The sequence below is a fragment of the Rutidosis leptorrhynchoides genome, chromosome 4 (assembly GCF_046630445.1).
Source record: "Rutidosis leptorrhynchoides isolate AG116_Rl617_1_P2 chromosome 4, CSIRO_AGI_Rlap_v1, whole genome shotgun sequence".
Lineage (NCBI taxonomy): Eukaryota > Viridiplantae > Streptophyta > Magnoliopsida > Asterales > Asteraceae > Rutidosis > Rutidosis leptorrhynchoides.
Genome location: NC_092336.1, coordinates 47,007,058 through 47,151,236, shown reverse-complemented (window position 1 = coordinate 47,151,236; position 144,179 = coordinate 47,007,058). Strand labels below are relative to the sequence as shown.

The window sequence follows — 144,179 nt, the reverse complement described above, 5'->3', positions numbered from 1 at the left end:
GGTGTGCACGTCATCAACTTTCGATGTAATGAAAGATTGTCTTTTCAAAAATGAATGCAATGTTTGTAAAATGTATCATATAGAGGTCAAGTACCTCGCGATGTAATCAACTGCTATGAATCGTTTATAATCGATATGGACTTTGTCCGGATGGATTAGAACGGGTCTTCACAACGTAGATTATCAAATAATGATAATCTAAAATATACTGTTTATACACGACCATTACATAATGGCTTACAATAGAAATATATTACATTGACATATGTTTCTTGAATGCAGTTTTTACACAATATCATACAAACATGGACTCCAAATCTTGTCCTTATTTTAGTATGCAACAGCGGAAGCTCTTAGTATTCACCTGAGAATAAACATGGTTTAAACGTCAACAAAAATGTTGGTGAGTTATAGGTTTAACCTATATATATATATATATATATATATATATATATATATATATATATATATATATATATATATATATATATATATATATATATATATATATATATATATATATATATATATCAAATCGTAACAATAGACCACAAGATTTCATATTTCAATACGCATCCCATATATAGAGATAAAAATCATTCATATGGTGAACACCTGGTAACCGACATTAACAAGATGCATATATAAGAATATCCCCATCATTCCGGGACACCCTTCGGATATGATATAAATTTTGAAGTACTAAAGCATCATGTACTTTGGATGAGGTTTGTTAGGCCCAATAGATCTATCTTTAGGATTCACGTCAATTAGGGTGTCTGTTCCCTAATTCTTAGATTACCAGACTTAATAAAAAGGGGCATATTCGATTTCGATAATTCAACCATAGAATGTAGTTTCACGTACTTGTGTCTATTTTGTAAATCATTTATAAAACCTGCATATATTCTCATCCCAAAAATATTATATTTTAAAAGTGGGACTATAACTCACTTTCACAGATTTTTTCTTCGTCGGGAAGTAAGACTTGGCCACTGGTCGATTCACGAACCTATAACAAATATGTACATATGTACATATATATTAAAGTATATTCAAAATATATTTACAACACTTTTAATACATTTTGATGTTTTAAGTTTATTAAGTCAGCTGTCCTCGTTAGTAACCTACAACTAGTTGTCCAACGTTAGATGTACAGAAAAAAAATTGATATATATTATCTTGAATCAATCCACGACCCAGTGTATACACGTCTTAGGCTAGATCACAACTCAAAGTATATATATTTTTGGAATCAACCTCAACCCTGTATAGCTAACTCCCTCATTACTGCATATAGAGTGTCTATGGTTGTTCCAAATAATATATACACATGGGTCGATACGATATGTCAAAACATTTGCATACGTGTCTATGGTATCCCAAGATTACATAATATATTAGAATATATTTATAATACAATATAAGTTAGCTAGGATATGATTAATATAGATTTGTTACCAATTTTCACGTTGCTACAACAACAAAAATTATCTAATCTTGTTTTACCCATAACTTCTTCATTTTAAATCCATTTTAAGTGAATCAAATTGCTATGGTTTCATATTGAACTCTATTTTATGAATCTAAACATAAAAAGTATAGGTTTATAGTCGAAAATATAAGTTACAAGTCATTTTTGTAAAGGTAGTCATTTCAGTCGAAAGAACGACGTCTAGATGACCATTTTAGAAAACATACTTCCACTTTGAGCTTAACCATGATTTTTGGAAATAGTTTCATGTTCATAAGAAAAATTATTTTCCCAAAAGAACAACTTTTGAATCAAAGTTTATCATAGTTTTTAATTAACTAACCCAAAACAGCCCGCGGTGTTACTACGACGGCGTATGTTCGGTTTTACAGTGTTCTTCGTGTTTCCAGGTTTTAAATCATTAAGTTAGCATATCATATAGATATAGAACATGTTTTTAGTTAATTTTAAAAGTCAATTTAGAAGGATTAACTTTTTTTTGCGAACAAGTTTAGAATTAACTAAACTATGTTCTAGTGATTACAAGTTTAAACCTTTGAATAAGATAGCTTTATATGTATGAATCGAATGATGTTATGAACATCATTACTACCTCAAGTTTTCTGGATAAAGCTACTAGAAATGAGAAAAATGGATCTAGCTTCAAAGGATCCTTGGATGGCTTGAAAGTTCTTGAAGCAGAATCATGACACGAAAAACAAGTTCAAGTAAGATTTCCACTCGAAATAAGATTGTTATAGTTATAGAAATTGAATCAAAGTTTAAATATGAGTATTACCTTGTATTAGAAAGATATCTTACTGTAAATAAGAAAGATCTCTTGAGGTTGGATGATCACTCTACAAGATTGGAAGTAAGCTAGCAAACTTGGAAGTATTCTTGATTTTATGAAACTAGAACTTGTAGAATTTATGAAGAACACTTAGAACTTGAAGATAGAACTTGAGAGAGATCAATTAGATGAATAAAATTGAAGAATTAAAGTGTTTGTAGATGTTTTTGGTCGTTGGTGTATGGATTAGATATAAAGGATATGTAATTTTGTTTTCATGTAAATAAGTCATGAATGATTACTCATATTTTTGTAATTTTATGAGATATTTCATGCTAGTTGCCAAATGATGGTTTCCACATGTGTTAGGTGACTCACATGGGCTGCTAAAAGCTGATCATTGGAGTGTATATACCAATAGTACATACATCTAAAAGCTGTGTATTGTACGAGTACGAATACGGGTGCATACGAGTAGAATTGTTGATGAAACTGAATGAGGATGTAATTGTAATCATTTTTGTTAAGTAGAAGTATTTTGATAAGTGTCTTAAAGTCTTTCAAAATTGTATGAATACATATTAAAACACTACATGTATATACATTTTAACTGAGTCGTTAAGTCATCGTTAGTCGTTACATGTAAGTGTTGTTTTGAAACCTTTAGGTTAACGATCTTGTTAAATGTTGTTAACCCAATGTTTAAAAAATATCAAATGAGATTTTAAATTATTATATTATCATGATATTATCATGTATGAATATCATTAAATGTCTTTACAATGATAATCGTTACATATATGTCTAGACGAGTTCCTAATGCTTGCTGTAATGTCTGCCAAAATCTTGAAATAAATCTGCCATCCCTATCAGAGATAATAGAGTTTGGTATTCCATGTCTGGAGACGACTTCCTTCAAATACAGTCGTGCTAACTTCTCCATCTTGTCATCTTCTCTTATTGGCAGGAAGTGTGCTGACTTGGTGAGACGATCAACTATTACCCAAATAGTATCATAACCACTTGCAGTCCTTGACAATTTAGTAATGAAATCCATGGTAATGTTTTCCCATTTCCATTCCGGGATTTCAGGTTGTTGTAGTAGACCTGATGGTTTCTGATGTTCAGCTTTGACCTTAGAACACGTCAAACATTCTCCTACATATTTAGCAATATCGGCTTTCATACCTGGCCACCAAAAATGTTTCTTAAGATCCTTGTACATCTTCCCCGTTCTAGGATGTATTGAGTATCTGGTTTTATGAGCTTCTCTAAGTACCATTTCTCTCATATCTCCAAATTTTGGTACCCAAATTCTTTCAGCCCTATACCGGGTTCTGTCTTCCCGAATATTAAGATGCTTCTCCGATCCTTTGGGTATTTCATCCTTTAAATTTCCCTCTTTTAAAACTCCTTGTTGCACCTCCTTTATTTGAGTAGTAAGATTAGTGTGAATCATTATATTCATAGATTTTACTCGAATGGGTTCTCTGTCCTTTCTGCTCAAGGCGTCGGCTACCACATTTACCTTCCCCGGGTGGTAACGAATCTCAAAGTCGTAATCATTCAACAATTCAATCCACCTACGCTACCTCATATTTAGTTGTTTCTGATTAAATATATGTTGAAGACTTTTGTGGTCGGTATATATAATACTTTTGACCCCATATAAGTAGTGCCTCCAAGTCTTTAATGCAAAAACAACCGCGCCTAATTCCAAATCATGCGTCGTATAATTTTGCTCGTGAATCTTCAATTGTCTAGACGCATAAGCAATCACCTTCGTTCGTTGCATTAATACACAACCGAGACCTTGCTTTGATGCGTCACAATAAATCACAAAATCATCATTCCCTTCAGGCAATGACAATATAGGTGCCGTAGTTAGCTTTTTCTTCAATAATTGAAACGCCTTCTCTTGTTCATCCTTCCATTCAAATTTCTTCCCTTTATGCGTTAATATAGTCAAGGGTTTTGCTATTTTGCAGAAATCTTGGATGAATCTTCGGTAGTAACCAACCAATCCTAAAAATTGACGTATATGCTTCGGAGTTTTTGGGGTTTCCCACTTTTCAACGGTTTCGATCTTTGCCGGGTCCACCTGGATACCTTCTTTGTTCACTATGTGACTGAGGAATTGAACTTCTTCCAACCAAAATGCACACTTTGAAAATTTAGCGTACAGTTTTTCTTTCCTCAATACTTCTAGTACTTTTCTCAAATGTTCTTCGTGCTCTTGATCATTCTTTGAGTAAATAAGTATGTCATTGATGAAAACAATGACAAACTTGTCAAGATATGGCCCACACACTCGGTTCATAAGGTCCATGAACACAGCTGGTGCGTTAGTCAATCCAAACGGCATAACCATAAACTCGTAATGACCATAACGCGTCCTAAAAGCAGTTTTTGGAATATCATCCTCTTTTACTCGCATTTGATGATATCCAGAAAATAAATCGATCTTCTAATAAACCGATGAGCCTTGTAGTTGATCAAATAAGTCGTCAATTCTCGGTAGTGGATAACGGTTTTTGATGGTAAGTTTGTTCAACTCTCTGTAGTCAATACACAACCTAAATGTACCATCCTTCTTCTTGACAAACAAAACAGGAGCTCCCCATGGTGATGTGCGTGGTCGAATGAAACCACGTTCTAATAGTTCTTGCAGTTGGCTTTGCAGTTCTTTCATCTCGCTGGGTGTGAGTCTATAAGGAGCACGAGATATTGGTGCAGCTCCTGGTACAAGATCTACTTGAAATTCAACAGATCGATGTGGGGGTAGTCCTGGTAATTCTTTCGAAAATACATCGGGAAATTCTTTTGCGACGGGAACATCATTGATGCTCTTTTCTTCAGTTTGTACTTTCTCGACGTGTGCTAGAACAGCATAGCAACCTTTTCTTATTAGTTTTTGTGCCTTCAAATTACTAATAAGATGTAGCTTCGTGTTGCCCTTTTCTCCGTACACCATTAAGGGTTTTCCTTCTTCTCGTACAATGCGAATTGCATTTTTATAACATACGATCTCTGCTTTCACCTTCTTCAGCCAGTCCATGCCAACTATTACATCAAAAGTCCCTAACTCTACTGGTATCAAATCAATCTTAAATATTTCGCTACCCAGTTTAATTTATCGTGCCCGGCATATATAATCTGCTGAAATTAATTTATCGTTTGCTAATTCGAGTAAAAATTTACTATCCAACAGCATCAATGGACAACTTAATTTAGCACAAAAATCTCTACTCATATAGCTTCTATCCGCACCCGAATCAAATAAAACGTAAGCAGATTTATTGTCAATAAGAAACGTACCCGTAACAAGCTCCGGGTCTTCCTGTGCCTCTGCCGCATTAATATTGAAAACTCTTCTGCGGCCTTGTCCATTCGTGTTCTCCTGGTTCGGGCAATTTCTAATAATGTGGCCCGGTTTTCCACATTTATAACAAACTACATTGGCATAACTTGCTCTGACACTACTTGCTCCACCATTACTCGTTTCGACACCATTTGTTCCTTTCGTTCTGTTAACCACTGGTCCGTAGACCTCACACTTCGCCGCGCTATGACCATTTCTTTTACACTTGTTGCAAAATTTGGTGCAGAACCCCGAGTGATACTTTTCACACCTTTGGCATAGCTGCTTCTGATTGTTGTTGTTGTTGCGGTTGTTATTGTTGTTGGGATGATTGTTGTAGTTGTTGTTGTTGTTGTTGTTATTGTTTTGCCGTTTGTTGTAGTTGCGATTGATGTTGCGATTGTTGGGATAGTTGTTGCGATTATTGTTGTAATTGCTGTTGTTGTTGTATTGGTGATTCTTATCACCGTTTTCCTCCCACTTTCTTTTGACTTGCTTCACATTGGCCTCTTCAGCCGCATGTTCTTTAATTTTTTCCTCAATCTGGTTCACTAGTTTGTGAGCCATTCTACATGCCTGTTGTATGGAGGCGGGCTCGTGTGAACTTATATCTTCTTGGATTCTTTCCGGTAATCCTTTCATAAACGCGTCGATCTTCTCTTCCTCATCTTCGAACGCTCTCGGACACAATAGGCACAATTATGTGAATCGTCTTTCGTACGTGGTAATATCAAATCCTTGAGTTCGTAACCCTCTAAGTTCTGTCTTAAGCTTATTGACCTCGGTTCTGGGACGGTACTTCTCATTCATCAAGTGCTTGAATGCTGACCACGGTAGTGCGTAAGCATCATCTTGTCCCACTTGCTCTAGATAGGTATTCCACCATGTTAACGCAGTACCTGTGAAGGTATGTGTAGCGTACTTCACTTTGTCCTCTTCAGTATACTTACTTATGGCAAACACCGATTCGACCTTCTCGGTCCACCGTTTCAATCCGATCGGTCCTTCGGTTCCATCAAATTCCAAAGGTTTGCAGGCAGTGAATTCTTTGTAGGTGCATCCTACACGATTTCTTGCGCCGTTAGCTGCATTACTAGATTCGGAGTTATTGTTGGTGTGTAGCGCAGCCTGTACTGCGGCTATGTTTGCAGCAAGAAAGGTACGAAATTCCTCTTCGCTCATATTCATGGTTTGTCGAGTAGTCGGTGCCATTTCCTTCAAATAGTCAAATGAAACAAGTTAATCATACAGAATATTAAGATTAGTCAATAGTATCTCGTAGCATAATATGAACTCATTTATAAAAGCTTTTTCTTCATATTAGCGTTTTATAAGTTTAAATTCGGGTAGTACCTACCCGTTAAGTTCATACTTAGTAGCTAATATACAATTCAACTACTACAATTCTATATGAAAAACTGATTATAATAATATTTCGCGTTCAAACTTTTTCACAATATTTTACAAACTTACAATACCGCTTATTTTACATATAACATGAAATATAGCACACAATAACTTTGATACAAGATAGTTGTGAAGATAATTCTAGCTAGTACACAAGTCGTTCAGCAAAGGCAATAAAGACACGTAATTCATACGTCCAGAAACAAGTCATGCATTCTAGTTTTACTAGGACTACTTCCCATCCTTGGTCTTGTGGAACATAACCGTTATGGCCGTTGATAAGACAGCGTGTTGTAACGTCGTCAAAGGGACGAGGGTTACGTAATGTCCAATAGTCTTGTAACAATCTGAAAACCTTGTTTCTCACCCCAACTACTGAGTCCGTCACTTGTATGAATGTTTTGTTTAATAGTTGTAGCCCGATGTTCTTGTTCTCACTTTGGTGAGAAGCGAACATTACTAACCCGTAAGCATAACATGCTTCTTTATGTTGCATGTTAGCCGCTTTTTCTAAATCACGAAGTCCTATATTCGGATATATTGAGTCAAAATAATTTCTTAACCCGTTGCGTAAAATAGCATTTGGGTTCCCCGTAATATATGCGTCAAAGTAAACACATCGTAACTTATGGATTTCCCAATGTGATATCCCCCATCTTTCGAACGAAAGCCTTTTATAAACCAAGGCATTCTTGGAACGTTCTTCGAATGTCTTACAAACTGATCTCGCCTTAAATAGTTGTGCCGAGGAATTCTGACCGACTCTGGACAAGATTTCATCAATCACGTCTCCGGGTAGGTCTCTTAAAATATTGAGTTGTCTATCCATTTTGTGTTTTTATACTGTAAAATAGACAAGAGTTAGATTCATAAAAAAAATACTTATTAATACAAGCAATTTTTACATATATCATAAAGCATAAGCACACTATATTACATATATTACACCACACGAATACAACTATCTTATTCCGACTCGCTCGTTTCTTCTTCTTCGGTTTTGGTTTGTTTTGCCAAGTTTCTAGGGATATATGATGTTCCCCTAATATGAGCCGTCGTTTTCCACATTGGTTTAGAAAAACCTGGTGGTTTAGAGGTTCCCGGGTTATTGTCACAACTTAAGAAATACGGGTGTTGACGATACATATAAAGTTCATCGGGTTTGGAATCAAATTTCTCTATTTTTATGCCCTTTCCCTTATTGTTCTCTTTTTCCTTATTAAATTTTGTTGGGGTAATTTCTATAACATCATCGGAATCCTTGTCGGGATCCGATTCATCAGAGAATGGTAATCCTCCCAATACTTTGCTTCCTTGGTGGAAACACCATTGACCATAATTAACTTTGGTCGGTTGGTTGAGGATTTTCTTCTACTTAACCGTTTTATTATTTCCCCCACTGGTTCTATTTCTTCTTCCGGTTCCGATTCTTCTTCCGGTTCCGACTCTTCTTCCGGTTCCTCTTCGGGAACTTGTGAATCAGTCCACGAATCATTCCAATTTATATTTGACTCTTCATTATTATTAGGTGAGTCAATGGGGCTTGTTCTAGAGGTAGACATCTATCACATAATATCAAACACGTTAAGAGATTAATATATCACATAATATTCACATGTTAAAAATATATAGTTTCCAACAAAATTTGTTAAGCAATCATTTTTCAAGTAAACACGGTCAAAGTCCAGACTCACTAATGCATCCTAACAAACTCGATAAGACACACTAATGCAAAATTCTGGTTCTCTAAGACCAACGCTCGGATACCAACTGAAACGTCCCGTTCATATTGATTATAAACGTTCCATATTAATTGATTTCATTGCGAGGTTCTGACCTCTATATGAGACGTTTTTCAATGACTGCATTCATTTTTAAAACAACCATAACCTTTATTTTATCAATAAAGGTTTCAAAAGCATTACGTAGATTATCAAATAATGATAATCTAAAATATACTGTTTACACACGACCATTACATAATGGTTTACAATAGAAATATATTACATCGACATATGTTTCTTGAATGCAGTTTTTACACAATATCATACAAACATGGACTCCAAATCTTGTCCTTATTTTAGTATGCAACAGCGGAAGCTCTTAGTATTCACCTGTAGCGACCCCGACAAATCGTCAAGTGACGGCGTCGACTACGTAGGTCCCATTACCTGGTCATAAGTCTTTAAAACAGACGTTTGACCCAAAATATGTCGCATCCATTCAAGTGTATAGATTGTTTCAAAGTTTACAAAGATAATTGACCACAAGTTAAGTTACAACGTTATAAGTACAAATGAAAACTATGCGACACAGTTTAAATAAGTTCAAAAGATGCTCCAAAATGCATGTATACTCGACATCCAAGCAAGTATCAAAAGAGTGCGGAAGCATGTATCACTAAGCATTCAAAACCTGAGAAAACATAGAAGAATCTGTCAACGAAAACGTTGGTGAAATCATAGGTTTAGTAAGTATTAAACGTTGTTTTTGAACCACAAGATTTTGTATTTCCATAACGTAGATTATCCAAATCATTTGCATTCCAAAAGTGTTGTTATACGCGAGCACTCAAATATCAAAACTTAACCAACGTTACCCCATCACACAGTGCTAGAACCCACACTAAAACACAAAAATATATTTCATCCGCATAACGGTAGCGAACCGTCCGAATGAGGGTTTGTTAAACCCGTATGGCCACACAATATAAGTTCTCGCTTACACCCTGCAAGTGTAACTAATGATAATAGAATTGAGGCATTTTTGTTCTAACTCGCACGTGGAATGTTTGTTTTCACACTTGTGTTCAAAACATAAAAGTAAGTAGTACAAGATGTAACAAAGTATATGTTTTCTCAGCCCACGATTTAAAAGTATAAAAGTTGTTGAAAAGGTGGGACTATGATCTCACCTTGAGCGCGAGAGTTAAAAAAGTACTTCAACAAGTAAACGCGTGCAAAGACAAAGCTAGTCTTGACCTAAACATATAGGTTATATCAATATCGGTAAGCACAAACGGTCAAAGATGTTCAATTAGTCCTATGGCTCGTTACGACTCGATTATATTAACATGTGAATCAACTAGTCAAGTTTCATGCAAGTTACAAGTAATTAATCATGTTAGAAAGGTTGCAAAAGTATTTGGTTAAGTTTGACAAAAAGTCAAACTTGGTCGGGTCAAAGTCAACGGAAAAGTCAACGGGGTCGGGTTGGGTATCCGACAATTTTTCTAAGTTATATAATCATATATGAGCATGTTGGCCAAGTTTCATGTTAATCGGAGGTCCGTAGCATAGCAAACATTTTACGTCAAAATATCAAAGCAAACAGCCCATTTTAGTGTATCAGGACGGTGTCCCAAAAATCAGGACGGTGTCCTGATATGAAGAGTGGGACGGCGTCCCAATTGTCAGGACGGAGTCCCAATATGAAGGGTGGGATGGCGTCTAGGAGGTTGGGACGGCGTCCCAAAAGGCTTACAGGTCCTGTTTGCAGAAAACACAAGGCACGAGCCAAACTTCAATCAATCCTAGTTTATGATCCGCAAACAATCAAGACATGTATTTTATATCACCGGAAAGCTCTTTCGACAAAGAACACAACTAGATACATTTCCTAAATCAAATTTAACATATTAGACAACAAAAATCTCATCGAAAGTTCGTTAAACGTTCCAAAACAAGGTTTCAAGTTCATCAATTGCAATTCAAGTTTCGGGAATCCAATTTATACATATGATATGCCGTTTTGAAGGTAATGAAACATGTAATACAACTAAACACTTACTAACAACATTTCATGGCATTCAAATCATCAAAAGTTCATTTAAAGTCTATCAAACTCTAACGAAAATTCACAAAAATCAATAGTCATGAGTTTGATGTTTCCTTAATCAACCTATACATCAAAACGAAGCTAAAGATACTAGTAACACTTTTAAAACATGTACTTTAATAATCTAACAACATTTGATCATCCAAAATCAAGGATTTAGCAAGCAACTTTCATAATGAACTAGTTACTCCCAAAAACAACAAATCGAGCATACAAATTACATACACGACATCACAATGAGCCATAGACACCAATTAACATACTTTTAAGTCAAGAACACGAATTTAAAGAAATCTAGTGTTTAAGAAATGTTACCCAAAATCGAAGTGGTTAGCATCAAATCGAAGAGGATGATGAGAGGATCAAGAATATGTAGTTTGTTTGGATTGAAGCTCGCTTGAACGGATTTGGATGATGATTTAAGGTTTGAATGTTGGGAGAGTTTGAAAGTATCAAAAAGGAAGAAGGAGGTGAAATGAATGGATGGAGGAGAAGGGTTGACTAGTTGACCTAGTCACTAGTTTGACCCTTTGGCGACTTTAGTCCTTCGAGTTCAAATCGGGTGCGGGATATAACCAAACGATTTATTTTAAGTTACACGGGAGTACGGGAGATATTGAGATCCGATAACGAGAATATTTAAAATGTTACATAACAAAGGATACGAATCTAGATACGAAGGGTATTATTTAAAAAGAAAAAGACGGGCGTTAAAATAATTTAACGGAAAAAATGCGGGATGTTACATTATCCACACCTCAAAAGAAATTTCGTCCCGAAATTTAGTTGGAAGTAGTAGTCGATATCTCTTACTCGAGACTTTACGTTGTCAATGTTATGAATAAGTGAAGGCACGTCCTTGAGTGTTCTCATGAATTTGGATAGTTAGGGTATTTCGTTGTATTAAGGTTCGGTTTTTACGATCCCTGGTTTCAACTGGTTTTCCTATGAAGAGAAGTTTGTCATCAATAGTTGATGTATCTAGCAGGATTGCACGTTCCTGTTCCGCAGGACACGTTTCTAAGTTTGTTACATGGTACACAGGGTAAGCGGAAACTTAATTGAGTCAGAAGTTCCAAACGGTAGGAAGCGGTTCCAATACGCCCCAAGGTTTCAAAAGGGTTAACGTGTCGCGAGTTTAACTTTCCCTGATTCCCGAAATGGATTACACCTTTCCAAGGTGCGGGTTCTCAATATTACACTGTTACAGGGATTTTGTGAGGTTTTCATCTAAGTTTGGTATAACTCTTTTGGTGACTATGGGTTGTCTCGAGCCCTTCTCGGACTTGAATGATCTCAATTGTTGTTTCTTGATTGAGTTCAGATTCTGTGTTTTGTTTGCCACATGCGTTGGTTAAATGAACAGGGGTACGACATTAGCGGTCATATAGGGTTTCGGAAAGTGCGGGTGAACACACGAGTGGTAACTACTGTTGTACGAGTGATCTACTAAAGGTGACAATACGAGTTTGTGACATGTCTTTCCAAGACGTAAATCGTTCGTTTGCTCGGTTCATCGGTTTGTGGGTGGTACGTGGTACTCATGTCTAAGCGGGTCTCCAGGGTTTCTTGTAAAACTAGAAGTGAAACGAGTATTTCGATACGGGATAATTGACAAGGATACACCGTGTTGGAATAGAATCTCTTAAGATATGTTTGAACAAGTTAGTTAGGGTTCAAAAAAAAAAAAAAAAAAAATGTTCGTTAGGACTATTCACCCTCGTGGCGAATACTAATGTAATGTGAGGAGTTTCTCTATCCATGGAGAAATGTTACAAGGAGTTTCCTTAAACGGAAATGCGAGCGATAAAGATAGGAGTGAAATGAGGACTGAAAATAGGATGAGCTTACATCTCGAGGTTGCCATAACGCGCCTCTAGTTGTCGAAAATTGAAGTCTGGAAGAGAAACAATATAGTACACGTAATTGTATAGTTCGGGGTTGAATAATAGTTGGCCGATTATCAGAAACACAAGGACGTTAAGTCAAAGAAGAGTGAAGTATCGTTGGATTGTGTGTTATCTTAAATTCCAGTAATATCAGACAGTAACGGTGAAATAACAGAGGTATGTGTGTGGTACGTGATGACGAGAAAGTTGATCGGATCTACAGTTTAGTATTCGAATTCTTCGTGCAAAATAACGAATTTTAGTTACGTTAATTTTGAGTCGAGAGAGTATGCCTTTCGGCGTTCATGTAGAAATATTTCCATGTTTGAGTTCCATCTGTTGCTATACGATTTTAACTAGAAATGTTGGTGTGAAGAATCACGCTCAAGGTTCGAACACGGAGAGGTTTAAAGTTTTCCCTTAGTGAGTTAACGAGTTTAAAAGTCGGGTAACACGAGAAAAGTCAGAAATGAATCTTCGGTGATAACAGGCGAGATCTAAGATTTTACGAATACAAGTCTGAGTTGAGAGAGTTTCATGATTACGTGTGGCTTGATTTCGAGATTGATTGTAATGCCTTGACCATTAACATCATGGTCTAGAAAATTTGACTTCGTTTAACAGAAATTCTCACTCGGAGAATTTGGTATAGAGTTGCTCTTTTCTCAAAGTTCGAGCGTAAGATGATGATGTTGTTCGTTTGCCTTCTTTACTTGAATAAGTTAAGATGTCATCTATAAATATGATAACAGATTTGTCTAGATAAGTTGCATACGTGGTTTAGGAGGTTCATGAATACGGACGGAGTCCTAAATAAATCAAACGGTATTAAGAGGGATTTACAACTAACGTTGCGAGCTCAGAAAATGGCTTAGGAGACATCGTCTCCCTTAACCCCCAATTGATGATAACCAGAACGGAGGTCGATTTGGAATACACGGGATCCACGCAAATAATCATGAGGTAATGGATACGAGGAAGAGAGTATTGGTTTCCAACCGAAAGTTACTTAGTTCACAATAATCTATACATAAATGTAGGGCAACAATTTCTCCTTAATGAATAGGTTTTGAGTTCCTTAGTTCTATAGGTGTCGAGTCCAATTTCTTAACGCATATCCTCCGATAAAATTTATAGGCACACAATATTTTCCGTCGGTCACTTAAATCGTCTAAGTAGTATCTGGGGGAAAGAGGTGGAATATAAAGAGCACGAGTCAAATCCTTGGTTATAAAACGTCTAACGATACTCGAATCGAATAAGTATGAAATATACGGTTTGTTGTGAAGAAACGTACCCGTGACTAGTCCATCATCGTCTCGGGCATCCTAGGTGTCGATGTTGTAAGTTCAACGGCGCGCGTTGGTTTTTGCTTTATTCTTTGGGCATTCATTCCTAAAATGACCCGATTGGCCACATTTGTAGCAAATACTCGGCTTTGGTGCGTCGGGCCCCTTTTGAGTGACGGGGGCGGTACTTCCACAATACTTGGCAATATGACCACTACCTTGGCACCGATGGCAAATTAGCTTGTCACATTCACCAAAATGATGCTTGTGGCATTTGTTGCAAAAAGGTCGTGTCCCGGCATAACTTTTCTTGCCGACGGGGGTGAGAGGTTCCTTGGAAAAGTTGTTGTTGTAGTTACTCGATTGGGGGGCTTCCCATTTTCTTTTGTTGTCACCCGACTCATCCTCGGCTTTAGGTGCCGGCACTTCAATCTCGTCTATCGTTTCGATCAATTGACGGGCCATATTCAGGGCCTCTTGGTGATTACTGGGTTTGGATGACATTACTCCTTGTTTGATGCTCTTGGGAAGACCATCCATGTAAAGTTCAATCCTTAGAGGTTCGGGGGTCACGAGGTTTGGGCACATCAAGGATAGCTCAGAAAATCGTTGATTATATGCCTTTAGGTCATTCCCGACCGCTTTTAAAGTTCTTAGTTCGTGTTCGAGCTTACGGGTCTCTTCGCGCGGGAAGTATTCGGTGATCATCTTTTTCTTTAAGTCGGCCCATGAGAGAGTGTGAGCTTCATCGATACCCACCGACAGCACATACGTATTCCACCATGTGAGGGCGATACCGGCAAAAGTGTGGGTGGAATATTTGACTTTGTCTTGGTCCCGACAACCGCTTATGCTAAAAACGGCTTCTGTTTGCTCAAACCATCGGGTGAGCACAACCGGTCCTCCGGTCCCATCGAAGGTGTGAGGTTTGCACCCCATGAAAGTTTTGTAGGAGCAACCCTCGTTTGAATTACCGGCTCCATGGTTGTTGTGGTTGTGGTTGTTATTGATGTCGGAGGAGATACTAGCCATAGCCGCACCTATGGCGGTGGCTATCATGCGTTGAAAAGCTTGTTCGGAAGTTTCATTACGTGGCCCGCGACGGGGAGGCATTGTTCCTTCAAGACACAAGAATATCGTTGATTAGTATTCTCAATAATACTAATCATGATAGGGAATGATGATGTAGAGAAAATTTTCCTTGACTCGCCTTAAATTCTTTATGTCATAATGTCGGAATGTCCATATGAATCACCGTAATATAATCCCGGAAATTATATTACCCTGATTCTCATGTGCATTTAACATTACCTCATAAAGTCAAGGTGGCGCGTCAACAAAATTTATCAACGTAAGATCAAGATCGAATACGAGTTAGATATGATAGAAGAGTTCGAGTATAGATGCACAAATAGTCAAGTAATTCCTACTTCAGTCTATATGCCGGTTGTAGTCTAGATTCACCTATGTACCCTATGACTCGGGGTGGACACAAATGAACTCTAAATCCCTACAACCAAGGCTCTGATACCACTTGTAGCGACCCCGACAAATCGTCAAGTGACGGCGTCGACTACGTAGGTCCCATTACCTGGTCATAAGTCTTTAAAACAGACGTTTGACCCAAAATATGTCGCATCCATTCAAGTGTAAAGATTGTTTCAAAGTTTACAAAGATAATTGACCACAAGTTAAGTTACAACGTTATAAGTACAAATGAAAACTATGCGACACAGTTTAAATAAGTTCAAAAGATGCTCCAAAATGCATGTATACTCGACATCCAAGCAAGTATCAAAAGAGTGCGGAAGCATGTATCACTAAGCATTCAAAACCTGAGAAAACATAGAAGAATCTGTCAACGAAAACGTTGGTGAAATCATAGGTTTAGTAAGTATTAAACGTTGTTTTTGAACCACAAGATTTTGTATTTCCATAACGTAGATTATCCAAATCATTTGCATTCCAAAAGTGTTGTTATACGCGAGCACTCAAATATCAAAACTTAACCAACGTTACCCCATCACACAGTGCTAGAACCCACACTAAAACACAAAAATATATTTCATCCGCATAACGGTAGCGAACCGTCCGAATGAGGGTTTGTTAAACCCGTATGGCCACACAATATAAGTTCTCGCTTACACCCTGCAAGTGTAACTAATGATAATCGAATTGAGGCATTTTTGTTCTAACTCGCACGTGGAATGTTTGTTTTCACACTTGTGTTCAAAACATAAAAGTAAGTAGTACAAGATGTAACAAAGTATATGTTTTCTCAGCCCACGATTTAAAAGTATAAAAGTTGTTGAAAAGGTGGGACTATGATCTCACCTTGAGCGCGAGAGTTAAAAAAGTACTTCAACAAGTAAACGCGTGCAAAGACAAAGCTAGTCTTGACCTAAACATATAGGTTATATCAATATCGGTAAGCACAAACGGTCAAAGATGTTCAATTAGTCCTATGGCTCGTTACGACTCGATTATATTAACATGTGAATCAACTAGTCAAGTTTTATGCAAGTTACAAGTAATTAATCATGTTAGAAAGGTTGCATAAGTATTTGGTTAAGTTTGACAAAAAGTCAAACTTGGTCGGGTCAAAGTCAACGGAAAAGTCAACGGGGTCGGGTTGGGTATCCGACAATTTTTCTAAGTTATATAATCATATATGAGCATGTTGGCCAAGTTTCATGTTAATTGGAGGTCCGTAGCATAGCAAACATTTTACGTCAAAATATCAAAGCAAACAGCCCATTTTAGTGTATCAGGACGGTGTCCCAAAAATCAGGACGGTGTCCTGATATGAAGAGTGGGACGGCGTCCCAATTGTCAGGACGGCGTCCCAATATGAAGGGTGGGACGGCGTCTAGGAGGTTGGGACGGCGTCCCAAAAGGCTTACAGGTCCTGTTTGCAGAAAACACAAGGCACGAGCCAAACTTCAATCAATTCTAGTTTATGATCCGCAAACAATCAAGACATGTATTTTATATCACCGGAAAGCTCTTTCGACAAGGAACACAACTAGATACATTTCCTAAATCAAATTTATCATTTTAGACAACAAAAATCTCGTCGAAAGTTCGTTAAACGTTCCAAAACAAGGTTTCAAGTTCATCAATTGCAATTCAAGTTTCGGGAATCCAATTTATACATATGATATGCCGTTTTGAAGGTAATGAAACATGTAATACAACTAAACACTTACTAACAACATTTCATGGCATTCAAATCATCAAAAGTTCATTTAAAGTCTATCAAACTCTAACGAAAATTCACAAAAATCAATAGTCATGAGTTTGATGTTTCCTTAATCAACCTATACATCAAAACGAAGCTAAAGATACTAGTAATACTTTTAAAACATGTACTTTAACAATCTAACAACATTTGATCATCCAAAATCAAGGATTTAGCAAGCAACTTTCATAATGAACTAGTTACTCCCAAAAACAACAAATCGAGCATACAAATTACATACACGACATCACAATGAGCCATAGACACCAATTAACATACTTTTAAGTCAAGAACACGAATTTAAAGAAATCTAGTGTTTAAGAAATGTTACCCAAAATCGAAGTGGTTAGCATCAAATCGAAGAGGATGATGAGAGGATCAAGAATATGTAGTTTGTTTGGATTGAAGCTCGCTTGAACGGATTTGGATGATGATTTAAGGTTTGAATGTTGGGAGAGTTTGAAAGTATCAAAAAGGAAGAAGGAGGTTAAATGAATGGATGGAGGAGAAGGGTTGACTAGTTGACCTAGTCACTAGTTTGACCCTTTGGCGACTTTAGTCCTTCGAGTTCAAATCGGGTGCGGGATATAACCAAACGATTTATTTTAAGTTACACGGAAGTACGGGAGATATTGAGATCCGATAACGAGAATATTTAAAATGTTACATAACAAAGGATACGAATCTAGATACGAAGGGTATTATTTAAAAGAAAAAGACGGGCGTTAAAATAATTTAACGGAAAAAATGCGGGATGTTACATCACCTGAGAATAAACATGCTTTAAACGTCAACAAAAATGTTGGTGAGTTATAGGTTTAACCTATATATATATCAAATCGTAACAATAGACCACAAGATTTCATATTTCAATACGCATCCCATACATAGAGATAAAAATTATTCATATGGTGAACACATGGTAACCGACATTAACAAGATGCATATATAAGAATATCCCCATCATTCCGGGACACCCTTCAGATATGATATAAATTTCGAAGTACTAAAGCATCCGGTACTTTAGATGGAGTTTGTTAGGCCCAATAGATCTATCTTTAGGATTCGCGTCAATTAGGGTGTCTGTTCCCTAATTCTTAGATTACCAGACTTAATAAAAAGGGGCATATTCGATTTCGATAATTCAACCATAGAATGTAGTTTCACGTACTTGTGTCTATTTTGTAAATCATTTATAAAACCTGCATGTATTCTCATCCCAAAAATATTAGATTTTAAAAGTGGGACTATAACTCACTTTCACATATTTTTACTTCGTCGGGAAGTAAGACTTGGCCACTGGTCGATTCACGAACCTATAATAAATACGTACATATATATCAAAGTATATTCAAAATATATTTACAACACTTTTAATACATTTTGATGTTTTAAGTTTATTAAGTCAGCTGTCCTCGTTAGTAACCTACAACTAGTTGTCCAAAGTTAGATGTACAGAAAAAACTTGATATATATTATCTTGAATCAATCCACGACCCAGTGTATACACGTCTCAGGCTAGATCACAACTCAAAGTATATATATTTTTGGAATCAACCTCAACCCTGTATAGCTAACTCCCTCATTACTGCATATAGAGTGTCTATGGTTGTTCCAAATAATATATACACATGGGTCGATATGATATGTCAAAACATTTGCATACATGTCTATGGTATCCCAAGATTACATAATATATTAGAATACATGTATAATACAATATAAGTTAGCTAGGATATGATTAATGAAACACCGGCCATTTTTTTTTTTAAATACACAGCGGAAGACTTTATTAACAAACACAAAATAAGTCACGTCATCACGTTTAAGTTTACACAACGGTGTTACGTTATCACAAAACATTATTTATACAAAAGTCCACATCAGAGTTGGGTTGTCAAACATGTCTTCTGCAATAGCACCCTTCCCGACTAGCAGTACCTAAACCTGCAAGGGGAGAATATGTGGGGGATTAGCGCACCGCTAAGTGAATGGAATCTATCTAACAGATATAGCTTAAGTCACACACAAGCTATATACTAACAACAACACATGCTACTACCAACTAGCATACAATAAGACAATACGAGGATCGGCGGCTTGTACGAGCACACGACTCCTAGCTGATCGGACTTGAGTCTACCGATAGTCCCTGCTACTCAATTCACAGTATAGTTATCCAGATGCAGGGGATGCATCATTCACACTATACTCCACAATCAGTAGCCTATGGACCCAACCTCCCCTAGGCACGGTTGACCTCATACGGACTCTAACCTCTCCTAGGCACGGTCTCGAGTCCCCAGTCTCCCTAAGCCCGACTGGTGCCATTCACACAGTGTACACATAAATCACATACAACATCAGGCATACTATATTATTCTAACATGGCAATTTCTACACTATGCATGGTAAAAGAGTCAACCACAGTAGCATGATATGCTACTTAAACTCTATCCGAAGATAGACCCACTCACCAATTACCACCAACTGCTCAGTTATTATTTCTGAGCTTCCTCCTTGTCCTTATAACCTGAGAACAACACAAACAAAGTTAATATACATATCCAATAAATAATATAATTATTTCATACGATTAACTAGGTCATAACACCATATATTCATAATTTTATGAGTCTACATCATGACTCCACTCAATAATGGCATACAGGTGCGTGCAAAACACGACATACACACTAAAACTCCTTTTCCGGCCCAAAAACAGTTTGATCTAGTTTCTTAAAAGTTCACCATTAAAAAGTATTCTTTATTACGATTCTAACGATAGTTTATTCATCAAAAAACGGAGTTACGTTTTGAAAGTTACGCCCGTTTCAATTTCATAAAAGTACTGTAGCAAATAGTGACACTGTAGCAACTCGGTACTGCAGCAAATAGTGACACTGTAGCAACTCGGCACTGTAGCAACTCGGGCGTACCAACTCGGTACTGTAGCAAATAGTGATACTGTAGCAAATAGTGATACTGTAGCAAATAGTGACACTGTAGCAATTCGGGTACTGTAGCAAAATACTGTAGCAAAATACTGTAGCAACTGGGTTTCGAACTTCTTACGCTGATTTTGAGCATTTTTGCCCAAAACTCGATTTTTGAGTGTTTTTGATCCGTTTTTAAGCACATGGAAGCTACTAAACATATATACAACCTATTTCTAACATCAATTAAGCATAACAAACACCAAACATGAAGATTCAAGCTTAAAATCACACTTTTATTCAAGAACACAAAAACTCAATTAATCAAGAATCAAAGCAAGGATTCAAGTAAACAAACCTGATTAGATGATCACAAAGATACAAGAAATTAGTCACTTAAGCTACTTGATCCAATTTCTTACTTGGATTTGATTAGGGTTTTGAGAGTGAAAGAGTTTAGGTACGTTCTAGTTTTGGGAAATTAGGTGAAATGGATGGAAACATCCAGATATTACACTCTTATGTGTTAAAAAATAATACCCCATCACACACGGGTATTTACCAGTTATCTAAAATCTTTCGCACAAGATTAGGTAGCCCAAACGAGGTCCAAATTAAATAAACAAACCTGTTCTGGGACCCTTGTCACAAACTGGTCACAACACAATTATAATAAAACACTAATAAAATAATTAAAATAAAAGCACTTAAGAATAAGCATAAACCCTAAGGGCAAAATATGCAACTTACAACTAGCCCAGGTTTCAGTCTGTTACAATTAATATAGATTTATTACCAATTTTCACGTTGCTACAACAAGAAAAATTATCTAATCTTGTTTTACCCATAACTTCTTCATTTTAAATCCGTTTTGAGTGAATCAAATTGCTATAGTTTCATATTGAACTCTATTTTATCAATCTACACAGAAAAAGTATAGGTTTATAGTCGTAAATATAAGTTACAAGTCATTTTTGTAAAGGTAGTCATTTCAGTAGAAAGAACGACGTCTAGATGACCATTTTAGAAAACATACTTCCACTTTGAGTTTAACCATGATTTTTGGATATAGTTTCACGTTCATAAGAAAAATCATTTTCCTAGAAGAACAACTTTTAAATCAAAGTTTATCATAGTTTTTAATTAACTAACCCAAACAGCCCGCGGTGTTACTATGACGGCGTATGTCCGGTTTTACAGTGTTCTTCGTGTTTCCAGGTTTTAAATCATTAAGTTAGCATATCATATAGATATAGAACATGTGTTTAGTTGATTTTAAAAGTCAAGTTAGAAGGATTAACTTTTGTTTGCGAACAAGTTTATAATTAACTAAACTATGTTCTAGTGATTACAAGTTTAAACCTTCGAATAAGATAGCTTTATATGTATGAATCGAATGATGTTATGAACATCATTACTACCTCAAGTTTTCTGGATAAAGCTACTGGAAATGAGAAAAATGGATCTAGCTTCAAAGGATCCTTGGATGGCTTGAAAGTTCTTGAAGCAGAATCATGACACGAAAAACAAGTTCAAGTAAGATTTCCACTCGAAATAAGATTGTTATAGTTATAGAAATTGAATCAAAGTTTGAATATGAGTATTACCTTGTATTAGAAAGATATCTTAATGTAAATAAGAAAGATTTCTTGAGGTTGGATGATCACTCTACAAGATTGGAAGTAAGCTAGTAAACTTGGAAGTATTCTTGATTTTATGAAACTAGAACTTGTAGAATTTATGAAGAACACTTAGAACTTGAAGATAGAACTTAAGAGAGATCAATTAGATGAAGAAAATTGAAGAATGAAAGTGTTTGTAGGTGTTTTTGTTCATTGGTGTATGGATTAGATATAAAGGATATGTAATTTTGTTTTCATGTAAATAAGTCATGAATGATTACTCATATTTTTGTAATTTTATGAGATATTTCATGCTAGTTGCCAAAAGATGGTTCCCACATGTGTTAGGTGACTCACATGGGCTGCTAAGAGCTGATAATTGGAGTGTATATACCAATAGTACATACATCTAAAAGTTGTGTATTGTACGAGTACGAATACGGTGCATACGAGTAGAATTGTTGATGAAACTGAACGAGGATGTAATTGTAATCATTTTTGTTAAGTAGAAGTATTTTGATAAGTGTCTTGAAGTCTTTCAAAAGTATATGAATACATATTAAAACACTACATGTATATACATTTTAACTGAGTCGTTAAGTCATCGTTAGTCGTTACATGTAAGTGTTGTTTTGAAACCTTTAGGTTAACGATCTTGTTAAATGTTGTTAACCCAATGTTTATAATATCAAATGAGATTTTAAATTATTATATTATCATGATAATATGATGTATGAATATCTCTTAATATGATATATATACATTAAATGTCATTACAACGATAATCGTTACATATATGTCTCGTTTCAAAATCATTAAGTTAGTAGTCTTGCTTTTACATATGTAGTTCATTGTTAATATACTTAATGATATGTTTACTTATCATAATATCATGTTAACTATATATATATCCATATATATGTCATCATATAGTTTTTACAACTTTTAACGTTCGTGAATCACCGGTCAACTTGGGTGGTCAATTGTCTATATGAAACCTATTTCAATTAATCAAGTCTTAACAAGTTTGATTGCTTAACATGTTGGAAACACTTAATCATGTAAATAACAATTTCATTTAATATATATATATATATAAACATGGAAAAGTTCGGGTCACTACAGAGGTCATGGGTTCGAGCCCGGTTCGTGGCAAGTTTTTTTTTTAGAAAAGCTTTTAGAGGTAGTTTTCTTTATCAAAATTTTTATTATTATTATTATTATTATTATTATTATTATTATTATTATTATTATTATTATTATAAAAAGAATTATAATTATTAAAACTATCATTTAAACATTTTTAATGAAAACATCATTTTTTTTAGTAAAATTATCATTTGTAATAAAGTTATCATTTTAATATTATCATTTTATTAAAAGTATCATTTTAATTAAAGTTATCAAAATTCTTATTTTTATTAGAACTATCATTTTTATTAAAAATTTATATTATTATTAAAGTTATTATCTTTATTAAAATTCTATTTAGGTTATTATTATTATTATTATAATTACTGATATTATTATTATAAAAATAATACAATTTTTCATTTATTATCATCAATATTATTTTACCAAATAAACATTAATTATATAAATATATATAATACATGTAACATAACTATATAAATATCTTTATAATAAACATTAATTATTTATTTAAAGCATATAAAATAAATATACTTAATTAATTAATAAGACTTATAAATTATTAAATATGACAATTATATCACTAATAATGATATATTAATTCGTTCAATTTCAATCATAGTTTTTAATATATAGATAATTGATATTGGTTCGTGAATCTGAGGTCAACTCTGTACTGTTCAGTGCCATCATATGCATATTTACTACAAACTATCATATCGTATCATGAGTTCATTTGCTCCCTTTTTATCTATATTTTTGGGCTGAGAATACATGCACTATTTTTATAATTGTTTTACGTTTAGACACAAGTACTCAAACTTTTATGCTATATACGTTCTTTGTCATGCTAAATCCCTGCCGTAATATTGTTAATTGCTGAGGTATAAGATGCAAGCTTAGTTATTGTGAGTAGCGCTACTGAGAGTGATGTCTCTAACTATTTGACTGATGGTCTTTGGTTACATAATAATGATTCAACTGACACTGACTGTTCAAGGTGTCGTGGGGTAAACTTTTGTCTAGTAGCGATATTACAAACAGCAACTCTTTCGATTGATATATTTGGTATTAATCAACTTTAAACTGAAATGTTGTGGTCTAATGCTATATTGAACTATTGATTTATGATAAACCTATGAACTCACTCAACCTCGTGTTGACTTTTTAAGCATGTTTATTCTCAGGTACTTAAATATTGTTTCCACTGTATATCTGCTGCTTTGATGATGATTTCTTGCCATGCTTGGAGTCTTCATGCATTACTTACCAATTCATCTAAAAACATTTAATGCTTTAAATACAATGTAATCAATTTATCTTCCGCTGCAAAACTCAATAAAACGTCTCATATAGAGTTGTTCTCGTTTATACAAATGTGATTTGATATAATTAGTCACAAATACCCCAGGCCCTATTTGGGGGTCTGACAATGACAGATGGCGGTTGGGTAAATGATGAAGATTGTGTTGTACCAGTTTCTTTGGAGGTATGCACATTATTGAACGGTGGTGTTTCAAAGGTATCATCATCATCAGTTTCTTCATCATTATTGTCATCACTATTATCATCCTCTTCTACCTCAGCAAACTCAGTAATATTCCCACCAACAGTGGTTTTATCATCGTGCTCCTTTTGAAGAATCATCCCTATGATGAATAAAGACAAATGAGTATACAAAATAACATCAAAAGCAGATTCTAAACATTATCAAAAAGCATATGTATGAAGTATACTTCTCTTCTTTGGCTTCTCAGTAGTTTCACTCATTGGGCGCTTTCCTACACGTTTTGAGTACTTGCCAGATTTCTTGACGCTGGACGGTTGAGGGGTGGTTTCAATAATTTTGACATCAGGTGATGGCTGAATAACATTGTCATCACCACCCTCCGTATGAAATGTCCCGTTCTTATTGATTAAAAACGTTCCATATTAATTGATTTCGTTGCGAGGTTTTGACCTCTATATGAGACGTTTTTCAAAGACTGCATTTATTTTAAAACAAACCATAACCTTTATTTCATCAATAAAGGTTTAAAAAGCTTTACGTAGATTATCAAATAATGATAATCTAAAATATCCTGTTTACACACGACCATTACATAATAGTTTACAATACAAATTTGTTACAACAAAATAAGTTTCTTGAATGTAGTTTTTACACAATATCATACAAGCATGGACTCCAAATCTCGTCCTTATTTAAGTATGCGACAGCGGAAGCTCTTAATAATCACCTGAGAATAAACATGCTTAAAACGTCAACAAAAATGTTGGTGAGTTATAGGTTTAACCTATATATATCAAATCATAATAATAGACAACAAGATTTCATATTTCAATACACATCCCATACATAGAGATAAAAATCATTCATATGGTGAACACCTGGTAACCGACATTAACAAGATGCATATATAAGAATATCCCCATCATTCCGGGACACCCTTCGGATATGATATAAATTTCGAAGTACTAAAGCATCCGGTACTTTGGATGGGGTTTGTTACGCCCAATAGATCTATCTTTAGGATTCACGTCAATTAGGGTGTCTGTTCCCTAATTCTTAGATTACCAGACTTAATAAAAAAGGGCATATTCGATTTCGATAATTCAACCATAGGATGTAGTTTCACGTACTTGTGTCTATTTTGTAAATCATTTATAAAACCTGCATGTATTCTCATCCCAAAAATATTAGATTTTAAAAGTGGGACTATAACTCACTTTCACAGATTTTACTTCGTCGGGAAGTAAGACTTGGTCACTGGTTGATTCACGAACCTATAACAATATATACATATATATCAAAGTATGTTCAAAATATATTTACAACACTTTTAATATATTTTGATGTTTTAAGTTTATTAAGTCAGCTGTCCTCGTTAGTAACCTACAACTAGTTGTCTACAGTTAGATGTACAGAAATAAATCGATAAATATTATCTTGAATCAATCCACGACCCAGTGTATACGTATCTCAGTATTGATCACAACTCAAACTATATATATTTTGGAATCAACCTCAACCCTGTATAGCTAACTCCAACATTCACATATAGAGTGTCTATGGTTGTTCCGAAATATATATAGATGTGTCGACATGATAGGTCGAAACATTGTATACGTGTCTATGGTATCTCAAGATTACATAATATACAATACAAGTTGATTAAGTTATGGTTGGAATAGATTTGTTACCAATTTTCACGTAGCTAAAATGAGAAAAATTATCCAATCTTGTTTTACCCATAACTTCTTCATTTTAAATCCGTTTTGAGTGAATCAAATTCCTATGGTTTCATATTGAACTCTATTTTATGAATCTAAACAGAAAAAGTATAGGTTTATAGTCAGAAAAATAAGTTACAAGTAGTTTTTGTAAAGGTAGTCATTTCAGTCGAAAGAACGACGTCTAGATGACCATTTTAGAAAACATACTTCCACTTTGAGTTTAACCATAATTTTTGGATATAGTTTCATGTTCATAAAAAAAATCATTTTCTCAGAATAACAACTTTTAAATCAAAGTTTATCATAGTTTTTAATTAACTAACCCAAAACAGCCCGCGGTATTACTACGACGGCGTAAATCCTGTTTTACGGTGTTTTTCGTGTTTCCAGGTTTTAAATCATTAAGTTAGCATATCATATAGATATATAACATGTGTTTAGTTGATTTTAAAAGTCAATTTAGAAGGATTAACTTTTGTTTGCGAACAAGTTTAGAATTAACTAAACTATGTTCTAGTGATTACAAGTTTAAACCTTCGAATAAGATAGCTTTATATGTATGAATTGAATGATGTTATGAACATAATTACTACCTTAAGTTCCTTGGATAAACCTACTGGAAAAGAGAAAAATGGATCTAGCTTCAACGGATTCTTGGATGGCTCGAAGTTCTTGAAGCAGAATCATGACACGAAAACAAGTTCAAGTAAGATCATCACTTGAAATAAGATTGTTATAGTTATAGAAATTGAACCAAAGTTTGAATATGATTATTACCTTGTATTAGAATGATAACCTACTGTAAGAAACAAAGATTTCTTGAGGTTGGATGATCACCTTACAAGATTGGAAGTGAGCTAGCAAACTTGAAAGTATTCTTGATTTTATGTAACTAGAACTTGTAGAATATATGAAGAACACTTAGAACTTGAAGATAGAACTTGAGAGAGATCAATTAGATGAAGGAAATTGAATAATGAAAGTGTTTGTAGGTGTTTTTGGTCGTTGGTGTATGGATTAGATATAAAGGATATGTAATTTTGTTTTCATGTAAATAAGTCATGAATGATTACTCATATTTTTGTAATTTTATGAGATATTTCATGCTAGTTGCCAAATGATGGTTCCCACATGTGTTAGGTGACTCACATGGGCTACTAAGATCTGATCATTGGAGTGTATATACCAATAGTACATACATCTAAAAGCTGTGTATTGTACGAGTACGAATACGGGTGCATACGAGTAGAATTGTTGATGAAACTGAACGAGGATGTAATTGTAAGAATTTTTGTTAAGTAGAAGTATTTTGATAAGTGTATTGAAGTCTTTCAAAAGTGTATAAATACATATTAAAACACTACATGTATATACATTTTAACTGAGTCGTTAAGTCATCGTTAGTCGTTACATGTAAGTGTTGTTTTGAAACCTTTAGGTTAACGATCTTGTTAAATGTTGTTAACCCAATGTTTATAATATCAAATTAGATTTTAAATTATTATATTATCATGATATTATCATGTATGAATATCATTAAATGTCTTTACAATGATAATCGTTACATATATGTCTCGTTTAAAAATCATTAAGTTAGTAGTCTTGTTTTTACATATGTAGTTCATTGTTAATATACTTAATGATATGTTTACTTATCATAGTATCATGTTAACTATATATATATCCATATATATGTCATCATATAGTTTTTACAAGTTTTAACGTTCGTGAATCACCGGTCAACTTGGGTGGTCAATTGTCTATATGAAACATATTTCAATTAATCAAGTCTTAACAAGTTTGATTGCTTAACATGTTGGAAACATTTAATCATGTAAATATCAATCTCAATTAATATATATAAACATGGAAAAGTTCGGGTCACTACAATACCTACCCGTTAAATAAATTTCGTCCCGAAATTTTAAGCTATTGAAGGTGTTGACGAATTTTCTGGAAATAGATGCGGGTATTTCTTCTTCATCTGATCTTCACGCTCCCAGGTGAACTCGGGTCCTCTACGAGCATTCCATCGAACCTTAACAATTGGTATCTTGTTTTGCTTAAGTCTTTTAACCTCACGATCCATTATTTCGACGGGTTCTTCGATGAATTGAAGTTTTTCGTTGATTTGGATTTCATCTAACGGAATAGTGAGATCTTCTTTAGCAAAACATTTCTTCAAATTCGAGACGTGGAAAGTGTTATGTACAGCCGTGAGTTGTTGAGGTAACTCAAGTCGGTAAGCTACTGGTCCGACACGATCAATAATCTTGAATGGTCCAATATACCTTGGATTTAATTTCCCTCGTTTACCAAATCGAACAACGCCTTTCCAAGGTGCAACTTTAAGCATGACCATCTCTCCAATTTCAAATTCTATATCTTTTCTTTTAATGTCAGCGTAGCTCTTTTGTCGACTTTGGGCGGTTTTCAACCGTTGTTGAATTTGGATGATCTTCTCGGTAGTTTCTTGTATAATCTCCGGAACTGTAATCTGTCTATCCCCCACTTCACTCCAACAAATTGGAGACCTGCACTTTCTACCATAAAGTGCTTCAAACGGCGCCATCTCAATGCTTGAATGGTAGCTGTTGTTGTAGGAAAATTCTGCTAACGGTAGATGTCGATCCCAACTGTTTCCGAATCAATAACACATGCTCGTAGCATGTCTTCAAGCGTTTGTATCGTCCTTTCGCTCTGCCCATCAGTTTGTGGATGATAGGCAGTACTCATGTCTAAACGAGTTCCTAATGCTTGCTGTAATGTCTGCAAGAATCTTGAAATAAATCTGCCATCCCTATCAGAGATAATAGAGATTGGTATTCCATGTCGGGAGACGACTTCCTTCAAATACAGTCGTGCTAACTTCTCCATCTTGTCATCTTCTCTTATTGGCAGGAAGTGTGCTGATTTAGTGAGACGATCAACTATTACCCAAATAGTATCAAAACCACTTGCAGTCCTTGGCAATTTAGTGATGAAATCCATGGTAATGTTTTCCCATTTCCATTCCGGGATTTCGGGTTGTTGAAGTAGACCTGATGGTTTCTGATGCTCAGCTTTGACCTTAGAACACGTCAAACATTCTCCTACGTATTTAGCAACATCGGCTTTCATACCCGGCCACCAAAAATGTTTCTTGAGATCCTTGTATGTCACGACCCTACTTTTTCCGTTATCTTTTTCCGTTAATTATTTAACGACCGTTAACTGTTAGTGTGCCACGTCATTTCCATGACCTATATTATTATTTTTGTAATAATATATATATAATAACTATTATGTGTTATGTGGATATATGTATTCATATTTTAAATTATACGTTTCTACGTTCCGCGGATTTCCATCCGGCGAATCTTTTCGGTTTTTAAACCAACGGTCGAGCTTTCGGGATTTTTAAATCCTAAATATTTTAAATATGATATTTTATGATCATATTATTTATAGGTGTATTTATATTTATTTTTCGTCGCGCGTTTGTTATCTTTCCGGAATTTTAATCGCGTAAGCGTGTTTTCGCGTTTCGGGCTTCGTTCGGGTTTCCGGGCCACAAGTAATTTAGCATTTGAGTGAGATGGACCCATGGGGCCCACCCCCATGCAATTTTCGGCTGAATTAGGGAGGGGGAGCACTCCCTTGCTTTTCCATTTTTCTTATTTCATTTTTATTTCACAAATTGGAAACCTAAACCTAAAATTCTATTTTTTTCTCTCAAACTCTCTCCCCTCTCCCTCTTTGTGCCGTCACCATCACCACCATAAACCACCATCATCATCTAAAATTGTAGCTTGGATCAAGAATTGAAGATTATAATCGCGTTCCTTGTTTCGTTCTCTACACGTCTATATACTTTGATTCTCGATTAGGGTATAAACCCTAACCCTAGAACTTTCCATATTTATTTATATTTCTGTATTTTGATGTTATATGATTAGTATGATATGTATAAGTTGTTGTAATGTTGTTTGAATGCGTAGAATTACTCGTTTGTTCATGTTTTCGGTTTGTAAATTTTGGACAGCAGTTTGAATCGTATATTCTGACTTTGTAACTGATATGAATGTTAAAATAAAGTACATAAATGAGTTCCTCTCATCAAGACATTAATTTTAGACTCCGGATTCATGTCGTTTCGATTCCCGGAGCCCTAGATACGCTTAATTTGGTTTTTGTTAAAGATTGAAAGGTGTTCTTGGCATGAACAAGGTTGGGTCCGACTTTGTGACCATCCTTGGTGTCTTTAGGGTGCCTCATTTGGTTAGGACTGATGGTGGGACGAATATTCATGTTCGGGTCACCTACATCCGAGCCACGGTTCACCCGTTTCGCCCGAATTACTGTTTTGAGTAAAATGATTTCCCAATTGAAGTCATGGCTGATATGCACGACTTAGGGACTGTTCTTGGAGTGTTCTTGAGTACATAAATGTGTCGGGTGGTTTGAGTAGGTGAAGTTACATATGTGGCTTGCCCGAAACCGACGCCCGGGGCTCAAGATACGACCCGGCGAACTTTTAAACTTAAGACTTATGGTTAATGATTAAACTTATGATAAAATTTATGGAATTCATTATTAATTAATTACTTAAGATAAAAGAAGTAATTATTATTATTTAAAACTTATGATATAAATATTTATTATATCATTTAATTATTAATTATAATTTAATTAACATTTTAATTAAACTTATGATTAGTAATACTTTTATTATTAAAGGAAAATACTTATGATAAGTATTAAATTTAATTATGAGAAATTATTATAAGACTTATAATAAAGATTAAATAATTATTTAATTATTATAAGACTTAATTATTATTTAATTATGACTTAATTATTAAATACTTATGATTTAATAATTTTAATTAGAAACTTATGATATGATTAATAATTCATTATTAATTAATAATACTTATGATATGATTTAAAATTTATTATAAATTAATAATATTTATATTATGATTGACATTTAATTAATTAATTAAATACTTATGTTATACTAATTATAACGTTTCAACTTATATTAACTTTAATAATTCATTTTATTTAATTAAACTTATGTTAAGACATTATTATACACATTTGACTTTCGGTTGACTTTGACTTTCAGTTGACTTCTGTTGACTTTCTAAATAAGGAAACTTTCCTAACTTCAAAACTTTCCAAAAATAGAAACTTTCCAAAAATAGAAACTTTCCAAAAATAGAAACTTTCCTAAAATAGAAAACTTTCCAAAAATGGAAACCTGCTAAAAATAGAAACTTTCTAAAAATAGAAAGTGTGTGTCCTTATGCTGCTCCAATCAAACCGATGCTTGCTGAGTAATGTTCTATGCCTACTTGCAACATGTACAATAGCTATCATACTAAGACTTGGCCTAAGTTAGTTATTTATTTCGACCTGCTTTATTTATAGGTCGGCGTTGTGATCTTTCTTGATCACTTTACTTTACTTGCTGTTCGCGTGTTTGTGAGATTTCTTCAGTTGCTATTTAAGGTGAGTTATAGTCCCGTTTTTACATACTTTTCAAAGTATATTTTTGGGATGTGATTACATGCAGATTTTTATTTACGTTTAGACACAAGTAACAGTTAAATTTAATTATTCATTGTGAGTTGGACAAAAATATTCCCTAGTCTGGTAACTGTAATCATTGGTTTCTACCGGTGAACGCGAATCCTATGGATAGATCTATCGGGTTTGACAACCCCATTTCGAGCTAGTCGCGCTAGCAATTTATAATCGGAATGTTTAGTACTTCGTAATTTGTTGTAGATACACTGTCCAAGTGTATATTTTTATTGTGTTTGGCAAGGGTAAATAAAGGGTTAAGTGGTTACCAGGTGGCTCATTGATAATGGAATAATGTTTAATGTTTTCTAACATTTTTAAATCTTGTGGTCTAAAGTTTACTTATTTATTTAAACCTATAATTCACTCAACCTTTGTGTTGACAGTTTACTTGCATGTTTTCACAGGTACTTGAGTTATTTGATGCTTCCGCTGTCGTTAGAAGAGTCTGCATGCATTTGGGCAGATTTTATGAAACAATTTATGAAACTTAAGTTTGCATTCTATTTTGGATAATTTAAATTGTGGGTTTGTTGGCAATGTTTTGTGTCAACTTTTGGTTTAATATTATGGTTGGTTGGTTTTCAAACTACTTAATTTGGTTTGTTTCCTTTTTGGGGAACATTTTGAAATAAAAGAATGCAACTTTGTTTATTTAATTCATTTAAGTCCGATCAAGCTGTGGGACCAACTGACGGATCCGTTAAGTGTTTTGACGGGGTCGTTACATGTGGTATCAGAGCTCTGGTTGTAGGGAACTAGGCGGTCTTAATGTGGTCAACCCGTGGTTATTAGGGTGCATTAGAGTCTAGTCTACAGCCCGACCAATTTGCTATAGCATTATTATGCATTTCATTTCGTATAAGTTATATTATTAGCTTTCATATCTTTTGGTATATGGTTTGCGGTTTTGCTGTTTGCAGATGTCGACTTCGAGCGATAACTCTGTTGCTGCTCCTGCTCCACCGTCTCCTGCTAGACGTCGTGCTAATCAACCGGAGATCGATGATCCTGTTCATTACTATTTTTCTACCATTACTCATATGAACCGGGCTTATAATGAGGTGACACGTATTAACGCCCTTAGTGATTGTTTGCGCACCTTGCCACATAATGAAGTTATGGACGAGATCCGTGCCGACATGCGTAACTTTATCACTTTCAAGCATAGGGTTGAGGATGCGAACCGCAAGCGTGATCGAGAAGTTAATGCTAAGTTCGAGGCTCTCGAGAGCACTGTTCGTGTGTTGAAGGAAGAGTTGGATGTTGTGAAAGGGAAGTTGCGTAAGTATGAGGATCCTGCTGAGACTCATGCTGGACCAGCTTATCACACCCGCTCTAAGCGAATGTGATGTGATTATTCATATTGATTATCTATTTCATCAGACTTAATGTCCTTTTTATACATACATTTTGGGTTATGTACGGCGTTTTGCCGAGGATTTTATTAAGATTTTGTTATGGGATATTTTTCATTATGTATGGATGGTTATTTTTATGACATCTATTATCATTATCATGTTTTATTTCTGATGTTGTGGCTCTTGGCATGTTATATTATGCGTAATATATGTTCATGTATGTTAGGTGCTATGTATGTTGTATGATGTTATCATAAAATATGTATGCATGTGATGGTTATTTCTATAACAATCATAACTGTCATGTTATTACTCATAGTGTTAGTTGACTAATATCTTAATGGTTAGTCTTTTCGTGTTTTGATCTATTCTTTTATGACACTAGTATTATTCTTGGTACTAACGGATGTGTTATTCTATTTTGAAGATCATGCCTCCAAGAGAGTCCACTGAAGCGCGTATGCAACGCCTGATCAATGAAGGAATTGCTGCTGCTATGGCAGCAAATGCTGATGTTAACGCCAATGTGAACAACAACGTGGGATGCTCCCACAAAACTTTTATGGCTGGTCGACCTCAAGAATTCAGTGGTACGGAAGGACCAATAGGGCTTACTCGTTGGTTCGAGAAAATCGAATCTATTTTCAGGGTCAGTCGGGTTCGTGAAGAGGACAAAGTTAGTTTCGCTAGTTGCACTCTCAAGGATAGTGCCTTGACATGGTGGAACAATCTGGTTAGTAGTTTGGGAAGCGATGTAGCTTATGGTTTGGCCTGGAATGATTTTAAGGAAAGATTGATCACCCGCTATAGACCTCGGGGTGAGCTTAAGAAGCTAGAGGTTGAGCTCAAGAATTTGAAAATGCACGGCACCGAGTTAGATGCCTATGAACGAAGGTTTTTCGAGTTAACTTTGCTGTGTCCTAGGGTTTATGCGGATGAGGACCGCAAAATTGAGGCTTACATTGATGGTTTGTCCGAGAAGATTGAACACGGGGTTGAGTCCAGTGAACCCCAGACTATTGAGGCAGCTATGTCTATGGCTCACAAACTTAATGACAAGGTGTTGAGAAGAAGCAAGACTACAGTTGTTGAAAGTAGTGAGGAGGTTGTCAAGAAAGCTGATAATGGGAAACGAAAGTGGGATAACAACCGCAATCAAAACCAAAATCAGCAGAAGAAACAGGATACCTCAGGTGCTAACAACAGGAATCAGCGTGTGTGTCCTCGTTGCTATAAAGTTCATGATGGTTACTGCACAGTTACTTGTAAGAGGTGCTCTAAGCAAGGGCACATTGCTAAAGATTGTACAGTGCTTTTGCCGGGGTCTGCTACTCCCGCGACTGGTGGTAATAATAATAATGTTGGTAATAGAGGTGGTAACGGTAACGGTAATGGGAAATCGAATAATGGAGGTAATCCAAGGGTTTGTTATGAGTGTGGGAAGCCGGGGCATTTCCGAGATGCTTGTCCCAACAAGAAGACTGCAGAGACTGCACGCGGCCGAGCGTTCAACATTAATGCTAAGGATGCGGAGGAAGATCCTAAGCTTGTTACTGGTACGTTCTCAGTCAACGATTTATCAGTTTATGTGTTATTTGATTCAGGGGCTGATTTAAGTTTCGTGTCGAGTAAATTAAGTCCGAGAATCAAAACGCCGTTAACTCTCTTAGACAATACTTATGTTGTTGAAGTAGCTAATGGTAAGGAACTTACTGCTAAGACTGTACATCGTAAGTGTAACATTAATCTGGGTGGTAGGGATTTCGAGATAGATTTGATACCGATTGAACTTGGTAGTTTTGATATTGTTATTGGTATGGATTGGTTGTCCGCGAACCGTGCCGAGATCGTCTGTTATGATAAGGCTATTCGTATTACTGATGTGATTGGAGAGCCACTGATGGTCTTTGGAGATAAGAAATGCACACAGTTAAACCTTATTAGCTGTATGAAAGTTCGTAAACATCTCCGTAAGGGCTGTCATGCTATCCTTGCTCATGTTGTTGATCCTAGTAAGGAAGTAAAGAACGTTGATGACGTTCATATTGTTAGGGATTTTCCCGAGGTGTTTCCCGATGACTTACCTGGCCTTCCGCCGCAACGCGCGGTAGAATTTCAAATTGATCTTGTTCCCGGCGCTGCTCCTGTAGCACGTGCTCCTTATCGTCTTGCGCCTTCTGAACTTCAAGAATTGTCAAGCCAACTCCGTGAGTTGATAGACAAAGGTTTTATTCGTCCTAGTTCGTCCCCTTGGGGAGCTCCTGTTCTGTTTGTTAAGAAGAAGGATGGTTCTTTTCGTTTATGCATTGATTATCGTGAACTGAATAAGCTCACTGTTAAAAATCGTTATCCTCTTCCGAGAATTGATGATCTGTTCGATCAGCTTCAGGGTTCTTCTGTTTATTCAAAAATTGATCTTCGTTCTGGCTATCATCAGTTGCGTGTTAAAGAATCTGATGTTTCAAAAACTGCTTTTCGCACCCGTTACGGTCACTTTGAATTTCTTGTTATGCCGTTCGGATTGACAAATGCACCTGCTGTGTTCATGGACCTCATGAACCGTGTGTGTAGACCCTATCTGGACAAGTTCGTTATTGTTTTCATCGACGACATTCTTATCTATTCTAAGAGTGATGAAGAGCACGAAGAACACTTGAGGTTAGTGCTTGATTTGTTAAAGAAAGAAGAGTTGTACGCTAAGTTCTCTAAGTGTGCTTTTTGGTTAAGAGAAGTTCAGTTCCTTGGTCACATTGTTAGCAAACAAGGAATACAAGTTGATCCTGCTAAAATTGAGGCGATTGAAAAGTGGGAAACCCCGAAAACTCCTACTCAAATTCGTCAGTTCTTAGGATTGGCAGGTTACTATCGAAGGTTCATCCAGGATTTCTCTCGTATAGCGAAACCTCTGACTGCTTTAACGCATAAAGGGAAGAAGTATGAGTGGAAGGATGAACAGGAGAATGCTTTTCAGATTTTGAAGAAGAAACTGACTACCGCTCCGATATTGTCTCTACCGGAGGGTAATGATGATTTTGTTGTTTATTGTGACGCATCACGACAAGGCTATGGTTGCGTTTTGATGCAACGAAAGAAGGTTATTGCGTACGCATCACGTCAGTTGAAGATTCACGAGCAGAACTATACAACTCATGATTTAGAGTTGGGGGCCGTTGTTTTTGCACTTAAGATTTGGAGACATTATCTGTATGGGGTCAAGAGTACTGTGTACACAGATCACAAAAGTCTTCAACATATCCTCGATCAGAAACAGTTGAACATGAGACAACGAAGATGGATTGAGACGTTGAATGATTACGATTGTGACCTTTTGTATCACCCGGGTAAGGCCAATGTTGTGGCTGATGCATTGAGTCGTAAAGAAAGGACTGAACCTCGCAGGGTTAGGGCCTTGAATATGACGGTTAGATCAAACCTCGCAAGGCAGATTCTTGAGGCACAACAAGAAGCCTTAAAGGAAGAGAATTTTGTGAAAGAGAACGTAAGAGGTATGGCTAAGAAATTTGAGATTCGAGCAGATGGTACTAGGTACTTTGTAGGACGTCTTTGGGTTCCGAAGTTTGGTGAACTGCGACAACTTGTTTTGGATGAGGCTCATAAATCTAGGTACTCTATTCATCCTGGTTCAGGGAAGATGTACCATGATCTTAAGGAGCTGTATTGGTGGCCAAATTTAAAAGGTGACGTGGCTACGTATGTGGCTAAGTGTTTGACCTGTTCTAAGGTCAAAGCTGAACATCAAAAACCGTCCGGATTGTTGGTACAACCAGAAATTCCCGAGTGGAAGTGGGAAGGTATCACTATGGATTTTATCACTAAGTTACCAAGAGTTTCGGGTGGCTACGATGCGATTTGGGTGATTGTAGATCGACTCACTAAGTCGGCTCACTTTTTGCCGATTAGGGAAACCGATTCCATGGAGAAACTCACCCGTTTGTATTTGAAAGAGATTGTTTCGAGGCATGGTGTTCCCGTTTCTATAATTTCCGACAGAGATAGTCGATTTGTATCGAGATTTTGGCAATCGTTGCAAGAAGCCTTGGGCACTAGATTGGATATGAGCACCGCTTATCATCCTCAAACGGATGGTCAAAGTGAGAGGACCATTCAGACATTAGAAGATATGTTGCGAGCTTGTGTGATTGATTTTGGAAATGGGTGGGATAGGTATTTGCCGTTAGCTGAGTTTTCCTATAACAACAGCTACCACGCAAGTATTAAAGCCGCACCGTTTGAAGCTTTGTACGGTAGGAAGTGTAGATCTCCTATTTGTTGGAATGAGGTTGGGGATGCTCAACTTACAGGTCCAGAGATTATTCACGAGACTACTGAGAAGATTGTTCAAATTAAAGAAAGGTTGAGAACTGCTAGAAGTCGGCAAAAGAGTTATGCCGACAAAGGAAGGAAAGATGTTGAATTCCAAGTTGGTGATCGTGTTATGTTAAAAGTTTCGCCTTGGAAGGGTGTTATTCGTTTTGGTAAAAGAGGGAAGTTAAGTCCTCGTTTTGTGGGACCGTTTGAGATCATTGAAAGAGTTGGACCGGTGGCTTATCGTTTGAAGTTGCCACAAGAACTCAGTGCTGTTCACGATGTTTTCCATATTTCGAACTTAAAGAAGTGTTTGGCTGAATTTGATCAGACTATTCCTTTGGAGGAACTTCAAGTTGACAAGCAATTGCATTTTATTGAGGAGCCAGTTGAGATCATGGACCGAGAGGTTAAGACTCTTAAACAGAGCAAAATTCCTATTGTTCGGGTCCGATGGAACGCTAGACGCGGTCCCGAGTTCACTTGGGAGCGTGAAGACCAAATGAAGCAGAAGTATCCGCATTTGTTCTCAGATGCCGAGTCAACCCCTGCGCCTGCTTAAATTTCGGGACGAAATTTCCATAACGGGGAGGTACTGTCACGACCCTACTTTTTCCGTTATCTTTTTCCGTTAATTATTTAACGACCGTTAACTGTTAGTGTGCCACGTCATTTCCATGACCTATATTATTATTTTTGTAATAATATATATATAATAACTATTATGTGTTATGTGGATATATGTATTCATATTTTAAATTATACGTTTCTACGTTCCGCGGATTTCCATCCGGCGAATCTTTTCGGTTTTTAAACCAACGGTCGAGCTTTCGGGATTTTTAAATCCTAAATATTTTAAATATGATATTTTATGATCATATTATTTATAGGTGTATTTATATTTATTTTTCGTCGCGCGTTTGTTATCTTTCCGGAATTTTAATCGCGTAAGCGTGTTTTCGCGTTTCGGGCTTCGTTCGGGTTTCCGGGCCACAAGTAATTTAGCATTTGAGTGAGATGGACCCATGGGGCCCACCCCCATGCAATTTTCGGCTGAATTAGGGAGGGGGAGCACTCCCTTGCTTTTCCATTTTTCTTATTTCATTTTTATTTCACAAATTGGAAACCTAAACCTAAAATTCTATTTTTTCTCTCAAACTCTCTCCCCTCTCCCTCTTTGTGCCGTCACCATCACCACCATAAACCACCATCATCATCTAAAATTGTAGCTTGGATCAAGAATTGAAGATTATAATCGCGTTCCTTGTTTCGTTCTCTACACGTCTATATACTTTGATTCTCGATTAGGGTATAAACCCTAACCCTAGAACTTTCCATATTTATTTATATTTCTGTATTTTGATGTTATATGATTAGTATGATATGTATAAGTTGTTGTAATGTTGTTTGAATGCGTAGAATTACTCGTTTGTTCATGTTTTCGGTTTGTAAATTTTGGACAGCAGTTTGAATCGTATATTCTGACTTTGTAACTGATATGAATGTTAAAATAAAGTACATAAATGAGTTCCTCTCATCAAGACATTAATTTTAGACTCCGGATTCATGTCGTTTCGATTCCCGGAGCCCTAGATACGCTTAATTTGGTTTTTGTTAAAGATTGAAAGGTGTTCTTGGCATGAACAAGGTTGGGTCCGACTTTGTGACCATCCTTGGTGTCTTTAGGGTGCCTCATTTGGTTAGGACTGATGGTGGGACGAATATTCATGTTCGGGTCACCTACATCCGAGCCACGGTTCACCCGTTTCGCCCGAATTACTGTTTTGAGTAAAATGATTTCCCAATTGAAGTCATGGCTGATATGCACGACTTAGGGACTGTTCTTGGAGTGTTCTTGAGTACATAAATGTGTCGGGTGGTTTGAGTAGGTGAAGTTACATATGTGGCTTGCCCGAAACCGACGCCCGGGGCTCAAGATACGACCCGGCGAACTTTTAAACTTAAGACTTATGGTTAATGATTAAACTTATGATAAAATTTATGGAATTCATTATTAATTAATTACTTAAGATAAAAGAAGTAATTATTATTATTTAAAACTTATGATATAAATATTTATTATATCATTTAATTATTAATTATAATTTAATTAACATTTTAATTAAACTTATGATTAGTAATACTTTTATTATTAAAGGAAAATACTTATGATAAGTATTAAATTTAATTATGAGAAATTATTATAAGACTTATAATAAAGATTAAATAATTATTTAATTATTATAAGACTTAATTATTATTTAATTATGACTTAATTATTAAATACTTATGATTTAATAATTTTAATTAGAAACTTATGATATGATTAATAATTCATTATTAATTAATAATACTTATGATATGATTTAAAATTTATTATAAATTAATAATATTTATATTATGATTGACATTTAATTAATTAATTAAATACTTATGTTATACTAATTATAACGTTTCAACTTATATTAACTTTAATAATTCATTTTATTTAATTAAACTTATGTTAAGACATTATTATACACATTTGACTTTAAATAACATTATAACCTATGTTATTATTATAACTTACACTTTTAAAATTAATGTTGACTAGGTTTGACCAAGGTTGACTTTTGAGTTGACTTTCGTTGACTTTGACTTTCAGTTGACTTCTGTTGACTTTCTAAATAAGGAAACTTTCCTAACTTCAAAACTTTCCAAAAATAGAAACTTTCCAAAAATAGAAACTTTCCAAAAATAGAAACTTTCCTAAAATAGAAAACTTTCCAAAAATGGAAACCTGCTAAAAATAGAAACTTTCTAAAAATAGAAAGTGTGTGTCCTTATGCTGCTCCAATCAAACCGATGCTTGCTGAGTAATGTTCTATGCCTACTTGCAACATGTACAATAGCTATCATACTAAGACTTGGCCTAAGTTAGTTATTTATTTCGACCTGCTTTATTTATAGGTCGGCGTTGTGATCTTTCTTGATCACTTTACTTTACTTGCTGTTCGCGTGTTTGTGAGATTTCTTCAGTTGCTATTTAAGGTGAGTTATAGTCCCGTTTTTACATACTTTTCAAAGTATATTTTTGGGATGTGATTACATGCAGATTTTTATTTACGTTTAGACACAAGTAACAGTTAAATTTAATTATTCATTGTGAGTTGGACAAAAATATTCCCTAGTCTGGTAACTGTAATCATTGGTTTCTACCGGTGAACGCGAATCCTATGGATAGATCTATCGGGTTTGACAACCCCATTTCGAGCTAGTCGCGCTAGCAATTTATAATCGGAATGTTTAGTACTTCGTAATTTGTTGTAGATACACTGTCCAAGTGTATATTTTTATTGTGTTTGGCAAGGGTAAATAAAGGGTTAAGTGGTTACCAGGTGGCTCATTGATAATGGAATAATGTTTAATGTTTTCTAACATTTTTAAATCTTGTGGTCTAAAGTTTACTTATTTATTTAAACCTATAATTCACTCAACCTTTGTGTTGACAGTTTACTTGCATGTTTTCACAGGTACTTGAGTTATTTGATGCTTCCGCTGTCGTTAGAAGAGTCTGCATGCATTTGGGCAGATTTTATGAAACAATTTATGAAACTTAAGTTTGCATTCTATTTTGGATAATTTAAATTGTGGGTTTGTTGGCAATGTTTTGTGTCAACTTTTGGTTTAATATTATGGTTGGTTGGTTTTCAAACTACTTAATTTGGTTTGTTTCCTTTTTGGGGAACATTTTGAAATAAAAGAATGCAACTTTGTTTATTTAATTCATTTAAGTCCGATCAAGCTGTGGGACCAACTGACGGATCCGTTAAGTGTTTTGACGGGGTCGTCACATTGTACATCTTCCCCGTTCCAGGATGTATTGAGTATCTGGTTTTATGAGCTACTCTAAGTACCATTTCTCTCATATCTCCAAATTTTGGTACCCAAATCCTTTCAGCCCTATACCGGGTTCCGTCTTCCCGAATATTAAGATGCTTCTCCGATCCTTTGGGTATTTCATCCTTTAAATTTCCCTCTTTTAAAACTCCTTGTTGCGCCTCCTTTATTTGAGTAGTAAGGTTATTATGAATCATTATATTCATAGATTTTACTCGAATGGGTTCTCTGTCCTTCCTGCTCAAGGCATCGGCTACCACATTTGCCTTCCCCGGGTGGTAACGAATCTCAAAGTCGTAATCATTCAATAATTCAATCCACCTACGCTGCCTCATATTCAGTTGTTTCTGATTAAATATGTGTTGAAGACTTTTATGGTCGGTATATATAATACTTTTGACCCCATATAAGTAGTGCCTCCAAGTCTTTAATGCAAAAACAACCGCGCCTAATTCCAAATCATGCGTCGTATAATTTTGTTCGTGAATCTTCAATTGTCTAGACGCATAAGCAATCACCTTCGTTCGTTGCATTAATACACAACCGAGACCTTGCTTTGATGCGTCACAATAAATCACAAAATCATCATTCCCTTCAGGCAATGACAATATAGGTGCCGTAGTTAGCTTTTTCTTCAATAACTGAAACGCTTTCTCTTGTTCATCATTCCATTCAAATTTCTTCCCTTTATGCGTTAATGCAGTCAAGGGTTTTGCTATTCTGAAAAAGTCTTGGATGAACCTTATGTAGTAACCAGCTAGTCCTAAAAACTGGCGTATGTGTTTCGGAGTTTTCGGGGTTTCCCACTTTTCAACAGTTTCTATCTTTGCCGGATCCACCTTAATACCTTCTTTGTTCACTATGTGACCGAGGAATTGAACTTCTTCCAACCAAAATGCACACTTTGAAAACTTAGCGTACAATTCTTCCTTCCTCAATACTTCTAACACCTTTCTCAAATGTTCACCGTGTTCTTGGTCATTCTTTGAGTAAATAAGTATGTCATCAATGAAAACAATGACAAACTTGTCAAGGTATGGTCCACACACTCGGTTCATAAGGTCCATGAACACAGCTGGTGCATTAGTTAAACCAAACGGCATGACCATAAACTCGTAATGACCGTAACGTGTTCTGAAAGCAGTCTTTGGAATATCATCTTCTTTCACCCGCATTTGATGATACCCGGAACGTAAGTCAATCTTTGAATAAACAGACGAGCCTTGTAGTTGATCAAATAAGTCGTCGATTCTCGGTAGTGGGTAGCGGTTCTTTATGGTAAGTTTGTTCAATTCTCGGTAGTCGATACACAACCTAAATGTACCATCTTTCTTCTTGACAAACAAAACAGGAGCTCCCCACGGTGATGTGCTTGGTCGAATGAAACCACGCTCTAAAAGTTCTTGTAATTGGCTTTGCAGTTCTTTCATCTCGCTGGGTGCGAGTCTGTAAGGAGCACGAGCTATTGGTGCAGCTCCTGGTACAAGATCTATTTGAAATTCAACGGATCGATGTGGGGGTAATCCCGGTAATTCTTTCGGAAATACATCGGGAAATTCTTTTGCAATGGGAACATCATTGATGCTCTTTTCTTTAGTTTGTACTTTCTCGACGTGTGCTAGAACAGCATAGCAACCTTTTCTTATTAGTTTTTGTGCCTTCAAATTACTAATAAGATGTAGCTTCGTGTTGCCCTTTTCTCCGTACACCATTAAGGGTTTTCCTTTTTCTCGTATAATGCGAATTGCATTTTTGTAACAAACGATCTCTGCTTTCACTTCTTTCAACCAGTCCATACCGATTATCACATTAAAACTCCCTAACTCTACTGGTATCAAATCAATCTTAAATATTTCGCTACCCAGTTTAATTTCTCGTGTCCGGCATATATAATCTGCTGAAATTAATTTACCGTTTGCTAATTCGAGTAAAAATTTACTATCCAACAGCGTCAATGGACAACTTAATTTAGCACAAAAATCTCTACTCATATAGCTTCTATCCGCACCCGAATCAAATAAAACGTAAGCAGATTTATTGTCAATAAGAAACGTACCTGTAACAAGCTCCGGGTCTTCCTGTGCCTCTGCCGCATTAATATTGAAAACTCTTCCGCGGCCTTGTCCATTCGTGTTCTCCTGGTTCGGGCAATTTCTAATAATGTGGCCCGATTTTCCACATTTATAACAAACTACATTGGCATAACTTGCTCCGACACTACTTGCTCCGCCATTACTCGTTTCGACACCATTTGTTCCTTTCGTTCTATTAACCCCTGGTCCGTAGACCTCACACTTCGCCGCGCTATGACCATTTCTTTTACACTTGTTGCAAAATTTGGTGCAGAACCCCGAGTGATACTTTTCACACCTTTGGCATAGCTGCTTCTGATTGTTGTTGTTGTTGCGGTTATTATTGTTATTGGGATGATTGTTGTAGTTGCTGTTGTTGTTGTTGTTGTTGTTGTTGTTGTTGTTGTTGTTGTTGGGCCGTTTGTTGTAGTTGTGATTGATGTTGCGATTGTTGGGATAATTGTTGCGATTATTGTTGTAATTGCTGTTGTTGTTGTATTGGTGATTCTTATCACCGTTTTCCTCCCACTTTCTTTTGACTTGCTTCACATTGGCCTCTTCAGCAGTCTGTTCTTTAATTCTTTCTTCAATCTGGTTCACTAGTTTGTGAGCCATTCTACATGCCGGTTGTATGGAGGCGGGCTCGTGTGAACTTATATCTTCTTGGATTCTTTCCGGTAATCCTTTCACAAATGCGTCGATCTTCTCTTCCTCATCTTCGAATGCTCCCGGACACAATAGGCACAATTCTGTGAATCGTCTTTCGTACGTGGTAATATCAAATCCTTGGGTTCGTAACCCTCTAAGTTCTGTCTTGAGCTTATTGACCTCGGTTCTGGGACGGTACTTCTCGTTCATCAAGTTCTTGAATGCTGACCACGGTAGTGCGTACGCATCGTCTTGTCCCACTTGCTCTAGATAGGTATTCCACCATGTTAACGCAGAACCTGTGAAGGTATGCGTAGCGTACTTCACTTTGTCCTCTTCAGTACACTTACTTATGGCAAACACCGATTCGACCTTCTCGGTCCACCGTTTCAATCCGATCGGTCCTTCGGTTCCATCAAATTCCAAAGGTTTGCAGGCAGTGAATTCTTTGTAGGTGCATCCTACACGATTTCCTGTACTGCTAGATCCAAGGTTATTGTTGGTATGTAGCGCAGCCTGTACTGCGGCTATGTTTGAAGCTAGAAAAGTACGGAATTCCTCTTCATTCATATTCACGGTGTGTCGAGTAGTCGGTGCCATTTCCTTCAAAATAGTCAAATGGAACAAGTTAATCATACAGAATATTAAGAGTAGTTAATAGTATTTCGTAGCATAATATGAACTCATTTATAAAAGCTTTTTCTTCATATTAGCGTTTTATAAGTTTAAATTCGGGTAGTACCTACCCTTTAAGTTCATACTTAGTAGCTAATATACAATTCAACTACTACAATTCTATATGAAAAACTGGTTATAATAATATTTCGCGTTCAAACTTTTACACAATATTTTACAAACTTACAATACCGCTTATTTTACATATAGCATGAAATATAGCAAACAATAAATTTGATACAAGATGGTTGTGAAGATAATTCTAGCTAGTACACAAGTCGTTCAGTAAAGGTAATAAAGACACGTAATTCATACGTCCAGAAACAAGTCATGCATTCTGGTTTTACTAGGATTACTTCCCATCCTTGGTCTTGTGGAACATAACCGTTATGGCCGTTGATAAGACAGCGTGTTGTAACGTCGTCAAAGGGACGAGGGTTACGTAATGTCCAACAGTCCCGTAACAATCTAAAAACCTCATTTCTTACCCCAATTACCGACTTCGTCACTTGTGGAAACGTTTTGTTTAATAGTTGTAGCCCGATGTTCTTGTTCTCACTTTGGTGAGAAGCGAACATTACTAATCCGTAAGCATAACATGCTTCTTTATGTTGCATGTTAGCCGCTTTTTCTAAATCACGAAGTCCAATATTCGGATATATTGAGTCAAAATAATTTCTTAACCCATTGCGTAAAATAGCATTTGGGTTCCCCGCAATATATGCGTCAAAGTAAACACATCGTAACTTATGGATTTCCCAATGTGATATCCCCCATCTTTTGAACGAAAGCCTTTTATAAACCAAGGCATTCTTGGAACGTTCTTCGAATGTCTTACAAACTGATCTCGCCTTAAATAGTTGTGCCGAAGAATTCTGACCGACTCTAGACAAGATTTCATCAATCATGTCTCCGGGTAGGTCCCTTAAAATATTGGGTTGTCTATCCATTTTGTGTTTTTATACTGTAAAATAGACAAGAGTTAGATTCATAAAAAAAAATACTTATTAATACAAGCAATTTTTACATATATCATAAAGCATAAGCACACTATATTACATATATTACACCACACGAATACAACTATCTTATTCCGACTCGCTTGTTTCTTCTTCTTCAGTTTTGGTTCATTTTGTCAAGTTTCTAGGGATATATGATGTTCCCCTAATACGAACCGTCGTTTTCCACATTGGTTTAGAAAAACCTGGTGGTTTAGAGGTTCCCGGGTCATTGATACAACTTAAGGACTTCGGGGGTTGACGATACATATAAAGTTCATCGGGGTTGGAATTAGATTTCTCTATTTTTATGCCCTTTCCCTTATTATTTTCTTTTGTCTTTTTAAATTCAGTTGGGGTAATTTCTATAACATCATCGGAATTCTCGTCGGAATCCGATTCATCGGAGAATTGGTAATCCTCCCAATATTTTGCTTCCTTGGCGGAAACACCATTGACCATAATTAACCTTGGTCGGTTGGTTGAGGATTTTCTTTTACTTAATCGTTTTATTATTTCCCCCACCGGTTCTATTTCTTCATCCGGTTCCGATTCTTCTTCCGGTTCCGATTCTTCTTCCGGTTCCGACTCTTCTTCCGGTTCCTCTTCGGGAACTTGTGAATCAGTCCACGAATCATTCCAATTTACATTTGACTCTTCATTATTATTAGGTGAGTCAATGGGACTTGTTCTAGAGGTAGACATCTATCACATAATATCAAACGCGTTAAGAGATTAATATATCACATAATATTCACATGTTAAAAATATATATTTTCCAACAAAATTTGTTAAGCAATCATTTTTCAAGTAAACACGGTCGAAGTCCAGACTCACTAATGCATCCTAACAAACTCGATAAGACACACTAATACAAAATTCTGGTTCTCTAAGACCAACGCTCGGATACCAACTGAAATGTCCCGTTCTTATTGATTAAAAACATTCCATATTAATTGATTTCGTTGCGAGGTTTTGACCTCTATATGAGATGTTTTTCAAAGACTGCATTCATTTTAAAACAAACCATAACCTTTATTTCATCAATAAAGGTTTAAAAAGCTTTACGTAGATTATCAAATAATGATAATCTAAAATATCCTGTTTACACACGACCATTACATAATAGTTTACAACACAAATATGTTACAACAAAATAAGTTTCTTGAATGTAGTTTTTACACAATATCATACAAGCATGGACTCCAAATCTCGTCCTTATTTAAGTATGCGACAGCGTAAGCTCTTAATAATCACCTGAGAATAAACATGCTTAAAATGTCAACAAAAATGTTGGTGAGTTATAGGTTTAACCTATATATATCAAATCATAATAACAGACCACAAGATTTCATATTTCAATACACATCCCATACATAGAGATAAAAATCATTCATATGGTGAACACCTGGTAACCGACATTAACAAGATGCATATATAAGAATATCCCCATCATTCCGGGACACCCTTCGGATATGATATAAATTTCGAAGTACTAAAGCATCCGGTACTTTGGATGGGGTTTGTTACGCCCAATAGATCTATCTTTAGGATTCGCGTCAATTAGGGTGTATGTTTCCTAATTCTTAGATTACCAGACTTAATAAAAAAGGGCATATTCGATTTCGATAATTCAACCATAGGATGTAGTTTCACGTACTTGTGTCTATTTTGTAAATCATTTATAAAACCTGCATGTATTCTCATCCCAAAAATATTAGATTTTAAAAGTGGGACTATAACTCACTTTCACAGATTTTACTTCGTCGGGAAGTAACACTTGGTCACTGGTTGATTCACGAACCTATAACAATATATACATATATATCAAAGTATGTTCAAAATATATTTACAACACTTTTAATATATTTTGATGTTTTAAGTTTATTAAGTCAGCTGTCCTCGTTAGTAACCTACAACTAGTTGTCTACAGTTAGATGTACAGAAATAAATCGATAAATATTATCTTGAATAAATCCACGACCCAGTGTATACGTATCTCAGTATTGATCACAACTCAAACTATATATATTTTGGAATCAACCTCAACCCTGTATAGCTAACTCCAACATTCACATATAGAGTGTCTATGGTTGTTCCGAAATATATATAGATGTGTTGACATGATAGGTCGAAACGTTGTATACGTGTCTATGGTATCTCAAGATTACATAATATACAATACAAGTTGATTAAGTTATGGTTGGAATAGATTTGTTACCAATTTTCACGTAGCTAAAATGAGAAAAATTATCCAATCTTGTTTTACCCATAACTTCTTCATTTTAAATCCGTTTTGAGTGAATCAAATTGCTATGGTTTCATATTGAACTCTATTTTATGAATCTAAATAGAAAAAGTATAGGTTTATAGTCAGAAAAATAAGTTACAAGTCGTTTTTGTAAAGGTAGTCATTTCAGTCGAAAGAACGACGTCTAGATGACCATTTTAGAAAACATACTTCCACTTTGAGTTTAACCATAATTTTTGGATATAGTTTCATGTTCATAAAAAAAATCATTTTCTCAGAATAACAACTTTTAAATCAAAGTTTATCATAGTTTTTAATTAACTAACCCAAAACAGCCCGCGGTGTTACTATGACGGCGTAAATCCGGTTTTACGGTGTTTTTCGTGTTTCCAGGTTTTAAATCATTAAGTTAGCATATCATATAGATATAGAACATGTGTTTAGTTGATTTTAAAATTCAAGTTAGAAGGACTAACTTTTGTTTGCGAACAAGTTTAGAATTAACTAAACTATGTTCTAGTGATTACAAGTTTAAACCTTCGAATAAGATAGCTTTATATGTATGAATTGAATGATGTTATGAACATCATTACTACCTTAAGTTCCTTGGATAAACCTACTGGAAAATAGAAAAATGGATCTAGCTTCAACGGATTCTTGGATGGCTCGAAGTTCTTGAAGCAGAATCATGACACGAAAACAAGTTCAAGTAAGATCATCACTTGAAATAAGATTGTTATAGTTATAGAAATTGAAACAAAGTTTGAATATGATTATTACCTTGTATTAGAATGATAACCTACTGTAAGAAACAAAGATTTCTTGAGGTTGGATGATCACCTTACAAGATTGGAAGTGAGCTAGCAAACTTGAAAGTATTCTTGATTTTATGTAACTAGAACTTGTAGAATATATGAAGAACACTTAGAACTTGAAGATAGAACTTGAGAGAGATCAATTAGATGAAGAAAATTGAAGAATGAAAGTGTTTGTAGGTGTTTTTGGTCGTTGGTGTATGGATTAGATATAAAGGATATGTAATTTTGTTTTCATGTAAATAAGTCATGAATGATTACTCATATTTTTATAATTTTATGAGATATTTCATGCTAGTTGCCAAATGAAGGTTCCCACATGTGTTAGGTGACTCACATGGGCTACTAAGAGCTGATCATTGGAGTGTATATACCAATAGTACATACATCTAAAAGCTGTGTATTGTACGAGTACGAATACGGGTGCATACGAGTAGAATTGTTGATGAAACTGAACGAGGATGTAATTGTAAGCATTTTTGTTAAGTAGAAGTATTTTGATAAGTGTATTGAAGTCTTTCAAAAGTGTATAAATACATATTAAAACACTACATGTATATACATTTTAACTGAGTCGTTAAGTCATCGTTAGTCGTTACATGTAAGTGTTGTTTTGAAACCTTTAGGTTAACGATCTTGTTAAATGTTGTTAACCCAATATTTAAAAAATATCAAATGAGATTTTAAATTATTATATTATCATGTATGAATATCATTAAATGTCTTTACAATGATAATCGTTACATATATGTCTCGTTTAAAAATCATTAAGTTAGTAGTCTTGTTTTTACATATGTAATTCATTGTTAATATACTTAATGATATGTTTACTTATCATAGTATCATGTTAACTATATATATATATCCATATATATGTCATCATATAGTTTTTACAAGTTTTAACGTTCGTGAATCACCGGTCAACTTAGGTGGTCAATTGTCTATATGAAACATATTTCAATTAATCAAGTCTTAACAAGTTTGATTGCTTAACATGTTGGAAACATTTAATCATGTAAATATCAATCTCAATTAAAATATATAAACATGGAAAAGTTCGGGTCACTACACCGTAGGCCACTCAGGGCTCTCCAACTGTTCCTTAAATTGTGCATCCTTTATTTTATTAGCTTCAATCTCAACAGGAGTTTTTGGACGATCAGATACAACAAGAGGGTCTAAATTGGTTTTCTTAAAAGTCCTATAAACCTGCATCTCTTCTTCTGCAACAGTTGAAAATACATACAAACAGAAACAACATATAAGGATACATATAGTTCCTGTTAACATAATTTAAATATGAAATATTCATAACAGTGCCTACCATGGCCTTTCCAGTGTAGCACTGGCATACGTTCAGCGGGCCAATTGTCACTCATTTTGTAGAGGACTAAGATGGCTTCATATTCACCATATGACCTTTGTGGAAGCCGCAGTGTTTTCCAAGTATCAATGATTGACCTTTCATTATCAGATAAAGTAATAGACTTGCTCACTCCTATTGTAGCGACCCGACAAAATCGTCATTGACGGCGCCGACTACTTAGGTCCCGTTACGTGGTCATAAGTCTTTAAAATAATGTTTGACCAAAATATGTCACCTTCATTTCAAAAGTAAAGATTGTTTCCAAGTTTACAAGAATTGTTCAACCAAAAGTTACGTTACAAAGTTATGAGTATAAATGAAACCTATGCGACACAGTTTTAAATAAAGTCAAAAGATGCTCCATGTATGCACATATACTCGACATCCAATGCAAGTATCAAAATAATGAGCAGAAGCATGTATCACATATCGTTCACAGACCTGAGAAAAACATATAAATCTGTCAACGAAAACGTTGGTGAAATCATAGGTTTAAGTAAGTAAGTGAGTAAATAAGTAAATTGAACCACAAGATTTGCAACATCGAAATAATAGTTAACCATTCCAAAATTTGTTTCACGAGCACCCAATTATCAATGCTTAACATTCCTTCCATAGAACCCCATCACAATAGTGTTAGAACATACACTGTTTCTCGAAAATATATTTCATTCGTAGACGGTAGCGAACTGTCTGAATGAGGGTTTGTCAAACCCATATGGATCCATACAACATAAGTTCTCACTTACACCCGGCAAGTGTAACTAATGATAATCTAATTGAGGATTTTATTCTAACTCGTATGTAGAATGTTTGTTTTCCTGTACTTGTGTTCACTTAGTAAAAAGAAACGCTTATGTTTTCTCATCCCAAATGTAAGTTCGAAAGAGTAAAACTGGGACTATGATCTCACCTTGTGCGCACGTATGTAAAAGTACTTCAACAAGTAAACGTGTGCAAGAACGAATACTATTCTTGACCTAAACAAATAGGTTTGTATCAATATCGGTAAACACGGTCGGTCAAAGTGTTCAGTTAGTCCTATGGCTCGTTACGACTCGATTACTATAGAATGTGAGTCAAGTTGTCACGTTTCATGCAAGATACAAGTATAAAAGCATGTTAGAACGATTGCACAAATATTTGGTTAAGTTTGATTAAAAGTCGACTTGGGTCGGATCAAAGTCAACGAAAAAGTCAACACGTTCGGGTTGGGTCTCGAACTATTTTTCTGAGGTTTTTAATCATATATGAGCATGTTAGAACAAGTTACATGTGAATCGAAGGTGCGTAGCATAGCAAACATTTTTCGTAAAATGGCAATTCAAAACAGTCACTGGCAGTGCATCTGGACGGCGTCCAGATTTGCTGGACGGCGTCCAGCATTGAAGGCCGGGACGGCGTCCAATAATCTGGACGGCATCCAGATCTGTAGGCAGACCCTGTTTTGCTGCAATAAACAAATGCACGAACCAAAACTCAAACAATCCCAATTTATGACCCGCAAATAACCAAAACATGTATCTTATATCATCAGGAAGGTATTTTGATGAGGAAAATAACTAAGCATATTTCATCAATCAATCTACCACTTACAACAACCAAAACCGCATTTAATGTTCATCATTTATCACATTCAAGTTCATAAATCTCATTTCATGTTTCGGTGATCCAAGTTACACATATGATATGCCGTTTCGAAGATAATTAAACATGCAATACAACTAAACACTTACTAACAACATCTCATGTCATTTAAGGCATCAAAAGTTCATTTCAAGTTCATCAAACCCTAACCCAAAGTTCACTAAATCAAACCTACACATCAAATTGAAGCTAGTGATACTAGTAACACAATTAAAACATGAACTTTAACAATTTAACAACATTAACTCATCCAAAATCAAAGATTAAGCACACCCATTTCAATTGTTTATACTAGTTACTCAAAACAATAAATCGAGCAAGTAAATCATATATTCATGTTAGACTTGAGCCATAGACACTAATTAACCCTTTTATAATTCAAAAACATCAAGAACACAAAATCTAGTGATTTTAGAAAGTTACCCAAATGAGATGAAATTGGTATCAAGTTGTAGAGGATGAAGAGAGGATTCCAAATATGCAATTTGTTTTGATGTTAGCCTCCAAAATCGAAATTAGATGATGAATTAAGGATTTGAAAGTTGAGAGAAAAGTGTAAGTATGAGGAAGAGAGAAAGAGAGATGAGTGGTGAATTTGAATGTTGACCATTTGACCTAGTTAAGATTTTGGTCATTTGGCAACATTGGTCCCTCAAGTTTGTAGTCGGGGGCGGGAATTAACCGAACGAATTATTTTGAATTACACGAGAGTACGGGAGACGTGATAATTCGATAACGAAAATATTAAGAATGTTAGCTAACGGAGGGTACGAATCTAGATACGAAGGATATTATTTTAAAAAAAAAGACGGGCGTTAAAATAATTTAACGAAAAAATGCGGGATGTTACACCTATTTTAGTTTTTCTCCATCCACGGATACACGCCCATGCATCTTGAATAATCCTTTCATTAACAAAGAAGTAGGGTTCTTCTAGTTTTTCAAAGAAGTCTCCTTTTCACCAGAAAAAGCCTTGTTTTGCTTGCAGTCAAATATATACCAACACTTGCTAACTAATCGGGTTCTAAACAATTCATGGAAAATATTTACATTTGGTGTTTCCTCTACAGCATTACAGTAACTTTCAAAAAGTATAATTTTTTGCAAACCTAAAGGATGAACTTGACTAAGACTTATCCCTTAATGGGCAAGAATTTGAAGAAAGGTGGAAAGAAGAATACGAAGATTTCCTACATATAATTGAAGCTTGTAAAGAGTAATCATTTTTTCAGGAGGGTTGTTGGCTCTATCGCAAGAGGAAGGAACCATAGGGTTTAATAATTTAAGATTTCTATGTTCTCTGCATAATTGGTCTATTTCGGCAACAGTAATGCTGGAAGGAATTGTATTAACGTCGGCCATATCTTTCTGTGAAGATGTGTGTAACAACCCGTCCTAATCTATAAGGACGAATACAATAACATATGGATACATTGCGAGGTATTTGATCTCTATATGATACATTTTACAAATATTGCATTCGTTTTTAAAAGACAACGTTCATTACATCAAAACATGACAGGTATGCATACCATTTCATAATATCCTAACTATAAATAACCTAATCTGTCATTTGCTTAATAATAATCTTTATTGAACTCAACGACTTGAATGCAATGTCTTTTGAAATATGCCATGAATGACTCCAAATAATATCTTTAACATGAGCAAATGCACAGCAGAAGATTTCTTTAATATCTGAGAATAAACATGCTTTAAAGTGTCAACCAAAAGGTTGGTGAGTTCATTAGTTTAACATAATCGATCATTTCTATAATTTTAATAGACCACAAGATTTCTAGATATTTAATTGTACACGTAACCAGAGTATAAAATAATACGCGTAACCCGCGAATTAAAAATCATTCATATGGTGAACACCTGGTAATCGACATTAACAAAACGCGTCTAGAATATCCCCATCATTCCGGGACTCTCATCGGACATGATAAAATCGAAGTACTAAAGCATCCGTAACCCGGATGGGGTTTGTTAGGCCCAATAGATCTATCTTTAGGATTCACGTCAATTAGGGTTTCTGTTCCCTAATTCTTAGATTACCAGACTAAAAAGGGTGATATTCGATTCGATAATTCAACCATAGAATGTAGTTTCGATTACTTGTGTCTATTTCATAAAACATTTATAAAAGCAGAGCATGTATTCTCAGTCCCAAAAATATATGTTGCAAAAGCATTTAAAAAGGGAGCAAATGAAACTCAATATACTGTATTTTGTAGTAAAAATACTGTAACAACCCAACCTGTTAACCAATCAAAAACGCAACATAAAAAAAAATTTAAAACTGGGCTGACCAGATGGGGTGCGCGGCGCGCACACCCACCTGTGCGCAGCGCACACAGGGCCTGGCAGCCCGCTGTCCAAAAATTTCATTTTACGCGAAAAGATCTTCGACTTCCCGACACATTTAGACCAAATGCTTTTCACAATACATTAATATAGTTAAAACTAACACGTTCCATTAATAAAAAGGGTTTTACAACACCGGGCCCACATATGCCCAAAATACCCCTTAAGCACAAAGTACAAACTTCGATCACATGACTTTTAATACAAAATAAAGCCGAGCATGGCGATTGGGGATACGCTACTCAATCCTAATCGAATCCAAAAGCAAGCCTCTAAAGCAACTATGCGAGTCCACTAGTTCCCGCTTACCCGAGCCACCGCATCCATGCAATCTATAAAAATGTAAACAACGAGAGGGTAAGCTAACGCTTAGTGAGTGAAAATATACTACATACATATATATGCATAAAATGGACACGTCACACATATAATCAAATACCGTATACCGGAGCATCCAAGCATAAAGGCAAGCTAATCTAAGCATACCCTACGATCGCTAAGCAACAAGCTAAAATACATCAACAAACATAAGTTCACCAACGACGATGTGAACAACGCCAAACAGCTACACCCGGAGGGTTAGCTACATCACAACAATACATCAATATATATAACAATTTATATATAAAAGCCCAAGGTTAACCCCTTAACCCAATACCAAAAACCAAATACCACAACGAAGATTGGCCGAACAACCCGAGCCTTAGTGAATTCGCACAACTCGATATTCACTTCTTCACCAATTCAACAACCGAGGTTGGCCGAACTACCCGAGCCTTAGTGAATTCGCACAACCCGAGATTCACTACCTCATCACAAGATGACCGAACAACCCGAGTCATCATGAATCCGCACTACCCGAGATTCACCACTCAAAATATTATGAATACGAGCAAACCGATATTCATTTCCCACTCCATAACCCACGCCGTCGGGGTTATAACTCCAAATCACAATCCATGTGATATCGTACACACAAGTGTGTAACTCGCCAATGTTGGCCAACCAAAATGCACAACCGTGCCAATTGGACCTATTACAAGTCCATGAAAATCCACCTATATGTGAAGTGAGCTCTATAACCGAGAACCACTTCACCCGACCCGCACCCATCCTACACATACATATGCACATAGGATATTAACACTCACTTTGTCGTCTTGATGAATGCTTCCAAGTAATCCGCAACTCGTCAATGGAAAGTACCTATTCCATTATCACAATTACAACAACACACTTAGAGTGGATTTACAACCAACTCAATTCGACACTTAGTGCAAATTCGACCAATTGCACTAACAAACACAAAACGCGTCCAAACTAACCAATAATCACTAATCACAAGTGAACATGGTTCTAATATGCCAATGAACCCAATCTTAAGTGTCAAACACTTATCAATCTCAAAATCACCCAAAAACCCTAATTTTGACTCAACTCCAAAATTAGTCTTTCAAACACACAAAAAGGGTTCTAATACTTCCATAATCACTAAACCTAGTGATTAAACCCAATTACAAGTCCTAATCATAACCAATTTGTTCACCAACCCAAAATCCACCAACAATAACAATAAACCCGATTACAAGCAACACTAAACTCACTTCATGAGTTTAAATGGGTTTATCAACAATTTAAGTTCAAACCCTAACTTGAATATCAAAATCAAACAATGAAATTTGAAGTTAGAACTTACCACAACAACCAAAATGAAGCTAGGAATGAGGTGAAAAACTTTGAAACCCGAGACTTTGATCAATTCAAGCTCCTTCCTCTCCAAAACCCCAATTCTCTCACTAGAATTCTCCCTCTCTCTCTAAGATACTTGAGAGTGATGAATGGATGTGAAAATGATCCAAAAGTGGATCCAAACCAGCTGATAAGGCCTGAGATCCGGCCTCAAGTGAAAAGACCAAAAAGCCCCTCATTAAACTTAAAATATAAAAAGGTAGAATTCTGTCGCTGGGCATGTGCGCGGCGCGCACACCTTATGGTGCGTGGCAAGCACCCATGTCTGGGCAGATTCTGACCTTTTAACTTTTACACTAAGCTTCATCCACTATACGTATGTCATTTAAAACTCTGTGTGCCATAAATATTGGGGTCTTGCAACTCTCCCCCACTTAGAATCGATCACGTCCTCGTGATCCTCATTACTTAACTAAACGAACCACACTCCACGGTCCTCAAATATAAGTCACAATCCGACTTTCCTAAGCAATTCTTCCCAATGAATCGCCTTTAACAACTAAATCGTCACCCGCGATTTATCAAATCCGCAAATCCGAGCACTAACACTTGCTCATTCCCTCATATCAGAAAAACTCATCCAGTCTCTTATCGAGATATCAATCCCTTAGCGTACCCTTACCGAGTACAAGGCTAAAAGCAACCAAGTCTCAACCTTAGGTCAACAACCCGAAACGATGAAGACCGAACCAAACGAAACCTTAAGGATAACACCAATCACGAAACATCCCTTGTAGTGCGCAACACAACCAATATGCAACTACCGTAACATCATAACAACGACTAAAACTGGTAGCGCCCGAAACGACTAAGGAAACGCTAAATCCAAGGTGTACAAAATCGACTATTGTCACACCCGTAACAACATGTGAGCGAAACACGGCTATCGCATCACTAATCACACGACATGGTCCTCGTGACCCCACCATTGGTGTATAAGCAACCAATAGTTCACAACACAACATGGCCGAAACAACCCGAGCCTAAACACATATGGAGGATGGTCGAAACAACCCGAACCTTAGTGAATTCGCAACAACCCGAAATTCACCAACCCAATCCATATTTCCCACAATGAAATAACCGCACAACCTGAGTCATCGTGAATACGCACAAACCGATATCCACTACCTCCACCACATAGTATAACCGAGGATAGCCGTACAACCCGAGCCTTAGTGAATCCGAACTACCCGACATTCACTACCTCAAACTATGAGTCCAACCAACAGGGACAATCGTACTACCCGAATTATTGTGAAAACGAACAACCCGATATTCACGTCCCACAACACAACACGTGAATGGTACTCCCATTCCGATAACGTTATACCATACCGATATAACACTAAACCCATGATGAAGTCAGCGGACCCCGAAGGTCATGCTCCACCAATCAACAATACCATGATGAAGTCAGCGGACCCCGAAGGTCATCCTCCACCAATCAATAATACCATGATGAAGTCAGCAGACCCCGAAGGTCATGCTCTACCAATCAACAATACCATGATGAAGTCAGCGGACCCCGAAGGTCATGCTCCACCAATCTCATACGCACTTTTGGCCTCAAACAACGAGTAGTGCAACATTGCGCTCTGCTACACTATAGTGAACCCTAACGGATACCACTAACCATCCACACAATCGAGCAAGAACCACCTATATCGAACATAGGCACAAAACAATAATTCTCTACAAGAGAATCCACCACGCACATCCCTTAGCCGAGGGATTTCACCTTGCTCGTCAAACACGCCCATTATCTCTCAAAAAGATTACCACATTATCACCTCGGTGATAATTTATATCCCAAAATCATAAGTACAATTTAACTGAAATTATACTCTACCACAAATTGACCAAAACTAGGTCCCAACGCAAACTTCCGGATCTACCAAAAGCATTATCCGAAGTCTCACAATAAAACCTCCTCGTGCGGGAGTGTAACTCCCTACTTGGAACTACGTTCCATAACCACGACTCGTACTACCGTACAGTGCTACCAAAGGTAGACTTTACCAACAATTGGGTTCACACGACCCATCACTACTTCTTGCTCCAATCTTGAGCACACGGAGGATTTTAACCAATCCTTAAACACTTTGAACGAAAAGTGTACCACATATTACACAACTATACACTCGCAATCATCCAATTGCTATAGTTTGTCAAATTTCACCCAGTCACTCATGTAACTAAGGGTTTCACTTTGGTACCCTAAGTACAATGTAACCGCAACATAATCGGAGTCAAACACCATGCTAGTAGGTATGAAAGAGGCACCTAACGTCGCGTCATGTAGACTCCATTACCAACATACATCGAGATCCAAAACACTCGATCTCAAAGATTCCAACCACCCTACGAACCTCACGCTTCATCAATTTCAACACGAGAGCGAACACGCTCTAACATTCGAACACAAAAGCCCATTCCCAAGGCTTGGTAGAACATTTGTCAATACTAAGGAATGCTTGGTTACACCAAGTCTTACGCCCTTCGCCCATTAATTAAAACGTCACCATAGGGTACTTCCATTAGGAACGTCACCCATAACAATAACATGCAAAACACTATGCAACCCACAAACCCGAACGCATCGATACATAAATAAATATTCAAAGGGCATATTTATTAAAATAAAATGTACCTCAACGTCTCCTTGCGGCATTCGCCGCCGCCAACTCGGGACAATCCGGCTTGCGATGTCCCTCTTTATGACAATAGTAGCACATTCCGTCATCACTCTTCGGCATTGTGCATTCCCACAACTTGTGGCCCCTAACACCACAATTGAAACATCTAAGCGCACGAGAACTAGTCGAACCTTTCTCCACATTACCCATACTCGCATTTGCGCCCTTAGTTTTCTTACTTGGAGCACCATACGAATCAACCCTTCTCTTACTTGAAAGCTCCCTAGCTTTTGATCACGAATGTGATTCGAAACCCCTAGCCATGTTGAATAACTCCGCAAACGAGTTCACTTGGCCAATGCTAATTTTGCCCTGCAAATCATCATTCAACGTCCGATAGAAATCTTCCATCAACATCCGATCATTCCCAATATACTCCGGGCAGAAACGAGCCTTCGACATAAAGGTAGTCTTTAGAGTATTCAAGTCCATCGATCCTTGTTGTAAATTTCGCAACTCATTTCGCATTTCTGACAAATCGGCTGAAGTCTGGAGCTCCTCGAAGAATTCCCTCTTAAACTCGTCCCATAATAACGCCATAAACAGTTCACCCCCGACAAGATCAATTTTACTATCCAACCAATCCTTTGCTCTACCCCGCAACAAGCTCGTAGCGAGCCTTGTCCTACTTCTCGGGAGGACATTCATGTAGTGACCCGAACTTTTCCATGTTTATATATATATTAAATGAAATTGTTATTTACATGATTAAGTGTTTTCAACAAGTTAAGCAATCAAACTTGTTAAGACTTGATTAATTGAAATAGGTTTCATATAGGCAATTGACCACCCAAGTTGACCGGTGATTCACGAACGTTAAAACTTGTAAAAACTATATGATGACATATATATATATATATATATATATATATATATATATATATATATATATATATATATATATATATATATATATATATATATATATATATATATATATATAGTTAACATGATATTATGATAAGTAAACATATCATTAAGTATATTAACAATGAACTACATATGTAAAAGCAAGACTACTAACTTAATGATTTTGAAACGAGACATATATGTAACGATTATCGTTGTAACGACATTTAATGTATATATATCATATTAAGAGATATTCATACATCATATTATCATGATAATATAATAATTTAAAATCTCATTTGATATTATAAACATTGGGTTAACAACATTTAACAAGATCGTTAACCTAAAGGTTTCAAAACAACACTTACATGTAACGACTAACGATGACTTAACGACTCAGTTAAAAGGTATATACATGTAGTGTTTTAATATGTATTCATACACTTTTGAAAGACTTCAAGACACTTATCAAAATACTTCTACTTAACAAAAATGCTTACAATTACATCCTCGTTCAGTTTCATCAACAATTCTACTCGTATGCACCAGTATTCGTACTCGTACAATACACAGCTTTTAGATGTATGTACTATTGGTATATACACTCCAATGATCAGCTCTTAGCAGCCCATGTGAGTCACCTAATACATGTGGGAACCATTATTTGGCAACTAGCATGAAATATCTCATAAAATTACAAAAATATGAGTAATCATTCATGACTTATTTACATGAAAACAAAATTACATATCCTTTATATCTAATCCATACACCAACGACCAAAAACACCTACAAACACTTTCATTCTTCAATTTTCTTCATATAATTGATCTCTCTCAAGTTCTATCTTCAAGTTCTAAGTGTTCTTCATAAATTCTACAAGTTCTAGTTTCATAAAATCAAGAATACTTCCAAGTTTGCTAGCTTACTTCCAATCTTGTAGAGTGATCATCCAACCTCAAGAAATCTTTATTATTTACAGTAAGATATCTTTATAATACAAGGTAATACTCATATTCAAACTTTGATTCAATTTCTATAACTATAACAATCTTATTTCGAGTAGAAATCTTACTTGAACTTGTTTTCGTGTCATGATTTTGCTTCAAGAAATTTCAAGCCATACAAGGATCCTTTGAAGCTAGATCCATTTTTCTCATTTCCAGTAGCTTTATCTAGAAAACTTGAGGTAGTAATGATGTTCATAACATCATTCGATTTATACATATAAAACTATCTTATTCGAAGGTTTAAACTTGTAATCACTAGAACATAGTTTAGTTAATTCTAAACTTGTTCGCAAACAAAAGTTAATCCTTCTAATTTGACTTTTAAAATCAACTAAACACATGTTCTATATCTATATGATATACTAACTTAATGATTTAAAACCTGGAAACATGAAGAACACTGTAAAACTGGATTTACGCCGTCGTAGTAACACCGCGGGCTGTTTTGGGTTAGTTAATTAAAAACTATGATAAACTTTGATTTAAAAGTTGTTCTTCTGGGAAAATGATTTTTCTTATGAACATGAAACTATATCCAAAAATCATGGTTAAACTCAAAGTGGAAGTATGTTTTCTAAAATGGTCATCTAGACGTCGTTCTTTCGACTGAAATGACTACCTTTACAAAAACGACTTGTAACTTATATTTCCGACTATAAACCTATACTTTTTCTGTTTAGATTCATAAAATAGAGTTCAATATGAAACCATATCAATTTGATTCACTCAAAACGGATTTAAAATGAAGAAGTTATGGGTAAAACAAGATTGGATAATTTTTCTTGTTGTAGCAACGTGAAAATTGGTAACAAATCTATATTAATCATATCCTAGCTAACTTATATTGTATTATGCATGTATTCTAATATATTATGTAATCTTGGGATACCATACACACGTATGTAAATGTTTTGACATATCATATCGACCCATGTGTATATATTATTTGGAACAACCATAGACACTCTATATGCAGTAATGTGGGAGTTAGCTATACAGGGTTGAGGTTGATTCCAAAAATATATATACTTTGAGTTGTGATCTAGCCTGAGACGTGTATACACTGGGTCGTGGATTGATTCAAGATAATATATATCAATTTTTTTCTGTACATCTAACGTTGGACAACTAGTTGTAGGTTACTAACGAGGACAGCTGACTTAATAAACTTAAAACATCAAAATGTATTAAAAGTGTTGTAAATATATTTTGAATATACTTTGATATATATGTACATATTTGTTATAGGTTCGTGAATCGACCAGTTGCTAAGTCTTACTTCCCGACGAAGTAAAAATCTGTGAAAGTGAGTTATAGTCCCACTTTTAAAATCTAATATTTTTGGGATGAGAATACATGCAGGTTTTTAAATGATTTACAAAATAGACACAAGTACGTGAAACTAAATTCTATGGTTGAATTATCGAAATCGAATATGCCCCTTTTTATTAAGTCTGGTAATCTAAGAATTAGGGAACAGACACCCTAATTGACGCGAATCCTAAAAATAGATCTATTGGGCCTAACAAACCCCATCCAAAGTACCGGATGCTTTAGTACTTCAAAATTTATATCATGTCCGATGGAGGATCCCGGAATGATGGGGATATTCTTATATATGCATCTTGTTAATGTCGGTTACCAGGTGTTCACCATATGAATGATTTTTATCTCTATGTATGGGATGTATATTGAAATATGAAATCTTGTGGTCTATTGTTACGATTTGATATATATAGGTTAAACCTATAACTCACCAACATTTTTGTTGATGTTTAAAGCATGTTTATTCTCAGGTGAATATTAAGAGCTTCCGCTGTTGCATACTAAAATAAGAAAAAGATTTGGAGTCCATGTTTGTATGATATTATGTAAAAACTGCATTCAAGAAACATATGTCGATGTAATATATTTCTATTGTAAACCATTATGTAATGGTCGTGTGTAAATAGTATATTTTAGATTATCATTATTTGATAATCTACGTAATGCTTTTGAAACCTTTATTGATAAAATAAAGGTTATGGTTGTTTTAAAAATGAATGCAGTCTTTGAAAAACGTCTCATATAGAGGTCAAAACCTCGCAACGAAATCAATTAATATGGAACGTTTATAATCAATATGAACGGGACATTTCAATTCAATCGTGCGAAAACACCCTTCGACATTCGAGATCCAAGTGGTGCTTACCAAGGGATCTGGTTTCCCATCGTACATCGGAGGTTTAGTCCTCATGAAGCTCTTAAGACAACGCTCCATTTCACTGCTACTCCGAAATTTGGAATACCTCCTATCTATTCTTTCTTCCAACGCACCCATTTGCTCCGCAACGGCGGCCGCAACTCTAGCGTTAAACTCCAAATCGTTCGTCTCGATCCCGTTTCTCATCGCCATTCTAAGGAATGCAAAGCGATTAGATCACGAACGTATAAAGCACACACACAATACCGCCCCATCTTGCTAAACACTCATCGTACATCACTTGCTAGACACGATTTGCACCCGTAATAAGGTTTGCAAGTCCTTATTACGCACACACGCCGTATCAACTCGTTAGTACAATGACCGCCTCGCTCGATGATATAAACAAACACAAACAAAATTCTACGCGATATGCATATACGCGAGAATTATTATCACAACACAATTAATATATTAACAATATACGCATTACTAATATAAACGTTAGTCCACCTACAAACAAGGCACTAACTATAACCTATTCTGACCCGTACTCCTACAAGTCCCGCAACAAATTAAGCACACACCAAAGTCTAAGTCTAGGCACCTATCTCAAGTCACCTAAATCCCTTAGACCATGCTCTGATACCACTTGTAACAACCCAACCCGTTAACCAACCAAAAACGCAACATAAAAAAAAATTAAAACTGGGCTGACCAGATGGGGTGCGCGGCGCGCACACCCACCTGTGCGCAGCGCGCACAGGGCCTGGCAGCCCGCTGTCCAAAAATTTCATTTTACGCGAAAAGATCTTCGACTTCCCGGCACATTTAGACCAAATGCTTTTCACAATACATTAATATAGTTAAAACTAACACGTTCCATTAATAAAAAGGGTTTTATGACACCGGGCCCACATATGCCCAAAATACCCCTTAAGTACAAAGTATAAACTTCGACCACATGACTTTTAATACAAAATAAAGCCGAGCATGGTGATTGGGGATACGCTACCCAATCCTAATCGAATCTAAAAGCAAGCCTTCTAAAGCAACTATGCGAGTCCACTAGTTCCCGTTTACCCGAGCCACCGCATCCATGCAATCTATAAAAATGTAAACAACGAAAGGAGCTAACGCTTAGTGAGTGAAAATATACTACATACATATATATGCATAAAATGGACACGCCACACAAATAATCAAATACCGCATACCGGAGCATCCAAGCATAAAGGCAAGCTAATCTAAGCATACCGTACGATCACTAAGCAACAGGCTAAAATACATCAACAAACATAAGTTCACCAACGACGATGTGAACAACGCCAAACAGCTACACTCGGAGGGTTAGCTACATCACAACAATACATCAATATATATAACAATTTATATTTAAACGCCCAAGGTTAACCCCTTAACCCAATACCGAAAACCAAATACCACAACGAAGATTGGCCGAACAACCTGAGCCTTAGTGAATTCGCACAACCCGATATTCACTTCTTCACCAATTCAACACCGAGGTTGGCCGAACTACCCGAGCCTTAGTAAATTCGCACAACCCGAGATTCACTACCTCATCACAAGATGACCGAACAACCGGAGTCATCATGAATCCGCACTACCCGGAATTCACTACTCAAAATATTATGAATACGAGCAAACCGATATTCATTTCCCACTCCATAACCCACGCCGTCGGGGTTATAACTCCAAATCACAATCCATGTGATATCGTACACACAAGTGTGCAACTCGCCAATGGTGGTCAACCAAAACGCACAACTGTGCCAATTGGACCTATTACAAGTCCATGAAAATCCACCTATATGTGAAGTGAGCTCTATAACCGAGAACCACTTCACCCGACCCGCACCCATCCTACACATACATATGCACATAGGATATTAACACTCACATTATCGTCTTGATGAATGCTTCCAAGTAATCCGCAACTCGTCAATGGAAAGTACCTATTCCATTATCACAATTACAACAACACACTTAGAGTGGATTTACAACCAACTCAATTCGACACTTAGTGCAAATTCGACCAATTGCACTAACAAACACAAAACGCGTCCAAAATAATCAATAATCACTAATCACAAGTGAACATGGTTCTAATATGCCAATGAACCCAATCTTAAGTGCTAAACACTTATCAATCTCAAAATCACCCAAAAACCCTAATTTTGACTCAACTCTAAAATTAGTCTTTCAAACACACAAAAAGGGTTTCAATACTTCCATAATCACTAAACCTAGTGATTAAACCCAATTACAAGTCCTAATCATAACCAATTTGTTCACCAACCTAAAATCCACCAACAATAACAATAAACCCGATTACAAGCAACACTAAACTCACTTCATGAGTTTAAGTGGGTTTATCAACAATTTAAGTTCAAACCCTAACTTGAATATCAAAATCAAACAATGAAATTCGGAGTTGGAACTTACCACAACAACCAAAACGAAGCTAGGAATGAGGTGAACAACTTTAAAACCCGAGACTTTGATCAATTCAAGCTCCTTCATCTCCAAAACCCCAATTCTCTCACTAGAATTCTCCCTCTCTCTCTAAGATACTTGAGAGTGATGAATGGATGTGAAAATGATCCAAAAGTGGATCCAAACCAGCTGATAAGGCCTGAGATCCGGCCTCAAGTGAAAAGACCAAAAAGCCCCTCATTAAACTTAAAATAGAAAAAGGCAGAATTCTGTCACTTGGCATGTGCGAGGCGCGCACCCTTGTCTGGGCAGATTCTGACCTTTTAACTTTTACACTAAGCTTCATCCACTATACGTACATCATTTAAAACTCTGTGTGCCATAAATATTGGGGTCTTACAAATACATATGACGACATTGAACAACTAAACAATGCAGGGTTGGTCTCGGATTCACGAACCTATATCATTTGTATATATATTAACACACGTAATTGCAATCGAACCATATATATATATATATATATATATATATATATATATATATATATATATATATATATATATGTATATATATATATATATTATTACTAGTGATGTAAGTTATATATATAATAAATTAATAAGTTTCATTATATATATTTTCATTTTATATATAGAAATATTAATATCGTTAGGTTATGTGTATTAAATATATATTTATACATAATCTTTATTTTTATGTTTATAACTTTAATAACTTTATTATAACTGTTATTTTCATAATCATAATTATTAATAATAATGATTTAGATAATACTGAAAACAATAATATTGATAGTTTTAATGATAACAAAATAATAATTTTAGTAAAAAATGATCATAATGATTATAATTTTTAATAATAACAATGTTGATAGTGATAATCATACTAACAATAATAATGATAATATTAGTAATAGTATTTATGATAATAATAAAAATTCTAATATTTATAAAATGATATTAGTACTAATATTTATGAAAATAACAATAAATTGTTTTATTTTCATGATAATAATAATAATACTAAAAAGGTAAAAGTAATAAGAGTAATAATATTAGTAATGCTTATAATAATACTAATGATAATATTAGTAATAATACTACTTAATAATAATACTTGTAATGATAATAATATTAGTAATAACGATAATAATAATAATAATCCTACTTGTAATTATAATTATGATAATAATACTAAAAGGGTAAGTACTACTTTTATTGGTAAAAATAATAATACTAATAACTAATATACTAGTAATAATAACAATAACTAATAATAACAATAATATTAACAATAATAATAATAATAATAATAATAATAATAATAATAATAATAATAATAATAATAATAATAATAATAATAAAAAAAATGATAATAATAATAATAATAATAATAATAATAATAATAATAATAATAATAATAATAATGATGATGATGATGATGATGATGATAATAATAATAATGAAAATAGACTACCTCTTAGGGTTTTAAAAAAAACAGTCCTTGCAGGGACTCGAACCCGCGACCTCACGCCCAAACACTAACATTCTTAACCATCCAAGCACATCCTGTTTTTCTGAAGTACTACCATTCTATTAGTTCATAATCCCTATAACTTTCTGACTTCCTTTCCTCCTTCTTCTTCACAATTTCAAGTCGACTTATCCTTATTTTAATCTTACAAACAATTACTAAATCGATTTTAGGATTCAATGTCTAATATAGAAACAATTACATGTAATTAATTTGATTAATAAAAAAAATAATAAAAAAATAAAGAAAAAAAGGCTGCTGTATTTAGCGACTGCACAAAAAAAAATTTGATTTTGATTTCTAGATGTTTTTAGACAAAGGTTACAACACGAAATACGTTTAAAATCACCCCTAGAAACTTTACAAATCCTTAATTAAACCATAAATATAACAGATAACTTGAATTCGATTGAAAAACAAATGTTGACTTTTTATTTCAAAAACTTTGACTTCAAAATTCGTCTTGGATTTGAAGAATTGGAAGATGATATTTTATAGAAAGATTGACTAACTGAATCCTATCCTAACAGCATTTTTAGATTTTTAAATCTCATTCGTATCTGATCAAATGCTTTTTCAAAGTTCATGAACATGATATAAAAATCAAAATTCAATTTCTAAAACGTTTTAGATAAAAATTTCAACATGAAATAGATAGTAAATCACTCCTAGAAACTTTTTGAATCATCCATTGATCCAGAAACATCAAAACCATTATGAATTTCTTGATGAACCAAACTGTTGACTTTTTAATTTTAACTTTGACTTTACAAATTCGAAGCTAATAAAAAGAATTGAAGCAAGAAAACTTACAGAGAGTTTAAATAGATCATTTATAACAACTTGGCATTTATAGATTTTGAAAAACAAAACGAATTCAATATTTTTGAAAAATAGAACTAGAACAGAGGTAGAACTGGTTTATCTGTTTTCTTTTTCTATTTTAAAATTTTCAGTAATGATTTAAAGAGTGCAAGTGGTATTGAAATAGCAATAAGATTCGATTGTCCATTGTTTTCTAGTGATAATTCGTCGACAGATTCACAATCAGAAGAAAAACGTAAAAGCAGATAATGAAAGATATAAATTTCGTACATATTTGATTTTTATATATAATATATTTTATATTTTATATTAATAATAATAATAAATATAATTATAATACTATAATATTATTATTAATAATAAAAATCATAATAATAATTAGTAATAATGTAAAAAAAAAATATGATGGTAGAAACAATAATAATGTTAATAACAATAATGATAAAAGAAAAAATATATATATAAATTAATAATAATTTTTAGTAATAATATTAATAATAATCATAATAATACTAAAATTATAATTTTTCTAACTATTTATAATCATAAAGATATAAGGAATTAAATATATAAATGTTATATTTATATAATATATTATAACAATAATATTCTAATATTAATATTAATATTAATATTAATATTAATATTAATAATAAGAGTAATAATAATAATATAATAATAATTACATGAAACAAATTTCATATTTTAATTTTTAATGATACAACACTAATAATAATAATTAATATAATAATAATATAACAACAATAATTAAACTTGTAATTATATTTAATATATTAATATTACGATTTATTAATTATGTACTGTTATATTATATGATAACATTTATTGAATATTTTATATATATAACAATATATTAATAATTATTAATAGAAATCATGTATAGATCCATAATAATATCATATATATATATATATATATATATATATATATATATATATATATATATATATATATATATATATATATATATATATATATATATATATATATATATATATATATATTCATTTTAATAGTAACTTAATTATTCTGTATAATATCTTACATTTTTAATTTCAATTGAAATAAGTGTATTTTATTAACTCAAAATATTATATATACATATACACTTATATATATATATATATATATATATATATATATATATATATATATATATATATATATATATATATATATATATATATATATATATATATTTACATATTTATTTACACACAATTGTTTATGAATCGTCGGGATTAGTCAAAGGTAATTGAATATATGAACGTAGTTTCAAAATTTTCGAGACACAACATTACAGACTTTGTTTATCGTGTCGGAAACATATAAAGATTAAGTTTAAATTTGTTCGGAAATTTTCGGGTCATCATAGTACCTACCCGTTAAAGAAATTTTGTCCCAAAATTTGATTAGAATGGTCATGACTGACAATAAGTATGTTTTCATGACGCATACGAGCTAGAAATTAGGGTTTTTATCATTAGTGGGTAATATGGATAAAATGATTCATTTATGTGAAGCGTACGAGTGAAGCTATCAAAAAAGAGTGAAATGATTAAATGCAGGTTCTTCTTAACTGGTGACGTAGTCATAGCTGATTTTCTGAATTCAATTAAAAGATAGAACTATCAAGATAATATGTTCTAGATATCTTTAGATGTTAGATAGAATGTAAGAGTCGTGTAACATGGCACATGATGATGTTATGATCTGTGAATCATTATGTTCCATTAGAAACTCAGCATGACTTACTGTAATATAATCACGTTGATCAAGTGTCATTATATTATACTAACTCATGCTTCAGTTCCCAACACTACTTCAATATCATTCATATTTAGATTCGAATTTTTCAGAATTTAGAAACTAAAACAGTTTCCTTTCTGATTTAACACTGATATCGCAAGAGATAAATGATTTTAGATAAGAATAGTTATGGAAATATCTTCAGAAATTTCAAGGATATTTATAATGAAAGATACGATGATATCTTAGAATTTCTAATATCAAGGATGATGAATAAGATTCGTCCGTAAGGGTTCAGAGTTAGGAGCAAGGTATTCGTTAATGATTTTAGTAAACACTGAATCATTTAGATTCTTTGAAGGCAGGTTTAGTCCTTGTGATTTGTTCAGAGTCTCCTTCATGGTTTGCTCAATTCGTTTTCCAGTACAAATTTTCCATTGAGTGTTTCCAACACTCCATTCTTTATCATCAAACTTTTGACTGTTAAAACAGTCTTCAGTTTTCACTGCTTCATCAGCTTTTTCAAAACTCAGAAAACTGATTCATAGGCTAAAGCACTTTACAGAAGTTCAGAATTGAAGTTCGTAAATCCAGGAGATAGAAGTTATATATATATATATATATATATATATATATATATATATATATATATATATATATATATATATATATATATATATATATATATATATATATATATATATATATATATATATAATTGTTGTTGTAGAATCGCTGAGAAACTCGAGATTATCGATTGATGCCTCTTGGTATTTGGTATGGTAATTATTGTTACAAGATACCGATAAGTTCATGATAAAACTTCAATAGATAAATATAGTGATTTGTCGGAGAGATTTAAGCCAAGGAGTAACGAAGTTGCTGGTACGTCTGCTGGTAATATGGTGGAATATAAAAGGTTTCCCGTTAACAATAACAATTGCAAACATATATATCAAAGTTATAGTAGAGTTCATTCGAATGAAAAGTCGAAATTGATTTGCTGGAGCTGTGACAAAATTGGCTAGTTTGGTAAGGGATTTCAAAATTATTTTCAGTAATAACAACGCCAAAGGAGTTAGTACAGATACGTGTTAAACGTTTACTCGGGTTCCGAGTGTTTTCAGGTGCATAACTATATGCATCAATCTTTCCTTCCGTAGATGAAGTGCGGTTGGTTCATCCTCTCGATTGAGGTATTTTCAAGAATCATGAAAGGTTTGAATGCAGACTGTAATCATCAAGATACAAATGAGGTTTAAGATGAAATCAAGTGGCAAACTTAAAGAATTATTTAGTTTCATATGTTATAATCAATATTTTAATTCATTTTAATTGTTCAATGTTGGTAGTCCACAGTTAGCAATTCAATAATTCATATATAGTTTAATATATAATATTCGAATTAATTACTACGTATCGTGACCCATTGTATACATGTCTCATACTCGATCACAACTCAAAGTATATATATTATTATAGAATCAACCTCAACCCTGTATAGCTAACTCGATCATTACCGCATATAGAGTGTCTATGGTTATTCCAAATAATATATATAGATGCGTCGATATGATATGTCAAAACATTGTATACGTGTCCCGATATTTAAAATGCATAAATAACAGTATTTAAATGACGATAAATAAAGTGCGTAAAATAAATAACATAAATTAAATGACGATAAATAAAATTGCAAGAATATAAATTGCGATAAATAAAATGCGATAATAAAATGTAATAAGGAATTAATAGGTAGCTAGGAACATTTAGCTAGGATTTTGTTAGCGTTGATTCTTAACAAAATTTCTCATAGTTAATTTGTTTGTTTCTATCAAATTTTATTTTTGTCCAATGTTTTCTTCATTATGCCACTTGTTGGATTCTAATAGATCAAAATCTAAATATGAAATTGAATGAGAATGGTTATTCTGCGGTAAACGGATACGTATATCGATGGTTGTAAATAGGATAGTAAAATGACTGTTGAATTAGATTTGAAAGAATGTACAGTGTACTTATTAATGTGAAATCTAAATATTCTTTGGGTATTACCTACCCGTTAAAATATTTTCACCATTAACAGTTTGTACGAAAGAATTTTTAATTACAATCTTTACGAAAATATACTTACATATATATTTTCTTCAGATGTAATCATGGATTTAATGAGTCAATATGATATTAATCTCATTTGATTTACCGTTAGAACTAGAATATATAATCTCTAAAACATTAGAAATTATATAATCGTCATGTAGAACGAAGAAAAATGATGTATAACGATGATTAAGTTCGAGGTATGGATTGAAATGTTGAGACGTGTGATGTTGAAACTTGGGTTGTTGGTGGTACTGGTATTGAGGTTGGTGCCAGTGATGTTGCTGAAGCTGTTACATTTTGCACCATATTTTCCAAGGCTACAACTAGGGCGCGAAGCTCGTTGACTTCTGTTATTACTCCGGAATGATTGTCGGTAGGAACGAGCGAATGAATAAGGTTTAGAATCTGAGTTATGATATAGTCATGGCGAAATACTTTGGAAATGAGAGAGAAAATGGTGTTTCGAACAGGTTCGCCGGTAAGTGCTTCGGGTTCTTTGCCAAGAGGGCAATGTGGTGGATGGAAGGGATCACCTTCTTCTTGTCTCCAATGATTTAATAGACTACGAACTCATCAGATGAATTGGGGATGGCTGATTGGTTGATTCATTCTGGTGACGCTGCTTTCAGAGCTTAGGTGAACATCAATGTCGGAATAGTTTTCGGGTTCCGAAGAACTTGAACTAGTGACAAGTTCCATTTCGTACGAATGAGTAAAGGATTTTTCGATAGGAAATGATTTTCAGCAATCGGATGGTATTCTAATTACATAGAATATCTATATACAAAACAAAAGATTTCTTGGATTACGGAGGAATTTACGGAATATGCCAGGCAAAGTTTACAGTAATAGGTACGCTAAGATATGAATTTTGTCTATACGCTATTCATGCAGTCAATGCAATAAGATGTGTCTAGACTAAAAATGATAAGCAAGTGATTCCCTAAGAATGATTAGCAGGTAATTTTTGACTCGAAATGATAAGCAAAACTTTTGACATGCAGACACGGTCGAAGTACAGACTCACTAATGCATCTAAACAACTATCAGTTAGACACACTAATGCAAGACCTGGTTCGCTAAGACCACCGCTCTGATACCACATGTAACGACCCGTCCTAATCCATAAGGACGAATACAATAACATATGGATACATTGCGAGGTATTTGACCTCTATATGATACAATTTACAAACATTGCATTCGTTTTTAAAAGACAACTTTCATTACATCGAAATAAGACAGGTATGCATACCATTTCATAATATCCTAACTATAAATGACCTAATCTGTCATTTACTTAATAATAATCTTTATGGACCTCAACGACTTGAATGCAATGTCTTTTGAAATATGCCATGAATGACTCCAAGTAATATCTTTAACATGAGCAAATGCACAGCAGAAGATTTCTTTAATACCTGAGAATAAACATGCTTTAAAGTATCAACCAAAAGGTTGGTGAGTTCATTAATTTAACATTATCGATCATTTCGATAATTTTAATAGACCACAGGATTTTTAGATATTTAATTGTATACGTAACCCGAGTACAAAATAATACGCGTAACCCGCGAATTAAAAATCATTCATATGGTGAACACCTGGTAATCGACATTAACAAAACGCGTCTAGAATATCCCCATCATTCCGGGACTCTCATCGGACATGATAAAATCGAAGTACTAAAGCATCCGTAACCTGGATGGGGTTTGTTAGGCCCAATAGATCTATCTTTAGGATTCGCGTCAATTAGGGTTTCTGTTCCCTAATTCTTAGATTACCAGACTAAAAAGGGTGATATTTGATTCGATAATCCAACCATAGAATGTAGTTTCGATTACTTGTGTCTATTTTGTAAAACATTTATAAAAGCAGCGCATGTATTCTCAGTCCTAAAAATATATATTGCAAAAACATTTAAAAAGGGAGCAAATGAAACTCACTATACTGTATTTTGTAGTAAAAATACATATGACGACATTGAACAACTGAACAATGTAGGGTTGGTCTCGGATTCACGAACCTATATCATTTGTATATATATTAACACACGTAATTGCAATCGAACCATATATATATATATATATATATATATATATATATATATATATATATATATATATATTATTACTAGTGATGTAATTTATATATATTTAATAAATTAATAAGTTTCATTATATATATTTTCATTTTATATATAGAAATATTAATATCGTTAGGTTATGTGTATTAAATATATATTTATACATAATCTTTATTTTTATGTTTATAACTTTAATAACTTTATTAAAACTGTTAATTTAATAATCATAATTATTAATAATAATGATTTAGATAATACTGATAACAATAATATTGATAGTTTTAGTGATAACAAAATAATAATTTTAGTAAAAAATGATCATAATGATTATAATTTTTAATAATAACAATGTTGATAGTGATAATCATACTAACAATAATAATGATAATATTAGTAATAGTATTTATGATAATAATAAAAATTCTAATATTTATAAAATGATATTAGTACTAATATTTATGAAAATAAAAATAAATTGTTTTATTTTCATGATAATAATAATAATACTAAAATGGTAAAAGTAATAAGAGTAATAATATTAGTAATGCTTATAATAATACTAATGATAATATTAGTAATAATACTACTTAATAATAATACTTGTAATGATAATAATATTAGTAATAACGATAATAATAATAATAATCCTACTTGTAATTATAATTATGATAATAATACTAAAAGGGTAAGTACTACTTTTATTGGTAAAAATAATAATATTAATAACTAATATACTAGTAATAATAACAATAACTAATAATAACAATAATATTAGCAATAATAATAATAATAATAATAATAATAATATTAAAATGATAATAATAATAATAATAATAATAATAATAATAATAATAATAATAATAATAATAATAATAATAATAATAATAATAATAATGAAAATAGACTACCTCTTAGGGTTTAAAAAAAAACAGTCCTTGCAGGGACTCGAACCCGCGACCTCACGCCCAAACACTAACACTCTTAACCATCCAAGCACCTTCTGTTTTTCTGAAGTATTACCATTCTATTAGTTCATAACCCCTATAACTTTCTGACTTCCTTTCCTTCTTCTTCACAATTTCAAGTCGACTTATCCTCATTTTAATCTTACAAACAATTACTAAATCGATTTTAGGATTCAATGGCCAATATAGAAACAATTACATGTAATTAATTTGATTAACAAAAAAAAAAAAGAAAAAAAAGAAAAAAAGGCTGCTGTATTCAGCGACTGCACACAAAAAAATTGATTTTGATTTCTAGATGTTTTTAGACAAAGGTTACAACACGAAATACGTTTAAAATCACCCCTTGAATTCTATTGAAAAACAAATGTTGACTTTTTATTTCAAAAACTTTGACTTTGAAATTCGTCGTGGATTTGAAGAATTGGAAGATGATATTTTACAGAAAGATTGACTAACTGAATCCTATCCTAACAGCATTTTTAGATTTTTAAATCTCATTCGTATCTGATCAAATGCTTTTTCAAAGTTCATGAACATGATATAAAAATCAAAATTCAATTTCTAAAATGTTTTAGATAAAAATTTCAACATGAAATAGATAGTAAATCACTCCTAGAAACTTTTTGAATCATCCATTGATCCAGAAACATCAAAACCATTACGAATTTCTTGATGAACCAAACTGTTGACTTTTTAATTTTAACTTTTACTTTACAAATTCGAAGCTAATAAAAAGAATTGAAGCAAGAAAACTTACAGAGAGTTTAAATAGATCATTTCTAACAACTTGGCATTTATAGATTTTGAAAAACAAAACGAATTCGAGCTTTTTGAAAAATAGAACAAGAACAGATGTAGAACTGGTTTATCTGTTTTCTTTTTCTGTTTTAAAATTTTCAGTAATGATTTAAAGAGTGCAAGTGGTATTTAAATAGCAATAAGATTCGATTGTCCATTGTTTTCTAGTGATAATTCGTCGACAGATTCACAATCAGAAGAAAAATGTAAAAGCAGATAATGAAAGATATAAATTTCGTACATATTTGATTTTTATATATATAATATATTTTATATTTTATATTAATATTAATAATAATAATAAATATAATTATAATACTGTAATATTATTATTAATAATAAAAATCATAATAATAATTAGTAATAATGTAAAAAAAATATGATGGTAGAAACAATAATAATGTTAATAACAATAATGATAAAAGAAAAAAATATATATAAATTAATAATAATTTCTAGTAATAAGATTAATAATAATCATAATAATACTAAAATTATAATTTTTCTAACTATTTATAATCATAAAGATATAAGGAATTAAATATATAAATGTTATATTTATATAATATATTATAACAACAATATTCTGATATTAATATTAATATTAATATTAATAAGAATAATAAGAGTAATAATAATAATATAATAATTACATGTAACAAATTTCATATTGTAATTTTTAATGATACAACACTAATAATAATAATTAATATAATAATAATATTTCAACAATAATTAAACTTGTAATTATATTTAATATATTAATATTATGATTTATTAATTTAACAACAATAATTAAACTTGTAATTATATTTAATATATTAATATTACGATTTATTAATTATGTACTATTATATTATATGATAAAATTTATTGAATATTTTATATATGTAACAATATATTAATAATTATTAATAGAAATCATGTATAGATCCATAATAATATCATATATATTTATATATATATTCATTTTAATAGTAACTTAATTATTCTGTATAATATCTTACATTTTTAATTTCAATTGAAATAAGTGTATTTTATTAACTCAAAATATTATATACATAAACATATATATATATATATATATATATATATATATATATATATATATATATATATATATATATATATATATATATATATATATATATATATATTTACATATTTATTTACACACAATTGTTCGTGAATCGTCGGGATTAGTCAAAGGTAATTGAATATATGAGCATAGTTCCAAAATTTTTGAGACTCAACATTACAGACTTTGCTTATCGTGTCGAAACATATAAAGATTAAGTTTAAATTTGTTCGGAAATTTCCGGGTCATCACAATGTGCTACTGGATTCGGCCATGGTAGCAATTTAAAATAAAATAGTACAAACAGAGGAGAAGAATAAACAAGAACTGACCTTGCACAAATTAATCGTTAAGAACCCTAGAAAGTAATCGCAGACGTCTTCAAAGAAAATGATCAGTTTTCGGAAAAGGAAAAGTGAAAGGGGAATGGATTATTTATAGTCAAATTGGTGGACGATGAAAGGATGTGATCAAGCCACTTGTATGAACCAGATTAATTGGGCAACAATTTAAATTTTGAAAATAAATCAAAAAGATTTTTGGAGGCGAATTCATAATTAGGAATATGACGTCAACACAGAAAAACAGACGGCTACAGCAGTTTTGTGTCTTTGAGGAAAAAGACATCTTTTATTTTTTTAGTTTAATGACTTTATTTTTTACAAAAATAAAGACATTCAACTGGGGGAACTTAATGGTGTATCCTAGGGGATACACGCATAAAAACACCATTTTTATACAGAAAATGGATCAAATAGCATAAGAGATAACAAAATTTGGCGGTTTTTTCAGTATTTGCCGCCCAGCGTACAGCAGGCCGCCCAGCGTCATGCGTAAGCCCTGCAGGCAGCTTCTATGCTTAAGCCCTTTTACTAAGCGCGTGAGTGGCACGCAACCACGTCAGCACACGCCACCGACCTTCCGGATACTTTGCGAACTACTCAGCGATTGACACGTGTATCCCGAGAATTTCAGACATTCTGTGCCTATAAATAGACTCTCTGGGTTACCACATTTCACATCTGAACTTCAGTCAGAGAGAAGTACACTTTCTCTCTCACACAGTTCTTTCTCACTCTAAAAGCAAATTAACCGCTTAGCAGCATAACGCTATACGGATCAATAACAGATTGATCCTCAGATTGATTGAGGCCACCCAACGGATCTCTTATCCGTGTTCCGGGTCTGCAGGGATTATTTCCCGAGGACAAACATCAATCAACATACTATCGCTCTACGCTAGGCGGATAGTGTCTTGTACTGGTACTTTACAGCCGCTATACGGAAAATCGTACCAACAATTTCATAATAGAATATTTTAAAGAAAACTAACATCTAATAATGGATATCCGTTAACCCACTTAATCAAACATATATGAGTTGAAAATTATATTTAAATAGAAATGATTTTGGATATTAGATTAAAAGAATAAATTAATTATGGGTATAGCACCCGATGCCCGTTGTCTTCCCTATCATTTTATACACACTTTTTTTAAAGCTGTTTATTAATCACCAAAAGAGGCCCAATGGTTTACATCGAATGCAATTAGCCCGCTAAATAACTTACACCACAAGAGATTACAATTTACAGCCATAAAAATTCTTATTACACATTATTATTATAAGTATAAATAAATAAATGGAGGTATCGACAACTTCTACGCAATTTTAAACCCTAGCAATGGCGACACCACACCGGTAAGTAATTTAATCACAAACTAAATTTTATTTTTTTTATTATTCGTAAAATTAACAGTGTATGTAAGGCGTTCATGGCTGACGTATCGATGACGTATTGCTTAAATGTCGGCAACGGTACGTCGACGTCGAAAAATCGAGATGCGTTGCCGACTTCGGAAAATCTGACCTCTTCCCTGACGTTTTTTACTCTAACATTTAATTTGTTTTTAAGCAATAAATTGGAAAAACGTGTTTTGTTATTATTTTTTCTATTTTGTGTTAATTTATTTATAATATATGTGTTGTTGCAGTGAAATACCCCATTCTGAGCATCAATCTGAATGCCAAGACATTGAGTAAGTCAGATTATCAATGACGTTTTTCTTATATTTTGATAAATTTATTAGGGTGCTCCCAATGAAGACATGACTTCTTCCAGGACTAGCCAACCATTCAGCGACACATCATCACTTCCATCCCACTTCCTTCTCAGGACTAAATCCAGAACTAACCATTCCCAACAATGACATACCTCCTCAAATAAATTGGGTTCACTTAAATTATTTAATTAAAGATGTTACAAGCTTTAATGTTAATGGTACAATTAATATATGCATGTATATCCGTCCATCCGTCCAGCAATATGATTTAAATGGACGAGCAGGAGAACGAGGGAGCTGGACTAAAGGCTGGACTAAGTGGTGCCAACGGTGTCCTCGTGGACTAAAGCTTGGACGGGCTCCTAGACGTACCATTGGGAGCACTCTTAGTAGTTTTGATATATTAATTATGGCGTCTGTAAGGGTTAAGTTTGTTGCTATTATAGGGTTTAGGGTGGTCCCGGATAAACCTTTGATTGAATCGTGTGAACACTTTCACAATAAAGTATGTCGACCTTAGACATTGCCCAAGGGTTACACGAAATCTCTATATGCCATATAGACAAAGGCAAGAACTCCATTGTAGGCAATTATAATTTGGAGTCAACAACAAAGAGTTTATTAATTGTCCCATCTTTTCATCAATTGAATTTGAGACAAGTACTCTCTGTATATAGAGAGTATGAAAGGCTAAACCTTTTGGCAAAAAGGTGTCCATGAATGGTCACGTCTTTTATTGAAATGGTACCATAAATGGTTACACCTTTTTTTCTTTTTTCATGAAAAGTTGCACCATTTCATGAGACTAACAACAAACATAACCTTTCAATTCATTAACGCTAGTTAGCTGAAATAGTGTGTGCACTCCACACTCTCATAATTTGTAATAAAGCTTAACTCGAAATCCATTTGTCTTGAGTAATATGAATATGAATGTTAATAATAATGTGTGTTTTTTGCAGGGAACTTGGGTCAAAGTTGGATATGCTGCTTGCGGAGTCCGAAGCCAAAATTGAAGCAGAACTCGTAGCCCATAGAATAGCCCAAATCCAAGCCTTGGATAAATTGTTTGCCCAATCCCGAGCGCTAACTCAAGCCTTGTCCAAACAAGCCCTGGATCAGGCCCAACAGAAGGCCCAGTCTGATGCTGAAGCTGAAGCTGAGGCCGCCCTTGAAAGAAAGTAAGTTAAGAGTTAGCCCACTCAAACTTGTTGGTTTTAAATTTTGCACGTGGTATTTACTTAATTGGTCACAAAGTGATAAACTTGTTATGTTACTTGGCTATTTGTTCTCAAATAAGAGGGGGGAGGGATGACTTATTACCATGTGTGGAGAAACGTATATCTCTACTTTGTTGGTAGAGATATGACTTTTTTTTTTTTTTTTTTTTTTTGCTGGTAGAAGGAGGTATTGTTATTTGGAGTTATCTTTTAGTTTAAAAGTAGAAGCAGATGTACATATCTTTTCTATTCCATTTCTAACGTTTGTTTCCAGTTATAATTAGTTACCAGAAAATTGCTCCATTGTTTTTGTTGATTTATTCTTCATAATTTCACTATCAGAATCGTTTATATTGTGTGATAACCAGGTGTTATCTTCAACAAACTAAACTCTAATTTAATGATGTTTACAGGAACATTACGGTGAATATGTCAACGTTTTTTGCTGCTTGTGGTGTTATGTACGTGTCCCGTCTGGGTTTTAGTGAAGATTTGCCTTTTCTTGTCAAGCTAATGACTTTCCTCTTTGATTGTGGTGTGTTTTCTCTCTTCTGCATTTGCTGGGATATTGTGGTTTCTGAAAAAACATTCTTTGATGGGATTAAGTCTGGATTTCATAAGTTGAAGAAGGATCGTCTGAGCAAGAAAGGGATGACTGCTGAGGTTGGTTATCGTCTTGTAGATGATCAAGTTTAGAAGACTTAATTAATTACACGTTTGGTCACTGTGGTTTGTGAAAAATTGCAACTTTAGTCATTATGTTTTTTTTTTTTTTTTTTTTGCAAGTTTAGTCACTGGTTATCAACTTATTTTATTTATGGTTTCATGTTTTTACTTTCATGATTTATATATGTTACTGTTAAGTGAACTTTGTTTTTTTTTTTTTTTTTTTTTTTGTATTCCACTTATTAGTTCTAGAATACTAGTTAGTTAGGTTTGTGAATGGTGAAACACCTGCTTTTTCTTTGAAATGGTGCATTTTGAGCAGAAAAAAACTTCCGTTCGATATTGCTACTAGATTTTTTAGAATGATGGCTGGAGAAACAATTGTTTCTTAATTTTTAGAGCCACTTATATGGAAAATATGAGAATACAAAAACAAACAAGAAACACTTGTTGATTTTGTTCCGACCTTTTCATGGATGAAATTAGAAGTGTTTCTAAGAACGGTTTTACATATCAGTTTTTCTGGTTACAACTACCCAAAATCATCAATGTTAAAACCAGAATCCAACCAATCAACATCCCTGGAATTTTCCTTCGAGTGAAAACCGAAAACCATCCGCATGACACCAGGTGGTGTCGTTTTGGAACTACAAAACACAGTTAATTTTAACGTTAACAATATAAGTGAAATTGTTAATAAATTTCCTTAAAAAGAAATTCTTCTGTAGCACTTGGAACGACTAAAGTTATAACTTTTAGACATCAAACTTATTTGCTCCAATAAAAAAGTATATATGCTCTTTATGAAAAGAAGATCAATTAAAACTACAAAAATCAACCAACAAATTCAAGCAAAGATCACGCCCACACATATTTTTATACACACAAATGACTAAAGCAAAGCACATATGAGTAAATAATTATTATTCTCTATTTACCCATGGTTTATTTATTTATTATCTGTCACACGATAAATAATTCACCCCTCGGAGTTGATAAAAATAACACTAGAAACCAAGTTCTTGTATTTTGACATGTTCACCTGTTTCAACTGTTCCCTTCCTCATCATTGTTACAAACTCTTCATAATTGATTTTCCCATCCTACATTCAGCCAAGATACGAATAATCAATGTATCAGATAACCCTAAATTGATTTTGATTTTATTAGATATTAGATAATAGATAATAGATGTTATCAAAAAGAAAAAAGAAATAGACTATCTGCAAATTTCGTCATTAGGATGGTTAATATAGTAATCATTAAGTATTGATTTATTGAGTTTCTAGTTGTTGCTAACCTTATCAGTATCTACATCATCAAGCACTTCATCAATGGTTGCTTCATCTCCCATTCCGTATTGAGTCATAGAATGTTTCAGTTCATCTCTAGTGATAAACCTGTAACACTACTCATGTCAACCAAATTATTGTATAATTGTATAAAAAATATGTAGGAATATAGTACACGAAACTGAAACAATTATATATATTATCACAAACATATAGAAAATATGTATAATAAGTAATCATAATAACAACCAATAGATAGAACGATCTAACCGAATTGAAGGTTGAACCGGGCTTGTGTTTGACACAATTCCCTTAAACAGATTCGACGTCTGTTCCCAGGGTACACCGGTTCGAAGCAGCGTACTGTCGGACTAGAGCATTTGCCTGAAAAAGAGACCGAAAGCGGGGTGACCGAAGTAGTAGAATAAGAAGCTGGGAAACAAATGTAAGAGGGTTATGATTTTTGTTTTTGTGTTAGTTAATTTTTTTTATTCTAAATACCAAAGTATGGTATTTAAAGTGCAAACACAATCTAAATTGATAAGAAAAGATTTACAAAATCACAAATCAAATCTTTTAGGATCTTAATAAGAAAAGAAAAGACTGACAAAATCTAAGAGAAGATTTACAAAAATCCTTGATTGATAAATCCAATTTTTTCTTACTTTGCACTTAAACTAACAACTTTGAGACGCGATATCTCATTCACCATTAACCCGTTTTGAACACGCTTAAGTTCGTTTTTAAAGCTCTCATTAGTGGCTACAAAACCCACTACATAGTCGTTAATATATATCACTTTATTATATATTAATTTGTGTCCCAAAAATTGGTGGAACATATTTCCAACCAAATTTTCCAACAAAATACTCTATACCACGAATTACTATATAATATTCGTGTAAGCAAACCCACCCGTTGTTATCTTTGTCGAAAAATTGGAAGGCTCTGCACAAATTTTCTTCCCTATCAAGTTTGTGTCGATGCATTGTTGCAGTGATGAACTCGATGTAGTCGATTGTTCCATTTTTGTCAACATCAGCATGGTAACCATAATTATTTTGAAATTGGATAGTTGACTTAAAAAGTCAATGTATGCATGTAGTTAAGAGGTAGCTTACGGCGTCCATGAGCTGTTGTATTTCTGGCTCAGCAAGCCTTGATCCAAGTTTTGATAGTCCCGTTTTAAGTTCTTCGTATGTGTTGGTGCATAATCTCGAGTTCTATTATGTAATAAGTTCTATTAGTTTTGTATTTCGTATTTCAGTCATGTATGAACATCGTCCGATGGTAGGGACCATCGGTCGAGGGACTCTCACCATCGGCCGTAGGTCTCAGACCACCGGCCGATGGTCACTGAATATATATATATATATATATATATATATATATATATATATATATATATATATATATATATATATACGGGTTTTGTGGTTCATTGTAAGGTAACACACCACAAACCCTTTAGCCGTCGTATTACTCTGTGTTTATCGTCCCAGACCAATCCCCAACCGAATACAAGGCTCTAGGCATCGATTATATCAACTATTTGTTGGTTAGATTGATCCCGATAGTTAATTAAGTATTCGACTCGCCCTAGTTATCGTTTGCGCCGTTAATCTAGGTTAATACATTTGATCTAAGGTCCATAGTTCTTCTACAAAGTGGTATCAGAGCCCAGAGTTGCTGATCCAAACGTTTTTGAGTAGATTTTATAGTTTTCTTGTTTTAGGGTTTTGGTCAAAACGGGTTTTCAATCAAAAGTTGAAATTTTTACGTTTAAATCTTGTGTTTTCGAGTCTATTTTTGTTCAAGAGTGTTTTTATGAGGTTTCTATAGGTTTTGTTTAAGTCTAGAACGTCAAATTTGATCAAGATTGAAGTTTTTGTAGAAAAACCCTAGTTTTTTTCTGCCCAGAATTCGTAAGAACTACCCTCGGCCGATCGTCCTCGACCATCAACCGTTCGTCACGACCCTCGACCGTACGTCAGACACAATCGACCGATCGTCTATCAGTGAACCGGAGGACAGTCTTTCATAACTTAGAATCGTTTGTCTTAACCATCGGCCGTCAATCTTAGACCTCCGACCGATTGTCACCGTCCTCCGACCGATCGTCTCGTCCTTCGGCCGATCCACTTTTGAGACAGAATCTTTTAATTGCACTTAAGTAATCTTAATCAATCTTAATCAGTCAAAATGTCTGACACTAATGAACAAATGACAAATGAATACAGCGCTTTAGTAATTGCACCTGGACTACAAAAACTGTTACTTAATGAAAGTGAATCTGGATCAGCGAATAAAGTACCTAGACTTGACAACCTTAAGAATTTCTTGGACTGGAAAGTTAGGTTTTTTATTTACTTAAAAGGAGTTGACTCTAGACTTTGAGAATGTATTGAGAATCCGTATGTATGGCCATGCGGAGCAGATGGTGAACCCAAAGAAACTTCACAGTTTAGTCCCACAGAGCGTGAAGAGTACAATCTTGAGTGTAGATGTTATGCTCAGCTAACCCAAGCGTTGTCTAAGGAGATTTTTCAGCAATTTAAGAACCGAAACAAAACATCGTATACTATCTGGTTGGCTCTTCAATCAGCAACAGAGGGTACAGCTACTTATCGTGCGACTAAGGGTAAGGTTTTGAAGGATGAATGGAGGGTGTTTGCGGCTCTTCCCTCAGAATCTCTAGGACAGACTTTGGAAAGATATCGATTATTGGTTGCAGAGATGGCAGATTATGGGATTGAGGTGCCTGATGAAAAGGCAGTAAGGGTGTTGAAAGATGGTCTTCCAGAAAAGTGGGATCATGAGATTGAAAAGATTCAGAACAGGTACATCTCATCAGGTCGTCCGTTGACACTAACAGCTTTTACATCGAAGTTGATGGAGAAGGACATTCAAGATGAAGCAAAGAGAAAGAGACTTGGTTCTGTAGCAGCTGCTGCATCATCTTTAGCTTCGCCTTCTGGTACTCATGCTCCACTACAGACATCATACATATCAGCCAATGCTTCACAAATGTCTGCACCATCGTCTCAGTCGGGCTACTTTAATGCTAAATTACAAGCTCAAAATTCTACAATTAAGATGATTGAGGATTCTCCGATTCAACAGACTCAGACTCAGACTCAAACTCCTGTGTTTCATACTGAGAATATCAAGAAGAAATCTCGAGAATCTATTCAGGAAGATATGGCATTGGCAGCTATTGTTGTTAACTCATACAACGATATGATTGGTGGACAGGTGCTTAATAGTCATCTTGAAAATGAAGACTATGATCAGATTGATGAGGACGAGCTTGAGAGAATAGATATACTTTACTGTATGGGTAGCATTGTGAGACGTGCTAGAAAGTACTTGAAGAAAACAGGACAAAGATCGTTGAGTTTGAATCGAGATTCGAAATTTGGTTTTGATATGTCAAAGGTTAGGTGCTACAATTGTGATGAATATGGTCATTTTAAGAAGACTTGCATGAGACCACCCAAGCCTGGTTTTCATGATCCTTTTCACCAGACAACCATCTCAGTTACACCACAACATGTAATTGTAGAGAAAGAATCTTCGGGTTCTGTTCAATCCAAAGCTTTGACTACAACGTATGCGGATGAAGTATGTGACTGGTCCATCTCTGTAGATACGCAAAAGGCTAATGTTGTGTTTGTAGGTAAAAGCGAAGCAGAAATTGAAGAGGAAAGAATTGTTCGAAAAAATGCAGGTTGTACGGGTAAGGATAATCCGAATTGCACATGCTATGTGTGCAAATGTGATGCTAGGTTGAAGAGAGCAGAAGAGCTGATGAAACTTTGCTTCAGGAAAAGGATTAAGGATAGGTTGTATGATAAGTTTCGCAAAGCTCAGGACTTATCAGATTTTGAGTTTACTACTGACTCGTCTGATGAAGAAGAAGGGATGAGTTGTCATGTTGGTACTTGGTTCAGAGAGGAGTTGGAACATTTGCTCAACTGTGATCTTAAGAGTGATGATGAGAAGATTGTTACTGTTCAGAGTCCAGTTTGTGGAGATCAAGGTGAGAGTAGAGGAGGTTATGAGGCTGATTACTCGGATAGTACGAGCTCAGAGTCAGAGTCAGAATCAGATTCAGATTCTCAGGTTGGAAGAAATGACTATGCATTCATGGCTAACACGCCCGGAAATGATAAGGTATGTATTGACTCAGTTTCTAATTGTTCTAAATGCATTGGTTATGAACAGGAAATTGAGAGGCTTGAATGTGTTATCACAAAGCTTAATGAGATATCTGTTACATGTGAGACTTGTCCTAAGCTTAGAGTTGACCTTAAGAATTTAAGTTTGGAGAATCAGACTAATAAAAAGAACTATGATGATGCGCTTTTCTACCTTAATAAACAGAAAGACTATGTTGATGTGATTAAGTCTTTAGAAAATCAGGTGGGTCACTTAAAATCAACGGTTATAGATGATGGAAAAGTGATTACTATGTATTTGGGACAGATAGAGACTCTTAAGGCTGAAAGGGATTCATTTAAGTTGAAATACGAGTCTGAAAAAGCTAGGATCGACAATTGGCAGAGATGTCTTATGTGAAACAGACTTTGAATCCTCCTAAACAGCAGGGTTTAGGTTACAACCAGGTTGCCCCGCCACTTTTAGGTGAGTATATTAACAAACCAGTTGAGAAAAGTAAGGGTCCTGTTGTAGAACTAGAATATGGTAAGACTAAAGAAGCACCTGTTGAGAGTACTATTAAGATAGTTGAGTCGAAGAAGCCTTTAGATGTTGTCTATGAAACAGAGTCAGATACTGATATCGACACTGAGAAAGACAGCAAACCATTTGAGCTTGTCACTAAACCAGTTACCATTCTGAAAAATCCTGTTAATGCTAGTAAGATGACTGAGAGTCAAAAGGCTCAGTCTAAGAAAACTGTGACTCCCAAATAGAATAAGAAGAAGAATACCCAGGGAGTGTCACCTAAGTTTGTCAGTAAGGGCAGGATAGATGAATCAGGTCCTAAGGTAGAACAATCACCAACAGAGGCAAGTTCAAAATCTGGGAGTGTGTCCAAGTATGTTCCGCCTGGTCGTCGACAGACTGTTAAGCAACAAGTCTCGTCATCCCCTACGACTAGACAACATACTGAACCACCTAGGAGATAGTTTTCACCAATTAGATGCAAAGTGTTTAATTCTCATGATTTTGATAATGTTAACTGCTTCAATTGTGGGAGGTTGGGACACAGGGCTATGAATTGTAGACCCATTCGACAGACACCAAGAAGGAAGGTTGATCTTAGTCCAAATCGGTTCTTTAATAGGAGATCACCTTCACCAGTGTTTAATTCTTTTTCAGTGCAAACAAATGATAAAAAGGTTTTTCAAACTAATGATTATTATAGAAAACCATTACCGAATAACACAGTTTGGAAACCTAAATCAGAAGTTAAGAGTGTTCAACATCCTGAAGGTCCTTCTGGATCTAAAGGACAATGGGTGGAGTTTCCAGTTGTTGGTGTTGATGGGAAACCCACTGCCATTAGGGCATGGGTGGCCCTTTCTAACTAATCCTCTTACTTTAATGTGCAGGTCACCTACAATCCACGCTGCAGTACTTGGATTGTTGATAGTGGGGCGTCCAGGCACATGACAGGGAACTTGTCTTTGCTGTCTAATGTGAAAACAGTAGATGGAGGACCAGTTTCTTTTGCAGGTAGTGAAGGAGGATTTATTACTGCTCAGGGTGTTATTTCTAATGAGAACGTTAGCTTTGATAAAGTTAATTATGTAGAGCAGATGTCGAACAATTTGCTTTCAGTTTCACAAGTTGCTGACAAAAAGTATTCAATTGCTTTTGATGATAAGTTTTGTTATATTTTGAGAAAAGAGTTTGTAATTCTGGAAGACATGATTCTGATGACAGCTCCAAGGTGCAAGGATCTCTATATCCTTGATATGCGTAAGGCTCATGTTAAAGCAGCTTCAGGCCATCAGGCCTTTGTTTCTAAAGCTACTGAACAGGAGTCGATTATTTGGCACAAGCGTATGGGTCATCTGAGTCTTAGGAAGATGAATAATCTAGTCCATAATGGATTAGTTGATGGTGTGAATGTTAAGAGTTTTCATATTCCTGAAGTATGTATTCCGTGTAAACAGGGGAAGCAGACTAGAAAGTCACATACTACCAAAAAGCATCATTCTGTTAATATTCCTTTGGAACTGTTACACATGGATCTCTTTGGTCCAGTTAACTGTAAAACTCTCACCAGAGAGTCTTACTGCTTGGTGGTTACAGATGAGTATTCCCGGTTTTCGTGGGTCGTAATGTTGAAACACAAGTCAGATACTTTCGATCATATTAAAGTTTTGATTCTGAAGCTCGAAAGTTTGTATAAGTTGAAGGTTAGAAAGATTTGTACTGATAATGGTACGGAATTTAAGAACAATCAGATGCTGTTGTTCTGTAATGAGAAGGGGATACAACAACAGTTCAGTCCTGCTTATACACCTCAATCAAACGGTGTTGCTGAAAGAAAGAACAGGACTCTAATTGAGACTGCAAGAACAATGCTAGCAGATTCATGTCTTCCAATTGTTTTCTGGGGTGAAGCCGTGAGTATTGCATGCTACGTGATGAACAGAGTTCTAGTGGTGAAGAGACATGGTAAAACATGTTATGAACTGTTACACAAGAGAAAGCCAAACATTAAACATTTTGAACCCTTTGGTGCACCTTGTACTATTCTGGTACGAGACGCTGGAGGAAAATTTAATTCAAAGGTGATCTCTGGTATCTTCTTGGGATATAGGAATTCGAACAAACGGGTGTATAATACTGAGTCCAAGTGTGTGGAAGAACGTTATGAGGTTGATATTCAACGCAATGCTCCACCTCGTGTCAGTAAAGGATTCGCATGGCAGTTTGAATATGATAAGTTATTTGATTCCTTCAATCTTCCGCCAGACGCTACAGATGAAGAAGTTCTGACTCAGATATTGTTTGATTCTCAAAACACTTCTGAAAATGTTATCCCTACTCCAGTGCAGGTTCAGAATCCGATTTCTAGCTTGCAACCAGGTCCGCAGAGTGTTAGAGGTGATTTTGATTCAAATGAGGATGGGGTAGTATATACAGATGAAGATAGTGAGCTTGAAGATGACGAGGAAGTTAGTCAAACACAACTAACTGAGGAACATCTTAATCCTCTATATAATCAACCACCAACTGTAACAGTGACTGAACCGCCAACTGAAGCAGGAGGTGTACTGTAGTGACCCGAACTTTTCCATGTTTATATATATTAATTGAGATTTATATTTACATGATTAAATGTTTCCAACATGTTAAGCAATCAAACTTGTTAAGACTTGATTAATTGAAATAGGTTTCATATAGACAATTGACCACCCAAGTTGACCGGCGATTCACGAACGTTAAAACTTGTAAAAAGGACATGATGATATATATGGATATACATATGGTTAACATGAGATTATGATAAGTAAGTATCTCCATAAGTATATTAACAATGAGCTATATACATATAAACAAGACTACTAACTTAAGGATTTCGAAACGAGACATATATGTAACGATTATCGTTGTAACGACATTTAAATGTATATATATCATATTAAGATATATTAATACATCATAATATCATGATAATATAATAATTTAAAATCTATTTTGATATTATAAACATTGGGTTAACAACATTTAACAAGATCGTTAACCTAAAGGTTTCAAAACAACATTTACATGTAACGACTAACGATGACTTAACGACTCAGTTAAAATGTATATACATGTAGTGTTTTAATATGTATTTATACACTTTTGAAAGACTTCAATACACTTATCAAAATACTTCTACTTAACAAAAATGCTTACAATTACATCCTCGTTCAGTTTCATCAACAATTCTACTCGTATGCACTCGTAATCGTACTCGTACAATACACAGCTTTTAGATGTATGTACTATTGGTATATACACTCCAATGATCAGCTCTTAGCAGCCCATGTGAGTCACCTAACACATGTGGAAACCATCATTTGGCAACTAGCATGAAATATCTCATAAAATTACAAAAATATGAGTAATCATTCATGACTTATTTACATGAAAACAAAATTACATATCCTTTATATCTAATCCATACACCAACGACCAAAAACACCTACAAACACTTTCATTCTTCAATTTTCTTCATCTAATTGATTTCTCTCAAGTTCTATCTTCAAGTTCTAAGTGTTCTTCATATATTCTACAAGTTCTAGTTACATAAAATCAAGAATACTTTCAAGTTTGCTAGCTCACTTCCAATCTTGTAAGGTGATCATCCAACCTCAAGAAATATTTGTTTCTTACAGTAGGTTATCATTCTAATACAAGGTAATAATCATATTCAAACTTTGGTTCAATTTCTATAACTATAACAATCTTATTTCAAGTGATGATCTTACTTGAACTTGTTTTCGTGTCATGATTCTGCTTCAAGAACTTCGAGCCATCCAAGGATCCATTGAAGCTAGATCCATTTTTCTCTTTTCCAGTAGGTTTATCCAAGGAAATTAAGGTAGTAATGATGTTCATAACATCATTCGATTCATACATATAAAGCTATCTTATTCGAAGGTTTAAACTTGTAATCACTAGAACATAGTTTAGTTAATTCTAAACTTGTTCGCAAACAAAAGTTAATCCTTCTAACTTGACTTTTAAAATCAACTAAACACATGTTCTATATCTATATGATATGCTAACTTAATGATTTAAAACCTGGAAACACGAAAAACACCGTAAAACCGGATTTACGCCGTCGTAGTAACACCGCGGGCTGTTTTGGGTTAGTTAATTAAAAACTATGATAAACTTTAATTTAAAAGTTGTTATTCTGAGAAAATGATTTTTATTATGAACATGAAACTATATCCAAAAATTATGGTTAAACTCAAAGTGGAAGTATGTTTTCTAAAATGGTCATCTAGACGTCGTTCTTTCGACTGAAATGACTACCTTTACAAAAACGACTTGTAACTTATTTTTCCGACTATAAACCTATACTTTTCCTGTTTAGATTCATAAAATAGAGTTCAATATGAAACCATAGCAATTTGATTCACTCAAAACGGATTTAAAATGAAGAAGTTATGGGTAAAACAAGATTGGATAATTTTTCTCATTTTAGCTACGTGAAAATTGGTAACAAATCTATTCCAACCATAACTTAATCAACTTGTATTGTATATTATGTAATCTTGAGATACCATAGACACGTATACAATGTTTCGACCTATCATGTCGACACATCTATATATATTTCGGAACAACCATAGACACTCTATATGTGAATGTTGGAGTTAGCTATACAGGGTTGAGGTTGATTCCAAAATATATATAGTTTGAGTTGTGATCAATACTGAGATACGTATACACTGGGTCGTGGATTGATTCAAGATAATATTTATCGATTTATTTCTGTACATCTAACTGTGGACAACTAGTTGTAGGTTACTAACGAGGACAGCTGACTTAATAAACTTAAAACATCAAAATATATTAAAAGTGTTGTAAATATATTTTGAACATACTTTGATATATATGTATATATTGTTATAGGTTCGTGAATCAAACAGTGGCCAAGTCTTACTTCCCGACGAAGTAAAAATCTGTGAAAGTGAGTTATAGTCCCACTTTTAAAATCTAATATTTTTGGGATGAGAATACATGCAGGTTTTATAAATGATTTACAAAATAGACACAAGTACGTGAAACTACATTCTATGGTTGAATTATCGAAATCGAATATGCCCCTTTTTATTAAGTCTGGTAATCTAAGAATTAGGGAACAGACACCCTAATTGACGCGAATCCTAAAGATAGATCTATTGGGCCTAACAAACCCCATCCAAAGTACCGGATGCTTTAGTACTTCGAAATTTATATCATATCCGAAGGGTGTCCCGGAATGATGGGGATATTCTTATATATGCATCTTGTTATTGTCGGTTACCAGGTGTTCACCATATGAATGATTTTTATCTCTATGTATGGGATGTGTATTGAAATATGAAATCTTGTGGTCTATTGTTACGATTTGATATATATAGGTTAAACCTATAACTCACCAACATTTTTGTTGACGTTTAAAGCATGTTTATTCTCAGGTGAATACTAAGAGCTTCCGCTGTCGCATACTTAAATAAGGACGAGATTTGGAGTCCATGCTTGTATGATATTGTGTAAAAACTGCATTCAAGAAACTTATTTTATTGTAACATATTGTATTGTAAACCATTATGTAATGGTCGTGTGTAAACAGGATATTTTAGATTATCATTATTTGATAATCTACGTAAAGCTTTTTAAACCTTTATTGATGAAATAAAGGTTATGGTTTGTTTAAAAATGAATGCAGTCTTTGAAAAACGTCTCATATAGAGGTCAAAACCTCGCAACGAAATCAACTAATATGGAACGTTTTTAATCAATAAGAACGGGACATTTCAGTTGGTATCCGAGCGTTGGTCTTAGAGAAACAGAATTTTTCATTAGTGTGTCTTATCGAGTTTGTTAGGATGCATTAGTGAGTCTGGACTTCGACCGTGTTTACTTGAAAAATGATTGCTTAACAAATTTTGTTGGAAACTATATATTTTTAACATGTGAATATTATGTGATATATTAATCTCTTAACGCGTTTGATATTATGTGATAGATGTCTACCTCTAGAACAAGTCCCATTGACTCACCTAATAATAGTGAAGAGTCAAATGTAAATTGGAATGATTCGTGGACTGATTCACAAGTTCCCGAAGAGGAACCGGAAGAAGAGTCGGAACCGGAAGAAGAATCGGAAGCGGAAGAAGAATCGGAACCGGATGAAGAAATAGAACCGGTGGGGGAAATAATAAAACGGTTAAGTAAAAGAAAATCCTCAACCAACCGACCAAGGTTAATTATGGTCAATGGTGTTTCCGCCAAGGAAGCAAAATATTGGGAGGATTACCAATTCTCCGATGAATCGGATTCCGACGAGAATTCCGATGATGTTATAGAAATTACCCCAACTGAATTTAAAAAGGCAAAAGAAAATAATAAGGGAAAGGGCATAAAAATAGAGAAATCTAATTCCAACCCCGATGAACTTTATATGTATCGTCAACCCCCGAAGTCCTTAAGTTGTAACAATGACCCGGGAACCTCTAAGCCACCAGGTTTTTCTAAACCAATGTGGATAACGACGGCTCGTATTAGGGGAAAATCATATATCCCTAGAAACTTGGCAAAACGAACCAAAACCGAAGAAGAAGAAACAAGCGAGTCGGAATAAGATAGTTGTATTCATGTGGTGTAATATATGTAATATAGTGTGCTTATGCTTTATGATATATGTAAAAATTGCTTGTATTAATAAGTATTTTTTTTATGAATCTAACTCTTGTCTATTTTACAGTATAAAAACGCAAAATGGATAGACAACCCAATATTTTAAGAGACCTACCCGGAGACATGATTGATGAAATCTTGTCTAGAGCCGGTCAGAATTCCTCGGCACAACTATTTAAGGCGAGATCAGTTTGTAAGACATTCGAAGAACGTTCCAAGAATGTCTTGGTTTATAAGAGACTTTCGTTTGAAAGATGGGGGATATCACATTGGGAAACCCATAAGTTACGATGTGTTTACTTTGACGCATATATTGCGGGGAACCCAAATGCTATTTTACGCAACGGGTTAAGAAATTATTTTGACTCAATGTATCCGAATATAGGACTTCATGATTTAGAAAAAGCGGCTAACATGCAACATAAAGAAGCATGCTATGATTACGGGTTAGTAATGTTCGCTTCTCACCAAAGTGAGAAAAAGAACATCGGGCTACAGCTATTAAACAAAACGTTCCCACAAGTGACGGAGTCGGTAATTGGGGTAAGAAATGAGGTTTTTAGATTGTTACGGGACTGTTGGACATTACGTAACCCTCGTCCCTTTGACGACGTTACAACACGCTGTCTTATCAACGGCCATAACGGTTATGTTCCACAAGACCAAGGATGGGAAGTAATCCTAGTAAAACCAGAATGCATGACTTGTTTCTGGACGTATGAATTACGTGTCTTTATTGCCTTTGCTGAACGACTTGTGTACTAGCTAGAATTATCTTCACAACCATCTTGTATCAAATTTATTGTGTGCTATATTTCATGCTATATGTAAAATAAGCGGTATTGTAAGTTTGTAAAATATTGTGTAAAAGTTTGAACGCGAAATATTATTATAATCAGTTTTTCATATAGAATTGTAGTAGTTGAATTGTATATTAGCTACTAAGTATGAACTTAACGGGTAGGTACTACCCGAATTTAAACTTATAAAACGCTAATATGAAGAAAAAGCTTTTATAAATGAGTTCATATTATGCTATGAAATACTATTAACTACTCTTAATATTCTGTATGATTAACTTGTTCCATTTGACTATTTTGAAGGAAATGGCACCGACTACTCGACACACCGTGAATATGAATGAAGAGGAATTCCGTACTTTTCTAGCTTCAAACATAGCCGCAGTACAGGCTGCGCTACATACCAACAATAACCTTGGATCTAGCAGTACAGGAAATCGTGTAGGATGCACCTACAAAGAATTCACTGCCTGCAAACCTTTGGAATTTGATGGAACCGAAGGACCGATCGGATTGAAATGGTGGACCGAGAAGGTTGAATCGGTGTTTGCCATAAGTAAGTGTACTGAAGAGGACAAAGTGAAGTACGCTACGCATACCTTCACAGGTTCTGCGTTAACATGGTGGAATACCTATCTAGAGCAAGTGGGACAAGACGATGCGTACGCACTACCGTGGTCAGCATTCAAGCACTTGATGAACGAGAAGTACCGTCCCAGAACCGAGGTCAATAAGCTCAAGACAGAACTTAGAGGGTTACGAACCCAAGGATTTGATATTACCATGTACGAAAGACGATTCACCGAATTGTGCCTATTGTGTCCGGGAGCATTCGAAGATGAGGAAGAGAAGATCGACGCGTTTGTGAAAGGATTACCGGAAAGAATCCAAGAAGATATAAGTTCACACGAGCCCGCCTCCATACAACAGGCATGTAGAATGGCTCACAAACTAGTGAACCAGATTGAAGAAAGAATTAAAGAATAGACTGCTGAAGAGGCCAATGTGAAGCAAGTCAAAAGAAAGTGGGAGGAAAACGGTGATAAGAATCACCAATACAACAACAGCAGCAATTATAACAATAATCGCAACAACTATCCTAACAATCGCAACATCAATCGCAACTACAACAAACGGCCCAACAACAACAACAACAATAACAGCAACCACAATAATCATCTTAACAACAATAATAACCGCAACAACAACAACAATCAGAAGCCACTATGCCAAAGGTGTGAAAAGTATCACTCGGGGTTCTGCACCAAATTTTGCAACAAGTGTAAAAGAAATGGTCATAGCGCGGCGAAGTGTGATGTCTACGGACCAGGGGTTAACAGAACGAAAGGAACAAATGGTGTCGGAACGAGTAATGGCGGAGCAAGTAGTGTCGGAGCAAGTTATGCCAATGTAGTTTGTTATAAATGTGGAAAACCGGGCCACATTATTAGAAATTGCCCGAACCAGGAGAACACGAATGGACAAGACCGCGGAAGAGTTTTCAATATTAATGTGGCAGAGGCACAGGAAGACCCGGAGCTTGTTACGGGTACGTTTCTTATTGACAATAAATCTGCTTACGTTTTATTTGATTCGGGTGCGGATAGAAGCTATATGAGTAGAGATTTTTGTGCTAAATTAAGTTGTCCATTAACGCCTTTGGATAGTAAATTTTTACTCGAATTAGCAAATGGTAAATTAATTTCAGCAGATAATATATGTCGGAATCGAGAAATTAAACTGGTTAGCGAAACATTTAAGATTGATTTGATACCAGTAGAGTTAGGGAGTTTTGATGTGATAATCGGTATGGACTGGTTGAAAGAAGTGAAAGCAGAGATCGTTTGTTACAAAAATGCAATTCGCATTATACGAGAAAAAGGAAAACCCTTAATGGTGTACGGAGAAAAGGGCAACACGAAGCTACATCTTATTAGTAATTTGAAGGCACAAAAACTAATAAGAAAAGGTTGCTATGCTGTTCTAGCACACGTCGAGAAAGTACAAACTGAAGAAAAGAGCATCAATGATGTTCCCGTCGCAAAAGAATTTCCCGATGTATTTCCGAAAGAATTACCGGGATTACCCCCACATCGATCCGTTGAATTTCAAATAGATCTTGTACCAGGAGCTGCACCAATAGCTCGTGCTCCTTACAGACTCGCACCCAGCGAGATGAAAGAACTGCAAAGCCAATTACAAGAACTTTTAGAGCGTGGTTTCATTCGACCAAGCACATCACCGTGGGGAGCTCCTATTTTATTTGTCAAGAAGAAAGATGGTACATTCAGGTTGTGTATCGACTACCGAGAGTTGAACAAACTTACCATCAAGAACCGCTACCCACTACCGAGAATCGATGACTTATTTGATCAACTACAAGGCTCGTCTGTTTATTCAAAGATTGACTTACGTTCCGGGTATCATCAAATGCGGGTGAAAGAAGATGATATTCCAAAGACTGCTTTCAGAACACGTTACGGTCATTACGAGTTTATGGTCATGCCGTTTGGTTTAACTAATGCACCAGCTGTGTTCATGGACCTTATGAACCGAGTGTGTGGACCATACCTTGACAAGTTTGTCATTGTTTTCATTGATGACATACTTATTTACTCAAAGAATGACCAAGAACACAGTGAACATTTGAGAAAGGTGTTAGAAGTATTGAGGAAGGAAGAATTGTACGCTAAGTTTTCAAAGTGTGCATTTTGGTTGGAAGAAGTTCAATTCCTCGGTCACATAGTGAACAAAGAAGGTATTAAGGTGGATCCGTCAAAGATAGAAACTGTTGAAAAGTGGGAAACCCCGAGAACTCCGAAACACATACGCCAGTTTTTAGGACTAGCTGGTTACTACAGAAGGTTCATCCAAGACTTTTCCAGAATAGCAAAACCCTTGACTGCATTAACGCATAAAGGGAAGAAATTTGAATGGAATGATGAACAAGAGAAAGCATTTTAGTTATTGAAGAAAAAGCTAACTACGGCACCTATATTGTCATTGCCTGAAGGGAATGATGATTTTGTGATTTATTGTGACCCATCAAAGCAAGGTCTCGGTTGTGTATTAATGCAATGGACGAAGGTGATTGCTTATGCGTCTAGACAATTGAAGATTCACGAACAAAATTATACGACACATGATTTGGAATTAGGCGCGGTTGTTTTTGCATTAAAGACTTGGAGGCACTACTTATATGGGGTCAAAAGTATTATATATACCGACCACAAAAGTCTTCAACACATATTTAATCAGAAACAACTGAATATGAGGCAGCGTAGGTGGATTGAATTATTGAATGATTACGACTTTGAGATTCGTTACCACCCGGGGAAGGCAAATGTGGTAGCCGATGCCTTGAGCAGGAAGGACAGAGAACCCATTCGAGTAAAATCTATGAATATAATGATTCATAATAACCTTACTACTCAAATAAAGGAGGCGCAACAAGGAGTTTTAAAAAAAGGAAATTTTAAGGATGAAATACCCAAAGGATCGGAGAAGCATCTTAATATTCGGGAAGACGGAACCCGGTATAGGGCTGAAAGGATTTGGGTACCAAAATTTGGAGATATGAGAGAAATGGTACTTAGAGAAGCTCATAAAACCAGATACTCAATACATCCTGGAACGGGGAAGATGTACAAGGATCTCAAGAAACATTTTTGGTGGCCGGGTATGAAAGCCGATATTGCTAAATATGTAGGAGAATGTTTGACATGTTCTAAGGTCAAAGCTGAGCATCAGAAACCATCAGGTCTACTTCAACAACCCGAAATCCCGGAATGGAAATGGGAAAACATTACCATGGATTTCATCACTAAATTGCCAAGGACTGCAAGTGGTTTTGATACTATTTGGGTAATAGTTGATCGTCTCACCAAATCAGCACACTTCCTGTCAATAAGAGAAGATGACAAGATGGAGAAGTTAGCACGACTTTATTTGAAGGAAGTCGTCTCCAGACATGGAATACCAATCTCTATTATCTCTGATAGGGATGGCAGATTTATTTCAAGATTTTGGCAGACATTACAGCAAGCATTAGGAACTCGTCTAGACATGAGTACTGCCTATCATCCACAAACTGATGGGCAGAGCGAAAGGAAGATACAAACGCTTGAAGACATGCTACGAGCATGTGTTATTGATTTCGGAAACAGTTGGGATCGACATCTACCGTTAGCAGAATTTTCCTACAACAATAGCTACCATTCAAGCATTGAGATGGCGCCGTTTGAAGCACTTTATGGTAGAAAGTGCAGGTCTCCGATTTGTTGGAGTGAAGTGGGGGATAGACAGATTACGGGTCCGGAGATTATACAAGAAACTACCTAGAAGATCATCCAAATTCAACAACGGTTGAAAACCGCCCAAAGTCGACAAAAGAGCTACGCTGACATTAAAAGAAAAGATATAGAATTTGAAATTGGAGAGATGGTCATGCTTAAAGTTGCACCTTGGAAAGGCGTTGTTCAATTTGGTAAACGAGGGAAATTAAATCCAAGGTATATTGGACCATTCAAGATTATTGATCGTGTCGGACCAGTAGCTTACCGACTTGAGTTACCTCAACAACTCGCGGCTGTACATAACACTTTCCACGTCTCGAATTTGAAGAAATGTTTTGCTAAAGAAGATCTCACTATTCCGTTAGATGAAATCCAAATCAACGAAAAACTTCAATTCATCGAAGAACCCGTCGAAATAATGGATCGTGAGGTTAAAAGACTTAAGCAAAACAAGATACCAATTGTTAAGGTTCGATGGAATGCTCGTAGAGGACTCGAGTTCACCTGGGAGCGTGAAGATCAGATGAAGAAGAAATACCCGCATCTATTTCCAGAAGATTCGTCAACACCTTCAACAGCTTAAAATTTCGGGACGAAATTTATTTAACGGGTAGGTACTGTAGTGACCCGAACTTTTCCATGTTTATATATATTAATTGAGATTGATATTTACATGATTAAATGTTTCCAACATGTTAAGCAATCAAACTTGTTAAGACTTGATTAATTGAAATAGGTTTCATATAGACAATTGACCACCCAAGTTGACCGGCGATTCACGAACGTTAAAACTTGTAAAAAGGACATGATGATATATATATGGATATACATATGGTTAACATGAGATTATGATAAGTAAGTATCTCCATAAGTATATTAACAATGAGCTATATATGAAAGGACCCGTTCATATACATTATAAACGATTCACAATAGTTGATTACATTGCGAGGTATTTGACCTCTATATGATACATTTTACAAACATTGCATTCGTTTTTAAAAGACAAACTTTCTTTACATCGAAAATTGACAGGCATACATACCATTTCATAATATCCACTATCCAACTATAAATTAATTTAATAATAATCTTTGATGAACTCAATGACTCGAATGCAACGTTCTTCGAAATATGCTATGAAAGACTCCAAGTAATATCTTTAAAATGAGCAAATGCACAGCGGAAGATTTCTTTAACACCTGAGAATAAACATGCTTTAAAGTGTCAACCAAAAGGTTGGTGAGTTCATTAGTTTATCATAATCATTTATTTCCATCATTTTAATAGACCACAAGAATTTCATTTCCAGTTCTCATAAATATACGTCCCATGCATAGAGACAAAAATAATCATTCATATGGTGAACACCTGGTAACCGACATTAACTAGATACATATAAGAATATCCCCTATCATTCCGGGATCCTCCTTCGGACATGATATAAATTTCGAAGTACTAAAGCATCCGGTACTTTGGATGGGGTTTGTTAGGCCCAATAGATCTATCTTTAGGATTCGCGTCAATTAGGGTGTCTGTTCCCTAATTCTTAGATTACCAGACTTTAATAAAAAGGGGCATATTCGATTTCGATAATTCAACCATAGAATGTAGTTTCAATTACTTGTGTCTATTTTGTCAAACATTTATAAAAGCGCATGTATTCTCAGTCCCAAAAATATATATTGCGAAAGCATTTAAAAAGGGAGTAATGAAAATTGTAAAACAGTTAATAAAGCATTTGCATGTATTCTCAGCCCAAAAACGTAAAGAGTAAAAGGGAGCAAATGAAACTCACGCATATAAATATTGTAAAACAGTTAATAAAGCATTTGCATGTATTCTCAGCCCAAAAACGTAAAGAGTAAAAGGGAGCAAATGAAACTCACGCATATAAATATTGTAAAACAGTTAATAAAGCATTTGCATGTATTCTCAGTCCCAAAAAAATGTAAAGAGTAAAAGGGCAATGAAACTCACCATACTGTATTTCGTAGTAAAAATACATATAACGTCATTGAACAAGTGCAAGGTTGGCCTCGGATTCACGAACCTAAATTAATTATATATATTTATGTGTTGGTCAATATTTGTCTAACAAATTAGGTCAAGTCATAGTGTACCACAATCCTAATGCTCGAGACTAATATGCAAAAGTCAACAAAAGTAAATTTGACTCAAAATAATTTCCAAAAATCTATACATGATTAATATATAGTTTAAATATCGTCGTTTTATATTTTTAAATATTTTTAAAAGATTTATTAGAGTAAATAATATAATTTATTTATTAATTAATAAAATTTTATATTAAATTTATATAATAAAATATACTTTTATATATATTAAGTAATAAAATTTATAAGCCAGGTTCATTTAATATCATAAAGATAATATGATAGGTATTATTAAAGTAAGTTATTACACGTAGTAAAATATGTTTGTATCACATATTTATTTGATAAAATAATATCTATAATGATAGTAAGTAAAAGTTGTATTATTTTGTAATAATAATTATTATTATAAAAATATCAATATTTATAATTACTAAGATAACATTATGATAAAACGATAATTCTAATTATGATAACTTTAATATTTACGATAATTTTTAATATTATCTTTAAAATAATAATTCTATTTAAAATAATAATAATAATAATATTTTATAGTAACAATGACATTTCTATTAAAATGATAATTTTTGTTAAAATGATAGTTTTGATACTAACGATACTTTTAATAATAATAGTAGTGATAAAAATAATAAGAACGATAATTTTATTTAAATCAATATCTTATAATATTTTAATTTCACCATGATACTCTTACTCATTATTTCCTAATCGTTTCGTTTAATAGATTTTAATCGTCTTTTATATCGTGTTCGTAATAATGATAATAATAGTAATCAAAATAATTAGGTGTTACAAATATTTGTTTTAATTACACTAATATTAATAATGATAGTTACTATAACATTATTAACGATAATACTAATAATTATCTTAATGATAATATAGTAATAATAATAATAACAATAACAATATCCATTTTTAAATAATGATATATATATATATTAATAATGATAATAATAATAATAATACTAATAATAATAATAATAATAATAATAATTGGATAATAATAATAATACTAATTATAACTTTAACGATAATAACGATAGTAATAATAAAAAAAATAACAATTTTTAATGATAAATCCCTTTTATTGATAAAGATAATAATAATGATAATAATAAGATAAAACTAGAACGACGATAATAATAATCATTTTTAATAAAAATATCGAAAATTCAATTGATTATAACTTCTAATCCGTTCATCGAAACCATTCGATATCTAAAGGAAAAGTTCTTAATTTTTCGCTAGCTTTCCAAGGACATGCATATCTTATACCTTATCTCAACCGCAAGTGTAACTAATTCAAGATTCAACCTAACCTATCTAAGGGCAATATCAAAAGTACAAGCATGCATAATCCTAAATACTCGAGCATTAGTCAGGGATACACTATTAGTATGTAAAAGTTAAATTATGAGTACTCACGTATCAATATTGAGATTCAATATTGCAGGAAAGGTACGTAGACGCAACGGAAATGATAAAAACTATATTGACCTCACGAGCATACCCATGAACCATACTCAATCACCTCCATAGCTATAACCCATAATTTCCTTAATCCTATCCTACTCGAAAAACAATTTCGAAATCACTCGGACAGCACTCCGTCGTAATATTTTATGTATACTAATAATATCTTGAAATAATACGGAGTAAATATATATATGTAAATCTATTGAGAGAGTTTAGAGAAAAATATTTTCAAGTTTCTATGAAATAATGAAACCTAATGAATTCTATTTATAATAGATTTTTGAATTATTAAAGTGAATTATTAAAGTATGAATTATTAAAGTGAATTATTAAAGTATGAATTATTAAAGTGAATTATTAAAGTATGAATTATTAAAGTGAATTATTAAATTTAAAGTAAAGTAAAAATAAAGTAGAGGTAAAGTTTAAGTATAGTAAAAGTATAAAACTATGTACGTATAATACGCGTATAAATATATATAATATTAATTTAAATCATTTAATAAAATAAAATATAAATATCGTTATCTTTATCATACTAGTTAAGTAATGAGTTGTCAAAAGTGGTTCTAGATATTTATAAAAGTTATATACGTTTTAATAATAAAGTTCTTTTTAAACTGAAAACGTTTTTGTACGTTTGAAACTAAATAGGTCAATCGAGTCTTTATGAGATTCAATCTTCCACTATCCTTTGTCTAGTTCTCAATAATTGACAATTTGTTCTTATTTATAAATCACTTTACCATTTTCCGAATATTGTTAAAATGGAAAGATTTCTCAAATCAACGTGGGCCTTTCAACAGAGACTTGTAATCATAATTCAATATATCTGATAATTCAATCATTTGATCTTATCTTCTAATTCCATTGATAAACATTTTGAAACAGATACAATCATAAAAAGTATTTAATCTAATATTTTGTTTACGTTTCAAGTTATAATATATATATACATATACATATATAATCATATTCGTTTAATGGTTCGTGAATCGTTGGAACTTGGTCGAGGTTGAATGAATGTATGAACATAGTTTAAAATTCTTGAAATTTAACTTAACAAATATTGCTTATCGTGTCGGAAACATATAAAGATTAAAGTTTAAATTTGGTTGGAAATTTTCGGGTTGTCACAGTACCTACCCGTTAAAGAAATTTCGTCCCGAAATTTGAGTGGAAAGGTTGTGAATGATAATAAGTATGTTTTCATGATGCATACGGGCTGAAAATTAGAGTTTTATCATCAGCGAATAATTTGGATAAACAATCCATTTATATGAAGAGTACGAATGAAGCTAACATAGAAGAGTGAAATGAGTAAGTGTAGATTCATCTTATCATTTGACGTAGATATGATTGATTCCTAGATTTTAAGGGATTTAAAGAAAATCTTCTTAATAAGATTTGACTCTCCGGTACTCAAGGGAATTAGGATCCTCTTTAAATGTGATCGTCCATTTTAATTGTTCTTTCGGAGATTTTCTTATAAATTCACCTCCTTCGTTTCCTTACAACTCACACCTTCTATTGATGCATTTTATGCAAGTCCCTAGACATCTACCCACGTCCATTGCAGGTACAACAGTTTACAGGCCACCATGATTGCTCGTTATTATCCTATCCGTGTTTGTATGTGGTTACAGGAACTGCAGGAACGAGATTTAGATGTTTGACTATGTTAGACTTAGTCAGACGTACGAGTGAAGCCTCACTAGTATGGCTGACAAGCTCATACGCACGGTTGTTGCTGAGCTAAGTCACAATTACAACCTAAATGAGAAGACATGAGTGAGTGATCACCCGTACGGCTGATGAAGCTAACTCGTACGTGTGATGAATGAATCGTATGGGTGAGTCAACAGCAGGGGTATATAAAGTCTTATGTTCTTTATTTTAGGTTAAGCCTCTCATTTGTTACACACACTCAGATCTAGTGAGCTCCTCCGATTCTCTCTCTCAGTCCAAATCACCCAGGTGGTGAATAATAGCTCTAGGTGTTGATCTAATCACACTTGATTTAGTTGTGGTTTGACTAAATTAATCAAAAAAAAAAAACTTAACCTATTCACTAGAGGGTTTGATTCACTTATTCCGCCATTGTGTGAGTTAAATCTATTGATTTCTAAGTTCCTAGTCATGTTTCATCACCTTCTATTCTTTCCCCCTCAACTCATATTTTAAAGTATTCATCAATATGCTCCATCCAGTTCTGATTCTTAATATACTTCTAACTTTCATATCGGTCATTCTTCTTTTTCATCTACCGCCGGAAGAATCTATTTACTTCTACTATACTCTTGGGTTTATAGTGTTTCTAGTTCTCCCGTGTCTTTATATTGCTATATGCATCGATATATATGGTTTATAATTTATGGTTTGTCGTTGGGCTTTATATGTTCCCTTATATTTCAAAGTCTCTGCTTCTGTCTTCTATAATCATTATCATTCACAGTTAATGCTCTCTTTTATTTGCTGCAATTTATACCCCAATTTCTATTTCGGAGTTTTGTCCTTTCGTTTCTTCTTCTTGCGATTAAGCACCGCTTGTAATGGTCCAGAATTCACAGATATGAATTTCGGAATGAACATTGTTAATGTTCTAGGAAGGAAATTGTGATGGTACGATCTTGACTTGTCAAATTACTAGAATACCTTGGAAAAGGCCGAATCATCAAGAAATATTTTCTTGATATTTTAGAGGTTAAATAGAATACAAGAGTCATATAACATGGCACATGATGATGTTATGATCTGTGAATCATCACGTTCCATTTAGAAACTCAGCATGACTTACTGTAATATAATCACATTGATCAAGTGTCATTATATTATACTAATTCATGCTTCAGTTCCCAACACTACTTCAAAATATTACTATTTTAAACTTGAATGTTTCAGAATTTAGAAACTAAAATAGTTTCTTTTATGATGTAATACAGATAGCACGAAGAGGTAAATGATTTCAAATAAGAAAAATTAAGAAAATATCTTCAGAAATATGGAGGATATTTATAATGAAAGATATGATGATATTTTAGTATTTCTAATATCAGAGGATGATGAAGAATATTGTCCGCAGGGGTTTAGAGTCAGGAGCAAGGTATTCATTAATGACTTCAGTAGGTACTGAATCATTTGGATCCTTTGAAGTCAGGTTCAATCTTTATAATTTGTCCACAGCCTCCTTCCTACTTTGCTCAATCCGTTTTCCAGTTCCAAAACTTCTCTTTTTCTGCGCTTTGCCAGTACACTTCATCATTATCATCCAGCTTTTACCATTTAAAGTCGTTTATAGTTTTTGCTGCTTCATCAGCATTTTTTTTTTTTCGGAGAACCAATTCGTAGTTCGGAGTGTTTTTCAGAAACTTCACATTCAAATTAAGTCCAGAAGATAGACGTTATATATACACATATAACTGTTGGCGTAGACATGCTGCGAGATTTCAAAATACTGATTGCTAATTCCCAATGATTCGTATGGCAATTCTCATTACAAGATGCGAATGAGTAAATGATAGGGTTTCAATGAATAATTATAATGACTTTTTGGAGAGGCTAAAGTCAAAGGGTAATGAAGTTGTTGGTACATCTGCTAATAATGTGGTGGAATGTAAAAGGTTCCCTGGTAACGATGGTGTATATCTCAAGGTTATAATAAGGTTAGTCTGACTGAAAAGTCGAAGTTGACTTGCTGGAGCTGTGACAAAACTGGCTACTTTGAATAGGAGTCGCAAAGTTATTTTTGCTAATAAATGCCAAAGAATCTGACGCGGATACGTTGTTTAAACTTTTACTTTGGTTTCAAGAGTTTTTCGGGTACATAACTGTGGGTAACATGTGGTTGGATCATCATCTCGATTGCTCATCATTCGAAGTGTCTTCAGAAATTTTCGAAGGGTTTGAACACAGATTGTAATCGTTAACATACATTTGATATTCTAACACAGTTTTGAAGTCAAAATATAGCTTGTGAAAGATGTAAGGATCTAAGAGTGATGATTTTGGTCATATCTCAAGTTGAATTTTGAGATTTCAAAATCAGAATATGTAATTAAATTTTGAATGAGTATGGTTGTTTTGATTTCTATAAAAGAATGTATATTGTTGTGAAAGTAGGGAGTATAATGGATGATTTGCTGAATCAGATTCGAAGAATGTAACATATTAATTGTGAATTTATATATCTCTCGGGTATTACCTACCCGTTAAAAAAAAAAATTTCACAATTAATATTTTGTACAAAAGAATTTTATTGCAGTCTTTATAAAAATATATATATGTATATTTTCTTCAGATGTAACATAGATTTAATGAGTTAATGTTAAATTAAACTCATTTGATTTACGGTTGAAACTAGAATTGAATAATCCCTAAAGGCTTTAAAAAGTACATAACTTTTACGCAGTATTTCTTTAATGACATTGAAATTATGAATCAATACTTCGTTATTTGTTGATGTATGATGTTCGGTTCGTGGAATTCTTGTGAATTTCGCAAAGTACGAATGATGTTATCTGAAAAGTTTCGGGTACATCGATGATGAAAGTGTAAAATCAAATATATACTTGATTTATTATGAATTGGAATTTGTTGAATTGCAACAGAGATTGTAGTTAACGCTGGTTAAGTTGCGGCCGAAGGACGTACATTATTGCATATTTGTAATATGAATTAACTGAGTAGTTAAGATTCACACACAATAGCTTAGCACGGAAAGATTTATTTCAAAATATATATATATATATATATATATATATATATATATATATATATATATATATATATATATATATATATATATATATATATATATATATATAATATAATATACATATAATTTCTTTAGAGGGAATGAGTTAATTCTTCATAACTCGTTGATACAATATACACGTTATTGATTCGTAATGATGTCCACAGTGATTCTTGAACTGACGGAGTTTGTGATGTTATCGGTGTTGTTGATTCGGATGTTGACTGTACTGACGATGCTGGTAACGCTGACGGTACTGTTGATGCTGTTGGTAAAGCAAGTTTAGCTTGTTAATCACACACCATTTTTGTCAGGGTTTCTACTCTTCCTTCTATCATTTTGGTTTGCTTAACTGATTTATGGTTAGGGCTAGATTAGATAATCTCTAAGACTTTAGAGATTACATAATCGCCGCGGAATGTTTCTCCAATGAAGTTATGAATTAATACTTCGTCAGTTATTGTTGTTGGTACTCCTTGGTATCTATGGTGCGTATGACGTTGATGCTCGTGGGACAGATTGTGAAGTTGAGGTTTACGACGCGGTTGTGGTTGGAGGTGGTAATGGTACTGTTGGCGTTGATAATGGTGGTACTAGTTATGCTGCTGATGCTGCTGCTGGTGTTTGTAATCTCTGCACCATATTCTCCAAAGCCACTACCCGAGCGCGAAGCTCGTTGACTTCTTCTATTACACTAGGGTGATTGTCGGTTTGGACGAGCGGATAAATAAAATCTAAAATTTGATGTAATATATAATCATGACGAGATACTCTGGAAATGAGCGAGAAAATGGTGTTTCGAACAGGTTCGCCGGTAAGTGCTTCAGGTTCTTCGTCAAGAGGGCAATGTGGTGGATGGAAAGGATCACCTTCTTCTTGTCTCCAATGATTGAGGAGGCTACGAACCCATCCCCAATTCATCCAGAATAGGTGATGACTGATTGGTTGATCTATTCCGGTCACACTGCTTTCGGAGCTTCAATGGGATTCCATTTCGGAATCTGAGTGACTTGAACTGATGACGAATTCCATTTCGTACGATTGGATAAAGGATTTTTTTTTTTGATATGAAATGATTTTGGCTAACGGATGGTATTCTAATTACATAGAATATATATATATATATATATATATATATATATATATATATATATATATATATATATATATATATATATATATATATATATATATATATATATATATATATATATATAGATCAAAAGATTTCGTAGATTACGGAGGACTTTGCGGGATATGTCAGGCAAAGTTTAAAGTAACAGATACGATAAGATATGATTTAGCAGATATGCTAAGATATGAATTTTTGTCTATACACTATTCATGCAATCAATGCAGCAAGACGTGTCTTAGACTAAAAATGATAAGCAGGTAATTTCCTGAGGATGATAAGTAGTTAATTTTCGACACAAAATGATAAGCAAAACTTTTGACATGCAGACATGGTCGAAGTCCAGACTCACTAATGCATCCTATCGACTTATCAGTTAGACACACTAATGCAGACCTGGTTCGCTAAGACCACCGCTCTGATACCAACTGAAAGGACCCGTTCATATACATTATAAACGATTCACAATAGTTGATTACATTGCGAGGTATTTGACCTCTATATGATACATTTTACAAACATTGCATTCGTTTTTAAAAGACAAACTTTCTTTACATCGAAAATTGACAGGCATGCATACCATTTCATAATATCCACTATCCAACTATAAATTAATTTAATAATAATCTTTGATGAACTCAATGACTCGAATGCAACGTTCTTCGAAATATGCTATGAAAGACTCCAAGTAATATCTTTAAAATGAGCAAATGCACAGCGGAAGATTTCTTTAACACCTGAGAATAAACATGCTTTAAAGTGTCAACCAAAAGGTTGGTGAGTTCATTAGTTTATCATAATCATTTATTTCCATCATTTTAATAGACCACAAGAATTTCATTTCCAGTTCTCATAAATATACGTCCCATGCATAGAGACAAAAATAATCATTCATATGGTGAACACCTGGTAACCGACATTAACTAGATACATATAAGAATATCCCCTATCATTCCGGGATCCTCCTTCGGACATGATATAAATTTCGAAGTACTAAAGCATCCGGTACTTTGGATGGGGTTTGTTAGGCCCAATAGATCTATCTTTAGGATTCGCGTCAATTAGGGTGTCTGTTCCCTAATTCTTAGATTACCAGACTTTAATAAAAAGGGGCATATTCGATTTCGATAATTCAACCATAGAATGTAGTTTCAATTACTTGTGTCTATTTTGTCAAACATTTATAAAAGCGCATGTATTCTCAGTCCCAAAAATATATATTGCGAAAGCATTTAAAAAGGGAGTAATGAAAATTGTAAAACAGTTAATAAAGCATTTGCATGTATTCTCAGCCCAAAAACGTAAAGAGTAAAAGGGAGCAAATGAAACTCACGCATATAAATATTGTAAAACAGTTAATAAAGCATTTGCATGTATTCTCAGCCCAAAAACGTAAAGAGTAAAAGGGAGCAAATGAAACTCACGCATATAAATATTGTAAAACAGTTAATAAAGCATTTGCATGTATTCTCAGTCCCAAAAAAATGTAAAGAGTAAAAGGGCAATGAAACTCACCATACTGTATTTCGTAGTAAAAATACATATAACGTCATTGAACAAGTGCAAGGTTGGCCTCGGATTCACGAACCTAAATTAATTATATATATTTATGTGTTGGTCAATATTTGTCTAACAAATTAGGTCAAGTCATAGTGTACCACAATCCTAATGCTCGAGACTAATATGCAAAAGTCAACAAAAGTAAATTTGACTCAAAATAATTTCCAAAAATCTATACATGATTAATATATAGTTTAAATATCGTCGTTTTATATTTTTAAATATTTTTAAAAGATTTATTAGAGTAAATAATATAATTTATTTATTAATTAATAAAATTTTATATTAAATTTATATAATAAAATATACTTTTATATATATTAAGTAATAAAATTTATAAGCCAGGTTCATTTAATATCATAAAGATAATATGATAGGTATTATTAAAGTAAGTTATTACACGTAGTAAAATATGTTTGTATCACATATTTATTTGATAAAATAATATCTATAATGATAGTAAGTAAAAGTTGTATTATTTTGTAATAATAATTATTATTATAAAAATATCAATATTTATAATTACTAAGATAACATTATGATAAAACGATAATTCTAATTATGATAACTTTAATATTTACGATAATTTTTAATATTATCTTTAAAATAATAATTCTATTTAAAATAATAATAATAATAATATTTTATAGTAACAATGACATTTCTATTAAAATGATAATTTTTGTTAAAATGATAGTTTTGATACTAACGATACTTTTAATAATAATAGTAGTGATAAAAATAATAAGAACGATAATTTTATTTAAATCAATATCTTATAATATTTTAATTTCATCATGATACTCTTACTCATTATTTCCTAATCGTTTCGTTTAATAGATTTTAATCGTCTTTTATATCGTGTTCGTAATAATGATAATAATAGTAATCAAAATAATTAGGTGTTACAAATATTTGTTTTAATTACACTAATATTAATAATGATAGTTACTATAACATTATTAACGATAATACTAATAATTATCTTAATGATAATATAGTAATAATAATAATAACAATAACAATAACCATTTTTAAATAATGATATATATATATTAATAATGATAATAATAATAATAATACTAATAATAATAATAATAATAATAATTGGATAATAATAATAATACTAATTATAACTTTAACGATAATAACGATAGTAATAATAAAAAAAATAACAATTTTTAATGATAAATCCCTTTTATTGATAAAGATAATAATAATGATAATAATAAGATAAAACTAGAACGACGATAATAATAATCATTTTTAATAAAAATATCGAAAATTCAATTGATTATAACTTCTAATCCGTTCATCGAAACCATTCGATATCTAAAGGAAAAGTTCTTAATTTTTCGCTAGCTTTCCAAGGACATGCATATCTTATACCTTATCTCAACCGCAAGTGTAACTAATTCAAGATTCAACCTAACCTGTCTAAGGGCAATATCAAAAGTACAAGCATGCATAATCCTAAATACTCGAGCATTAGTCAGGGATACACTATTAGTATGTAAAAGTTAAATTATGAGTACTCACGTATCAATATTGAGATTCAATATTGCAGGAAAGGTACGTAGACGCAACGGAAATGATAAAAACTATATTGACCTCACGAGCATACCCATGAACCATACTCAATCACCTCCATAGCTATAACCCATAATTTCCTTAATCCTATCCTACTCGAAAAACAATTTCGAAATCACTCGGACAGCACTCCGTCGTAATATTTTATGTATACTAATAATATCTTGAAATAATACGGAGTAAATATATATATGTAAATCTATTGAGAGAGTTTAGAGAAAAATATTTTCAAGTTTCTATGAAATAATGAAACCTAATGAATTCTATTTATAATAGATTTTTGAATTATTAAAGTGAATTATTAAAGTATGAATTATTAAAGTGAATTATTAAAGTATGAATTATTAAAGTGAATTATTAAAGTATGAATTATTAAAGTGAATTATTAAAGTATGAATTATTAAAGTGAATTATTAAAGTTAAAGTAAAGTAAAAATAAAGTAGAGGTAAAGTTTAAGTATAGTAAAAGTATAAAACTATGTACGTATAATACGCGTATAAATATATATAATATTAATTTAAATCATTTAATAAAATAAAATATAAATATCGTTATCTTTATCATACTAGTTAAGTAATGAGTTGTCAAAAGTGGTTCTAGATATTTATAAAAGTTATATACGTTTTAATAATAAAGTTCTTTTTAAACTGAAAACGTTTTTGTACGTTTGAAACTAAATAGGTCAATCGAGTCTTTATGAGATTCAATCTTCCACTATCCTTTGTCTAGTTCTCAATAATTGACAATTTGTTCTTATTTATAAATCACTTTACCATTTTTCGAATATTGTTAAAATGGAAAGATTTCTCAAATCAACGTGGGCCTTTCAACAGAGACTTGTAATCATAATTCAATATATCTGATAATTCAATCATTTGATCTTATCTTCTAATTCCATTGATAAACATTTTGAAACAGATACAATCATATAAAGTATTTAATCTAATATTTTGTTTACGTTTCAAGTTATAATATATATATACATATACATATATAATCATATTCGTTTAATGGTTCGTGAATCGTTGGAACTTGGTCGAGGTTGAATGAATGTATGAACATAGTTTAAAATTCTTGAAATTTAACTTAACAAATATTGCTTATCGTGTCGGAAACATATAAAGATTAAAGTTTAAATTTGGTTAGAAATTTTCGGGTTGTCACAATATACATATAAACAAGACTACTAACTTAAGGATTTCGAAACGAGACATATATGTAACGATTATCGTTGTAACGACATTTAAATGTATATATATCATATTAAGATATATTAATACATCATAATATCATGATAATATAATAATTTAAAATCTATTTTGATATTATAAACATTGGGTTAACAACATTTAACAAGATCGTTAACCTAAAGGTTTCAAAACAACATTTACATGTAACGACTAACGATGACTTAACGACTCAGTTAAAATGTATATACATGTAGTGTTTTAATATGTATTTATACACTTTTGAAAGACTTCAATACACTTATCAAAATACTTCTACTTAACAAAAATGCTTACAATTACATCCTCGTTCAGTTTCATCAACAATTCTACTCGTATGCACTCGTATTCGTACTCGTACAATACACAGCTTTTAGATGTATGTACTATTGGTATATACACTCCAATGATCAGCTCTTAGCAGCCCATGTGAGTCACCTAACACATGTGGGAACCATCATTTGGCAACTAGCATGAAATATCTCATAAAATTACAAAAATATGAGTAATCATTCATGACTTATTTACATGAAAACAAAATTACATATCCTTTATATCTAATCCATACACCAACGACCAAAAACACCTACAAACACTTTCATTCTTCAATTTTCTTCATCTAATTGATCTCTCTCAAGTTCTATCTTCAAGTTCTAAGTGTTCTTCATATATTCTACAAGTTCTAGTTACATAAAATCAAGAATACTTTCAAGTTTGCTAGCTCACTTCCAATCTTGTAAGGTGATCATCCAACCTCAAGAAATATTTGTTTCTTACAGTAGGTTATCATTCTAATACAAGGTAATAATCATATTCAAACTTTGGTTCAATTTCTATAACTATAACAATCTTATTTCAAGTGATGATCTTACTTGAACTTGTTTTCGTGTCATGATTCTGCTTCAAGAACTTCGAGCCATCCAAGGATCCATTGAAGCTAGATCCATTTTTCTCTTTTCCAGTAGATTTATCCAAGGAAATTAAGGTAGTAATGATGTTCATAACATCATTCGATTCATACATATAAAGCTATCTTATTCGAAGGTTTAAACTTGTAATCACTAGAACATAGTTTAGTTAATTCTAAACTTGTTCGCAAACAAAAGTTAATCCTTCTAACTTGACTTTTAAAATCAACTAAACACATGTTCTATATCTATATGATATGCTAACTTAATGATTTAAAACCTGGAAACACGAAAAACACCGTAAAACCGGATTTACGCCGTCGTAGTAACACCGCGGGCTGTTTTGGGTTAGTTAATTAAAAACTATGATAAACTTTGATTTAAAAGTTGTTATTCTGAGAAATTTATTTTTATTATGAACATGAAACTATATCCAAAAATTATGGTTAAACTCAAAGTGGAAGTATGTTTTCTAAAATGGTCATCTAGACGTCGTTCTTTCGACTGAAATGACTACCTTTACAAAAACGACTTGTAACTTATTTTTCCGACTATAAACCTATACTTTTCCTGTTTAGATTCATAAAATAGAGTTCAATATGAAACCATAGCAATTTGATTCACTCAAAACGGATTTAAAATGAAGAAGTTATGGGTAAAACAAGATTGGATAATTTTTCTCATTTTAGCTACGTGAAAATTGGTAACAAATCTATTCCAACCATAACTTAATCAACTTGTATTGTATATTATGTAATCTTGAGATACCATAGACACGTATACAATGTTTTGACCTATCATGTCGACACATCTATATATATTTCGGAACAACCATAGACACTCTATATGTGAATGTTGGAGTTAGCTATACAGGGTTGAGGTTGATTCCAAAATATATATAGTTTGAGTTGTGATCAATACTGAGATACGTATACACTGGGTCGTGGATTGATTCAAGATAATATTTATCGATTTATTTCTGTACATCTAACTGTGGACAACTAGTTGTAGGTTACTAACGAGGACAGCTGACTTAATAAACTTAAAACATCAAAATATATTAAAAGTGTTGTAAATATATTTTGAACATACTTTGATATATATGTATATATTGTTATAGGTTCGTGAATCAACCAGTGGCCAAGTCTTACTTCCCGACGAAGTAAAAATCTGTGAAAGTGAGTTATAGTCCCACTTTTAAAATCTAATATTTTTGGGATGAGAATACATGCAGGTTTTATAAATGATTTACAAAATAGACACAAGTACGTGAAACTACATTCTATGGTTGAATTATCGAAATCGAATATGCCCCTTTTTATTAAGTCTGGTAATCTAAGAATTAGGGAACAGACACCCTAATTGACGCGAATCCTAAAGATAGATCTATTGGGCCTAACAAACCCCATCCAAAGTACCGGATGCTTTAGTACTTCGAAATTTATATTATATCCGAAGGGTGTCCCGGAATGATGGGGATATTCTTATATATGCATCTTGTTATTGTCGGTTACCAGGTGTTCACCATATGAATGATTTTTATCTCTATGTATGGGATGTGTATTGAAATATGAAATCTTGTGGTCTATTGTTACGATTTGATATATATAGGTTAAACCTATAACTCACCAACATTTTTGTTAACGTTTAAAGCATGTTTATTCTCAGGTGAATACTAAGAGCTTCCGCTGTCGCATACTTAAATAAGGACGAGATTTGGAGTCCATGCTTGTATGATATTGTGTAAAAACTGCATTCAAGAAACTTATTTTATTGTAACATATTGTATTGTAAACCATTATGTAATGGTCGTGTGTAAACAGGATATTTTAGATTATCATTATTTGATAATCTACGTAAAGCTTTTTAAACCTTTATTGATGAAATAAAGGTTATGGTTTGTTTAAAAATGAATGCAGTCTTTGAAAAACGTCTCATATAGAGGTCAAAACCTCGCAACGAAATCAACTAATATGGAACGTTTTTAATCAATAAGAACGGGACATTTCATGTACGTAGATCCAATCGTGTGATTCTGCCACCTAAACGACTTGATGATTATTATGTGGATTCAAGAGGCATTCCTCACATTAGTATTCCTCTAGGGAAGTCTAATGCATCCTCTACATCTGAAGTTCCGACTACATCAGAGGTTCCCGTGACTAGTGTAAGTTCAACAGTAGCGGAAGATGTTCAGACAGAGAGTGCGAATGTGGCAACAGCTTTTTATTCAACGTTGAATAAGACAGGAAGAATATTTGTGCATGCTCACTCATGTTATGTGTGTCAAATTGAACCTAAAGATGCTTATGAGGCATTGAAGTTTGACGAGTGGGTTAGTGCAATGCAAGAGGAGCTGTTACAATTCAAACACTTAAAGGTTTGGAAGCTAGTCAATCCACCGCATGGTTGTGTACCATATGGTCTTCGATGGGTTTTGAAGAACAAGAAGGATGAACAGGGTATCGTTATCAGAAACAAAGCTAGATTGGTGGTAAAGGGATATCAACAGATCCCTGAAATTGACTATGATGAGGTTTTTGCTCCGGTTGCACGACTGGAAGCAATCAGAATTTTCTTGGCTTTTGCATCGTTCATGGGGTTTAAAGTTTTTCAGAAGGATGTTAAAAGTGCATTTTTGTACGGCGAGATTAATGAAAGAGTGGTTGTTGAACAACCACCTGGTTTTGAAGATCCGCATTTTCCAGAAAAGGTTTATCGACTAGAAAAGGCACTGTATGGTCTTTACCAAGCTCCTAGAGCATGGTATGCTACGTTGTCCAATTACATGATAGAGAATGGTTTTCGGAGAGGTGTCATTAATCAGACACTTTTCATCAAAAAGAAGGGACAACACCTTATGTTAGTGCAGGTCTATGTTGATGATATTATCTTCGGGTCTACAGATCAGAGTATGGTTGATGAATTTGAGAAGGTTATGCAACGGAAGTTTAAAATGAGTTCCATGGGAACTATAAAGTTTTTCTTAGGTTTGCAGGTAGCTCAAATGGATAAAGGCATCTTCTTGCATCAGACTAAGTATGTTGCTGATATCCTAAAGCACTTTCAGGCAGATACAGAGAGACCAGCTAAGACTCCGTTGTCGGTTAATCATGGGATCTAACCCGATTGTGAGGGTGCTCCAGTGGATCCTACTTTGTACAGGGCGATCATAGGTTCTCTAATGTACCTTACAGCTTCTCGACCAGATATTATGTTTGCGGTTTGCCTGTGTGCTCGTTATCAGGCAAATCCTAATGTTCATCATATGTTCGTGGTTAAGAAGATTCTGAGGTATCTAAAAGATACTCCCAGCTTAGGGTTATGGTATCCGTGTGAGGATGGTTTTGATCTCACAGCATACAGTGATTCAGACTATGGAGGTTGTAAGAAAGATTTCAAATCAACATCAGGAGGGTGTCAATTTCTTGGTAGCAAATTAGTTACTTGGCAGTGTAAGAAGCAGACAACAGTGGCTCAGTCCACTTGTGAAGCTGAATATATTGCCGCGGCCAGCTGTACATTACAGGTTATCTGGATTCAACAGCAACTACGTGACTACGGTTTGCAAATCTCTAACACTCCTAATTATGTTGATAATACTGCTGCCATAGCTGTCACTAAAAATCCCGTTAATCATTCTAAAACAAAACATATAGGGATTAAATACCATTTCATTAGAGATTGCTATGAGAAAAAGTTGATAGATGTAGTGTAAATAGACACTACAGCCCAAAGGGCTGATCTCTTCACAAAAGCTTTTGATAAACCACGCTTTGAATTTCTGTTAACAGAGATAGGTATTAAGTTGTTTAAAGATGTGGTTCCTCAAACTGAGGTTCCTGACACAGAGGAACCTAAGCCTGAGACTGAGTTGTGAATTGTTAAGAAACTGCTTGTAGAGTATGTATAGTTTTGCATGGTAGTTTGTAGATCATTTGCATGTTTTCTTTTCATTTGCATGATAGATTAGTTTTTCCTAATATTTCTGCATGTATGCTTATGTTTTTAGATAAATCTATGCTTTTGTACAGAGAAAATCAAAAAGCCATAAAAAAAAACCAGAAAACAAATAAAAATTGAAAAATGGAAAATCCATAAAAAATTGAAAAACCTGAAAATGAGTTACTTGTTATGTTTGTGGGATGTGATGAAAATACTGAACTGACATGTAAGTTATGAAATAAAACTGAATATGTACTGAGATATGGTTGTTCAGAAACTCAACAGACGGTTGAGGTCTCCCCTACTATGATTTATACTCGGTAGCAAAAGGATAATTTTGTGAGTCCCCAAGGTGAGCGTACTTTGTCTAGGATGCATACTTGTTTCTATTTACCTTTATTACTTGGATCGAAATCCAACAACGTACATATCGGGTACCCAAAGGGAGGTGTTTTCTCTTGAAGGGTTGAGAAGTGCAGTCTTGTATCACAGACACAGAATGATTTGTATATTGCAATGTCATCGGGTTCTAGATTTCAATATCAGAAGATTGGTTTTTCGTGCAGTTACTATAAAGTCAAAGACAGTGGTGCATCATCATCATGTATAGTTGTAGTCACTTATTTATTTTGTTTGTTTTATTTATGGAGAAAAAGCAACATCAGAAAAATTCAAAACAAAAAAAAAAAATTGCAAGTTATGGTTTGTTTATGTTTATTCATTTAAAGTTGTAAATAATTTGATGCGCCACCTAGCTGCAAGAGAATCATGGATCAAGAATTGAACAAAGCTTCAGAGATTCCTCAGTTTTCTATGTCTGCGACAACATATATTCCAATCGGAGACTTATTATGAACACTTTAGTTATCTACATCCGAGGGGAGAATTTATCAGATCATCAGATATATAGAACTTAAATCATTCAGTTCACATCTCAATTAGTGAATTTAACATCTTTTGTCTGTGGTATGGGATTATACCTATTGACCTGGATAGTGGGAATATCTTCTGGAGGATATCTTAGCGTTCCATCCATCCAACATCATACATCATACGATTTCCGTTTAAGTATGGGGTTTATAGCTGCCGGTATGCATCTTTTCAAAGTATGCAATAAATTTGAGATTCACAAGGTTATCTGAAACGAAAAGTGTAAGTTTAAGGTAGAAGCTCATGGCTGACAGGGTTGCTAGAAACATCGTGAGATGGTTCTGTTCAATCAAATTGAAAATACATTGATGTGATAAGAGGACAGCGTCAACATGTTGTGCTCAATTGTTTTACCTGAAACATCGTGCGATCTCAAATAAGGACTGACTTCGTGATCAAAGTCTAACATTAAAAAGTGTTAAGGTAATTAATATAACGTGATCATCAAAGTCTAGGGTGAAAGTTGATAAATGTTTACTGATATATTAGAAAGTTGTTCTGTATATGCTTTATCAAATAAGTTAATGAATGAACTGTGAATAACTTGTCAATATAGTTCAGTTCTGATCCCCGAATCAAAAAATTTAATCAATTTGATATATCAACTCACAAAAAGATGTGCTATACTCCTTGAAGTGTGATTCATGATAAGCAGTTTTTCTTGTTCTTATGTCGATAACATCATGCATTTGTTAATGTTAATGTTTAATGAAACTGATGTTAGAAGTTAATTCACTACAGATATAAAAGGTTAAATGTTACTGATTACGTCTGTTATAATATTGCTAATCATGACACACTGGGTCTGGTACAGTTATTTGCTTTGTGATTTTGCATGTGCATGCATATCTGAAATTGTTTGCATTCATAAGATTAGTTGCATGAGCATTTCTGTTTATGCTTTAAGCCAAATAACTCAGTTCTCGAAAAGGTCTACTGTGAAAGGATCCTATGTTTTTCATTAAATTTAATTAAAGTGTTTGGAGTTTAAAGGAACAAAGTGTGTTTGACTTATACTGTGGAGATCAGTCCCAGGGGGAGTAAATGTGATAAAAGAAGTATAGTTTGAATATGAAAAGGGTTAAGTTTTAAAGTTTTTCAAAAGCCCAGACTACCGGCCGACTGTAATTACATCTGGCCTATGGACAAAGACACTCGACCGAGTGTCAAGACCCTCGGGCCGAAGGATTAGACCATCGGCCGATGGTCTCTGACAGGGTATAAAAGGACCCAGAGTCAAACAGGTCAGTCACTTTGTGCAAGTTTGATTGATTTTATCCTAGTTTTTCAAGTTAAGTGAAAGGAGTTTTGGTCCGTGTGAATTGTACATCTTTTTATCGTGATTCCAGCGCCATAATTGAGGCAATCTAATTCGTTTCCATTTGTTCTGAATCGTTTAATTTGTGTTCGAAGGTTAACATGCCAATCGAGTGTTTTTTGTTAACTATCTGTTGAAATTGATGATTTATATATGTTTATCGGCCTCTTTAGCTGCTATTGTGACCAAAATCCAAACCAGAAACCACAGATTGGTCGAATTGGGGTTTTTAATCAAACAGATCTGATGAACTACCTCCTGCCGATGGTCTCTGACCATCGACCGATGGTGTCTCACACTCGGCCGGATGACACCTCACTCGGCCGTAGGTCCTAAATTGATCAGTTTGTAGATGTGCTTTAGACCAACTGCCGTAGGTCTAGACCATCGGACCGATGGTCCAGTCCATCGACCGATGGTCACTTGATTGAACCGATGGTCGATTTTTATGTTATATTTGAATGAATTCTTTTGGTCTCTGGTAATTTCTGTTATGCTTATCTAATGCTAGTGCTTGTAGTCTGTATTAGGATGTCAGGTGGATCCTTTGTTGGGCAATGGATGTTTAACATTGACCGTAGGAGAATTCTAGCTAGTGGACGACCCATCTTAGTGGAACAAAAGGTCATTGCTACTCGACAGACCTATAGTCTTTGGGAACAAATTGGATGTCAAGCTTTTTTTAGACATTGGGGATTACTTTTGTCCTGATTTGTTGTGGGAATTTTATGCCAATGTTGCCTTAGAAGATGGGAAGAAGAAGTTTGTGCACTCAGGTCTATTTGACCATCAGTTTAAGTGGACTATGGAGGAATTTTCAAACCTATTGAATGTCCCGCACACTGGGGTTAAAATTTTGTATCCTAGCAAAGATATACGAAAGATTCCCAACAGATTCAGACTATCTGACATAGTTGCAAGGTTATGCAAGCCAGGGAAAGTAGTTAATGCAGGTAGGGTAGAAATCAGTGATGACGAGGTGTCACAACAACATGAGATACACTTGAGAATCATCAAAAGGAATGTGACCTTTAGGAAAGAAGGAGATAATTTGTTGTCTAGTACTGAAGCTATGCTTTTGTATTGCCTGCTAGAAGGTATTCAAGTGAATATGGGCCATTTTCTCATTCATGTGATGAAAGATCTTCTTGAGATGGAAGAACCATTTCCATACGCAGCTTTACTATATACCTTGTTTGAGAAACTTGGTGTAATTCAACATGAGGAAAAGCTAGTGCCAGAGGATTCCATTATGGGATGAATGATTCTGAATTTATGTTCATGTGTTTGTTAGTTTCAGCATGTTATGTAATTTGATAATGCTAGCTTGTTAGCATTAATACACTATTCTATGTCTGTATTAATTCTACTTCGGACATGTAATCGTGTAACTGAGATCCTGATCTATTAGTCTTTATAATCTAATATCTTCTGTGATGATCATACTGTGATATTGTCTTTATGATGCTGATTTGAATTGTGTTTGCAGTTATTTTCATAATGTCAGGTGTTCAAGCTGATCCAGAAAACATTGCACATGAATCCGATACTGAATCATCGGGAGGTCCGTTTTCTATTGATCTTCCAGGATTGAAAGCTAACAGTGGCTCTAATCTCACTGCATGTCTAAATGAGAAAGGTCCTAATGCTGGTAAGTACAAGGGGGTAATTGAGTTTCTGAAACGTTCAAGAGTATTTGCAGCTATCTCTATGCCCTGTACAACATATTACTCACATCAGAGAGAGTTCTGGGAACGTGCAAGAGTTGATACTGTAGATGACAGGAAGGTAATTATAAGTACTGTTTGTGGTCAGGAGATTCAAATGTCTGAAGATACAATTCGAAACACTTTCTTGTTTGAGGATGATGAGAATATGCCGTAGAAGTTGTCAAAGACAAAGATTACTGGATGTGTGTTAAGATGCAAGTATTCTGGTGATATTACTAGAGCAACGATTAAAAGAAGTGGATTCACACCACCGTATAAATATTTGTCACTTGTTGTGCTGAGGTGTTTAAGTCCGTTGCAAGGAGGGTTTGATGAACTGAGTGAAATCTATCAAGGAATGTTTGCTGCTTTAGTCTTAAAAGCTGATTTTAATTTCTTCGGGGTCATCTTTGATCTACTGGTGGAGAATGTGACGAGCAAGTTATATTTGATTTATCCAAGGTTCTTACAAATTATGATCAACCAGCAAACTGTTGATTTGCCAAGATTGAGGAAAGATGCCATTGATTTGAAACATATGACAGATCTTACGTTCAACTGATTGAATCAGAAGAAAAGTGCTAGTGATGGCAAGCTGGTGTGTCATCTTGCTCGAGAGGATTATCAGTGTCCACCAGGAAAGAAGTGGAGAAACGAAAACAGTTTATCTGATCGAGAGCCTGATTTTGAGGTAGCTAACAGTGATGAAGAAGTTGACCAACCTGTGAATACTCAAGCTGCAGGTGGTTCAGGTGCAGAAGGTTTAGTTGATGAGATTGGTGATATTAATCCTGATGTTGGTGAAGAAGCTTCAAGGGGATCAAAAAGAAGAATGGTTGAAGATGAGAGTTCTCAGGTTTCAACTAAGCTAAAATTGAAAAGAAGGTTCAAGTTAGTTTATAAAGATGGTGGTAGATCTGCTACTGGTGCTACCCAAGGAACACCGCCCACTCAAACTCAAGGACAAAAACAACAACAACAACCGATACAACAAACCCAATCGACTCATCAATCACCACCTATAGCTCAACAAGTGTCACAGGAGACGGTTTCTACTCCAATTCCTAGTGCTCCACCACGTACAGGGGCAGAAGGAGGTGTTGGCTCATCTACTCTTCAGAATCTGAATGATTTATATATTCAAGCGATGGCTAACAACTTGAGGTTGAGAAAGGAAATGGATGAGAAGATTGAGAAATTGATGGAAGAGAATCGTGTGAAGTCCGAGGACGTTACTCGGTTAAGTATGCAAGTTGAATTGCTTCTGAAGAAGGTTGGTGATCAGTCGTTGTTATTGACTGATGCGAAAAGAGAGGCTTCTCAAGCTAGGAAGTTGGCTGAATCTGCTCTAGCAAAGGTTACAGCTTGGGAAGAAAAGTTTGATTTGATTGAATTGCTTGAGGGAGAGACTGAAAATCAAATGGTCGAGGCACCTGGTTCCTCCAAAGCTACAGCACTGTCAGTAATTCCTCTTAAAATTGATTATAGTTTTAGTGATTTCTTTTCTAAACAGGATGAGCTCAAGCATTCTGTTGTTTATGATGATTTAGAAGAGGGAGAGATCCCTCACAACTTCACTAGAGCTGAGCTGGACGAAATGGTGCGTCTAGAGCATGAAGAAGCTAAATCTACTGACGCACAGTCCGATGATCCTCCATCAGAGGATGATTCTTTTGGGCCTGAGATTTCTGAAGATCTTGATGATCGGGATGTTGATGATTTAGTTGAGGATGTTACTCATGAAGATTTTCCTATATATCAAAATGATAAGAATGAAGATCTTCCGGGTTTTGAGGAGTTGTTTAGAACTGATGATGAGATTTTGAATAGAATGTGTAAAAAGAAGGAAAGGACAGAGGTTTTGCCTGAAGGTTTCTTGCCGGTTAAGTATAATGATGAAGTTGTCGAGAAGTTAGAAGCTGATTGACGTGATATATTGAGAATCAGAAAGTACTGTGAGAAACCGAAGCTTGAGCCAAAGTATTTGAAGATGATTAATTTGAGAAAGAGTGCGAAAGGAAGGATTCTTGCCTGGGCGTACATTGAAGAATTCAACATGTTTGCGATTAAGAGAGAGTTTGGTGTTGATTATATTAAACATGGTCACGAATTCAAATCACTGCCGTATTTTGAGCTAATGCAGATTGCCAGGTTAAGAATGTTATATTGTGGATTTGGTGATCGATCTTCGTTGCTGGTAAAGAAGATTAGAATTGCTTTTAATTCAAAGAATTGGGAAGGTTTTAGACCACAATTTCCTAGGATTAGTTTCAAAGTTAATCCTAGAACTGGTGAATCTTGAAGGATTGTGAAGTATAAGCGAGCAAAGACTATGAAGAAGGTACCTTTAAGGAAGTTGCTGTAGAATTGGAGTCAGAGATTCAGATGGTGGTTTTATGATGATCGTTCTGAAGAAGCTGTGATTGTTTTGGATAAGCTGAAAGAAGATGATATTGATTGCATTAGTGTGTTGGATCCGATTTGGTTAAGAAACTGTACCGAGGCTGATATTTTCACATTGTATTACAACCGTATGCTCTATCGTCGTGAGAACAGGGTACAGGCTGAACAGTATGTGAAAGTAGCTAAGCTGTGCTACTTGAACAACATGGTAATCGATCCGTACAAAAAAGTAAGTGATGACTGAAGATTTTTGAAATAGAACTAGGTCTTAGGGGGAGTTTGTTGGTGCATAATCCCGAGTTCTATTATGTAATAAGTTCTATTAGTTTTGTATTTCGTATTTCAGTCATGTATGAACATCGTCATTAATACTTTGTATTTGAATTGCTTAGTATAATGTCGTGAAATGGTTAAGAGCAGTTGGTTGGCTGCTCAGACCATCGACCGATGGTAGGGACCATCGGTCGAGGGACTCTCACCATCGGCCGTAGGTCTCAGACCACCGGCCGATGGTCACTGAAGATATATATATATATATATATATATATATATATATATATATATATATATATATATATATATATATATATATACGAGCTTTGTGGTTCATTGTAAGGTAACATACCACAAACCCTTTAGCCGTCGTATTACTCTGTGTTTATCGTCCCAGACCAATCCCCAACCGAATACAAGGCTCTAGGCATCGATTATATCAACTATTTGTTGGTTAGATTGATCCTGATAGTTAATTAAGTATTCGACTCGCCCTAGTTATCGTTTTCGCCGTTAATCTAGGTTAATACGTTTGATCTAAGGTCCATAGTTCTTCTACAGTATGTTATCGAACCACTTTTATCCGTGTCCATGTTGTTGAACATTTGTTTCAAGCCCTTTATCTCTTCAGTTGATTCTAAGTTTTCTGCAATAACCTGAAGAAACCGATATGTTGATGCAAAGGTCCTTTTTTGTTGATAAAGAGTAATTTAAGTTTAATTTTAGAACTATACCTTCAACGCGAGCTTTTTTAACTTGTTCATTGCTCTGAATTGCTTCATTCGGATCAAAACCGCACTATCCATAGGCAGTTCTGATGCTTCACCGTCTTCTTTGAGCCATGGGTGTTCTAAGATGTGGATTTCATTCATTAGTCGATACCAACTATAACTCCATTTAATTTAGTTCTGGAGGTGGTAAAATGGGCATGGAAAGTTGGGTAATTTGTTGAAACGGGTCAGTAAATGGGCGGGGAGTTTAGGAAATTGGTTGAAATGGGTCAGGTTGAACAGACATGGTGGTGTGTTCAACCTGACCCATTTATTTTTTACGAGTATTTATTTGACCCATTTTTTTTGTCATCTTTAGTATTGGCTATGTTGACTGTTGAGTTATTAACGTGATATATTTGACCCATTTTTATTTTATATTTTTATGAGAGTGATACCCGATGAATATTGTTAAAAATAATAAAACAATGATTATAAATATTTAGTTTCTTAAAAAGATAAATTAACAGATATATTCGTGTATACAAACCGAGGGCTTTGTCTGCAGTGATAAGGTCCTTAGGATTTCTCATCAACATCTTAGAGATCAAATCTTTAGCACCAGGGGATATCGATGGCCATGGAGGGCTTTGAAGGTCGAGTTTACCATCTAAAATTTCTTCAAATATGACCATTTTGGTCTCTAAGAAAGATCGACACGTTTAGTTTAAGACGAAAACAAGGTTGGATACATTTAGTTACAGAGATTGATTACCTCCCCAAAAAGGAGGGACGTTGCTAAGAAGAATGTACATAATGATACCGGCACTCCACACATCTATCTCCTTCCCATAACGACGTCGTAACACCTCTGGTGCCACATAGTATGCACTTCCTACTATTTCCTTGTAAATTTTGCCTTTAAAGAAAATAAGAAAAAGTGAAACATAATCCAATTACTGTCTTTAAAACCCTAATGATTATTATAAGCATCTTTGCTGAAAATGATACTGAAGTTATTTTTACTCCTCTGTAATGTCACTTTATCGGCATGTTGTTGGTGTGGTACATCAATGTCAATTAAGTAATTACTCAGAAGAAAATGTGAATTTATACAAATAAAATATTCACTTTTGAACTTGACCTTACAGCCTCTTAGTTGGAAGGGTTACCTCAATACCGGTAGACTAAAGATCCTTTAGTGTGTCACTTTAATTATTTAGTTTTATTACATATACGTAGTAGCAGACAATAAATAAACAGATGTATAATGAGAACAATTGTTTTAGCCTCTACGTGGAGTTACTTCTATTTCTAGATGATTGCGTTTTGTTAAGTCAAAAGTTCACACTTTAACATGATTGTACATGATTAACGTGCGACGTGGATAGGGCATATACAAGACTTTTAGGGAGACCAAAGACAAAAACTCTAGACCTGGTTGACGTGTGATTCGTAGCCGTTGACTGACCCAATGTGCATTGATTGCACGTATTTGAGAAACTTAATACTAGAAATATAACGGACCGCGCGTTGCGGCAGTTATGTTTGAAACAATATTGGTTTGCCTTCATTATACGATATGGTACGTTTGCGTTGCATATTTTTATAAGTTCCCTACTGGTTGAGGAAATGATCACCAAATACATAATAGCAATAATCGGTAATTTCTTACATTCACAAAAAAATGATTAATTGAACAAATTTACATGCATTAAACCTTAACTTCTAATATAAAGGACCTTTATAACCAGTAGATCGAACACGCGATAGATCTAAGGAAAGTTGGAACTGCTACTTGTTACTTATTATAACTACTATAGTTACAAACTAAAGACGAAATCAATTTTGAGCCGGGATCGAGAACAACCCCTTATATGTAGGGTTCCATACCTGTACATATATACGAACGTCATTTGTAACGGCCGTTAGGTAAACATATTCCATTCATGATTAATGGACCAACAACTATAAAATTGTATACGACTACATTTGCAGGTCTCGTATTCCATTCCATTCAAGACTATTAAAAGTGTGAGAAACTCATAACATACCTGATCAAACTTGATCATCTGGAGAAGTGCATGTACGATAACATTTCTTTACACTTAATGGAATGCAGTTCATTTTCCATGGGTAAATTGACCCGTCCATTTTCACAACACTAATTATAATGCATTTGGTGATCAGTGGAGCAATCCTGACCCGTTCATCATATAAAAATATTGCCCAACAGTAACTACAAATACCATGCAGTCACCAGGATCCCTTTAGAAATTAGTAAACTTTACTTTGTAACAATATTTACTAAAGAGCAAGATAACACTGAAAAGATACATACAAAACAACATAAATTTAAAACGAAAAAAAAGGTTAAGCAACAATTTTAATAACAATTTTATAACAACAAATATAATGAAGGTTGTACCTACGTAATAGGAAAATAATATTCCAAACAAACCTTCAACCTGACACAACTCAATTAAACTTTATAATTGATATTACAAATGATATTTTTTGGAGTTTAAGTAAAAATAACAATCGGAGGTATGCGGGTTTCTGTTGGTACATCAAACATAAAAAAATATGCCATTCGAACTTACCAGGAAAAAATAATTCAACATTAGTCCTTACCTTAATATCTCACTTATTTACATGTAGTCAAATTTAGAGAAAGCTTTTTCTTTTCACCAAATCAAACAACTCACTCCAACGTTGCAGCAGCTGGAATTCAGATTCGATAAGTAAATCAGTATAATAATTTGTAAATATATATATATTGAAAACTATAATATAAGACTTACCTCCCTAACTTGGCCTAAAGGTTTCTAGTCAGAAAGAGTAAAACTTCAACAATCTTCTAACTTCTGGCCACTTTGGCTTATAAATCTGATCATTATCAACGGATGACTGGACTAAAGAGTCACAATCTATGAGTGCCATTTTATAAAAAATGTATAATAAAACAGGCAAACTTCAACTATAATTAAAAGAATTAATAACAACAAAATAATAGAAAGTCACATATACTCTGAAGTCTAAACTACCATAAAGCGCATCAAAATAACTTCCGCTGACCTGTTTGTTTGGTAAGCTGAGTATTAGAGAAAGTGGGATAAGATAAAAGGGACATAGGCTCAGTTAAGTGGATAATATCAAGAAAGAGAATGTGAAGGCCCGTGGCTGCAAACTATAAGTTGCCTCGCCATAACGCGGGACATTTTTTCTCATTTCTCGACAAAATACTTACGAATTAATCATCATAGCCTTTTATATAAAACATCTTTCTATGAAGTTTATTCATATTTATTTGGACATAGGCCCAGGTAAGCAAGTAATATCAAGAAAGAGAATAGGAAGCCCCATGGCTGCAAACTGCAAGTTGCCTCGTGAAAGGACCCGTCCTAAACCATCTGGACGAAGTCACCAACAACTGGTTCCATTGCGATGATCGACTCCAAATAATGTCTTTAAAATGAGCAAATGCACAGCGGAACGTTTCTTTCATACCTGAGAATAAACATGCTTTCAAGTGTCAACCAAAAGGTTGGTGAGTTCATTAGTTTATCATAAATAATCAATTCATAATTTTAATAGACCACAAGATTTCATATTTCCATTTCTCATAACCATACGTCCCATGCATAGAGACAAAAATATTATTCATATGGATTGAACACCTGATAACCGACATTCACAATATACATATAAGAATATCCCCATCATTCCGGGATCCTCCTTCGGACATGATATAAATTTCGAAGTACTAAAGCATCCGGTACTTTGGATGGGGCTTGTTGGGCCCGATAGATCTATCTTTAGGTTTCACGTCAATTAGGGTGTCTGTTCCCTAATTATTAGATTACCAGACTTACTAAAAAGGGGCATATTCGATTTCGATCATTCAACCATATAATGTAGTTTCAATTACTTGTGTCTATTTCGTAAAACAGTTATAAAAGCAGCGCATGTATTCTCAGTCCAAAAATATATATTGCGAAAGCATTTAAAAAGGGATTAATGAAACTCACGCATATAAATATTGTAAAACAGTTAATAAAGCATTTGCATGTATTCTCAGCCCAAAAATGTAAAGAGTAAAAGGGAGCAAATGAAACTCACCTAATGTATTTTGTAGTAAAAATACATATGACGACATTAAACAATTGAACAATGCAGGGTTGGCCTCGGATTCACAAACCTATATCATTTGTATATTTATTAATATACATAGTTGTAATTTAACAAATATATATATATAATTTATTAGTTATATCCTTTTTATATTAGTAATATATATATATATATATATGTTTCTTATATTCATTTTGTTACATAAAAATATTAATCTTTGATACGTTATATGTATTAAATATATATTTTTTTAATATAATTATATACCATTTGTATATCAATAATAATATTAGTTAAAATAGTATTAGTAGTGGTAAAAATGATAATAATTTATAATACTTACTATTACTAATAAGATGATAATGTTAATAATTCTTTTAATGATAATAATATTGATATTAATAACTATAATTGTAAAAATATTAATTTTTAGTGTTAATGATAGTTACGATACAGATTTTTGTGTAATTACATAATGATAATACTTGTGGTAATACAATATCAATACTACTTAATGATATTAGTGATATGGATAATAATATTAATGATAATAATCCTAATTGCATTTATAATATACATACTAATAATAATGATAATGATAATTTTTGTGTTTAATTTCTAAGCTAACGATTAAAGTGTCTGCAACATCAATTCGTAATCTTGATCATATTAATAATAATAGTAATACTTGTATTATTAACAGTTTTATGAAAATTAATAATAATGATAATAATAAAAGTATTAATGATAATACTAGTAATGATAATAATAATAATTTTAGTGATAATATTAATAATTATAATATTAATCTTAGTTTATTGAATAACATTTATAATTACTAATAATAATAATAACAATAACAACAACAATAATAATACTAATACTAATATTACTAATAATAATAATAATAATAATAATAATAATAATAATAATAATAATAATAATAATAATAATAATAATAATAAATAAATAACAATAATAATAATAATGGAAATGAGAATAAAATGTATACCCTTTAAAAAGAATACTGCACCAAACGAGACTCGAACCCACGACCTCTCGGACACCCGACAACACCTTGAACCAGTGGACTGTGTCAGTTTTTCCGAAATATAACACAAAATATTAATATATAACCCGTACATCTTTCAGTTCTTATTCCTCTTCTTCTTCATATAACCAAATCGACCCAGTGATTATTTACTCAAACAACTAATTGTTTGCTCAGTCTTGAGACTTAAAATAAACTCAGGGACACTAAGGAGTTATTAGAGGGATTGAAAAAAAATAATAATAATAAAAGTATAAGCAGCGGCAGTCGCTATATACCATGTGGACTCAAATTCCATTTCGAAAATTAAGGAACTTTTAGGTTGAAATCAAAACATGAAATATATTTAAAATCCCTCATTGAAGCTATAGGAACTATCAATTTAATTCAAATCAAAACAGAAAAGTCGAATTTGAATGAAGAACAGAAGTTGACTTTTTTTAGAAATTGGTTTGACTCGACAAATTTGAAATCGATACTAAAAATTGGGATTGGAAACTTCCCAGATAGATTGATTATCAGTTTTTAAACGGAATGGAATTTATACATTTTTAAAAATTGATTTAAAGATCGGATTTTGATTGAGGGAGTCAAGAACAGAGGACGGTTTCCTCTTTTTGTTTTAAAATCTCCTGTTTCCAAATCACAATTGCTGTACTAGTTATAATGTAATGAATGATTGAAATAGAACGTGATGTGTATCATTGAGAATGACTGGTAACAACTCTCTGACATGAAGGACGAATTAAAGCAGGAGGAGAAATAATAAAAAAATAAAATATAAAAAAAACAGATAGAAGAAATTCGATTCGTACGATTCTTGGATGTTAACATCTAACAGAATCAGATATAAACAAGGATTTGTTATAGTTTGATTGTGAGGTTAAAGCAGGGTCGTACCTTTTTTTTTTTATATATAAAAATAATAACAGTGATTTATAAATATATCTTTTTATATAATTAATATTAATAATTAATAAATACAATTAATAGTAATTATATTAATAATAATAATATTATAGATAAGATACTAAAAATAAATTAAAAGTGATGATAATAACAATATAATGATATTGATAAATCGATATTGATAATTTTTAATAAATATAATAAGTTAATTAATAATAATGATATTAGTAATAAGAATTTTTGATAATGAAAATTTTAGAAACAATATTAATAATAATTATAATAATAGCTAAAGTTATATCTTACTATTAACTATAATAATAATGATGTTAATAATGTTAATAATAATAATATTGGTAAAGATAATAATAACAATACATAATCATTAATAATAACCAAAATTGAAATCTTACTACTATTTACGATATGATTAATTAATAGAAATCATTTACGTATATTTATCTATGTAAACTCATAGTATTATTATATATATATATATATATATATATATATATATATATATATATATATATATATATATATATATATATATATATATATATATATATATATTTATATATATTATTTTTAATAATAACTCAATTGTTCTGGTTACTATTTTATATTTTTAGTTTCAAATTGATTAAAGTGTATTTTATCTATTTAAAATTATTATATATACACTTATGTTTATATTTATATATATATATATATATTTATTTACATATTTATTTACAAACAATTGCTCGTGAATCGTCGGAAATATTCAAAGGTCAAATGATTACATGAACACAATTCAAAGTTTTTGAGACTTCACATTACAGACTTTGCTTATCGTGTCGAAATCAAATAAAGATTAGGTTTAATTTTGGTCAGAAATTTCCGGGTCATCACAGTACCTACCCGTTAAAGAAATTTCATCCCGAAATTTGAGTGAGGTCGTCATGGATAACAATAAATATGTTTTCCTGACGAATATGTGTTGATAAATAGAGTTTTATCACCATTGAGTAATGTGGATAAAACAATTCGATTATTCGAAGAGTACGAGTGAAGCTATCACAAGAGATGGAGATAAGGTAATAGATATTCGTCTTAACTTTTAATGTAGTCATGGTTGAATTTAGAAGATATGGTGCGTCATAGCTTTTGACGTAGAGGGTTGAATTCCGGAATTCAAGGGATTTAGAGGAAATCTTCGAAATCTAAAAGATTTGATTCTTCGGTGAATAAGGTAATTAAGATCTCTATAATTAAATACCGTGATCTGCCTCGATTACTTTGTCTGATTTTTCCATTATAAATCAAACTCTTCCGTTTCATTATTCTCACCATCTCTATACTTTCTTTCTTAGTCCATACATCCAAAAGATTGTGAAATGCTTAATCCCGTTCTAATCATTGATGTTTTCTTAATCATCATTTCTGTCATCCTTCATTCCAATCTTCCATCAGAAGAATTCGGTTTACTACTACTATTACCTTGGGGTAATACTATTCTTAATTATTCCATGTCTTTATATTGTTATTCGTATTAATATCCACGGTTTGTAACCTCCGTGTTGTTTTTGGGCTTTATATTTTCTCTTATATTTTGGAGCTTTGTCCCTTCGTTTCTTCTTCTTGCGATTAAACACCGCTTGTACTGGTTCAGAATTCGCAGATATAAACTTCAGAATGAACATTGTTAATGTTCTAAGAAGGAAATCGTTATGGCACGATTTGATTTGTCGAATTACCAGAATCACTGAGAATAGAACTATCAAGAATATATTTTCTTGATATGTTCAGAAGTTAATTTGAATAAAAGAGTTATGTAACATGGCACATGATGACGTTATGATCTGTGAATCATCACATTCCATTAGAAACTCAGCATGACTTACTGTAATATAATCACGTTGATCAAGTGTCATTATATTATACTAACTCATGCATCAGTTTCAAACATTACTTCAATAACATTCATATCTTAAGCTTGAAAATTTACAGAATATAGAAACTAACAGTTTCTATATGATGTAACACTGATAACACAAATAGATTAATGATTTCGGATAAGAATAGTTATTAAAATATCTTCAGAAATGTGGAGGATATTTATAACGAAAGATACGATGGTATCTTGGAATTTCTAATATCAATGGATGATGAAGAAGATTTATCCGTAAGGGTTTAGATTCGGAAGCAAGGTATTCGTTAAAGATTTCATCTGAAACAGAATCATTTGGATTCTTTGAAGTCAAACCTATTCTTTGTGATTTGTCCACGGATTTCTTCATAGTTTCGCATAATCTGCCTTTCGGTACAAAATTTTCTATTGAATGTTTCCAATATAATGTTACTCAGGAAGCACGAAGAGGTATATAATTTCGGACGAGAATATTTATGAAAATATCCTCAGAAATATCGAAGATATTGATGATGATATTTTGGAATTTCTAAGTTTGATGGTTGATGGAGAAAGATTTTCCGCAAGATTTTAACATGACTTCGGAGCAAGATATTCTCTAAAGATTTCAACGGATCTAGATTTATCTGGATTCTATGTATTTAGGGTATGTTACTTGTATTTCTCCTTGGTTTCCTTTATGGTTAGCTCAATCCGCTTTCCAGTTCCAATTTTTCTGAGCTTTTCCAACGTACTATTCTCAATCATCAAACTTCTGATAATTAAGGTCGTTTACGGTTATCTACAGTTTCTACTGCTTCATTCAGCTTTTTCAAAGTCCAATTAATTCGTAGGCTGGGTGCTTTTCAAAATTTCAGAATGGAAGGTCATTATTCTAAGAGATAAATGTTATACATATAACTGTTGATGTAGATATGCTGTGAGTTTTCAATGTACTGATTGCCGATTCTTCTACATTTACTGTTACCATATCTGAATCATTGGTTATCGATCCGAGGTGATTTCAAGAGAATTGTGTTTTTAGATGATTAAACGCTGACGGTAATATGGTGGAATATAAAAGGTTCCCCGGTAACAATAAAAGAACATACATATAAATCAAGGTGATAATATGGTTGTTTCGAACGAAAAGTCGTAGCTAATTTGCTGAAGCTGTGACAAAATTTGCTACTTTGAAAAGAGATCGCAAAGTTATTTTTTTTTTTTGCTAATAAATGCCAAAGGATCTGACGCGGCTACGTGTTAAACTTTTACTCAGTTGTCGAGAGTTTCTCAGATGCAATACTATATACATAAATCTTTCCTTCTGTAGATGAAGTGCGGTTGATTCATCCTATCGATTGAGATGTTTTCAAGAATCATGAAAGGTTTGAACGCAGAATGTCATTGTGAAGATACAAATGATGTTTAAGACGAAATCAAGTGGCAACTTGAAGAATTGTTTAGTTTCATATGTTATAATCAATATTTTAATTTATTTTAATTGTCCAATGTTATTAGTCCACAGTCGATAGTCCCCAGTTGACAGTCCAATAATTTATATATAGTTTAATATATAATATTCGAATTAATTAATGCGTGTCGTGACCCGTATACGTCTCAGACTCGATCACAACTCAAAGTATATATATTATTTGAGAATCAACCTCAACCCTGTATAGAGAACTCGATCATTACTGCATATAGAGTGTCTATGGTGATTCCAAATAATATATATAGATGCGTCGATATGATATGTCAAAACCTTGTATACGTGTCCCGATATTTAAAGTGCGTAAAATAAATACAGAAATTAAATGACGATAAATAAAATGCGTAAAGTAAATAACAGAAATTAAATGATGATAAATAAAATTGCGAGAATGTAAATTGCGATAATTAAATTGCGATAAATAACTTGCGATAATTAAATGGTAATACGGAATTAACAGTTAGCTAGGATCAGTTAGCTAGGATTTTGTTAGCGTGGATTCTTAATAGAATTTTATATTGTTAATTAATCTGTTTCTAATCAATTTTTATTGTGTCCATTATTTCTTCATTATGCCACTTGTTGGATTTTGATAGGTCAAAATCCAAATATGTAATTGGATGAATATGGTTATTCTGTGGTGAACGGATTTATACATCGGTGGATGTAAGTAGGATAGTATATGACTGTTGAAACAGATTCGAAGAATGTACAATGTAACTTATTAATGTGAAATTTAAATAGTCCTCGGGTATTACCTACCCGTTAAAATATTTTCACCATTAACAGTTTGTGCAAGAGAATTTTTAATTACAATCTTTATGAAAACACATGTACATATATATTTTCTTCAGATGTATTCATGAATTTAATGAGTTAATATGATATTAAACTCATTTGCTTTTCGGTTGGAACTAGAATAAATAATCTCTAAAACTTTAGAGATTACATATTCGCCATGTCGAACGAAGATAAATGAGGTAGAACGATACGTAGAACGAAGATCATACTCAAAGTACATATGATGATATTAAAGCATGGATTGTTGTTGGTACTGGTGCTGTTATTGATTGTACTGTTGGTGCCGGTGATGTTGTTGAAGCTGGTACATTTTGCACCATATTCTTCGAATTAATTATTCGAGCGCGAAGTTCGATGACTTATTACTTCAGGATGATTGTCGGTCGGAACGAGTGGATAAATAAGGTTCAAAATTGTGGATAGAATATAATCTTGTCGAGTTACCCTGGAAATGAGACTGAAAATGGTGTCTCGAACAGGTTCGCCGGTAAACGCTTCAGGTTCATTGTCAAGAGGTGAATTCGGTTGGTGGGAGGGATTGCCTTCTGCGCGTTTCCATTAATTAAGTCGACTACGAAGCCATCAGATGAATTGATAATGGCTGATTGGTTGATTCATGTCGATGACGCTGTTTTCGAAGCTTAGGTGAACATCTATGTCGGAATAGCTGTCGGAATAACTATCAGAATAGCTATCGAAATCTGAGGGACTCGAACTGGTTTAGAGATTCATCCCGTATGATCAGATGAAGGATTTTCGATAAGAAATAGATTATAGGATATAGATTAGTACTCTGCAGTACATAATTTACATATGCATATATAATACTAAAATCTCATAAGTTACGGAGGAATTTACGGAAGTTGTCAGGCAAAGTTACAGTAACAGATACGCTAAGATATGAAGTAGCAGATTCGCTAAGATATGAATTTTGTCTATACACTATTCATGCAGTCAATGTAGTAAAACGTGTCTAAACTAAGAATGATAAGCAAGTGATTCTCTAAGAATGATAAGCAGGTAATTTTTGACACAAAATGATAAGCAAAACTTTTGACATGCAGACACGGTCAAAGTCCAGACTCACTAATGCATCCTAACGACTTATCAGTTAGACACACTAATGTAGACATGGTTCGCTAAGACCACCGCTCTGATACCAACTGAAAGGACCCGTCCTAAACCATCTGGACGAAGTAACCAACAACTGGTTCCATTGCGATGATCGACTCCAAATACTGTCTTTAAAATGAGCAAATGCACAGCGGAACGTTTCTTTCATACCTGAGAATAAACATGCTTTCAAGTGTCAACCAAAAGGTTGGTGAGTTCATTAGTTTATCATAAATAATCAATTCATAATTTTAATAGACCACAAGATTTCATATTTCCATTTCTCATAACCATACGTCCCATGCATAGAGACAAAAATATCATTCATATGGATTGAACACCTGGTAGCCGACATTCACAATATACATATAAGAATATCCCCATCATTCCGGGATCCTCCTTCGGACATGATATAAATTTCGAAGTACTAAAGCATCCGGTACTTTGGATGGGGCTTGTTGGGCCCGATAGATCTATCTTTAGGTTTCGCGTCAATTAGGGTGTCTGTTCCCTAATTCTTAGATTACCAGACTTACTAAAAAGGGGCATATTCGATTTCGATCATTCAACCATATAATGTAGTTTCAATTACTTGTGTCTATTTCGTAAAACAGTTATAAAAATAGCGCATGTATTTTCAGTCCAAAAATATATATTGCGAAAGCATTTAAAAAGGGATTAATAAAACTCACGCATATAAATATTGTAAAACAGTTAATAAAGCATTTGCATGTATTCTCAGCCCAAAAATGTAAAGAGTAAAAGGGAGCAAATGAAACTCACCTAATGTATTTTGTAGTAAAAATACATATGACGACATTAAACAATTGAACAATGCAGGGTTGGCCTCGGATTCACAAACCTATATCATTTGTATATTTATTAATATACATAGTTGTAATTTAACAAATATATATATAATTTATTAGTTATATCCTTTTTATATTAGTAATATATATATATGTTTCTTATATTCATTTTGTTACATAAAAATACTAATCTTTGATACGTTATATGTATTAAATATATATTTTTTTAATATAATTATATACCATTTGTATATCAATAATAATAGTAGTTAAAATAGTATTAGTAGTGGTAAAAATGATAATAATTTATAATACTTACTATTACTAATAAGATGATAATGTTTATAATTCTTTTAATGATAATAATATTGATATTAATAACTATAATTGTAAAAATATTAATTTTTAGTGTTAATGATAGTTACGATACAGATTTTTGTGTAATTACATAATGATAATACTTGTGGTAATACAATATCAATACTACTTAATGATATTAGTGATATGGATAATAATATTAATGATAATAATCCTAATTGCATTTATAATATACATACTAATAATAATGATAATGATAATTTTTGTGTTTAATTTCTAAGCTAACGATTAAAGTGTCTGCAACATCAATTCGTAATCTTGATCATATTAATAATAATAGTAATACTTGTATTATTAACAGTTTTATGAAAATTAATAATAATGATAATAATAAAAGTATTAATGATAATACTAGTAATGATAATAATAATAATTTTAGTGATAATATTAATAATTATAATATTAATCTTAGTTTATTGAATAACATTTATAATTACTAATAATAATCATAACAATAACAACAACAATAATAATACTAATACTACTACTACTACTACTACTACTACTACTAATAATAATAATAATAATAATAATAATAATAATAATAATAATAATAATAATAATAATAATAATAATAATAATAATAATAATAATAATAATAATAATAATAATAATAATAATAATAATAATAATAATAAATAATAATAATAATAATAATAATGGAAATGAGAATAAAATGTATACCCTTTAAAAAGAATACTGCACCAAACGAGACTCGAACCCACGACCTCTCGAACACCCGACAACACCTTGAACCAGTGGACTGTGTCAGTTTTTCCGAAATATAACACAAAATATTAATATATAACCCGTACATCTTTCAGTTCTTATTCCTCTTCTTCTTCATATAACCAAATCGACCCAGTGATTATTTACTCAAACAACTAATTGTTTGCTCAGTCTTGAGACTTAAAATAAACTCAGGGACACTAAGGAGTTATTAGAGGGATTGAAAAAAAAATAATAATAATAAAAGTATAAGCAGCGGCAGTCGCTATATACCATGTGGACTCAAATTCCATTTCGAAAATTAAGGAACTTTTAGGTTGAAATCAAAACATGAAATATATTTAAAATCCCTCATTGAAGCTATAGGAACTATCAATTTAATTCAAATCAAAACAGAAAAGTCGAATTTGAATGAAGAACAGAAGTTGACTTTTTTAGAAATTGGTTTGACTCGACAAATTTGAAATCGATACTAAAAATTGGGATTGGAAACTTCCCAGATAGATTGATTATCAGTTTTTAAACGGAATGGCATTTATACATTTTTAAAAATTGATTTAAAGATTGGATTTTGATTGAGGGAGTCAAGAAAAGAGGACGGTTTCCTCTTTTTGTTTTAAAATCTCCTGTTTCCAAATCACAATTGCTGTACTAGTTATAATGTAATGAATGATTGAAATAGAACGTGATGTGTATCATTGAGAATGACTGGTAACAACTCTCTGACATGAAGGACGAATTAAAGCAGGAGGAGAAATAATAAAAAAATAAAATATAAAAAAACAGATAGAAGAAATTCGATTCGTACGATTCTTGGATGTTTACATCTAACAGAATCAGATATAAACAAGGATTTGTTATAGTTTGATTGTGAGGTTAAAGCAGGGTCGTACCTTTTTTTTTTATATATAAAAATAATAACAGTGATTTATAAATATATCTTTTTATATAATTAATATTAATAATTAATAAATACAATTAATAGTAATTATATTAATAATAATAATATTATAGATAAGATACTAAAAATAAATTAAAAGTGATGATAATAACAATATAATGATATTGATAAATCGATATTGATAATTTTTAATAAATATAATAAGTTAATTAATAATAATGATATTAGTAATAAGAATTTTTGATAATGAAAATTTTAGAAACAATATTAATAATAATTATAATAATAGCTAAAGTTATATCTTACTATTAACTATAATAATAATGATGTTAATAATGTTAATAATAATAATATTGGTAAAGATAATAATAACAATACATAATCATTAATAATAACCAAAATTGAAATCTTACTACTATTTACGATATGATTAATTAATAGAAATCATTTACGTATATTTATCTATGTAAACTCATAGTATTATTATATATATATATATATTTATATATATTATTTTTAATAATAACTCAATTGTTCTGGTTACTATTTTATATTTTTAGTTTCAAATTGATTAAAGTGTATTTTATCTATTTAAAATTATTATATATACACTTATGTTTATATTTATATATATATCTATATATATTTATTTACATATTTATTTACAAATAATTGCTCGTGAATCGTCAAAAATATTCAAAGGTCAAATGATTACATGAACACAATTCAAAGTTTTTGAGACTTCACATTACAGACTTTGCTTATCGTGTCGAAATCAAATAAAGATTAGGTTTAATTTTGGTCAGAAATTTCCGGGTCATCACACCTCGCCGAGACGGAGAACCATTTTTTCTCATTTCTCAACACAACCCTTGTAAAATTATCATCATAGCCTGTTATAGTAAACTTCTTTCTATGAAGTTTATTCAATTTAGTTTGGAAATGTCAGCAACATAAGACATAAACGTTAGTACGAATGTAGTCTAGTCACTTAAAAATACCACTCATAAACAATATATTTGCAAATCATTGTGTTAGCGACTGTTATACTTGCTATACTTGTTATACTTTCATATTTGACACTCACATATTTTACTTGTATGTTATATTACATTATATTGTTATATGCTTTATTTACCTATACATATCGTATTGGAGTATACATTATTCATGGTGAAGTTTCTATTTTATCAACTTTACTTGTTTATTTTTACTTCACAAATCGGATTTCATGGTTCTTTCTGGTCGGAGTTCCCTAGGAAGCAGCCTCTCTGCTCTACAGAATAGGGAGGGACAACTTCCTCTACCTGGGGACCGATAGGTATTCGTGAGTGGAGGAATGACTTCCCTTTTACTTTAGGGTAGAGGAAAGGACTGTCTACATCTAACCTCTCCATACTCCACTTTAGTGGAATTGGGTATTGTTGTTGTTGTTGTTGTTGTTGTTGTTGTTGTTGTTGTTGTTGTGTTAGCGACTGAAACTTAGTTGTCATAGCTGCACTCCAGAGAATGACATGCCAAGATACGAAAATAATTAATAGGTTCGCTCGGTCATCAACGGTAGTGTAAAAAGACCTGGAGGCCCATGTAAGAAGATGCAAATACCCCAAAACAGGCAAAAGGATTGACCGTGACACGCTTCGAACCCGCATGGTTCGATTCAGCATACAACAAAGTTTACCACCCAAGCCAATTAACATTCTAAGTTATATTCCATGAATATAATATATATACCAATAAATTAATGGCATATATAGTGTGGCATATGTCGTTTTGGGGGTTGTTTGTGAATCAAAAGACACAAAACCGGGTAACATTTAGTATATAAGAGTAATCGGAATGTACTTAAATGATATTAAGAACAATAATTATTAACAACTGAAAACAGGTCAATATGGCTGCAATTAAAAAATTTCCATGCCAATATATGATCCTGTTTTGTCATTGTAAGGGTCAAGGTTTTTTTTTTTTTTTTTTTTTTTTTTTTTTTTTTTTTTTTTTTTAGGGTCAAGTTATAACCCTAAAGGTTACCTGCAAAACAGAGTAAAGAACTCGAAGCATTATAAAGCATCAAAGAACAAACATGACAATTATAAGTGAAAATCGAGCGGTACCTCAGCTTCAACAATAAATCCATACAACCTGTAGTGAAGCAGAAATAAATATTTCAGTGTTTCAAAAGGTGCAACGAACAATAAGTATTCAATAATAAGCAGTCAACAATAAGCAGACATTTACAATTTTATTTGTATAGAAACGTGCAATCCATAAACCAATTGATATTTACACGTATTGGCAATTCAAAAGCAGAAAAAATCCAAGTTAAGACACCATTTCTCCATATAGTGCATGAATTTTTTTATGTAAGTGAAACATACTGATGTTTCAAAAAGTTCAACTATATAGCAATTATCTCCATTTTGTTTAAATAATAAAATGGAAAACCCTGATTAATACGATGAACATTAACTACAACACTCAATTACAAAGCTTGAATAAGTAAGATAAGAAAATATACAATAAAAAAAAAGATAATAAAATTACTTGTAAGAAGAAGCTCTGGAAGTACTAACAACAGACTATGCAAATGATAGTGACAGTTACTTCAATCTGCAACATAAACATAATTACAATTGATTCAGCAAAAAAATGCCCAAATCAGTAAAAAAAAAAATTAATAAAATAAAAAGAAGATGACACGAATATGAAAGTGCATGTGAAATCAACAGAAAACGAAACAAAAAACACAAAAAAAAGAATGAAACTTTATCCGGATTTAAACCCTGGGTCAATCAATTAGATCGGTTGAAATTTAACCCAGATCCGTAGTCGTTCTGGAATGAAATTAAATCGGTGGTGGCATTGATGATGGCGACAGCGGTGGTGACGAAATCTAAATCGGCGGTGGTGGCGGTGATTGTTGAAACGGTGGCTGTGACGATGGTGGAAACGGGAGCGGCGGTGCAGTGATGATATTGGAGACTGATGTTGTAGTGACCCGAACTTTTTCATGTTTATATATATATATATTAAATGAAATTGTTATTTACATGATTAAGTGTTTCCAACATGTTAAGCAATCAAACTTGTTAAGACTTGATTAATTGAAATAGGTTTCATATAGACAATTGACCACCCAAGTTGACCGGTGATTCACGAACGTTAAAACTTGTAAAAACTACACGATGACATATATATGGTTATATATATAGTTAACATGATTTTATTATAAGTATGTATCTCATTAGGTATTTTAACAATGAGTTATATACATAAAAATGAGACTATTAATTTAAGAAACTCGAAAACGATATATATAACGATTATCGTTATAACAACGTCTTACTAGGTACATATGAATCATATTAAGATATTGATACACTTGGTTAATTATGTTAAATGATAAGTAAATATATTATTAAGTGTATTAACAATGAAACACATATGTAAAAATAAGACTACTAACTTAATGATTTCGAAACGAGACATATATGTAACGATTATCGTTGTAACGACATTTAACTATATATATATCATACTAAGATATATTATATATCATAATATCATGATAATATAACAATTTAGCATCTCATTTGTTATAATAAACAATGGGTTAACAACATTCAACAAGATCGTTAACCTAAAGGTTTCAAAACAACATTTACATGTAACGACTAACGATGACTTAACGACTCAGCTAAAATGTATATACATGTAGTGTTTTAATATGTATTCATACACTTTTTAAAGACTTCAAGACACTTATCAAAATACTTCTACTTAACAAAAATGGTTACAATTACATCCTCGTTCAGTTTCATCAACAATTCTACTCGTATGCACCCGTATTCGTACTCGTACAATACACAGCTTTTAGATGTATGTACTATTGGTATATACACTCCAATGATTAGCTATTAGTAGCCCATGTGAGTCACCTAACACATGTGGGAACCATCATTTGGCAACTAGCATGAAATATCTCATAAAATTACAAAAATATGAGTAATCATTCATTACTTATTTACATGAAAACAAAATTACATATCCTTTATATCTAATCCATACACCAACGACCAAAAACACCTACAAACACTTTCATTCTTCAATTTTCTTCATCTAATTGATCTCTCTCAAGTTTTATCTTCAAGTTCTAAGTGTTCTTCATAAATTCCAAAAGTTCTAGTTTCATAAAATCAAGAATACTTCCAAGATTGCAAGTTTACTTCCAAGTTTTCTAAATCCATTCCAAGTAATCATCCAAGATCAAGAAACCTTTGTTACTTACAGTAGTTTATCTTTCTAATACAAGGTAATAATCATATTTAAACTTTAATTCAATTTCTATAACTATAACAATCTTATTTCGAGTGGAAATCTTACTTGAAATTGTTTTCGTGTCATGATTCTGCTTCAAGAACTTTCAAGCCATCCAAGGATCCTTTGAAGCTAGATCTATTTTTCTCATTTCCAGAAGGCTTATCCAAGGAACTTTAGGTAGTAATGATGTTCATAACATCATTCGATTCATACATATAAAGCTATCTTATTCGAAGGTTTAAACTTGTAATCACTAGAACATAGTTTAGTTAATTCTAAACTTGTTCGCAAATAAAAGTTAATCCTTCTAACTTGTAGTGACCTGAACTTTTCCATGTTTATATATATTAATTGAGATTGATATTTACATGATTAAATGTTTCCAACATGTTAAGCAATCAAACTTGTTAAGACTTGATTAATTGAAATATGTTTCATATAGACAATTGACCACCCAAGTTGACCAGTGATTCACGAACGTTAAAACTTGTAAAAACTATACGATGACATATATATGGTTATATATATAGTTAACATGTTTTTATTATAAGTATGTATCTCATTAGGTATTTTAACAATGAGTTATATACATAAAAATGAGACTATTAATTTAAGAAACTCGAAAACGATATATATAACGATTATCGTTATAACAACGTCTTACTAGGTACATATGAATCATATTACGATATTGATACACTTGGTTAATTATGTTAAATGATAAGTAAATATATTATTAAGTGTATTAACAATGAAATACATATGTAAAAATAAGACTACAAACTTAATGATTTCGAAACGAGACATATATGTAACGATTATCGTTGTAACGACATTTAACTGTATATACATCATACTAAGATATATTATATATCATAATATCATGATAATATAACAATTTAACATCTCATTTGTTATAATAAACAATGGGTTAACAACATTCAACAAGATTGTTAACCTAAAGGTTTCAAAACAACATTTACATGTAACGACTAACGATGACTTAACGACTCAGTTAAAATGTATATACATGTAGTGTTTTAATATGTATTCACACACTTTTGAAAGACTTCAAGGAACTTATCAAAATACTTCTACTTAACAAAAATGCTTACAATTACATCCTCGTTCAGTTTCATCAACAATTCTACTCGTATGCACCCGTATTCGTACTCGTACAATACACAGCTTTTAGATGTATGTACTATTGGTATATACACTCCAATGATCAGCTCTTAGCAGCCCATGTGAGTCACCTAACACATGTGGGAACCATCATTTGGCAACTAGCATGAAATATCTCATAAAATTACAAAAATATGAGTAATCATTCATGACTTATTTACATGAAAACAAAATTACATATCCTTTATATCTAATCCATACACCAACGACCAAAAACACCTACAAACACTTTCATTCTTCAATTTTCTTCATCTAATTGATCTCTATCAAGTTCTATCTTCAAGTTCTAAGTGTTCTTCATATATTTTAC

The 144,179-nt window shown here is 33.5% G+C and overlaps 2 protein-coding genes across 2 annotated transcripts; one reads left to right on the top strand and one right to left on the bottom strand.

Annotated features, from left to right (window-relative positions):
- The first annotated feature begins 77,905 nt into the window (after positions 1-77,905).
- Positions 77,906-80,463, top strand: LOC139845642 (uncharacterized). The gene is made up of 4 exons (XM_071835905.1): positions 77,906-78,058; positions 78,352-78,396; positions 79,383-79,601; positions 80,054-80,463. The coding sequence occupies exons 1-4, from the start codon at positions 78,042-78,044 to the stop codon at positions 80,334-80,336; spliced, it is 564 nt and encodes a 187-aa protein (XP_071692006.1). The 5' UTR covers positions 77,906-78,041; the 3' UTR covers positions 80,337-80,463.
- A 356-nt stretch (positions 80,464-80,819) lies between these two features.
- Positions 80,820-125,730, bottom strand: LOC139840607 (calcium-dependent protein kinase 29-like). The gene is made up of 10 exons (XM_071830864.1): positions 125,628-125,730; positions 124,932-125,075; positions 124,707-124,859; positions 124,181-124,296; positions 124,011-124,102; positions 82,718-82,798; positions 82,514-82,639; positions 81,607-81,706; positions 81,349-81,409; positions 80,820-80,953 (listed from the first exon to the last, which is right to left on the bottom strand). The coding sequence occupies exons 1-10, from the start codon at positions 125,728-125,730 to the stop codon at positions 80,820-80,822; spliced, it is 1,110 nt and encodes a 369-aa protein (XP_071686965.1).
- Positions 125,731-144,179: the final 18,449 nt, after the last annotated feature.

Excerpts from the sequence above, each read along its gene's own strand:
- LOC139845642 (XM_071835905.1), top strand. Across the intron at positions 78,397-79,382 it reads TCTGAATGCCAAGACATTGA|GGAACTTGGGTCAAAGTTGG; the intron begins GTAAGTCAGATT and ends TGTTTTTTGCAG. Across the intron at positions 79,602-80,053 it reads GAGGCCGCCCTTGAAAGAAA|GAACATTACGGTGAATATGT; the intron begins GTAAGTTAAGAG and ends TGATGTTTACAG.
- LOC139840607 (XM_071830864.1), bottom strand. The coding sequence starts at position 125,730 with ATGAAGGCAAACCAATATTGTTTCAAACATAACTGCCGCAACGCGCGG. Across the intron at positions 124,103-124,180 it reads TAAAAAAGCTCGCGTTGAAG|GTTATTGCAGAAAACTTAGA; the intron begins GTATAGTTCTAA and ends CGGTTTCTTCAG. Across the intron at positions 80,954-81,348 it reads GAAGGGAACAGTTGAAACAG|TTCCAAAACGACACCACCTG; the intron begins GTGAACATGTCA and ends TGTGTTTTGTAG.